A 144,179-nucleotide genomic window follows, 5' to 3' on the forward strand; every position below is an offset into this window, starting at 1 on the left:
TACTGACATTCATGAATCCAATCATGCACTAAAAGCTTTCATTGAATCAAATAGCAATGGAGACTACATAAATATAAGTGTCCTTCCTTGGTTATTAACGGAGCAACAAAGTTATGCGTTAAAAGAAGTCATAAAAAAAAAAAAAATTCAATAGGATTTGTTGCAAATATAAGCACTCTTCTATCAAAGAAAGGTGATTTTGGGCCAGGGTTGAAAACACATGATTGGCATACCTTCATCAAGGTAAGTCATTTTCTCTATTTATAGTATTTTTGTAAGATTGAATGTACTACCTATTGCATTATTTAATAATATATTGAAATGATCATTTTTAATTATTGTAGTTTGTCCTACCTCTATCCCTTCCAAAATAGTTTGACAATAGTATTAAACAAGTTATATATGATCTTGGAAAATACATGAGGTTAGAAGTGTTTTTTCTTAGATTTGTATCTTTTTATCTAAAATCTATTGTATAATTTTATTTAAAATTTCATTTATGTGTTTTTGCATGTTGAATCTCTTTTAGGTGGTTATCATCTAAAGAAATGGACAAAAAAGATATAAAATATCGGAAGAGAAAAATTCCATAGCTTATGTGTGAAACGCAAAAGTGTTTACCTCTGACCTTTTTCAATGCTCAAGAACACTACCTCATACATCAAGTTAAGGAGATTGAATTGTGTGGACCTATACAAGATAGATCAATGTGGATGGTTGAGAGGCACTTGAAATTTATGAAGGGTTTGGTTCGACAAAGAGCATGTCCTGAGGGTTCTATGATAGAGGGATATATGATATACTAGGCCATGGTGTACATTACTAAATATCTTCCAAAGTTTGTAGAAAATATGCATGTAGATCGCATTTGGGATCTCAACTCTAATGAAAAATTTGAAGGGGAGTACCTAACGGGGAAAGGTAGATTGAGGAGGGTGAGAGGTAATTATAAGTTTTTTCTTTTAGTTTAATAAATCTTATCCATCATTCAATATATATATATATATATATATATATATATATATATAAGTTCTTTCTAACTGGTTTAATTGTCTTCTTTATAGTTGGTCATGAGTGGGATGCACTACACTTGTATATTGCAAACAATCTTGATTGGATGATGGTATGGATTGAACAGCCTCAAGAAAATGGTCGCTCATTAACATGGGATGGTGTTGTATCGTTGGTTAAAGAAGCTCATTATAATGGAGATCCCAATGTTACACAAATGGTACTTGATCTAATATATGGCTTAAGAGATACAAAGGTATGAATAAGATTACTAATCATGAGACATAAGTTTAATATCACCTCACAGATCGATGCAAATAATCTTGACATGTATGAATAATTGAAGGTCAAACACCACAAAGCTATGTACTACCATGGCTATAAATTCCACACAAAGAAGTCAGATGAAATGAAGAAAATGTGTGATTCTGGGATAAATGTTGTCTTCACAGTCACCAATATTTTGTCTAGAACTGACATACATCCTCAAGGATCTTAAAATTGATACTATGGCATTTTGGATGATATAATTGAGTGTGACTTTAATTCATTCAAAATAGTTCTATTTTTCGTCAAATGGTTCAAGTTACAACTGAATCAAAATGATCCTGATAGGATTGTTATTGAACATGATAGTGGATTTACTATGATTAATACAATGTCATTTGAGCTAGTCAAAGATGGGCCCTATGTTCTTCCAAGCCAATGCGAGCAAGTGTTTTACTTTGGTGTTCCACACAAACCAAGTTGGTCATTTTTTGTTAGACATGACCCAAGAGGAAGGTCAATAAAGTATAATGTGATCGAAGAAGTAGAAATTGAAGAAGCAAAAGAGGAAGTAAATGATAATCAAGAACAACAGTTACCCAGTGATGAAGATGAAGAAGATGGTGATGATTTTGATCATGCTAATAATAATGGTGATAATCATGATGATGATGCTAATGACAATTATGATCATGGTGATGATCATAGCGATGATGGTCATGATGATGATGGTGATGAAGAGGATGATGATGTGATGAAGATGGTGGTGGTGACGACGATGATCAAAGTGACAAGTATGATGATGTGATGATGATGATGATGACATGGATTAAGATCATGATGATCAATGAAATGTCTAGGTAGGATCAATGTCAACTATGATGGGTCTTGTATGACCAAACTTTTCTTTCTAAACCATATGTGCACATATAAACATTGAGTAGAACATGTCAAATATTTTTTTAGATATACAGGTTAGTTACACTAAATTTTTAACTTAAAACAAATGGTTTACATATACAATCTACTTTATTATAAAATTTTCTTTTTGGTAAGTCTATTATTTTAATTTCGCTGCTGATTTCTAAGACTTACTAATTTTTTTCACAGGGTAATATGGATGCACCATCTTAGACACCTTTAGTAGAGGTAAACATTAATTATTGTAAATTTTAATGTTAATATAGAAACAAATGTCATATTATTATGTTCTTTTCTTTATGTTTTTGGAGTTATTTTGATGAAATTTTACTAATATTTGATGTCACAAATGATAGGAAAAAGCTAGAATGACTGCTAATCAAATGCAATCTAAAATATGGCCATCATATCTACATAACATCACCCTTAGTACTGACCCTATGTTCATCACCCAAAAAATTAAGCAAAGATACACTGGTGAACTTGTTAACATTAATCGAGGGTGACAGAAGTGAGGAGAAAGAGGCACTGCGAATAGAATTCGACCGTAGAATCCAATCTTTGCAAGTAAGCAGTAATTTGACTAAAGAAATAATAGAAGTTCTTTAGATTTGAATATGTTATACTATCTTATGGATCATGATCTCTAATTTTATGTGTACTTGTATAGACATATGTGTCAATTGTGACATCATATGGTGAGCATGGTGAGGATTGTTGCGCACAACCTTCATGTAAGCAGCACTTTGTTTGTTTTCATCAACATTATAACACTTACTTTTTTTTTTGTGGACATTTCTAGGTAGTATCCCATTTGATCTTTATCCATTTCAAATGTCTTTGCTAACAATATTGTATCTCCTCCTTCGGTTGGCGGTCCACTATTTCCTGGTGCATTGTCAACAACAAGGGCCATGCAAGCATCCTCATTTATGCCCACTAGAACTGGTAAAACCTTGTTTTGCTATATTTTGTAATGTGCTATATTTAGTAATGTATTTGTACAAGTTGATGAACAATTAAGTAGCATATCAGTGCTTGAATGATGTCTACAAAAGCCTACATACACACAAACACATGCATAGACACACCATTCATACATACATACATATATATACACCCACACATAGAGAGACATGGAGATAGGCAAGGATGTAGCCTTTCAGTTTTGTCCTATATACCTTTTCCTCATGACTTCTCATTTGCACTTCCAACATTTTTGGGCTCATGACCCTTGACTATTTCTCCCTATAATATGTTGGTACCGTCTATTCCTATCTATAATTGTTGGTTTTGCATGCAACATTTAATCCCTTCATGAGTTCTCATTTTATAATTTTGTTGCTAACTTTGTGTTGAAATTACCAATCAGAATAAAGCCTTGTGGTGTGTCATCCACACCACATTTAGTTTAGTTATATACATTTATGAAAATTTGTTTTTATTACCTTTTTCTAGTTGCTTGAAGAGTGTTGAATAAGTAAAATTAATAGCTTGAGGTCTATAAAAGTACCAAACTATTGGTTGCAAGTTGCATTTGGTCTCCACTTATTTAAACTTGAAGTTGCTGGACAATATTTGTTAACAATGATAATGGCATATATAATTGATAAAATAATGATAGTTGTTGATGGAACTCTGTATAAGTTAATGTAGGTCATATGCCTTGAATTCTTTGGCTTGTCAAATACTCTTGCTTCAAATATACTCCAAACTAATGGGTCATCTGGATGCTTTTGTGATGCATTTACTTTTTAGAATTGCCTTGAACAATACAATCACTCATCTACATTTTATTGAAAGCAAGAAGCTCAAGTACCTAAGGAATTATGCTTCATACAACATCCTTTTGCATAGGAGCTTTAAGCTTTGAAGTATGCTTGCCATTGTGCTATAGATGATTATGTGGTTAAAGCTTACAAGTAAAATACACTCTCAATTCTATAAGATTACAGTTGCCAATTTGAACTACTTTACTAATGTTATAGATTTTGTAGCCCATTGGTTATGCTTCTCTTTCATGCTAGGCTAGAAGTTATCTCCATTCATGATAACGAATATTCATCTTATATACTTTTAGTTCCTTTGTATTGCGAAGCTCTTAAAACTCTAGAGACATTTTTTTCTCATTTTAGTTGTTATTACTATGAATTCAATTTGAGTTATAGTGAGGTTACTAAAGCTCTTGAACTTTGAATGCCATCAATGGTGAGTAAGCTTCCTCATTAATCTCTTTCTATAGTTTCTACATGCTATATAATGTGGCAGTCTTGACATTGACTTTTTTGCCAGCTATTGTATCTTTTAGCGATTTTGGTTTGGCATGCCTGTTTGTAAGTGTTGATCAAAGAGATGTCATTTGGATTATATAAATTCCTCTTGTTTTGCAGATTCTTACTAATCAAGGTTTTGGGGGTGGCATTCTTCTTGTGTAATTCAAGGGAGAAGATTGTTTATAGTTTACAGCCTTTGTTGATCTATGTTTGTGTCATTCACAAAAATTATTGTGCTATCTTTCTCTCTTCAATTCCTACATGGAGTTCCCTAAAAGAAACTGCCATGCTAACCTAGGATATAAAACAAGTATTGTTGAGAAACTTTATAATCATAGGTAACAAAGATAAGTGGTAGATGATGGTTAGACATAGAAACCTATTAAGTAAATTCAAAATATAAGGTCTAGAAATATGGTTCAGGTGTTTCCTACATTCCCTTTCATCCAAAATGCAAGTGCTTGGGGCTCCTATCCTAGCCCCGATCTACTTTACCTTGGATTTGATACTAGTGTAAACTTTAATGTGTACTAGCCAGGAGTCAAACTAAGGACCACTAGTTTGATGTTGGGATGATCTACGACTGAGCTACAAGCTCTTTTGGTGACCAATCCATCTATGGTCACTAGAGACTAAAGCTTCTAAATCTTCCACATTTTATTCAAATTTCATTTTTAGGATGTACGTGTGAATGTAATGATCTCAATTGATAAATCTAGAATCTAGTATTTAAAGAAGAGAATCCCTTAGGAATAAAAAATTACTAGAATTTTGACTGCTTCATTGCACTTCCATCCCAAGGGATTATAAAAAAAAATTGCCTGAATAAATAACAATGACGAAACTTACAATTCAGTTAGTCAATGTAATATGATTAAAATGAAAAACCATTATAGATGAATTAAAACTATGTTAAATCAAAATATAAATGAAAACTACACTAGACTCCTCTTCAGATTTGGGGCAGTAGCTGATATTCACAAGAGGGCACTATGAAAGCAAGACATAAAAGTTATAGATTCCTAGTTTTAGAAGCATCATGTTACTACCAGAGAAGCAGAAAAACTATTCAAATAAGAATGTTATTTGTGTATGCTTATGAGAATTCAAAGTAAAAGTATGAACTTCTATGTTCATTTCTTACTTTGAAATAGCAACCGCTTCATAGAAACAGATCCTACACTATCTAGTCCAATATCAGACATCATGTTTTCGACAATGTACCTATTCAAGTTCTATTTTATCCCTTGAAATACTTTCTGAATCTATTTCTTCAAATAAATTTTCCTTTTTTGGTTCTTTCTAAGCTCTTGATTTTCCATTCATAAGATAGACTAACACTAAGCTGACTACAATTTCAGTCTGCAAAGGAGCATTAACCAAAAGTATACTTCAATTTCATGCTAACAAGGGATCATTAATTGACAACTTGTCACTTGAACAACCTACATGACTACTGTAATTGAAAAAGATTAAACTTTGATAAAATTACATAAGTAGTGATAAGCACTTGAGATATTGTCTAGTTTAAACCTCTAGGGAACCACGTGAAAGACATGCAGCATAATCATTGGCCACATGTTATTTTGAACTACTAGCTATTACATCATGGTGTTTTGCAACTGCCATTGCTTCTTCCAAAGAATAGGTGTTAGGCTGTCTCTTATTTCTACCTACTAGAAACTCTAAGTACTTTGCTGCCTGTATTCACAAAATGAAGGTACATTGTCTAGAATGAATGATGTTCCAAAAATGTGATCTTATTAATAAGATAAATGGAAAGCAAATCCTTAATTAAATCCTTAATGGAATGTAAGGAAAAAACATTTTTGCTAGTCAATTTCTTCAATTTGAATATATCCATAAGTATGCATATGTATTTGCATCTGAAATCTGTTCCAGGAAAATATACAAGAGTTTCTAAGCTTGATTATTCAAGAATGAGTTGTATATTTAATCCAATAGTTGTTTGGATATTATTGACTAAACCTTTAATAGTCTTTGGTATTTTCTTCTTCTCTGTTATTATAATTTACATTTTTTCTAGGTAACAAATTAAATTGGTCATATTAACAAAGTGTGACTGGTGGTGTCTCTCTGTCATTCAATTCATTTGGTGTCTGCTTTAATTATCCTGATGTTTCAATTGATAGACCAATAGAGAGCAGTACTATTGAAGCTGATCCATTTCTTGGAGCAATTTGTGTGATTAGTACTAGTTGATATGAAGGGACATTATTGTTGAATAAGAAAACTATGTTTTTGTTAAAAGAACCAAAGCTTCTAGGTGCTTTAAAATTGTTTTTATTTAAAGTGTAAATTTAATTTATTTACTCATTTTGGACTAATCAATCCTTTATGTTTCTATAGGTAATAATGTTTTCTTTGAACATCTTTTTCATATGACATTGAGACTATTTGGACCCACTATATGTAAAAGGTATGTAGTTTCATATCATTGCTACATAAATTTTCTTTTCTTCCATTTATTGTAATATATTAAAGTTATTGATCTAACAATCTATTTGTTTTTAAAAAGGTGGAATTTACAAGCTATGGAATTAAAAAATTAGTTGATTGCATCTTTTGACGAGAAATTTGGAAAAACCATTTTTGACAATGACATACTTCTCAAAAGAGCAACAAAGCATATAAAGACTATGAGGGATCAATATAGAAGGGCTCTTAAGGATAACTCAAAGTACGACTATCCTCCTATGATTCCACCAATGGAGTGGAATGAAATAATAGAAGATGCAAAGGAGAAAAGGCTATGTGAAGATAGAGATATTGAAGTAGCACAGGGAAAAAAGAGGTATGTCATGATAGTATTGAGTACATTGTAATCATGCACTAATTATTGATATTTGTAAATATATAATCTAAGATGTTTGAAATTGTTCATAGATTACAGGACACGTCCATGGCTACAAAAGCAATGCTAGAAAAGTTTGGCCAACACAAACTTGGCTCTGGTGGCTATATGAATCTCCAATCTCGACTTGTAAGTACGAGCAATGAAATTTCATATTTTTTTTAAATATAATGTTGCAAACAATTTTGTTTAGTGAAACCATACATACAAAACTAATGATATTAAGCAAAAAATATAGGGCATAGAATTTAATGTGGAGGTCACAGATGAAGGTAGAAAACTTGCCTTGAAGTAAGGTTATAAAGTCGTGGTTGCACACCTAAGCGAAGAATTTGTAAGCCTTACCCAAGAATCCAATGCACCAAATGATATCTCACAGGTAAATTGGTCAAATGAAAAGTAAATAAAATTGAATAGTTGAGAAGATTCTTTTTTGGTATTAGTTTTGAACGTAAATTGACTACATAACAATGTGCATAACATTTTATTGCAGCCTTCATATCCTACCACAGAACTTGCTCGTGATGAAGGCCATAATATGAATTCTAGTGGTGGAGGTATTAATTTTCTATTGGAAATTAATCATGCAATTGTGAATACAATGTAACATCTTCAATTGCAATTTGACATGTATCCTTTTTTTGAATATTTCAGAGCATATTGAACATCATATTGAAGGAGTGGAGCATGTTCCAAGTGTTCAACATGTTGATGTGGTGGTGGATCAAAATGTTAATGTACATGATGTGGCATTGTCAAGTAAGAAAAATGCATGTTATGTTGTACTAGTACTTAATTATAGACTTGTAACAGTTAAAAAAAGAAAAAGAGTATGCCAATTTATCCCATTCACTTGTACTTGCAACAAAGCTCCCTTTAGTGCAGTAGCCTCCTACTCCTCCAAAGAGAAGGAGCCATCATAATTTGACATTACACATGCCAGAAGAGGAGAAGAATGATGCAAATATGGATGCTCCTATGAGCACTTTTCTTAAGAGAGCTCAGAAAAAAAAAAAAAAGAAATGATATTTTAAAAATCTTCTTTGACAAACCTTGTCGGATAATGAAAGAACTTTGTTTTAAGTAATTATGTATGAATGATGCGTATTAATACTGATTTTTATTTTATGTTAATGAATATTGTTATGTCTTAATGAAGTATTGATTAGTATTATGTATTAATGAATTTTATATCATATTAATGAATGATATGTGATTGTATTGATTGAATGTTATAGTTCATAAATGGATGAATGAATGAATGAAGTATGTAATTAGATGATAATGGGTACTTTAGATTGATGTTAGGGGGAGGGGGGTGAGGCCAGATGAGCTTCCAACTTCACATGGTTGGCCTTGTTAAGTAGAGAATATTATAGTATTCTTGAAACCAAGTGAAGCTCAAACTAACATAAAATGGACACTTTGCATGTGGTAGGTTTGAAATGATCCACAACTACTGCTGCCCATAACATCAATTTGTGAAATACATTCTGATATCACCAATTTAAACACTCTATTCGAAGCATAGGAGTGGCCTATAGTCTTACCATGAATTTTGAGTAATGCCTCAGTCCCAATCCTTATTGAGAATCTTGTCTTCTAGCATATCTTTGACAGTGCAACTTTTGACTCACAAGAAAAGTTGACCTTTAGTCTCATGTTGGAGACATGACCACATGCTTTTACCTCCTTTCCCTTTCTTGAACTATACACTTTCTCACCATCCCTCAAAAATGGGTTTAGCATCAATGTTCTTTCCAATCCTCCTTAATTGATGTTTCAAACATGCCTCATGTGAAGTGTAAAATTTTTAGACATGCCCCATGGCAAAAATTTTAAGTTCTTAAAAAATAGAGTGAGTTAACCCATACCTATCAATATGATCATATCTAACAAATTCATGGTGCCTGAAAACATAGGTGTCTTTAAAGATCAATACAAGAGCTTTGAACTGACTGGTGCCCTTAAAGATCAATACAAGAACTTTTAATTGACTATAGATGGTGTGCCTTTAAAGATCCATGCAAGCAGCAAGACCTTTTAACTAACTATAGAGGGCCATTATAGGTTCTTGAACGATTCCTTCATTAGCAAGATAATGTGCTCCATGATCCCAGGTCACTTGCAATGAGGAGGCTAAAAGAAGAAAAAGAGGTAAATCTAAAATCACTTCTTGGGATAGAATGGTTTCAAAAATGAAAAGCAATTTCAAATGCATAAGAAGATGTAGGGCTTGAGACAAAGGACATAGATGTGAAGGCATACACAGATGAGTTCTACAAGCTTAGCATGAGATCGAGTTTGGAAGAAGAGGAAGTTGTTAAAGTTGCAAGGTACTTTGGAGGTTTGAAATTTATCATTCAAGATGAGTTTGTTTCTACTAATCCTAGAAGTGTGAAAGAGTGTTACCAAATGGCTTTGAGGATAGAGGAAAAGTTAAAGAGGAAAAGTGAAAGGCACAACAAAATAAGGGGAGGATCTTCCATGAGAGGAAGAGGAGGAAGGAAAACTCGGGTATGGGTGGTACATTTATAAATATCAATGGGTGGTATAGAATCATATGATACTCATAAGCATCATATAGCTATCATGGATAGGTGAGCATTAGGGAAAAGCACAGAGTATTCTCTTTTAAGTGCAATGCTAGAAACAAGTGATATTCCACCTATCTCATATAATGGTATGACTGCTCAACTTCTATCTCACATAAGTCTTCTGTCTCATCATTAAATTTGTCTTTTGCACAAGAGGCATTGAAATTTCTTCGATTGCCACTCTACATCACTTGTATACTCTAATGTTGCAATACTTACACTACCAAAGAAAACTCTCATCACCAAGCATTTGCTTAATCATTGTTTATAATGCCAAGTGGTGAAGCTACATCAATTTAAATAAAGCTATTATAACTTCTTTGGTAGTGAACTAGAACTTCTATATCCATCCATTATGTATGAATAATTAACTTAAAATGGAAAATATTACTGGAAAATTTTGAAAAATGTTTGGCATTATACCCATTATAATGCATAAGAAGTTTTGAATTTGTTTCAAAATTACTTAAAAAATTAAAGAAATAAAAACTTAAAAATATTATTGAAATCTTGAAAGAATGAAAATTTACTTACCTGTGATGGCTAAATTATCCTTCTACAATGATTCATAACTATAAGCCTTTGGTGTGTGTCTTACTCTTCTGTAGCTGGTTGAATTAATCAAGGTTGGGGAGGGCCTTTATAAGTTATATATTATTATTATTTTCCTTGTAATGTGGGGCCATTTTTTGGATGCCTACAACATTGGGTAAACTTGCATTTTCTAGGGTTCAGCATAACACCTCAATCACCTGAATATATTTGTGGCTTACATGCATTTCACTCTACTAGATATATTCTCTCTATGTCATAGCTTCAATTTATCTCACAATCTCTTTTTGAGAATGCTATGTCAATTGGGATTTAATTTATAGCTATTTTCATGTGCATTTGTGGTGATTCTGATAGGAGTAAGATATAGCAGATATTAATTTGAAATCATACCAGACACTTGCATTTTTTATCTTAATTTTCTAGATGATATTATCATTATTAAGTATAGGATATGAACTTGAGGGAAGTGGGTCTAATTTACAAGACATTGAAATAAAATATATATGTTTCTACAAAATACATTATGAACTTGTAATCTTATATTCCATACCATATAGGTTGCAAAAAACTAAAAGCTATTGTATTTCTTCATTGTAGTTTCAAGGATAAATGCAATATTCTTGTAGTTGTGATTAGAGAAAATTTTTTGTTGTTGTAGTTGTATGAATGAGTAAGAAATACTGTGGAATCTCCAAGTTTTTTGATCGAACTAAATACCTTAAATAAAAGTGGAGAAGTCACAGTTGATGACCCAGGATTAATTAAGGTTGAAGGTTAGTAATGGGCTTCTTCATGCAACTGCTCTTCATCCAAATATAAACAATGTTGTTTATGTGTTTGGAGCTTGTATAGATGCTCTGAAGCATTTACCTGATCTATAAAATATTAATGATGGTTAGTGAGAGACTGAATGGGATGTTTACAATGTTTATGCTCTCAGGGGATACAATGGTTAATGTAAGCCTAGAAGACCCAAGTTGGTGGCTCTAGGTTACAAATGATATGGTCCCAAGAAATGTGGTGGAGAAGTATGGTTTAGACAATGAAGGGTTCATTGATGTTATAGAGGAAGATATAATGGATGCAATTTCTATATTCATTGTAAATTGTATTCTCTCTAATTCACATGGAAAGGTTTGGATCCGTTACCAAAATAGCTTGAGCATATCATCATAGTACATTGTTATTTTAAAACTCGAAGGAAGCACACATGGTTTGGAATATCATATTTTAAGTATTTTTTTCTGCCCCTTTTAACTTCAATTTATGTGTGAGTTCATAGAAAATGACACCAGAGTAGCTACAAAAATGTAAGTTCCAAAGTTGTTTTGGTTTTCACCTTTTTGCGGTTGTATCCTCCAACTTGGTTATTTTTATGCAAAGAAACACTATTTGACATCTCCTTTTCAGTCTCAACTGATCTATTTTCTTTTTGCAGTCATTTTAACTACCCTTGAAAGCATGAATAGAAGAAATAAAATCAAGAAATTGTGGAATGTAGGCAAGTTTATGTACAATGCAACAACATGGGGAATCACAGGTATTGGGTCAATTCTCAAATTATCTCTCAGAAATTAGTCAAATATCAATATACATTGTTTTATCAATTTTTATAAAAGAAGTTTGAGGTTCTTGGCTAATAGACATATTGTGCACATAATAGTTGACATGGATCCATCTATTAAATAATTCAATCTCTAATTTCGGCAGGAGGATAAGAACTCTTTAGCTATCATATTTTAATTCTACATTGCTTCTAAATGATTTTAAAGGTTCATGGCTAATAGACATATTGTGCACATGATAGTTGACATGGATCTAGTTATTAAATGATTTGATCTCTAATTTGGGTAGGAGGATAAGTACGCTTTAACTATCATACTTGAATTCAATGCTACCTCTATGAATGATTTTAAATAAGTGATTTGGTCTTAAGGGTTTTCTTAGATTAATATTTAGGTGTGATGTCTTTCTCTTACAAATATTATGTTTTGTTTGTACTTGATTAGTTTAGGTTTCAAAAGGAGGGTTTTTTCTAGCTTAATAGGTAAATTTACAGGGAGGAGAAAGCATGCCAAATTGGTCATGGACTTGGTGTTCCTAGTATAGGATAATATGATTAATAATGGTAGGAAGATAAGAGTGCTCAACTGTGGACATGGATTTTGTGCTCCTAGTATAGGACTATATGAGTAATTGTGGCAGGAGGGATAAGAGCACTCAACTGTGGACATGGATTTGGTGTTTCCAGCTATAAAAAAATACTATAAGAAATTCTCTCAATTCCCTTATTTGACTTCAATGCTCTCTCTATGTTAGTTTCAAAGATTAGATTTGACACTAGTTTCTTATAGAATTTCCTTTGTATAATACAAAACAATGTAAATTTTTCCATACAAATAGAGGTAAAGGAAGGTTGAGTTTTGGGTTAATAGAGATATTGTGCACATCATAGTCGAGATGGATATGGTGCTCTAGTTATTAAATGATCCAATCTCTAAATTGGGTAGGAGGATAAGAGCTCTCAACTCCCTAAATTTATTTCAAGTTTCAATGCTACCTCTATGATTGATTTGGTGCTAGATTTGTGTTAGATTTTACTTCCCTTGCTAGAAGTAATATTTAGGTGCAATCTGTCTCTTACAACTCCCTATTTTGTTTCCATTGTACTCGATTGGTTTAGGTTCCTAAAGGAAGGGTTCAATTTGTGGCATAATAGGAGATGGCACACAACAATGGTGATGGATTTGGGGTGCTCCCAACTATAAGATGATACAACTAACTCTAATTTGGATAGGAGGATAAGAACTCTTCAACTCCTTGATTGATTTCAACGCTGCCTCTATGATTTATTTTGTATATCTTATTTGGTCCTAGATATTTTTTAGATTTTTATTAGAATTCTAGAATTAATGTTTATGTGCAATCATTGTCCCTTATAACTCTTATTTTGTTTCCTTTGTACTTGATTTTTTTATATTCCTAAAGGACGGTTTAGTTTGTGGCATAGTAGGAGATAGTATGCCATAGTGGTCATGGATCTATTATTTCCACCTATAAAGACAATACAACTAATTGTAGGAAGATAAGAAATTCTTAACTCAATTATATGATTTCAAAACTCTCTTTATGATTGATTTTAAATAATTGATTTGATCCTATAATTTTGGTGCCACAGTGGTCATGGATTTGGTGTTTCCACCTAAAAGACAATATAGCTAATTGTGGCAAGAGGATAAGAAATTCTCGACTCAAAAGGAGGGTTCATTTTTTGGCATAGTAGGAGATAGCATGCTGCAATAGTCATGGATCTGTTGTTTCCAGCTATAAAGACAATACAACCAATTGTGGCAAGAGGGTAAGACATTCTTAACTCAATTATATGATTTCAGCACTATCTCTGATTGATTTTAAAGAATTGATTAGATCCTATAATTTTTTTTGAATTGTGTTGTTCATACAGTTTTTATACTCTTTCTAAAAGTACTCATGTAGAGATCAGTCAAGCATTGATTGAGATGCTAGAGATTTATTTTGACAAGATAGTGGAATAGTTGTCTTGTTTATGGAAAAATATTAGTTATCTACTATGATTGATCAATAGAAATTTCTATTACATGTTGGTATGCCTAATGAAATAAAATGATTGTGTCCATCTACTTCTTTTGAATTTAGTCTCCGATCCTATCTTGTATATTATTTAATTACTTTATTTTGGAAGATTAGTTTTTGTTTATCCTACAAAACAAGTGGTAGTAAGGATATGCCATGTATTCAAAATAATATTATATCACATGTGAATGTCATCTATCAGTCTCAAGTCTTGACAAATGGAAAGGTATCTGCCTCCTCACTGAAGTATCCAATGCTCCTCCTCCTGGTGTTCCAATGCCTATATACACTAGTACCAACTTGCAATGTTTTAATGAGATAAATATCCATGTTAGTAAATGTGTTTGAGATATACATTGTTTATGCATCTACAATTAGATTTTAGATTTTGAATGAACTACTTTACTATTTTTTTCATATACAACATAATATCTAGATTTAGGATTATTTAGATGATGTTTCTACTCTAAAATTTTACATTGGAACTATGTTCAGATCACTAATCTAGCCCTTCTTAATTTCTTTCTATTGCCAGCCTGATGTTCTTCAAAAAGAGTATAACTGTATACCTTATGAGCATTATATACAAAAATTGCTAGCTATGAGTATTAATCCTCTTTTATGATCATTTTCCTATGCACTTGATTATCTTTCTTATCTTGGATTGAAAAAATGTCTTATTGCCACTAAGAGTAGTGCTATCACTATATTTTTATTGAAAGTAAATTCTACAATTGTAACCTGGAATGCTTGTGTTTTTTGGTTAAATTTTTTATATAGATATTCAAAAGTTTATTTTCAAAAACTCCCAACTATTCTTGATTTTTTACTTTCAACACAACTTTAACTCATTTGCTTCATTTATCATATCTAGATGAAAGGTCTTGAAGATGAACTCGAGCGTCGATCCCTGACTTACACTTTTTGGAATCAGTCTAAAAGAAAACTTGACATGCAAGGATGGCACCTTGTCACATTTAAACATTTAGATGTTGATGGAAAATTTATGGAGAAGATCAAGGTACAATAGAAGTTTAATTTTTTTTTTTGTATTATTAATTTACCCATTTGAAATATCCCTTTGGGTGTTTTTTTTGAATTGTTGTTGAAGAATGATAGCTACAAGATTCATATCTTATTATCAACTAAATTTATTTCTAATTGTGAATTTTTAGTAAAATAAGCAATGCTTTAGAAAATATTACATGATATGGAACATTATGGAATGCCAAATTTACTTATTTTTGTCTATCCCATACTTTTGAGAGAGAGACACAAGGTAAGAAAAGGATATATGAAGGTTAATCAAACTCAACGCAATATATAGCATACAAATTTTAGTAGAGACTTAGATAAATATGTTTGTAGTCTTCTGTTGAATGACCTATCCAACTAATAGCCTAGAAGAGTGGAGAAATGTGATCAAACTTTCTAATGGAGTTTTCTGGGAAGATAGTAGCAATATGTCCTTCAGGGTGTTGTAGTATTCAATGATCATCTACAATCCAAATGAAGTAGCTCATTTTATACTTTCACAACCCATTCATTCCTTATGGGGTGTCTGAGTTTATTCAAGGCCTCTTGATCAAGGGTTGAGCTTCTTTGCATTCAGTAGTTTCAGCCTTACCCTCGAAAGTGTAACTGTAGTAACTTCTATCACCCAGGCATCATATGACTCCCATGAGAATAGTTGCATCCCATTTTTATATGGAAAATAGCTGCATCCCATTGTAATATGACATGCCTATACATATACTATAGTAAGTTCTAATTAGAGTAAGATTACATGTATTCTTGTAAATTTCATGCTTGCCTATCTATTTTTGTAGTTGAGAGGATAGTACGGTCTCTGTAATCTTTTGAAGATGAGGTGATCTGGTTGATATTGCAATTATTTGGTATTTTTCTATAGCTGAGATACACTACATATATCACTGATGTAATATTTATGGTTTGTGTATTTTAGCACTTTAGATAGTATGATCTAATGCATACACTGACCAAGGAATGGAATTTTTGTGTGAAATTAATTACAAGTATTTTGGTTTGGGTCATGTTTTGGATCTTAGTTCTAGCTGACGTTACAATCAGATTTAATGATTAGATTAGGCTTTAGATATTCAGTCACATTGTGAGTGACTTGGTCCATGTCTCAACATGTGACCTGAATTGTATATCTAATTCAATTAGGTATATTCTTTAGTTTTGTATGGGTGTCTGCAACTTCTGTAATGACAGTTGTATTAAATATTGGTCCAAACAAGCTTCTAGTTGTATCTTTGTAATTCCTCTTTCAATTTTATTTTGAAGTGTCCATGATAGACTCATGGGCAGAATAAAATCATATTGAATCTCTTATGCCTAAGATGATCAAGTGATTGATATTGACTGATATTGAATCTCTTATGCCTTATGCATCAGAAAGCTACAACTTCTCTTAAACCCTTCAAAGGCATGAAATTCTCTGCTTCATTGTTATTTTTAGAAAGACTAACTATAAATGACCATTCTATGAAAGAAAATGCCCTAACCCTCATAGGATGGTCTCAAACTAACATGTATCATACTATCCTAACCATTAGAATGCAGAAAGACTAACCGTGCAAGGTGATGCCCTAACCCTCATAGGATGGTCTCAAACTAACATGTATCATACTATCCTAACCACTAGAATGCAGAAAGACAAACTATGCAAGGTGATCACCATACATGTTATGATTGAAGGAACACTAATTATGAGGTTTGGTTATAGCAGTGAGCAATCTACCTAAACAACATTATGTTTTTATGATTGGGATAAGTTTATTATGTTAATCTAATGCTGAAACATCTTTCATTTAGTTGAAACTTCATTGGAGAGTCATATAATGAGCAAGCCCTAATTAGATGAGGGTTTGCAAGAGCAAATTGGGGCTTTCATAGTTATAGGGTATATGAGACTGAATTGGTTGTAATTTCTTTTGATTGGGGTTAAACAACAACACTATTGAAAGCTTGAGGGATCGAAGCCACATATGTCATACACTTGTTCTATAAAAGTGGGGTCAAGTAGGCCAAAAACTAGTGATAGTCATCTACTGGGGACTATTGGTCAGAAACACTAAATCTAATTTTGAGATATGTTGAAATATAGCCAACTAGGTATTAGAATATGTGATTATGAGAGTCTTTTGGGACATCTAGGAGGTAAAAAAAATGCTCACTAGAGACTTAATTGCAAAATAGGCCTAGTAGGACAGCAAGTTGGGTTTACCAATGAAATGAACACCTAGAACTTTGAAAATAGATTGTTTGTGTTGGATTAAGTTAGGGGAAGATAGTAGAAGTCTTGTAGCAAACTTGAAGCACTTTTGCACACAGTTGGCCAAAAAGCCAAAAAGCCCTAGTTGCTCTCTAGCACATGATGGGGAGAGATTAGACTGCTGCACTCTTAAACCTAATTCTAAGAGGAGTTTCATGGCCTAATACAAATCTTCCTATTTTTTTGGCCTGATAAACCTTAGATGTGAGCATGAAGATGGTCATGTCTAGTGTTGCAAGCTGTAATGGACTATTCCTAAGGTTTTCCAAGCTCCTAAATAGCTATGCTTTAGTGATTTTTCATTCTCAGCACCTAAATCTACTTTGAAAATCTTGGGTGTAGCCTTCATTAAGGTGGATTCTGACCACTAAATGCTATTCACAAGTATTCAGTCCTACATAGGGATGGTATATAATGGAATAAACAAACTGTAGAATAGAGGTGAAAATGGTGATGAAGGTAAATAAGGATTTCATCTAGCCTCCTCACACAAATTAGGGTTTCCATACTAAAAGTGTAAACAGCTGATGGAATCACCAAATTGCATACAAATAGGTTTGCAAAATAGGATGCATGGGCTCGACTAACACCCATTTTTAGTTTTAACACTTTGGTGCCATTTTTTATTAAAATTAAAAATTGATTTACTATTTTTTATTTTTTTAATAATTAACCATTATATAAATTAATAGTGTTTAAAATAACTTTTGAAAAAATTTGTTCCTTGTCGGAGCTAGATGAAAAGGGAGATGACCAAAATTCAATCCAGAATGAAAATAAAGCTCTTCTATATATAGAAATTCCAGAGGATGTTGATCCAAGGAATTTCAAAAATTAATAATTTTTAACCAAGCTAATTTTTGAATAATAATTCAGTTTGAAGAAGGAGCATTTACTCGTAGACTAATTTAACTTCATTTTAAAGTACTGGCTCTGAATTTGTATTGATTAGACATCATTTTAGAGTAGTAAAGTTGTAATATAGATAATATGGTAACAAAAGGTGATCAATGCCAATTGTAGTCACCTATTGTTAAAGAAATTAGGAACATCTTAGAGGAGACTTGGATTGTATTGGCTATGTCATTTTTTATTCTTCTGATAAGGTGTTAAATTGTTCATAGAAGAGAAAAAAGTACTTCATCCTAGAAAAATAGGTGTTGAAGCTCTGCTTCTTGTCCTCCAAATGATTAGAGCTTTTAATATGGATAATATAGTAATCAAAGGTGATTGAATGGTATTTACCTTGTATATAAAAAACTAGCAATATTTGAATAGGAAAATTAAGAGCATCATGAAGGAGGCTTGGTCATATTGGATATCATTTTGAAATTTACCATATAACATTGTTTAAGAGACGGTAGTGTTGCAATTTTTATTTAACACTCACATTGATCAAAACCAACAACATATGATAAAGGTGATGCTTTTAATATGGATAATATAGTAATCAAAGGTGATTGAATGGTAGTTAACTTGTGTTTAAAAAATTGGCAATATTCAAATTGGAAAATTAGGACCATCATGGAGGAGGGTTGGTCATATTGGATATGATTTTGAAATTTACCATACAACATTGTTTAAGAGACATCAACAACATATGATAAAGGTGACTAATGATACATCAAGATGGCTAGATTTTTTCTAAGTGGTTTTATGTTTCTATGAGTTATACTCTATTATAAGATAGGGTTAGTTCCTAGGCTCATTTTCTCAAGGCTCTCTATAGTAGTGTTCACTGTGACATGAAGCCCTCTCAACTACATCACTCCATTGTGAGACAATTCACTTTCTGCAGAGAGATAACTATTTCAAGGCTAAAGAAGTTATTCTTTTTTCAAAAAGACAAAGTGATGAAGGTATATTTTAGATCTCCTAGGAAAAGGTTTTGTTGAAGGGGCCACCAAGCACCAAGTAAATTCCAAAGTTTCTTCATTGCTTGTCATTAATTTCAAACATGGTGATTGTAGTTTGCATTGCTATGATTTCTAGGCATATACTTACATTCATCATCACTTAACTCTATTATAATATAGGTTTGGCTTTTCTAGACTCATTTTTATGGAGCCCTCTCTACTGCGTTACTCTATTGTAATATAGATGAAGAGAGATGACTCTACTACTTCACTCTATTTTTTAGAGTGAATAAAAAATGAAGCACCATTAATGGACACTTCACTCTATTTGGGAGCTCACAAAGATTGAACATGCAAATTATTACCTAGAATGAAATTAATGAACAAAATTCAACTTGCATTAAGGTTATAAACTATGAAATAGAGATACTAAATGCACAATATTCAACTTGCATAGATATCAACCATGAAATGAAGATATTTGCTGCATTAAATTTATTGTTGAAGGCTTTTTGAATTATAATTTTATTTCAAATTTCATATTTTGAAGAACTTGTTTGATCTTGAATATTTAGTTGAATTTATCTTGCCTCTAAATATAGATATATAAACTATTAGTGTTGGAGCTCTATTTCTCGTGATAGATTTTGAGTTTTTGATCACTTCATGTATACATTTTTTAGGCTTTAAAGAAATTTTTGGATGGAGATGTCGTATTAACATTAGATCCAAAAATAAATAGAAACACTACTGCAAACTTGGTGATAGAGAAAGTGATATTAAGGAGTGGTTAAAAGGCTTGGCAGTGATTTGGTTTTGATCAATCAAGTACACTTCATGTGTCTAGAATCTTGATATTGATTTAAATATGAGCTGACTATAGGTTCTTTATGCACCAAATTTCTATAGAGATCTTCCCATTCTAGACCATATTGATACATAGTTGCAAATTTGATAGGATTCTGCTAGTTGGAGAGGGAGACTTCCACCATAAACCTCTATGCTTTGCTTGATTTCCATACCATGTTCCCAAGGTGCCATTTTACCACAACTTAGAAGTAGGCTAAACTAGTGAAATGTTTCCTTATAGCTACCATTAACAATTCTATTTTTTTACAAGTTTGAACAACGAATATTTAATATATCCATTTGCTACATATCCCACATTCATGGATTTCCATGAGATGACATCACTTTAAAGCAAGAATAATGTGCCTTGTCTATTCTTCTATATTTTGCAATGTATCTAACAACTACCATTAACAATTCTATTATTTTTCAAGTTTGAACAATGCATATTTAATATATCCATTTATTGCATATCCCACAATCATGAATTTCCATGGAATGACATCACTTTGAAGAATAATATGCCTTGTGACCTATTATTCTATATTTTGCATATGTATCTATCATTGCATTTCCAAAAATAAAAATTATTTGATGATAATAGTATTTTTATCATACTCTGATGGATGTCAATGGCCTACTCTAGAGCTCCCATTTTGGCATAGGGGGGAAAATGCCAACAAAGGTTGTGCTCGCCTTTATTTTTGCATGTGAGTTTTTGGTCTATTCATTTAGCATAAGGATTTGTTTTCTCTTCAATTCCTTTTAGAAAAAATAGATTTGTAGACTAAATTTCTTTAGGAATTCTCTTTCAATTGAGCTCACAAGGGAGATTAGCTAGCAAAGATGCTTTGTTAACTTTTAATATGCTTCATAGATTAGATTGCATTATATGGTTTGAACAAGATGTGGAATAAAATCAAGTGTGTGATATTTTAGAAGATTGAAGATGATCCCATTTCCAAGTGTAGTAATGAATCTCAAAGCTCCTTCAGCCCGAGCATATCATGTCCTTTGGAAAATATTTATGAACTTGCATCAACACTATATCCTTTAGGTGTTTGATTCTTCATCTTTCTTCTTGCCATTTCTCTGATTGTCAAATTTGCAAAGTGATTTTATAGATAAATTTGATATAATGTTCATTTTCCATATATTCTTCTTGTAAGATTCACAAAATGATTTTATAGATAAATTTGATATTTGAGCTGAACAATAATGCTCTTTTCATTAGCAATTCCTATTATAGTTAGTGCCTATGACTAAAATCATGATCTTTTGCAGCAGAATTCTAGGAATTGGAAGAAGAGCAGTACTAATTATTTTATGAAGTCTTATTTGTGGCCGATCATCCTATGAATTGGTGCAATGTTGATTTGTAGGTAATACCATTATAAATCTTGCATTGTTACTATGCTTATTGGGGCCTGCATTATATTATTAGTTGTTTTATCTAATGCTTAGTGTATTTTGAATTTGATTGCTTGGATTTGGAATAAATTAGTAGCAGATATTTTTTTTTTTAAGGGAAGTGTTAGGTATATTATAGTAATGGATTTTTTTCTAGGGCATTTGATCCTTTTGTGACTGCCTCTAAAACAAATCAAGCTCTCAAGAAGCACCTCTTATACTTTGTGAGATTTATCTTGATTGGCATGGCATTTGCATATTCTACATCCTGGTAAATCATAAATCACTATCAACTATCTTATCATTTGTATATTGTATGACTAGGTAAGATATTGAATCATATGATTGCATAATGCATGTAGATTATATTAAATAATCAAATATTCCATATAACTCCATGAAACATGATTCAACAAGTAAAAAAATTTACCACTGAGCACCAAAATAGCCTAGAAATGAGAAATGTATGTTATTTTCATTTGTTTTATTATTCTATAGAATAATTCTTATGGTTTAAGTTTTTTAGCATCAATTTGTAATTTCAGTCAAAAATCTCTATATATCTTTTCTTGCCAGACAGGGTTGCTTAGTTTTTATGTAAATGTCTTTACTTTTGCAGCTTGGACTTGAATTTACCACCAATGCTCTTTATACTATAGTGGGGGTGGTCGTATTGGCCTTGTTTATTCAGCTTCTAGGCTCTTCTATTCAGAAGGGGGATCCTAATGGTATCTATAGACCATTCAATTGAACTATGTATTTGTTGTGGCCTTCCTCCAAGAGGAGGATTCAATTGAACTATTCATCTAGGATTCCACATTTTTCATGCATATCTACTAGGGTAGTTGCAACTTAAACAAATATATTCTCTCAATATATCTATTTTGTGCATATCTAGCAACTATGGCTTTTGATGACCACATTACATTTAGGCATCCTGTCAAATAGTTCACATGACTTATCTATGCTTCCATTTTGCAAGCATGTCTCCCAAGGCAAATGCTACTACTTCATCTACACCATCTGAAAAAATATTTTATGCTTTGATGGATGCCTATAGCTTATCCCAAAGCTCTCATTCAACAATTATGAGATGATCAATCAAGAAGAAGAAGTTGAGAGCTTAGAGTGACACAATTTTTAGATGATCATATGAAATGAAATGGGCATGCGAGTAGAAAGAAACTAGAAAGACATTGTGTATAGATGAAAGCATGAAATGGATGGTTTTTGAGCACTCAGCATAGACACTCAGCATTCAGTACATATTATCATTCAAGATCAAATGGGTGTGTGGGATTATATGCATAGTGAATAATAAAGGAGGGAATTGAACCCTCCCTGAGGCTCACACTTGTTGAGGCCCACTTCAGTAATGGCCCTTCTTATGAAATTTCTATCTAAAACCTTTCTAATGAGATAATGTGTTATGAGCTCTTCATCAGTGGGATGGAACGTGAATCCATGAGGCAGTTGTGCATTACCCATATCATGATTATAACTAAAGTTAAGGGCCTCTATTATTGAATTCTCTTCCCTATCACCCATATTCATTTCCTTTGCTATTCATGCTTCACATGGGAGTCTTTTTATATGATGATTTATCATCAATCATGTCCATTTGCTACAAAATAATTCATATTCTTCAAATTTGAGATGCTGGAACTTTTGTAGATGTGCAAGCCATCAGAACATATTGTAGGGAGGATGATGAACTTATTCTCAACTATTAGACTCAGGCAAGTGATACAAATTATAGAATCTTAACATATGGTTGTTCAAATTATGTATCTCCTAAATGATTTCCTTTGAGTGTATAACTTGCTATGCATAGTTTCCAAGTTTTCTTATTGTATTGGGCATATTAATGAAGAAGCATATTAGTTACTATCAGTGTTTATGATAATTCGATTAGTTATTGTCAATGTTTTTCAAGCATTCTATAAAATAGTTCACATGCCTTGCGTATGATATGACATTTTGCATGCATCTGACACTCTCTCATCTAGTTGATGATGGATCACAGAGAGTGATCTGAAATGATGATGCTAAAAAACACACACAATCAAATCCAAAATGAACTTTCATTACAAATGGATTGTGAAAATTTGATATTGTTAATTTTGCATGCATGTCTACCAAGACAATCATAACTTAAACATATATATTTTTAAGTTGTGATTGTCCTGGTAGACATGCATGCAAAATTAACAATATCAGATTTCCACAATCCATTTGTAATGCAAGTTCATTTTGAATTTGATTGTGTGTGTATTTTTTAGCACCATCATTTCAGATCGCTCTCCATAATCCATCATCAGCTAGATGAGAGAGTGCAAGATGCATCCAAAATGTCATATCATAGAATGCATGAGCTATTTTATAGAATTCCTAAAAAAAAATTGCACCTAGGTGGTGGTAGAAATTTTTACCTTCATTGGTCGGAATTTCTACCTACATTGGTCAAAAATTTTGACCTTCATTGGTTGAATTTTCTACCTTCATTGGCCAAAATTTTCTACCTTCATTGGTCAAAATTTCTACCTTTATTGACCAAAATTTCCTACCTTCATTGGTCAAAATTTCTACCTTCATTGGTCAAAATTTTCTACCTTCATTGGTCAAAATTTTGACCTTCATTGGTAAAAAATTTCTACCTTCATTGGTTAAAATTTCAAACAATTCCTAGCAGAACTTGCACCATGGCTATGGAAGTTTTTTGACCAGAAAATTTTTGACCAGTGGGTTGGTCAAATTTTGTTCAAAGTTTGGTCAAAAATTGGGTCAAAATTTCAAACAATAATGGTCAAAAAATGGTATCAAATGTACTAGTGCTACCACCATCATAGTCTTCAAAATGTTCAAACTTATTTTTATCACTAGTCATATAATGTGAACAACCACTATCTATAATCCATGTATCATTTTTGCTCACATGAGAGATAAGTGCCATCTCATCTTCCTCATCATTATCAAATTCATCTTTCATAGAAATGTAAACAATTTCATCTTCACTATGGTCAAAATCCTTAGAATCTTTAGCCATGAAACATGTTTTCTTACCTTTGTCCTTGAATGATTTGAAGTCTTTCTCGCTATTGCACTTGTGACCTTTCTTCTCATCCTTGTTTTTCTTGTTTGGACACCTAGCAGCAATATGACCAATTTCCTCACATGAAAAATAGATCAAACAAACCTTACCTTTGTATTTTCCTTTGCCTCTAGAATATTTCCTTGCTAGTAGAGCTTTAACCACCTCAAGATCACTATCAAAACTCTATTCTTATTCTTCTTCACTTTCTAACTAAGAATCCTTTATCTTCTTGCCCTTCTCTTTCAGTGAAATCTTAGCTTCAAATGCTGATTCAATTTTCTTGGAAGCTAGAACATAGTTGTCATAGTTATCTAGCTCAAATGCAGTCAATCTTCCTAGTATGGCCTTGAAATTTATGTTATGATTTGCTTCACATCTTCTTTCTTGGAGTGTAGAAACTCTAATTACGTAAATGGGAAGCAATTTTCTAAGAACTTTACTTACAATTGTTTCCTCCTTGATATCTCCTCTAGAAGCCTTGATTACACTAATGCTTGCTTTGACTCTTTCAACATATTTGGCAATGTTTTCATCCTCTCTTGTCCTCATCTAATCAAATTGTCCTCTTAGAATTTTTGTTTTGGCTCTCCTCACATTATCATCACCTCCATGGATTTCCTTTAGCTTGTTCCACATTTCAAAAGCAATTTTTCATTCCTTGATATCATCAAATTCTTCATAACTTAAGGTATATGCAATATCTATCATCATGGTGTTATGAGTCTTTTTCTTAGCAATGTCATTGATAGATAGTGTACTAGAAGGAGTTACTTATGCTTAATTAAGATATTTCAATCCTATATCTACAATAGAAGCCAGATGGAGTCTCATGATACCTTGTCATGCTAAAAAGTTATCCTTGTTAAGCCTTGGAATTTCCCTCTTGTAAGACATCCTGATCTTTACCTTAGATCCTTGAAACCCTTCCTGCAAGAACCAAAAGCTCTAATACCAAGTTTTGGAAATATAGATGGAGTAACTAAGAGTGGGGTGGAGGGGGGGAGGGGGGTGTAATGCCCTGCCAAGGGATCCAAAAGAATTAACCTAAAATTTTACTAAGTTTTCCAAGCAATTTTTTTTTAAACATGAAAGATAAACCATTCATATCAAACACATAGTAGAAAAAGTAGTAACATACAATCAACTATAAGAATACATAACAAGTTACATTCCTTAAGGATCCCAAGACATTGAGTCACATTTGATCTAATTAATACTAAGTCTAACAACTACCACATCCACATGGAAGAATAAATTGAAAGTCCAATGTCCATATTACACATTTGTTCTGAATGCCTCTTGGCAATTAAATTTAGAATGCTCAATCATCCACTGTACATGACATAGGGTATGAAAGGCTTAAAAGAATATACATGTGTGAAAATGAAGTACATCATCCTATTCTAATCCATGATGCAAGTGCAATAAAGTAAATGAAACCAAATTCCATACATGATACATCATCATAAAAGATATAAACACCCATCGTAAAAGATAGCCATAAATCATAAACACAACACATAATTATCTAAACGCATGGTTCCTCCCAACCATCAATAGCATCATTAGACCATTGTGGGCCCTAGCCATCCCCCACATGTAACATGCCAAGTCACCGAAGACATCATCGGTATTATAGTAAATAGGGATGTCAGTCCTAAAACATACTACAAGATATGCAGAAGGAAATCTAATCATGCTACAACATATGCATAAAAAAATCTAACATACTAGAATAAAGCATAAGATGATCCTACAAAATAGATAACATCATCTATCACATGCTAATCATAAATATAAAGAAGCATGTCAGTAAATACATCCATCATAAGATATAACATCCAAGAATAGAATGAAAGTAAATGCCATCAAAGAAAGCATTGGAGGAGATAATCTAAAGTCTCAAATAGGATATCTAATCACATAACACAAATACTCTTTTAAATCTAGGAATCTTAAAAGTATACTAACTCAAAGTTCCAACACACAAATCGACATCTACACCTAGAGGCACAAAAATGACATGTAGGAAACCTACTATGTAAGTGGGAAAGTGTCATCGCATGAATCACACTAGAGTTACCATGGTAGTCTCTCAATAGACCTCGGCCCCCTAGTGATCCCTATGCGGCCACTAGTATCCTCTCATACTAACAAGGCATACTATGGAATGCAAGGTCACAACCAAGCATTCTCTCTACTCCCATCCTAGTCTGTACAAGTACTTGAGGCATGGGCGAGAACATACAATTATCTTATTAGGTTCATTTAATCCCCATTTAGTGTAAATATTTTCACTTATTAAATAACTTTCAATGAGTTAACCTAGCAGCCACTTCCCGACACTACACGTAGATAACCTACCCTAGGTTCATGGAATCATAAATCACAAAATCACCACAGTCCTATACAAGTGACTGGAAAAATACCAAAAGATAATCCACAAAAAGAGCATCAAATCTCCATCAGCAACTAAAAAGCATCCATTGATAATCATGACCACAACAGCTCTCTATTGGCAACTGAGGGTATCAATGATAATCACAATATCCACTAGTTCTCAACAAGCAACCAAAAAGTATCTCAAAATAAATAATATTGATCGAAGACTCCAAAATGGTCAAGTCAAAACATGTCACAACATGACATCATCAAGATCAAAACAAACACTTTAGTAACATCAAGGTAACTAGAAAGTAACCCAAGTCTAACTGATCGATGACTCAAAAATGGTTAAGTCAAGTATCTCAAATACTTACACCTCAGCTTCACATGACAAGATTGGAAAGCAATAACAATTAGTAAATACAAACATCTCATAGAACATACCATTACATTACCATGGTTGGGTTTTAAAAAGATCAAGATCAACATGCCATCACATTTGCATAACTCCCAAGCCTCTGGTAGACATCCTAACTGGTCAACACTCTAGGACCACCCAAACCCCAAACATAGATAGCATAAAGAACAAGATACAAACACATATTTTAGTTTTCTTTGACAATCACATGGTTAAGCCAAATATGAATTTTTTGTTTTTGTTCCAAGTATACTTCAAGTGTTAAAGATTCTTCATTTAATCTCCAAGTCAACCCATTTATTTTTTGAATAATGAATAGAATTATCCTTCCATTATTTTAAAACAATTTTCTAAAATAGTCAAAAGATAATTATTTACTTATTTAAATCATTAAACTAATTCCCATTGACTTTTAATAAAATCGTTGCATTATTTACTAAAATCAATGTTACTAATAATTAAATGAAACTCCCTTAATTCAAGAGCATCTCCCATTATTCAAAGAATAATACTTATCAACTTTCAAATAATTAGTTTACAATTTCCTAAAAACAAGGACAATAATCCTCATTGATTTTAAGTAAAATCAATCTCATTAATAATTCAATTATTTAATCCCACTAAACACTTATTAATATCTCTTTTCTTTTAATTTTCCCTCATTTCAAAATCCATTTACTTAAATTGACTAATAATTAATTACACTTCTTCTACTATTAACTAATCTTAATTAAATTAAATTAAATTAGATTAGTTAATAAATCATATAAAACTAATGCATAATAATAAGATTCTATTTTAATTCGAACCCAAACCCGAATCAATTTTCAAATCTTGATTCTATTAAGGGAAGATTGCAATAATATTTTTAATTCCCATAACTAGATGAAACAATATGCATGCTCGAATTCCAAATTACTAAATTGAAGATTCATTCATAGAGAATTATTCAGACACAATGAAGATAGGAAAAGAAAGAGCGTAAATATGTGAAATAATCACAAGTGCCTACCTAGACACTGATGTTAATTCGCTATGCCTCAGAAAATTGTAGAGAAGCTCCTCCTCTTAGATCTTTCTCCTTTCTGAAAATTCCTCCCTTCTTCAACATTCGCAATTCCTCCAAGAACCGAACCCCCTCAAGTTACTAGGAGTGCTTGTAGAAGCATATGAGGATGTCCATACACACTAGGAGAGCATCTATATAAAGGCCTCTAAGATGCATCTACAATGTGTCTAGGAAGAATTACAAGATAAGCATGACAACTAAGCACATAACTTCCACAATAAGAAGATAAACATGATGAGGTGTCTAGAATGTTGTAGACACCATGTGCTCAAATAATGTGCTAACTCTTAAGTGTAGACAACATGTGCATAATTAGAGTGCAAACTCATGTGTTGTCAACATCACAACTCACGAGAGTTCACATACTCCTATGTGAATAAATATTAAAATAATGCATGTTAATTCACTAATTAAATTTTTTTATTTAATATTCACTTGACTATTTTTAAATTAATTTATTAATTTTAAATAACATGCACTCACTTTATTAAATCCACTTCTTTTTATTTTAATATATTTTAATCACATGCATGCATTATGAGATCTATAATCTTTTAATAATTTTAATATCTTTTCCACTTTTAAATTTATTTTCAAAACTTTAATTGATAAAATATTTATTAACTTAAATAATAATAATATTTAGCACTTATTAAAAATGACATCTATAAATAATTATTGTCACATTCCAAATTTAAACTTATAACATTTATCATCAAATTTAATTCTTTTATTTAATAAATATCATATTAATTTTCCATTAAATTAAACCATTAATTAAATCTTCTAATTAGACTTAATTAATAGAAAATACACCAAAGACTCATAGAATAAAATACGAAAACCCATCATAGCAAAACACATACAAAATCAAACCAAAATGGTTAATATCATGAATTACGTCATCCAACATATTCAAAGGGTACTCAACTCAGATACTTGTCCTAATTTTAAATTAGAACAAATGGCTTAAAGGGTTGGGATTTGGACTTGAGAATTTATCTCCCCTCTCTTACCATTGAGATAATGCAATAGGGTACACTCATCCTAGAAATTTAGGGAAGTTGATACTCGGTACTTGCAACTTGCATAAAATCTACGCATGTACATACACAATATATACTAAGCTAAACAAAAAATGGTAGGAAGTGGTGCATCATGTAGATCTCGACTAGCAGGTGACTACGACTCCCTTCCTTAACCACATTAGAAATGCCATACAAAAAGAAAACAAACACGCACACCATATACATGCAAGTATGGGGTAAGTATCCATAAGAAAACACATATGATAATAAATCATCTTACTAATCATCATTAATAACTACAAACACTGTAATAATCATCATACATGAATGAAATATAAAGTACCAAGTAATCTCATCATATATCAACTAAATCTAAAACAATATCTGATAATCTCAAAATAATGTCACTAATAATCATCAACATAAAACTATCCTAAAAGAGTTTGGCCACAATAGCAAAATGTGAATTAGGGCAGGCACTACAGGGGGTGAATTAATTACCACCAAAAAAAATCCACAGATCCCTTAGATGTCTTATGAAACTAGTTATTGTTGTCACTCAGTAGCCACACAAAAAAAAATGTTGTAACTTGGTAGATGTATGTTAACTTATTACTAATCTTTAAGCATTCACAAAGATTTAATATGAATGCATGAAAGAAATAACATGAACACAAGAGACACTAGATTTAATGTGGAAACCCAATATGGGAAAAACCACCAAGTAACTAGCTACTAATTTTTACTCTTCTTAAGTGAGCTCTGTTAGGAACCAATCCTACTAAAGGCTACAAAACACATTCTTAGGTGTGACCTTGTTAGAGGATTTAATCACCTTGCTAGGAGTGCACAAAGATTTAATATGAATGCATGAAAGAAATAACATGAACACAAGAGACACTAGATTTAATGTGGAAACCCAATATGGGAAAAACCACCAAGTAACTAGCTACTAATTTTTACTCTTTTAAGTGAGCTCTGTTAGGAGCCAATCCTGCTAAAGGCTACAAAACACATTCTTAGGTGTGACCTTGTTAGAGGATTTAATCACCTTGCTAGGAGTGGCCTTGCTAGAGGACTTTAGAACAATTCAATAGAACTATCCACCTTGTTAGAGGATATACAAAATGGTTGTTAGACCAACTCTATTAAGAAATTTAGATAAGATGCAACTGAACTTTTCTGATATAGATCTCTATTCTACTTCACTACATCCTCTCTGATTGAATACACTTTTATTGCTCCTCAAGGATATATGATCCTTCTTCAAAATTTTCTCACACTTTCCTCTTCACACAATCAACTCACTTGCATGCTCGCTCATTTCAATTTAGAATTCACAACTTGACCTTTTATTTATACCTTACAAATTATCAACTCAACTCATTTACATGTTACAATTACCAATAATCATTACATCAGTCAGCTACAAACACTATATGAAACAATTAAACTTTATTTTTCAAAATAATGAAATCCTTCATTGCCCGACCCTACTTGGTAAACATTACAAAAAAATGATTTCTAGTGTTAACCAACTGAAACTCAGTAAACACTACAAATTCTACAAAATCCTTTGGAGACCGAGTAAACTCAGTATATACTAATTTGCCTTTGATGAACATGTGAGCTTAGTAGAAACTAATTTTTTCCACAGAAGCATTTGATGCTTGAGTGAGCTCGGTAGACACTATTTCCATAGCGTAACTTTTAGGAACGCTTGGTAGACTCTATAATTTTCTTTGTTTAATAACTAAGCTCGGTAGACTCTGTCATTTGGTTTGTTGACAACTAAGCTCAGTAGACTCTATCTGATAGATAATATGACATTTATGTAACATCAAAGACAACACACAATTGATCAATTGTATCCAACAATAGTAGCAGCCTTCTCAGAGCTAGATAACATAAAGGATTTTGTCAAAGAGAGAGGGAGTGAGGCTATTTCCTTTGTTTCTATCTTTTTAGGATCTAGGTCTTGAATATTCTGAATGTTAGGGAGATCTTGACTTTCTCCTTGATCCTCCTCATCTTTTGCATTATCTTCTTCTTCAATATTATCAATTTCATCATCATTTATCTCCTTGTCATCTTTTTCTTCACCCTCTTTTTCATCATCAATTCACACAAGCTCTAAATTAGGCTTATGTAATCTATAGATATTTTCCATGCAATTGTGGTTAACTTCATAGTAGATTCAATTTCATTTAATAGGATCAGGAATGCATTGAACTTGGGTTTTATCTTTTGTTCATTCTTCTTCAATGATTCCTTCACTTTCTTATTAGATAGACTCGACATAAGTTGTCTCAAGATTTTTCCATGATGTCCTTGGCAACATTGATTGCATTTTTTTTTTGAGAAAAATAACCTAAAGTAAAACATTAGGAAATTTCTTGGTTAGTTCCTCTAGAGAGTACTTCCACTTTTCCATCTTAGCCACTAGGGCTTCTTTAATATATCTTTGTTCCTCCTTGGTCCTTGTTTCATACCTAAAACATTTGAATTCATATATACCTATTTAATCTTGTAGTCTTGAAAGTATTTTCTCAAAGGTGAGGGAAGACCTCTTGAGTGTTACTTCTTCTTCTTCATCATCTTCATCTTCTTGCAGTTTAAGCTTCCTCCTTGAATTTGCAAGTCTCCTTTAAAATAGTACAGGAGAGACTGAATATTGTAACCTTCCCCTTCTTCATAGGAGGCTCCTCCTCTTCTAGTTCTTCCTCATCTACATGTTCCTCAGCTCCTCCCTCTTCCTCAATGTCATCTCCTTTTCCCTCAATCAATGGAAGAGAAGAGCTTGACTTCTTGATGTCCTTCAAGATTTGCTCAACTTTCTTTCTTCCTCTTTTCACTACTTGAAGTAACTGTATTTCCAATGTAATTCTAGCTTTTCTTCTTCATAGATACCAAATTATGGTGCCTTAGGATCCATTGGCTCATTTACAAGAGCCTTATTTATGTCTCTTATGCCATCAATGTTAACCTCATATCCTAGAGGTTTCACCCATGCCACTCTTGGCCTTACTGCTTGTATATGCACCTTGATACAATCCACAAGGAATCATATGTCTTGATCATAATAATCCACAAGTTATTTAGGGATCCTAAATCTTTTGTTCATTCTCTCCTTGAATGCCTCAAAGTATGCATCCATAATTTCCTCAAAATTTTATCCCATTTCTCTGATAAATGTATTAATCTGATATAAGATTGGTGTATCCTTCTTCCACACCATAGTACCCTTGGAAGGAAAGAAATTTTGAATGTAGAAGAATAAATAGGTTAAAAGTGATCCATAATTACATGGATTTTTCTTTGAAGCTCAGATGCTCTCTATGTTTTTTCTTGGTTGATTCAACTACGCCTCAACAAGGTTAATTGCAAGATTATTCTTCACTGCCTTATAAGATAGGTCAACAACTTCAAAAAAAATATTGTGTAATTTTTTTGAACTATATATCTTATGGGAAATCACATGTATCACAAATTTTATCTCCATGTCTATAACACCATTCAGTTTCATCCCTCTTCTATCCCATTTGGAAAGAGTTTTCATAGCCAATTCTACCCAACCTATGGTTTTAGTGGTCTTGGCCTTGTTGAGCATAGGTAACCCTATTATCATATGTATCATATTCTTCATGATTAGAATGGATTGATCAAGCCATAGATGCATGTCATGGACTCAACCAAGAATGAACCTAATCCATTTTCCTTGAAAATCTCTTGGCCTATCCAGGACATGGGTCAAAACCTTAGTTTCTAAATGTTTGTGCTTAGGTTTTAGACTTCCCTCTACACACTTCAATTCATATGTTTGGTTCATTTATAGGGTTCCTAATTCTGAAATGAGTAGTCATAAAATGACTAAATGTAATGAATTAGGAGTACCTTTAGTAGAATTTGAGATTGAGCACCAACTGGGTTTAGTTCTTCTATAACTATCAAACTTAGAGTAAATGTAAGGTCTTCATGATCAACACCTCATACCAACATCTCTAAACCTTTCTTTTCCTTTATTGCTAAAAGACTCCATTTCACTCAATAATGACATATAAAAACACCAACAACTTTGCTTTGAATCACTCAGGGGCTAAGGAATGCTCTTCTCCTCTTTCTCAAAAAATCATGGTGAAATAATAACCTTCAATTTCTCCTTTTAACCAAAATTATAATTCAATTTTCCATTAATTCATCATAGATTAGTTAGCTTGGTTATAGGCTATCCAACTCAAAAAATTCTTTTAAACTCATAAAGGTCTTCAACTTAGTAAGGGCTTCAATTTGATAACTCTGAACTCAATAGAGTCTTCAACTTAGTAGAGTCTCCAAGTTTATAGAGTTTTATATTGTCATCTACATCTAAGCTCGATAAGTTCTAGAAACCTAACCATTCTTAATGAGATCTTGCAACCCAACCTAGCTAGATAAGGTCTCACAACCCAATCTAGTCAATAAGGTCTAAGACAACACTTAAACTACTATCCAACTTAGTGAACCCGATGAATCTAAAATGCTAATTTGAATCTTCTTGCTTTTTGACTAGAACTAATATGAGATGTATCCCTAGAATCACAGTTCGAGTGGTCTCTAAGGATAATTACTTTGAAATTCTTAATTCACCCTATTCATTGACTTGGGTGTCAACATTTTCATGATTTTGATTTACATTCTCATGAGATTTCTTTACCCATTGTTGTCTCATTTGACTTTTGATTTTGTTAGCCTTTTCTTTCTTCTCATCTTCAATTTTACCTCTATTCATGTAGTTCTTGGAAATATGACCAATTTTTGTGCATACAAAACATATCTTTGTAGGGATTCCCTTCCTCATGTGAGTTTTTATGCAATTTTCTCCAATTTTCCCATATTCACCACAACAGTTATATCTACACCATGTATTGTAATCCCATCCAAATATGGATTTTCCAATTTATTCTACTGGGTTCTATTTCTTGGTCTTGTATTTTGAAGAATTGTATCCTTGTTTGTTGCAATTGAAGAATTTTCTTTTAAACTCAGTTTTCTCTATGTACTTACTTGTCCTATGACCATGCTTGTTACAACTAATACACTTTTCATTGAATTTAGATTTTCCATTTCTCCAACACTTGTTTGATGTATGCCCTAATTTTTGACAATGATTCCAAGTACAACTTTTTTTCTTTTGAGATCCTTGCTAAGATGATTCACCTTCATCTAGATAACCTAATCTAGTTTTACCTTTGTGTCTTGATTGAATTTTCTTATCCAATTCATTCATGCTTTCTTGAGGTTTCAACATCCTTTCATTGGTTTTTACTCTATGTTGAGATCATTCTACAACATTTCATTCTCTGTCCTCAAATAGATCAATCAATCCTCTTGTTCCATGTTTTCACAAATTCTAACTAATTGAATTCATTTCTCTATTTTTAGTCTTTTTATTTCTTCATGAAGAGTGAAATTCTTTTCAAGTAGGTCTTTAATTGTTGCATTGTCTTCATCTTAACTTATGTCTTGGTAGATGTCATCAAGTCTTTCTTCTTTGTAGAGATTTTCATTCATTTGTGATGCAAGTTCATTCATTCTTTTCAAGTATTGAGATACTTTCTCCTTTTCTTTCTTGAGTTGTTCCATGGCTAATTCTAAATCCAACTATTCATTGTCACTAGCTTTGTCTATCTTATATACCTCCATTGCCTCTGATATTTTCTCAATCTACTAAACTTCTATACTTATACTTAATTCACCAATTAATCATTCATCTATTAATCTAATCTAATTGCATGCATGAAAGACTGAAAGCAATAAAACATTCATAAAACTTGACACAACATTTGGTACCCTAGAAACCTTCCAAATAGAAAGAAAAACTAGGGTGGGGATGATACCCAAAAGATTTATTGCTATGATATAAATTCATCGTATTAAAGTGTACAATTGACCACTTCTAGTGATCTACATTGTTAGAAGCAATAAGGACTATTAGGTCCACCTTGTGAAAGGATTTACAACATACAATGAATTATACACTTGGTTAGGACATTGCAAGGGACTTTTACGTCCACCTTGTTAGAGGATTTTGATTGATACACCTATTAGGATGAACCAACAATTAATCTCTTCTCTACAACTTGATTTTCTATATGAAATTCCTTTGATGTAAATTGGTCACCTTGTTGTGATAGATAATACTTTTTTATTCCTTATCCTTCTTGTAGGCTTCTTCTAATTCACACTCATGCTTCTTCTTCTTCTTTAACACACATTCCATACTTTCGATATGGTAAAATATATTACATAAATATCAATATAATTGATTACCTTTTGGAGTCAACTACAACACTAAAATCAAACAATATTCACTAAGTTAGCTTTCTACTCATACTTGGGCTCTGAAGACCACTCAGGTGATATTCTAATACTTGAAAACACTATCAAATTGAAAAACTATGGCATTTAGCTGACATTGGTACATGGTCCACATTGGTCACTCCAGAGTAGCTTACAAACTTGGTTAGCACTTGGTGACTCGGTGAAAATTGAACAACTTGGTAGAAACTAAATTATTCAATTGACACTATAGCTCAATCAACACTATCTTCCTTTACTTTGTTAACACTACCATCTAGATAGACACTAATATGTTTGATTAACACTACAAGGATCGATTAACACTATTCGTTGTATTGATTACAAAAATGAACATGGTAGACATTGCAGAGCTTGACATCCACTAAATTTTGTCTCAGATGTTTGGTAGACACTATAAAGCTCGATAGACTCTTATTTTTGCATATGGAGCTTGGTAACAGTGTAAAAAATGACTACGTGTTTAGTCACTAATTGACAATAATGTCAATAGTTATTTCTGGTGATTTTTTATTAATGTTTACATTCTACAAGTCTGTTATATTTTGGATAGTAGACAACTATTTTGTGTTTACTAAAAGTTGACTATAGAAGTCAAGCTAATGAATGATGAGATCTAAAGTTCTTTAAGTTTTTGTTTGTTCAATAGGTAAATATAGACCTTAGGTAACTGATTCACCCTCCTTTTAGTTATCCTAAATATTTTTGTAAGTTTTGCACAAATGTTGTAACTATGATCATTTTTCTAATATGACTTTCTAAAATATTTGAACACCTATATAGAGCATTTATAAGGACATTTTAACATGAAAAAACCTATCCTATGCATTCTACCATGGTCCTAGGGTCTAATGAGACCCAAGGTTTATAAACCACTTTTGGGCTCTTAGCCATACACTTTGAACCCAATGACCTTATGGGTTGATCTAATTATAAAAAACCATTTACTACATCACAAAAAAATGCAAAACATGAATTTACATGAGGTTTCATGCACCATAGTCCTCTATCTAAAAGAAACTCAAGTCTCTTGAGTTTGGATATCTTCTACTTTTGCTCCAATCTTTTCTATTGCTTCTTATGCCATCCATGTTGCATCTTCAATAGGTGGAGTAGTTCCTTTACCAAGTCTTCTTGTTCATTATTTACTTGACCTACATCAAAAACGTCAATTATAGGGCCTTTATAGGCATATATATCAAAAACATTAAAGATTGGAAAAACCCCAACATCGAGAGGTAGGTTAATCGTGTATGCATTGTTTCAACACTTTTTTAGTATATTGAATGGCTTTATCTTCTTCATGATTAGTTTTGTATAATTCTCCTTAGGAAATGTTTTCATTTTGATATGAATCATCACCATATCTCCCTCCTGATACTACAAATCTCTTCTTTTATTATCAACATTTTGTTCAAACTTCTCTTAAATGTGTTCTAATTCATCCTATACCTATTGATGAATATCTCTCATCACTTTTGCAAAGTCTTCAAAAAGTGCACTAATTTTTATCTAGGGCTTTGGCATCTCTTAACTCCAAGACACCCCTAGGATGAGTGCCATAAATAATTTGAAAAGGAGTTAACCATGTACTTTTATTGACTAAATCATTGTAAGAAAAATCTTGCTATGGTAGGATAGCATCCCAAGTGGCTCCATCGTCTATATTTAAATATCCTCATAGGTTTCCCAATGACCTGTTGATGACCTTAGTGTGTCCATCTGATTGAGGATGATAGGTAGATAAAAAGGATAGTTGTGTTCCAAGATTTCTCGAAAGAGTCCTTTGAGAATACCAAATGAAATTTGAATATCTATCTGAGATTATAGATGATGGAAAATCATGCAACTTGGCTATTTCCTTGAAGAATACACTTGTAATGTGAGAGGTATCATGTGTGAGGAAAACATAATTGATGTGGACTGCTAAAATTAATATCAAAACCTTGGGGAAGTATTGGCTAATTTTCTCTCATTTATGACCAAGGTTATGGGAAATATTATGATTCCTTGCATTATGGACAAGGTTATCAAGAAATATCACTATTTTTTCTTCTAACACTAAGTGCATCATATATTTGATGTTTACATTTTTCCTTATAATTTTTCTACATGAAAGAAGCCTCCTATACTCATTTGCATTTGATCATGACAATCAATGTCATTTGAATGGATAATACATTTATAAAATGGAATCTTGCCTCTTTTGCACTTGTGTATTGCTCTTCTACCTTCTTGTGAAGATGCTACTATAGATCCAAAAAAGGTGGCAGTAGAAACTAAAATAACACAAATGACTCTTCTGTTCCTAGCAATGTGTCCTAGAATGTTTATATCTCACATTAGATCCATCAGTTCCCTAAAACCATTGCAAGACAGATTTCATTAGATCTATGGAATTAGTAAAATATAATAAATCATATCAAATAAGATATGCACACAAAATAAATCAAATTAATTGAATAAAACAAATCAAAGCAACATCTAGCAAATAGAAAATTGATGAGTAAAATGACACATGGTTGGGCACATACTAGCTACTAGAAATATTTAAGAATGACACATTAAGGAAATCTTTGATTAGAAGATTTTTATTATCTTGATATCACATTTGATATCATGAGTATTTCCCTTCAAAATATCAACATATGCTATTCACCAAATACTCTGAGTAATGGTCTTTAGAATATCAACACTTGATATTCACAATGTTCTCAATAAGGTAATGGTCTACAAAACATCAACATATGATACTTGTCATTTTGATATCACAAGTGAGCATTAGTGATGCATGGAGGGATGAATAGCAAGAGCCAAAGGCACACCTAACTATCCAAACACCTTGTTGAGTAAACATAGTAAGAAAAAACACACAAACAACAACACCAAGAAGAGAGAGAGAGAACAAAATAACTTTTATTGAATCATTAAGTTAACCACATACATGCCTAGCTATAAGGCCTTCTAGGATATGGAAAGATACAAAATACAACTTCAAGATCCATGATCCAACTTCAAATTTGCAATTCCATAAATATCTACTCTAAATTCTCTAAGTCCTACTTCTAAACCAAAATAAATACCTCTACTTATACTTGACAAAATGGATTACATAAGTTTCCAAATCATTTACATAATAGATGGCCAACCCCAAATGTTTTGCACACATCCCAAGACAAAATCCTATCATTAAATTTTTGAACAAAATTAAATACATAAGTCATCTCAAACTAGAAACATTCATAGAAAACTGAGAGACATAACCAACCATCAAAAGATCCACTAGGAAACTCAACATATGAAAGAGCTTGGTTAACAAAAACATAACAACTCAGTCAAAACACATAACTTGGTTAATATACAGAAGCTTAGTTAAAACAAGAACTCAGGAATACTGGTACTCAGTAATAACTACAAGTCTGTCAAGATTGTGAGCTCAGAAACAACAAAGAAACAAACATGCAAGATAGAAATATAACGTAGGATGCTCCTACATCAGATAACCATGGTTGAAACAAATGATTCTCCTAAATCATAAAAAAATCACAACCTAAGTTGAATCCAACTCATATTGAGAAATCTATGTAGCATCTTCAACTAGTTTGTTCTTCCACTTCACCAAATACTCATAGTTATATTTTCCTCTTATGTTCTTACCAACTCTTTGATCCAGTATCTGTTCAACCTCTTCAGTATTCTTCTTAGGATAATCGTCAGGTACATAAACTTCCTCATATGATGCATGATACTTATAAAAATCAGCAACATTGAATATAGGAGATATATCCATGTCATCAGGTAACTCAACTTCATATACAAAAAACCACTATCAAACTTTCTCAAGATCTTACAAGGTCCAAAATTTCTCATCTTCATCTTACTATATGTTCCAATAGGAAATATTCCTCCTTTCAAATGAACCATCATCTTATCACTAACATCAAAAACACAATATCTTCTAGACTTATCAGCATTCTCCTTATACTTTTGATTACTTTGTTCCAACTTCAGTTTCACTTTCTTATGCAAAGAATCCATAAAATCAGAAAACTCTTTCCCTTCAACACTTCTTTTATCTTCACTAGTAATATCCCTCAATTTTGATACTCCTCTAAGACTCCTTCTAGTAACAATCTGAAAATGTTTTTTTTCCACTACTCTTATTCACATAATTATTATATGCAAACTTAACTTGTGGCAATACCATGTCCCAATTACTTAGTTTTTCTTCAAGAAAACATCTCAACAAATTACCCAAGCTTCTATTGATAACTTCTATGTATCCATCTATCTATGGATTGAATGTAGAACTAAACTTCAATTTAGTATCCATCTTCTTCCACAAAGTCCTCCAAAACTAACCAAAAAACTTACTTTCTCTATTAGAAATAATCCTTTTCAGCAACCCTTGCAATCTAACAATCTCTTTGAAGAAAATATCTACAACTTATACAAAATCTAATATCTTTTTACAAGGTATAAAATGAGTCATTTTATAAAATCTATCCATGACAAAAAATATTGAATCATAATCTCTCACTATCTTAGGTAACCCAAGACCAAAATCCATACTGATGTCACTCTAAGGCTTCTCAGGAATAGAAATAGGTGTATACAATCTAGTATTCTGACTTACTCCTTTTGCAACTTGAGAAACTCCACAACTCTTACAAATTTATGAACATCCTTATATATGTGGCAAATAGTACTTATCCTTAGGCAAACTCAATATCTTATCAATTCCAAAATGTCTAGCTAAACCACCACAATATTTTTCCTTGATCAAATTGAATCTTATAGAACTTCTTGGTATACACAATTGAACTCATTTAAACAACATACCTTCTTGAGTGAAATACCAATCAAACTTACATGGTTTTCCTATTATTTTAGGTTCTCTACACTCTATCCACATCTCAAAAAAATAGGATTAGTATCATACAACTCCTTTATCTCATTAAAACAAAGAACATTGATATTCAACTTGGTCAACAAAGAATGTCTTCTGCTGAATGCATTTGCAAAGTGGTTAGTAACTCCACTTTTATGCTTAATCACAATTGTAAAACTCTATAAATACTCAACACACTTCATATGTTTTTGATTGAATTTATGTGGACTATCCAAATACTATAAAGCTTTATGATTATGATTAAACAAAAATTCCTTAGGACTCTATTAACATCTCCACTTCTTCAAAGCTTGCAAAATATCATAGAAGTCTTGATCATACAAAAAATATTTTCTCTTAGCATCACTTAACTTCTCACTAAACAAAGAAAGAGGTTTTTCTTCTTGACTCAATATAGCTCCTATTACACTTCCACTTGCATTACACTCAATTTGAAATACCTTATTGAAATCAGGTAAAGACAATACAAGTAACTCAACAACCTTTTTTTCAAGGCTTCATAGCTCTTGTCAACTTCATGTGTCCACTTTAAATCCCTTTTATCTCCTCTCATAGTCTAAGTCATAACATTACCAAATCAGTAATTTTTTTGATAAACTTCCTACAAAAACTAGCCAAACCCTGAAATGATCTTACCCCACCCACATTCTCAAGGGTAGACCATTCCAAAATTGCTTTAACATTCTTAGGATCCATCTTCAAACCATCAATTGAAATCACAAATCCCAAATACACAATCTCTTCTTGCATGAATAAACACTTCTACAAATTTATCAACAATTTTTCCTCCTTCAATCTCTATAATACTTATCTAACATGCTCTAAATGTTCTTCCTTACTCTTATTGAATATTAGAATGTCATCCAAATAAACAATCACAAACTTACCCAATAATCTCTTGAGAAATTCATTCATCAACTTCGTGAAAGCAGTGGGTGCATTACTCAAACCAAAAGGTGTAACCTACCATTCATGCAAACCATCTTTTGTTTTGAAAGAAGTCTTCCATTCATCACCTTCTTTGATTCTAATATGATGATACCCACTATTCAATTCAATCTTGGTAAAATACTTTGTTCCATTTAAATAATCCATTATGTCATCCATCCTCGGCTTAGGAAACCTATATTTCACTATTATATTATTGATAGCTTTGGAATCAATACACACTCTATTATCCATTCTTCTTCGGTGTCAATATAGTAGATCTAACACATGTACTCAAACTTTCTCTGATTAGACCTTTTTATAATAGTTCTTACACTTGTCTAATAATTTCCTCATTTTTAGTTAGTATCAACCTATATATTCCTTTTTTTGAAAAACTAGCTCCTAGAATCATATCCATACAATGATTTATACTTCTTACTAGAGGTAAAACATTAGGTATATCCTCTATAACAATTTCCCTGAACTCAACAAGAAATCTTCCAATTTCCACTAGCTCTTAGTTAATATTGTATGCTTTTATTGTAACTTGGGCTCTAATACCTTCCATCACTCGATTACATTTGTTTGATGTCAGTTAATTACTAGCATTTTCTGGCACTTGGTTACTAGTACAACTTAGTCTTATGATAACTATGGAAAAACATGCTTGGTTCTTCTTCATTTCCTCTTAAATTTCTTTCAACTAACCATGCAAATTCTCATAGTAATATAATTCATTTCATTAGGAGATTCAATCAAAGGCAACAATGTAACTCTCATACCATTTGTCCAAGTAGTATATCAATTCAATCTTCCATCATACACATCATGTCTATATTATTGCCAAGGTCTACCCAATAGAATATGACAACAATCCATAGGCATAATATCACACAAAACTTCATCAGTATAACAACCAATCTTCAATTTCACAACACATTGTTCACTTACCAGCAACTAATGCTTGTCCTTGATCTATTGAAACATGATAAGGATTAGGTTGCTTCATCATCTACAATTGCAACTTCAAAACTATCTCCTCAGATGCTGAATTTTGTGAACTTCCACTATCAATAATCATCTTGCAAAATTTTCCTACAACCTTATATTTGGTTTTGAAAATACTCCTCCTTAAAATAGGTTCCTTATCTACTTCCTTACTATACAATTTCCTACTCACCATCAAGTTTTCACCAGCCTTTGGAGCACACTAAGGTTGTTCGCATCCACATTTTATCACAACATTCTTATGACTCCCTTCAAATCTACCAAAGTTCTTATATTCAAAGGATCTATGACCTTCTTCTCCACACCTAAAACATTTACCATGAAAGCCACCTCTAGGATAAGAATTACCTCTTCTTTGGTATTAACTAGTACCTCCTTGGTAGGAATTACCACCTTTCTACTCAGTCTTTTCTTTATCCTCATTCTTCCCTCCAAGTTTTCCCTTGTCTTGTAGAAAATTGTCAAATTTTCCACCTTCTCCATAGGATCTACCTCTGCCTCTCTGGAATCTACCACCTCAACCTCTTTGTCTTTGCTCATGCTTCTTTGTCAAGATCTATTCATCTTTTATGGCATATTAGTATGCCTCCTCCACACTATCCAATTTCACAAAACTTATCTCATCTTGAACTATAGATCCCAATCCATTCAAGTAGCATGAAACTTTCTCAACCTCATCATCCACATGTCTAGATCTGATGTCTAATCTATAGAATTCCTCAATATATTCTTTCACAATCATGTCCTTTTGTCTCAAATTTTGCACGTTTCTCAATAAATTCACTTGGTAATTAGTAGGAAGAATTTTTTTTACTTTTTTAACCATGTTCAACTAGGTTCTTATCTTTTCTTTATCTCTTTTTTGTTTATCAATTTGTAAATGCTCCCACTATAATGAGGCATGACCTTTTAGCTTAGTAACTGCAATCTTCACCTTCCTATTATCATGAGTTCTTTCAAACTCAAAGAACTTCTCCATATCAAAGATCCAATCCAACATAACATTAGTGGCCAATTTTCTGTTATAAGGAACAACTTCCATGATAGGCTTTGAATGTTCCCTAGTCAATACTCTCAACAATATCTCTTTATCTTGATCTTGAATAGGTTTTGGATTAGGGTTTGGTGTTATAGCTTCATCATCATCAACATCATCCAAATGGACTCCTTTGCTCTAGGTTGTCTCCACAACAACTATTATGGATGCAATCTATCTCAATGTAACCAATATGACATTGTCAACATTCCCTCTACCTTGAACTATCTTGATGAATAGTTTCCTTCAAGATTGTAACCCTCTGCAAGTCACAACTCAAATCCATAGACTTTCCACCCAACAACCAAATCCAATTCAGGGTTCTACACAATCCATTCCCCACAAAGATCAACCTTTTCTTTGATACCATCTGATGTAAGGAGGGATAAATAGCTATAGCCAAATACACACCTAACTATCCAAACATCTTGTTGAGTAAAGACTATTAAGAAAAAAGGATAATTTCATTTCATTTATTAAATTACTTTTTCTCCCTTCTTAAGATTTCAATTTATGCATTTTTTATCTTTCTTTATTTAATAATTAATTACTAATTATTAAATAGCTTTGACCTTTAGGTCACCCTTTATAACTTTTTAGGTTACCATTTTTGGGTTTTGATCTCTTTTTATAAGGATTGATCTCTTTTTATTTTAATAATATCTTCATCATCTAAATATACAATTTCCATGTTTTTAGAGCAAACCCGTGCCTCTTCTTGTCTTTTTCTTCTTTGTGATATTTTTTTTACATGTAGGTATTTGAGGGCTTTGTGGATTTGATTTGCATATTTTCTTAAATCCTTCATGCTACCAAAGCCAAATCTATTGTAGCTTGTTATTTATTTAGAGAAAAAAAAGAACAAGGGTTTGAAAAATCAAATCTAGAGTTTTTTGAGTTTTTCCCTAAGAAAATAGTAGGGTTACTAATTTTTAGAGCTTCTTGAGGCCAAGCAAACCTCGTGGATGGATCCAAAAGCCATCAAAACCCTTTTTTCCATATAAATTTTGTGCATTTTGGACAACGTTGATCTGGAAGGCAAAAAAATTGCTTAGTAGGGTTGTATGGCCTCTACACGCACTCCAAGGAAAAAAATTAAAAACCATAGAAAAAATTTAAGAAACATGATTTTTGTACTGCTATAGTGAGGAAAACTATCAATCATCATGGAGACCACTAGTAGTCAGTGGTAACCACCAACAATGACCCCCAATAGTCCCGCAATCCATTGTAGCTCAATGGTCGTTGCGGCTCCACCACCGCTTGTCGCAAGAAAACCCACCAATAGTGCCTCCCACCTACCTCTGTAGTCCCACTCTGTATACCTTCATTGAATTTTGGATTCTACTCCATCAGTGATCCAAGGGTGGTTTATTTTATTTTTTATTATTTTTTATTTTTAAAAAAATTGTGCATTTTCAAGGGCCCTATCAGTTTTTTCTCAATAACTTGAGCATACAAACATTTTTTTTTTGATCTGAAAGATGTATCAAAAAGCCTATTCCAAGATGAAAACATTGGTTAGGTGTTTTTTGGTTTTGATGTAGTTTGGTTGCCTATTTTGGTAGTCAAAGTTGGATGTTCTATTTTTCATTCTAGAGGGCATATCTTGAGCATCCCATCTCTATTTTTTGAAAACATTATATTTTTGGAAAGCTAGCTTTGTCTACTTTTCAAAAAAATTGTAATTTCTTCTAGATTCTACACCATGCTCTTTCTATTGTATTTTTTTTCTTTATTTCTCTATGGTGGATATCAAGGTTGGTCTAGGTCTAGGGATGATTTTCTTGGTATGGGATCTCTTCTTTTGGGTTGTACCATCTATTGTATTAGCTCTTTTCTCTTTTTGATCATTAATGATATCATTTGCAAGAATTTTTATGCAAATGCACTAAGATAAAGTGCCATACCACATCTGTATTTTAATTTCAATTGTTTTCCTTATTTTTTCCTTTTGATTCAAGTAGTGTCATCTGAGGACACTCATACAAATTATTGTATTCTTGGGATTCATTATATCTCGTATGTTATTGTACATGCACTAATCTAATAAAGTGCCATGGGGGGGGGGGGGGGGTTGATGTTTTCCTTTGTTTGTCATCTTCCTTTTTCCAATGACTATCCCTTTTATGACATTAGCCTCATGACGTGCTTGAGATTGGTCACCTCAGTAAACACTTATATACTTGACCATCTCGATTTTGGTTCCTTGACATGTAGTTCTTTTTTGAACCATTTTTTTAATTCCTTGTCACCTCACCCTTGTCTACATTAGGGGGGTTCTATTGTTCCTCATGCTTTCTTGGTTCAATTGATTAGCTCTTTAGGCTTTGGTGTTTCATACCATCTATATTTTTGAGTTTAGTTGTTTGCCTTTGTTTTCATTCTGATTCAATGTAGAATATAGTCTTCTTTGCCTAGTTAGGTTCTATTTCAGATGAAGTTCTACATATCAATAGTTTCTTTTGACAAAGTTACAATTTCTTCATGCTTTAGTGGTTTTCTTCATGATCACTCTTTGTTCCTATTTTTTGGAACATTCCTCTAGTTGGAGGCTTCTGTAATCCTTCACTAGGTTTTTAGCTATCTCTTTTTAGAGTAGAGTTTTTCCCACTGGGTTTGCTCTATTTCTCCATTCATAGAGATTTTGTTGTGATTGGTTACCTCATTAGGCCTTATTGCGAGGACCCAAGTTTTCTTTCAGTATTGTATTTTCCTTACTCTTTCTACATTGTTTGTAGCTACATTGTTTTTCATCTTAAGGGGGTGTTAGAGAAAAATGATGATTTAATTTCATTTATTAAATTACCTTTTCTCCCTTAAGATTTTTCTTTATGCATTTTTTAGCTTTCTCTATTTAATACTTAATTACTAATTATTAAATAACTTTCACCTTTAGGTTAACCTTTGTAACTTATTAGGTTACCCTTTTTGGGTTTTCATTTCCTTTTATAAGGATTTATCTCTTTGTATTTTATTATCTCTTCTTCATCTATATATACAATTTGTGTGTTTTTAGAGCAAACCCTTGCCTCTTCTTGTCTTTTTCTTCTCTATGATAGGTTTTCTACATGCAAGTATTTGAGGGCTTCATGGATTTGATTTGTATATTTTCTCAAATCCTTCAAACACAATGGAAGTAGACATACAAAGAACAAGACCAAGGAAGGAGAAAGAAAAAGCACTTTTATTGATTCATCAAGTTAACACCATACATGCCTATCTATAAGGCCTTCTAGGTTATAGCTAGATGTTAGAAATATAAGAGAGTAACTTAGAGGGGAGGGGTGAATTAGTTACTCCTAACATTAATCCTAGATCCCTTAGATTTCAACATAAAGGAACTCTTATAACTAAAATGTTGATGCTCAGCATACACATAGTTAATGTTGCAACTCAGTAAATACTGTATGTGCCTTGTAACTAATTAACTTTACAAATCTTAAGATAATGTTAGTGATTATCAATACTTAATCTTAATTGCAAGCATGAAAGAAATAGCATGAACACATATGACAACAAGATTTAATGTGGAAACCCAGATTTGTAATTAGTTATTATTTTTCACTCTTGTGAAGTGAGCCCTATTAGGAGCCAACCCTATTAAAGGATACAAAATAGACTATTAGGTGTGACCCTATTGAAGGATATAATCACCCTATTAGGAGTTGCCTTGTTAGAGGTCTTTAGATATTTCAATAGAACTTCCACCTAGTTAGAGAATTTACAAATGGTTCTTAAACCAACTCTGTTAAGAGATTTAGATCACTGCTACAATGGTTAGAGAGTAACAATGAGATGACCTAATTTAAATGCAACTGAAGTGTTGATTATAGATCTCTATTTTGGCTTTTACTTGATCATTTTTTATCAAATATAGCTTTTCTACTCCAACTGATATATTTCTTATATTCCTTCAAATTCACTTCCTCTCTTCATCCCTTATAATTCATTCATAACATCTTGCACACTTTGACACTCCAACTTGACCTCTTACTTATACCTTTCATGTTGTCAAGTTGTCTCAAATATAACTTAGAATAATTAATATTCATCACCATAGTGAGCTAGAACCAATAGATAAATCAATTGAGCTAAATATGCCAAAATAAGAAATTCCTTCATTAGCCAACCCAGCTTGATAGACACTATCTCAGAAGTGATTCCCTATGTTAACCAATAGAAGCTCGGTTAATACTACAAAATTTTGAAAATCCTTTGGTAACTAAGTGAGCTTAGTTAGAACTAGTTCCATCCAACTTTCCTTCATTAACCAAGTGATCTTGATTAACATTCATCTTCTACAAGCTTTCATTTGATGTCAGAGTGAATTTGGTAGACCCTACTTTCTAATCTAGGCAACCATAGGAGTGCTTGGTAGACACACAAAACTATCTTCATTGCCTGAGTGAGCTCGGCATGCACTTACTAATAATTGATATGACATTTGTCTAACATGAAAGGCAACACACAATTATTCAATTGTATCCAACAATCTCCCTCTTTGGCATTGATGGCAACACAACATGTCATAGCACAATGAAATTTTGAGAACAAGACTCCCTTTGTCTGCAACAATCTTCTGCCAAGTTCATTCTTCTTCTTTGATATTTCTTTATAGAACTTCTTCCTCTTTGTAAAATTCTCCCTCTTTGACTTTTCTTCATAGAGCTTCTCCCTCTATGAAATAAAATTTTAGAGAGATATGACAATAAACTTCTCCCTATTTGATAGCACATGCCAAAGGTAACAATTTTGATAATATCAATGTACCTTAAGTACTAATTCATTTGCAATAAACCCTTGTCAATACTACATCAACTGAATGATCTTCAACTTGCTCTAGTTGATGCATCACTAAAACTCCATTTTGTGAGCTTCATATAGGGGAATGACCCCTAGCTTACCTCTTAGATACAAAAATGCATCTTTAGGTAATGGATTGGTGAATATGTCTGCAATTTGATCTTTTGTATTCACATATTCCAATTTGACTTCTTTATCCTACACCGAATCTCTTAAGAAGTGATATTTTATAAGAATGTGTTTTTTTTTGGAATGCATCATTGGATTCTTTGATATATTGATTGTACTAGTGTTATCACAATATATGACAACTGGATCTTTGATCTCTACCTTCATTCCTTGTAATAGTTATTTGAACCAAACAATGTTAGAACAATTGACTACTACTGCCACACATTTTTCCTTTGCTATGGATTAAGATGTGTAGTTTTTTTTCTTACCTATCCAAGATACCAATCTTTTACGAAGGAAGAATGTTCCTCCACCAGTGTTTTTTTTTTCATCAAGACTTTCTACCCAATCAGCATCAATAAACACCTTTAAGTCTAGATTTTCTCTAAGTTTGTACCATAAGCCATAGTCTTAAGTAACTTTCACATAGCTAAAAATACTCTTGATTGCCATCATGTGATTTTCTTTATGATTTTATGAAAATCTTGCCACTATCCCAACTGCTAAGGCAATGTCAGGTCTTGTATGTACTACATATTGCAATTTTGCAATCATTGATCTATATGTGGTCTTATCTACTTCTTTGGAATCATTATTTTTGGAAAGCTTATGTCTAGTAGACATAGGAGTTCCAACCGGTCTTGAATCTTCCATTCCAAACTTCTTTAGTATCTCCTTGATATACTTAGATTGAGTGATGTAGATACCATTTTTGTTCTAATGTATCTGCAAGCCAAAAAAGAATTTTATTTCACCAAACATGGACATCTCAAATTCTTTACTAATTTACTCTAAATATGCTTTGCATAAGTCATCATTCCCTATAAATAGAGTATTATCAACAAATATTTTTTCAAACACAATCTTCTTGTCTAGTCCTTCCTTGATATACAGACTATTGTTATCATTTATTCTTTGAAAGCTAGTTTGTATCAAATAGTTATGTAGTCTGTCATACCAGGCTCTAAGAGCTTGTTTGAGACCATATAGAGCTTTGTGTAATTTGCAGACCATGTCCCTTTTTTTAGGATCTATAAAACCTTCTGGTTGTTCAATGTAGACTTCCTCATCAAGAATTCCATTTAAGAATGTAGATTTGACATCCATTTATACACTTTAAATCCTCTATGAGTTGCATATGCAAGTAGAGTTCTAAAACTTTCTAATCTTGCAATAGGGGCAAAAGTTTTACCATAATCAATATCTTCTTCTTGAGAATAACCTTTACATACCAGTCTTGCTTTGTTTCTAAACACTTTTCTATCTTCATTTAGATTATTTTTGAGTACCCATTTTGTACCAATTACATTTTTATCTTTGGGTCTAGGAACAAGTGTCAAAGTTTTATTCTTTTCTATCTATTCTATTTCTTCATTCACTGCTTCAATCCAACTTTCATTCTCTAGAGAATCTTTAATATTTATAGGTTTAACTTCAACAAGTAAACATGTAGCTTTTAATTTTCTTCTTGTCATTGTTCTATCTAATTTATCTCTAATGATCTGATTAGGTACATGATGCCTTCTAACATATCTTGCTAACATAGGCTCTTTAGGCTTTGAATGAATCCCACTATCTTCATTATGAATTTCAAATTCAAGCTTGGGTCCTTCTATCAGTTTGAACTAGCTTGGTAGCCTCTAATTATGACTTGAGTCCTTTAGAATGTGACTCAACTCGATAACCATTGTAGACTTAGAGGACGTGGGAGATGAAGTCTCATTTCTTTCAAATAGATTTGGCAATGTATTAGGTTCATATTAAACAAATCTTCTATAATCCTCTGGCTCCTTTTTGCTTTCTTTTGCACTCTTTTCTACAAATTCATCAATTCTCACATGTGCACTTTCTATGATCTTATGAGTAGACAAATTTAAACATTTGTATGTTTTACTTCTGCAAGAGTATCCTAGAAATATGCCTTCATCACCTTTTACATCAAATTTTCCTCTTCTAGACTCTTTCAAGATATAACATTTACTACCAAATACTTTTATGTAACTTACATTAGGTTTGTAGCCATACAATAGTTCATAGGGAGTTTGGTTTGAGTCCTTCAATTGAACTTGGTTCAAATTATGTACTGTAGTGCAGATAGATTCCTTCCAGTATTTGATAGAAACATTCTTTTTAATCATCATTGTCTTTGCACAGTCCATGATGGATCTATTTCTTCTTTTAGCTATACCATTCTATTGAGGTGTACCAGGAGCTAATATGTGTCTTTTTATTCCTCTTTCAATATAAAAATTATTGAATTCATTGGAGATGAATTCATCACCTCTGTCTGATCTTAAGCATTTCAATCTCTTTCCAGTTTCTTTATCTACACTTGCTAGATACCATTTGAATTTCTCAAAAGCTTTTGATTTTTTTTTTAGATACATTACAGTCATCATTCTAGAATAATCATCAAAAAAAAGAATAAAAAACTTTTCTCCACTGTAACTCTCTATTCCAATATCTGCACATAAGTTAGTATGTACAATTTCCAAGACTTCTTTTGACTAATAGATTTTTCTTTTAAAAATAGTCTTCCCATCTTTCCAATTTGGAAATTTTTGCATAGACTAACATTAGGGTTCTTCAAATTAGGAATACCTCTTACTCTTCTAAGTTTTCTTATCTTGACCATACTATCAAAGTTTACATGACATAGTCTCTTGTGCCATAACCAATTTTCTTCTACTTGAGCAATAAAACATGAGAATTCACTAAGTTCAAGATAAAATAGATTACCTTTTTTTTTGGTTGCCTAATCCAACCATTTTTCCTTTGTCATCCAACTATTTTTCCTTTTCATTCATGAATTCAACCTTGAATCCAATGTTGTTTAACTGTGCCACACTCAGTAGATTATGTTATAGTCCTTCAACCCAATAGGCATTATCACAAATGAGTTCATTGGTTAAACAGATGTGTCCTTTTCTTTTTATGCAACAAGGTTCATTGTTACCAAATATTATACTTCCTCCATCATAATATTCAAAATGTTCAAATTTTAATTTGTCTCCAATCATATGGTGTGAACATCCACTTTCTATAATCCATGTGTCATTTTTTCCAACATGAGAGATAAGTGACATCTTATCTCCTTCATCATCAGATTCATCTTTTACAACAATATACACTATCTTATCTTCACTATTCTCAGAATCCTTAGCCATAAAAAAAAAGAAAGAAAAATTCTAGCTTTTTCCTTGAAGGTTTTGTGACTTTTTATTCTTTCTTGCCTTTGTACTTGTGGCTTTTTTGCTCATCCTTGATTTCTCTATTTGGACTCTTAGTAGCAATATGACCAATTTCTTCACAAAAAAAATAGATTAGAGGGATTTTTCCTTTGTATTTTCCTCTGCCTTTAGAATAATTATTTGCAAGTAGGGCCTCAACAATTTCAAGATCACTATTAGAACTTTCTTTAGTTTCTTCCTCACTTTCTAATTGACTTTTCTTTGATTTCTTTCTCATTTATGAGAGTTTCGCTTCAAATGCAAACTCAATATTCTTGGAAACAAGAACATAATTATCATAGTTATCTAGTTCAAAAGCTATCAATCTTCCAACTAGAGCATCCATGGTTAATTTTTTATTGGATCACATCTCATTTCTTGAATAGTAGACACTCTAATTATATAGATAGGAAGAAGAGTTCTGAGTACCTTTCTTACAATAGTTTCCTCCTTAATGTCACCTCTAGATGTTTTGATTGCACTTACATTGGCTTTGATTTTTTCCACATATTTTTCAATGTTATCATCTTCTCTCATTTTTATTTGACCAAATTTTCCTCTGAGACTTTCTACTTTTTCTCTTCTTACAATATCATCTCCTTCATAGATATCTTTTAGTTTGGTCCACATTGCATGAGTAGTTTTACAATCTTTTACCTCGTCAAATTTGGCATAACTGAGAGTTGATGCAATATCAATCATCATGATGTTATGGTTCTTCTTCTTAGCAATGTCTTCAATAGATAATGTTCCAGTGGGAGTTTTGTATTCAACATAAAAATATTTGCAACTAGAATCACTCATAGTAGCTAGATGTAACCTCATAAGTCCTTGCCATGCTACAAAAGTGTCTCTATCCAAATTTAGAATCTCTCTCTTGTAAGACATACTAATCTTTAGCTTAGGTCCTTGAAACATTCTCTACAAGCACCAAATGCTCTAATACTAGTTGTTGGAAACATAAGAGAGTAACTAAGAGGGGAGGGGTGAATTAGTTACTCCTAAAATTAATCCCAGATCCCTTTAAAGATGTAAGCACAAAGAAACTCTTATAACTAAAATATTGATGCTTGACATACATAGTTAATATTGTAACTCAATAAATACTGTATGTTCCTTGCAACTAATTAACTTTGGAGATCTTAATATATTGTCAGTGATTATTATTACTTAATCTTAATTGCATGCATGAAAGAAATAACATGAACACATATGACAACAAGATTTAACATGGAAATCCAATTTCAGAAAAACCACCAATAGCAACTAGTTACTATTTTTTACTCTTCTGAAGTGAGCCTTATTAGGAGCCAACCCTATTAAAAGTTACAAAATACACTATTAGGTGTGACCCTGTTAAAGGATCTAATCACCATGTTAGGATTAGCCTTGTTAGAGGTCTTTGGACAATTCAACAGAGCTATCACCTAGTTAGAGGATTTACAAATGGCTATTAAACCAACTTTGTTAAGAGATTTAGATCTCTACTATAATGGTTAGAGAGTAACAATGAGATGACCTAATTTAGATGCAACTAAATTGTTGATTATAGATCTTTGTTGTGGCTTGTACTTTATCCTTTCTGATCGAATATTGCTTTTCTTCTCCACAAGGATATTCTGATTATCCTTCAAATTTTATTTCCCTCTTCATCCCTTATAATTCATTCATAACATCTTGCACACTTTGAAACTACAACTTGACCCTTTACTTTTGCCTTTCATGTTGTCAAGTCAAGTCAAATATAACTTAGAATAATTAATATTCATCACCATAGTTAGCTAGAACCAATAGATAAAGTAATTGAGATTAATATGCCAAAATAAGAAAATCCTTCATTAGTCGACCTAGCTCATATACAGTAACTTAGAAGCGATTCCCTGTGTTAACCAATAGAAGCTCACTTGATGCCAAAAACTTGTGAATATCCTTTGGTAACTGAGTGAGCTCGGTTAACATTGATTCCATCCAACTTTTCTTCGTTAATTGAGTGAGCTTGGTTAACACTCATCTTCTACATGCTTACCTTGATGCCTAAGTGAACTTGGTAGATAGTACTTTCTGATCTAGGCAACCATAGGAGTGCTTGGTAGACACAAAAAACTATCTTCACTACCCAAGTGAGCTTGGCATGCACTGACTAATAACTAATATGAAATTTGTCTAACATCAAAGACAACACACAATTATTCAATTGTATCCAACACTAGATACAAAATACAAATTCAAGATTCACAATCCAACTTCAAATTCATAATTCTAGAAACATCTACTCTAAATTCTCTAAGTCCTAATTCTAAGATAAACCAAATACCTCTACTTATAATTGCTAAATGATGCAGGAGCATCCCATACTCATCCAGGGCACATTGGAGATTCAAGGACATATAGAGGTCTTGGAGCATCTCATGATATCAATTGGTCTATTTTACAACCCATCATGGTTTTTGAAAGAATAAAAGGTTATAGTTTTGTATGATGTATGGGCTGATTCCAATGTTGAAGAGTTGTAATTGATCCTTGGAATGGGATCTAGTGGTTGTTTAAGGTAGAGAAGTCATTAGTTAGGTTCTATTAGTATGTCATAACAACCCCAAGTCGTTGCATACATTAAAATAGTCAATAAGTCCCTTTAGACATAGTTTCATGCTTTAAAAAATTCAAATTTTGCATAAAAGCCATTTTGGAGGGAAACGTTCTAATTTGAATTTTATAAAGGGATAGGTAGTGAAAAGAATTGGAGTTAGTTAAGGAGGTTGAGAACTATCTCCTGAACATATATATATGTGTTGGTACGGCCTGTACCTTAAGATAGTACGGACTGTTATAGAATTTGCAACAAAAGTGCTTCATTTCAAGAGCAATTTGAAGAATCCTTTGTTTTGTAAGCATTTTTTGATATTGGAATGAATGGTAATATCATTTTAGATATGTATTGAGGTGTTTCACAGGGTTTTGCACTCAGATTTGAAGATTTGGTCATCAAAATTCCGTACTGTTGGCTGTAACAGTCATATTTTAGGCATTTTTGACAGTTTTCTTTGATTAATCATGGTATTTCCATGACATGTTTACTGTTTCTTCATGGAATACCATCCATTTAACATTTATTATGATTACTAACCTTGTATTGAGCATTTAACCAGTGATTGGTGGCCACCAAAGCAATTAAGGTGTGAAAAAAAGAGGAAAATCCAAAGGGACAAGTATAGCAGTAGAGAATCTATCTTAATGAGGTAGGGTTTTTATGTTTGCTGGAGTTAGGGCATGCCATAAATATGGTGTTCCATCTTTGAACAGATTCTACAAGTGATTGGAAGTGGGAGAACCGTAAAGCCCTTGTTTTATGCCATTTAATGAGAGGGTTTGTTGGAAATCATGCCTAGAAAGGTCAACTTGGAAGAAATATTGAGGAATCCTTAGTTTGACATCAAAATACCATACTGTAGAAAGTTTGAGAGTCAGGGGACAAGTTTGAAGGGTACTTGCTTTGTAAAAGTGGCTTAAAAGGCCTAATTTTGAGACAAAACTGTCCTATTCCGTACAATCTTTCCAAAATAGTGATATCTGATTTTTTAATATGTTATACAAATCTGAAAAGGGTATCTAAAAATCATATTTTTTTACTTGGTGTTTTGTAAAGTTTGGAAGAAAAGTCAAGAAAACAGGGTCTGCTGATCCGAAGAAGAGAGTAGCCTAGTCAAGAGGGGTAACTTGGGTTTGTGCATGAACTTGGTTTTGGGATTGTAAAACCTATTTATACATGTCATTTTGAGTCTGTTGAAACACTTTGTGGGGTTCAAAGAGATATTTGAGGTTCTATTTCATATTTGTGGTATTTGCCCTTTAAGGTGTCTTAGAACCTAATAGGAACCTTGGGAGTTTGAATCAGTTTTGTGGGAATCCATCACCTTTTGCATGCCACTCTGCATCAAGTGGTATTAGAGCATCAACAAGATCTCATTGGGAATTGGAAGTTGAAGTTTTCATCATCTTTGAAGTCTTTTGGTGTCTTTTGTATGCTGGTTCCATTGTTGAAACCTTGGAGTGTTTAATTCCTCCTTGTGTGTTCCAAAGTTGAAAGGTCTACTTGAGGTGTCAAAAGAATTCTTGGTGAGGAAAAGGTTTGGAATAGAGAAGAGTAAAGAAGTATATTGTGTTTTATTTGATTTGTTTGACATAATGGCTCCCAAGAATGCAGGTTTGGTAAAGGAAGTTCAAGAGTTGAAGGAGAAGAATGCTAAGTTGCAAGACTCCTATAATGCACTATTGGAAAGGCTAGAGGCAATAGAATCCAATCAGAGAAGGGAAAAAAATGATGATGAAGATACTGAAGAAGAAGAAGAAGAGAACAATGAGGAAGAGCAAGAAGAACAGGTTGATCCTGAAGAGCAGAGGACACTTAGGATCTTGAAGGCTATGAAAGGGGATAACCATAAGGTAAGGAAGGATATTCCAATGTATGATGGAAGTCTGAAGGAGGAGGAACTCCTAGACTGGATTGCATCTATGGATGCTTACTTTGAAAGTGAAGATGTACCTGAGGGACAAAGGGTCAAGTTGGAAAAGAGCAAATTAAAAGGACATGCACTCCTATGGTGGGATCATGAGGAGGCTGAAAGGAGAAAAAGAGGTAAGTCTAAAATTGCTTCCTGGTATAGAATGGTTTCAAAAATGAAGAATAATTTCCTTCCTAAATATTTTGAGGTTCAAATGCATAAGAAGATGCAGGGCTTGAAACAAAAGGACTTAGATGTGAAGGCATACACGGATGAGTTCTACAAGCTTAGCATGAGATCAAGTTTGGAAGAAGAGGAAGTTGTTAAAGTTGCAAGGTACTTAGGAGGTTTGAAATTTGCCATTCAAGATGAGTTTGTTGCTGCTAATCCTAGAAGTGTGAAAGAGTGTTACCAGATGGCTTTGAGGATAGAGGAAAAGTCAAAGAGGAAAAATGAAAGACACAACAGCACAAGGGGAGGATCTTCTATGAGAGGAAGAGGAGGAAGGCCAACTTAGGTTTGGGAGGAGAAGGACAAAGGCCCAAGTTCTGATTCAATAGGAGGAAAAAATTAGAGAGGTGGTAGGAGTGGACAAGGAAGAGGAAGTGGTATGTTCATAGGTACATGCTTCACATGTGGAGGAGTGGGGCATCAATCCTACCAATGCCCCGAAAAGGGAAAGGAGAGGAAAATACACCTAATTCAGGAGGAAAATAAAGAAGAAGAGGAAGTAAGGAAAACTGGTAAGGCAAACCCTGAGACAGGAGAATCCTTAATGATTAGGAGAGGCAAGGAATGGACACCACAAGTAAGTATTTTCAGGACTAATTGTTTGATACAAGGTAAAGTTTATAAATTGGTCATAGATTCAGGTACTTGCAGCAATTTAATTTCATGGGATGTTGTCAATGCATTGAAGTTACCTATTCAACACCATCCTAAGCCATACTATGCTACATGGGTGGAAGAAAATCAAAATTTCATAGTGCATCATCAGGCCATGATAAGCTTTTCAATTGGTGAGTACATTGATCAAGTACTATGTGATGTTGTAAATATGAACTGTGCACATGTCATCCTAGGTAGAACTTGGCAAGTATCTAGGAGAGTTACACATGACTGCTACACCAATATTTATACCCTATGGAGTAATGGGAAGAGGATTGATTTGACACCATTACCTTGCAAAGGACATGAGTCTCTTCTTATAGGAAGCATCAGAGAACTTGATACTGGTCAGGCAGAGAGTAGAATGAAGATGAGATAGCAGCAACTGATGACAGATGAAGGATAGAACATACTGAATTCTATGATAAAGATGAAGGCAAAATTTCAAGGTGGTGAAGGACTGTGGATTGGTGAAGTCTACTGTCCTATCATAGGACATGAAAGGTACCATGAAAAGAGGGTACAGCATCATGTGGGAAGACAGCAGGAGTACTGTCTCAAGGGGACTGGAATAAAGACTGTCCAAGCAAACAGAGACACAGTTGAAACAGTAATGGTGACTGCTGCAAGGGCAGGAATTAAGATTTCTAATAAATGTTTGAATGTTTTGCATGTAGGTAATAAGTAGAGAGGGCATTTTACACTAGGAGATTTCATTCCTAAGCAGCATATGCAGCAATATGGAGTGAAGGAAACCATCCATGTGAAACAATGTTCTTGGGACAAGAACAACTTTCAAGGTGGTGAATTTGATGCAGGAGCATCCCATACTCATCTGGGGCACATTGGAGATTCAAGGACATATAGAGGTCTTGGAGCATCTCATGATATCAATTGGTCTATTTTACAACCCATCAAGGTTTTTGAAAGAATACAAGGTTATAGTTTTGTATGATGTATGGGATGATTCCAATGTTGAAGAGTTGTAATTGATCCTTGGAATGGGATCTAGTGGTTGTTTAAGGTAGAGAAGTCATTAGCTAGGTTCTAGTAGTATGTCATAACAACCCCAAGTCATTGCATACGTTAAAATAGTCAATAAGTCCTTTTAGACATAGTTTCATGCTTTAAAAAATTCAAATTTTGCATAAAAGCCATTTTGGAGGGAAACCTTCTAATTTGAATTTTATAAAGGGATAGGTAGTGAAACGAATTGGAGTTAGTTAAGGAGGTTGAGAACTATCTCCTGAACATATATATATGTGATGGTACGGCCTGTACCTTAAGATAGTATGGACTGTTATAGAATTTGCAACAAAAGTGCTTCATTTCAAGAGCAATTTGAAGAATCCTTTGTTTTGTAAGCATTTTTTGATATTGGAATGAATGGTAATATCATTTTAGATATGTATTGAGGTGTTTCATAGGGTTTTGCACTCAGATTTGAAGATTTGGTCATCAAAATTCCGTACTGTTGGCTATAACAGTCATATTTTAGGCATTCTTGACAGTTTTCTTTGATTAATCATGGTATTTCCATGAAATGTTTACTGTTTCTTCATGGAATACCATCCATTTAACATTTATTATGATTACTAACCTTGTATTGAGCATTTAACCAGTGATTGGTGGCCACCAAAGCAATTAAGGTGTGAAAAAAAGAGGAAAATCCAAAGGGACAAGTATAGCAGCAGAGAATCTATCTTAATGAGGTAGGGTTTTTTACATTTTCTGGAGTTAGGGCATGCCATAAATATGGTGTTCCATCTTTGAACAGATTCTAGAACTGATTGGAAGTGGGAGAACCATAAAGCCCTTGTTTTATGCCATTTAATGAGAGGGTTTGTTGGAAATCATGCCTAGAAAGGTCAACTTGGAAGAAATATTGAGGAATCCTTAGTTTGACATCAAAATACCATACTGTAGAAATTTTGAGAGTCAGGGGACAAGTTTGAAGGGTACTTGCTTTGTAAAAGTGGCTTAAAAGGCCTAATTTTGAGACAAAACTGTCCTATTCCGTACAATCTTTCCAAAATAGTGATATTTGATTTTTTAATATGTTATAAAACTCTGAAAAGGGTATCTAAAAATCATATTTTTTTGCTTGGTTTTTTCTAAAGTTTGGAAGAAAAGTCAAGAAAATAGGGTCTGCTGATCCGAAGAAGAGAGTAGCCTTGTCAAGAGGGGTAACTTGTGTTTGTGCATGAACTTGGTTTTGGGATTGTAAAACCTATTTATACATGTCATTTTGAGTCTTTTGAAACACTTTGTGGGGTTCAAAGAGATAGTTTAGGGTCTATTCCATATTTGTGGTATTTTCCCTTTAAGGTGTCTTAGAACCTAATAGGAACCTTGGGAGTTTGAATCAGTTTTGTGGGAATCCATCACCTTTTGCATGCCACTCTGCATCACTAAAATAGCTTTAAAAAGTTTCTAAGTCATTTACATAACACAAGGCTGACCTCAAATGGTCTGCAAACATCCCAAGACAAAATCCTATCATTAAATTGATGATCTAAATTAAATACATAAGTTGGCTCAAACTAAGAACTAATCATAAACAACTTATTCAAAGAAGGAACCGAGACATAATTGAGCATCAGAAGATCCACCAAGCAACTTGGTATATGGAGGAAATTGGTTAATAAAGGAAGTTGGTTAATGGAGGAACTCAGTTAACAAAGAAACTTAGTTAGCATAGAAGCTTTGTCAGCACATAGAACTTAGTCAATACACAAAAGCTTGGTTGAAATAGGAACTCAACAATATTGGAATTTGGAAATGGCTACAACTTAATCAAGACTGTAAGCTCAAAAAAAACAAAGAAAAAATGTGCAAGAGAGCAATACAACCTAGGATGCTCCTGTATCAATTAGTCTTCATAATATCAACCTATGATATTCACTAAATACTCTTTGAGTAATGGCCTCTAGAGTGAGATGCAAGATATTCACCAAGTATTGTGAATAATGGCCTCCAAAGCATCAAGTTATATGATATTCACCATGTACTCTATGTAATGGCCTCTAGAACATCCATTTACATAACATTCACCATATACTTAAAAAATATTTATAAGGTATCTGCACACACATTCTCATAATGCTTACCATATAAAAATCCACCATGCAAGTTATAATCTATCATGATATGCATAGACATCATAGGTTATCCATCATAATAGAAAATTAAGTTATTGCAAGATTTTCACATTTCAAGAGCTTATACAATTGCAACTGACATCATCTAGAAGTCATCACTTCCACATGATGTACACAGGGGGTAGGCCCATTAAAATCACATAGTCATAAGGTATGTTTTTGAATCATGTTCCAGTTGCCTAATTGATCATTTAAGAATCCATCTCCACATGTTTTACTCCCTCTAAATCAATATGATAATGATCACTAAAGGTTGATTGAATCATATACTCTAACTTCTCTCTCTCTTTAATGGTTTCCTCTAATGAAACACCAATCTCCCTCTTTTTCCTAAAATAACATTTTGGGAGAAGATCAATGGAAATAACTCGTATATAGAAACATAAATAATGAGTAGAAAATTTTAATACTCAATAATAATAATAATTTATTATCACATGTAGACAAATAATGATGCCAAAATGATGAATCCCCATAGGATTTGAGATCGGTTTTAGTGTAAGAGAGCTCCTCCTCATCAGGACTCTACTTCAAATACTCTCACTTTCTCACTTCCTTTTGATTCACTTGTGTTTTTTATATATTTATTCTTACTTTTCATTTTATGGTGATGAGTTTTCAAAAATCATGCCTTATTACCTTTGACTACTTATCACCAATTTTGAATTACTCATATTTACTAATCACAATAAGTTTATCACTTAATAATTTTATTAATTAACAAATATAAAATTAATTAATTATCAATCTTCCTTAACATATTTTAACTAAATAGAGTAGTCGTAATATTAAGGGGTTGTACCTCATGTGCTTGTGTGGACCAAACACACCCTTAGCAATCTGGGTAATCAATTATGTTTTTAGACCATCTATTTTATGCTCCTTATATGTCCTCATTAATTAGTCACTCTTTCTATAGTTTCAAATTTTTTATTTATATTTCTCAATCATTTATAATATCTATAGTTTTTAGGTCCTTCCATGTCATATCTTTCTTTCTAATCTCCTTCTCTCTTCATCCATTTGGTCCTCTATCTTATTTGTCATGAAGTGTACCTTCTTTGATTACCTCTTCAATACACAACCCTTATTCTATATTGTGCTCCACATCATATTACCTTTTAAACATTTGAAGCTAGACATTATTTCCATGTAATATGATATCTCTCTAGAATGGACTAATATATCTTTAGGGTTTTCTCAAAATATATATGATGATCCATTCCTTTCACCACTTTGGGTCCATCAAAAACTCAATTTATTTTTGCTACTTCATCAATATAGTTCCCATATATTCATTGCTTTTATTAAAATAATACATTATAAGAAGTAGTCCATAGCCATTATAATCTTCATCCTAAAAGAAACAAAGGGGCTCAAGAGAAAAAAGATCATGCACCATTTATAGTATAAGAGGCTTGTGGGTTCCCATTTTGATCTCTTGTACATTAAAATTGGACTCTAGAAGTACTTTAAGTGGGGAGATATTCCCATATGACTAACTAACAACCATCATGATCTTATAAATTTGGAAAGTTCTCTCTGAAGGCCACAACACTCACATGTAGCCAATTGTAATTTCTTCGCTAAGATCTTTATTATGTCATCATATACAAGCCATTGATGTATTGTGACTAATTTTTTCTCACCCAAACTTTTCTTTTCCTTCACCCTTAGAGTGATTTGACTTCTTAAACTCATCCTTATTCAATATGACTCTAGATCTCATATTTCTTTATTCATTTGTAAATCACTTATCTTCAACAATAGGGGGTCACTCCTCCATGTATGATTTTTCTTTTGGAGATAGATTTGTTCTTCCAACTGAATAATCCAAGTCAAAATTTTCCCTTTTGTAGCCTACTTTGATACCATGTTGGATTTTTGAGGATATTTTGTAAATGTACTAAGCACTTCCATGTATGTAGTATGTGTGTTCCAAATGGTAGTGATGACTTATTTATAATGATAAAAGGATAAGAAGACACATGTTGCTTTATGGGACATGTTTTTTATTTAATTTGATAATTAATATAATTAGAAAAATATCATATATATATATATATATATTACACAATAAATGCATATCTCATATGTAATTATATCTCATATATAATGATATATAGCCATAGTTATATCTAACTCAAGATACCAAACATCAACAATAGAAATCTACAAATGTGTGAGTATTCTAATTGTTAGAAAGGTTAATCTTTCCTTGGACATATTTTAATTGGGATATTCCAAGGGTCCCTACATGTAGTTTGTCCACTTGTACACATGTGGAGGACATGTCATTGTTTGTCCTTTATTCCACATGTAAGGACAACTCTTGTTTATTTCTTTATTTAGTTTATCCTCCTTAAGAGGATTGTGACACTTTGCACACCCCTATTATGAATGTCACATTCATAGAAATGGGAGTTACAAAAGCAACTCCTCTCTCATCTCTATATAAGAGATGCTCCTCCTTCTTTCTTCACAACTACAACACCACTCTAAGCACTTGATGTTATTGTATTGAGCTACTTTTGCTCCAACACACTCTCTCTCTCTTCTCTAGGCCTTTGCCTTCATTCATAATAACTCACAAGGGGTTTTCTTTGCTTTCCCCTTATAAATCCTTGTCTCCATTGTTGAACCATCTTGGTGTATGCTCTTGGAGTTGCTTATCTTATGGTAACATTGTTTCACACTTAACTTACTTGGATTGTTTCTCGTTCCTTGCTCAACATTATCATTTCTTACATGGTATCAGAGCTTGGTTATCTAATCCTTGTTTTAAGGTTTGTGGTGAAGGTTGCCATTCATTGGAGCACACCTTATTTGGAGACATTATTGAGAGAAGAAGTTTGTGTTGTGATTTTAGCTCTTTTTAACTAATCTTGTGCATGCATGCTTCATTTTTTTACTAACCCTCTTTGGAAGGCTTGCCGCCAAAGGGTTTTCTTGTAATGCTTCATTTTTTTACTAACCCTCTTTGGAAGGCTTTCCGCCAAAGGGTTTTCTTGTAAAGCTTCATTTTTTTTACTAACCCTCTTTGGAAGGCTTGCCGCCAAAGAGTTTTCTTAGTAAATTTTAATTTTTTTTTGGTTTGTTTTGGATGGCATGCCGCCAAAACAAAACATATTACATTGGTAAAGCTTTTTATAAAAACACAATAGTAAAGCTTTCTAACTCTCTACTTTTTCTTACTTCATTTATAAAAAAAAAAAAAATATATATATATATTTTACTATATTGTGTTTTTTATAAACATAGTGCAAAGCTTCTTTTTATATATAAAAAAAAAAAATATATATATATATTGAATTTGGTTGGGCGGTCGCGCCACCCGCGCACCACCCCGCGGCACCACGCGCAACCGCCGCCGACGGCACAGACCCCATATCTCCGCGCGCTAACACCGCTGGTCCAGACTTGCGCCACCGCGCGTAAACACCGTCGCGGTCCAGACTCGTGCCACCGCGCGTTAACACTGCCGGTCCAGACTCGTACCACTGCGCGTAAACGCCGCCGCCGTTGCAGACCTCGTGCCACCATGCGCAAATTTTCTCCCACCGCCGTGCGCAACCATCGACCTCGGCCCTTCCTTTCGCCACGCGACAACCACCAACCGTGGCCCCTCTTTTCGCCATGCGGCAACCACTGACCTCGACCCCTCCTTTCGCCACGTGGCAATCACCGACCTCGGCCCCTCCTTTGGCCACACGGTAGCCACCGACAAGCTCCGCTCCCCTTTCAAATTTTTTTAAAATTTTCCCCCTCTTTGCTAATTTTAAACCTTTTATGTTTTTAAAATTTTGTTTTAACTCACACTAATAAAACTTGTATTATATTAATGTTTTTATTTGTTTAATAAATCAATTTTTAATTCTCTCTGACACAAATAGTTAAAATTAAAAGAAAATATTCTTAATCTTATATAAAAAAAAAAAAAAAAAAAAACAATTTTTTTTCAATTAATAAAATTTAAATTTTTTTTCTCTCATTTAACAACATTTTTTTTCAATTCATCTGATTTTCAAATTAAGGGCATTTTTTTTTTTCGAAAAAAAAAGCGAAGAATTTTTTTCCTAATCATGTCAACATTAATTCCAGAAATCAAACTTAATTATTCTAATTATCATTCTTGGAAAACTCATATCTCATTTATTTTTCGTTTTAAACATCTCTTCGAAATAGCCACTAACCCTTCTCTTGAGCCCGGTTCAGCGGCTACTCAAGACGAGAAAGATACTTGGAAAGCTAAAAATGAAGAAGCTTTAGGGTTAATTGGTATTTCTATTATTCCAAATTTATATGTCTTAATTGCTCACTGTTCTAAAGCTCATGATGCATGGTCCATCTTGAAAACCAAGTATGACAGTGGCGATGAATACCGCAAAATACAATTGCAAGATCAACTCGAAGATCTCAGGTATGCAGATTTTAAAGGTATGGATGAATTCCTCTTAAAATTTGATTCTCTTAAAAGTCAAATTATGGCTTTAGGTGTTCAATTAGAGGACATTCGTTTAATCCATCTTATTCTTAAAAAATGTCTTCCTAGACAGTTTCAACAGTTTATAACCAATATTCATGCACAGCTTGCTATTCCTACTTTAACTTCTCAGTTCACTTATGTTATTTTTCAAACTTTATTAAGACAGGAAGAAGCTAAGCTAATTCAGTTTGGTACTCTCAAATCAACTGAACATGCATTTGTCTCTAGAAATTCAACTAATAATTTTCGTTCCAATAATAATAATAATTACAAACAATCTAATTCTAATTCAACTAACACCAACAATAAATTTCATCCCAAATATAATAATACCCATCATCCTAATAATACTCGTAATACTAATAATCAAAGGAACCATTCCAATTCCAAACCTCATTGTTCTTATTGTGGCAAAGATGGTCACCTTGTCAATAACTGTTTTAAAAAACAAAATGATAAAAAACCTATGAATCATAGTAGCAATCATCAAACCTCAAACCATAAAAAAGGTAATTCGACTAGTTCTAATCCTCCTCATGCTTTTACTTGTAGCTTTAATCTTTGTAAACCTTTAGAATGGATTGTTGATAGCGGTGCATCACAACATGTCACTTCTCATAAAGAAATCTTTGATTCTTTACAACCTGATATTGCTAACATTCCTATTCAGTTAGCTAATAATCAGACTTGTAAAGTTGAAAGACTAGGTGATGTTACTATTCCTAATGGTAAATTGCATGATGTTTTATATGTACCTGACTTGAAAACTAATCTACTTTATGTTTCACAGCTATGTCAGAACTATAAAGTTGAATTCTACAAAGATACATGTTATATTATAGATCCTCAAACTCTCAAAGTGATTGCTCATGCTAAAATGGATAATGACAATTTGTTTAAATTCCATGAATTTACTAGTTCACGCTATTCTTTACATACTTCTATTGATTTCAATATATGGCATGAAAGACTTGGTCATTTAAATTCTGATTATATTACTTTCATACAAAAACATAATATGGTTGATGGCTTGCCTAACATTATTCCTTCTAAGATTTCCTGTACAGGTTGTATGAGTGGTAAGATGCATAGGGAGCCCTTTCCAAGTGGAAAATCATGGCGAGCAACTCATAAGTTGCATCTTGTCCATAGTGATCTTTTGGGTCCCATGGAGAATACCACCATCCAAGGTTCTCGGTATGCACTTACCTTTGTTGATGATTTTTCTAGATGAAATTGGATCTATTTTTTGCATAGCAAGGATCAAGTTCTTGATATATTTATTGAATTTCAGTTATATGTTGAAAGGCAATCTGGGTATAAACTTAAAATTCTTAGAACTGATAATGGGAAGGAATATGTGAATACTGCTTTTCATTCTTATTTGAAATCGTGTGGAATTAAGCACGAGCTTACTATTCCTTATACACCACAACAAAATGGTGTAGCGGAAAGAAAGCATCGGACCATTTTTGAAATGGCTAGAAGCATGTTGCATGCTAAGAATTTGCATTATAAATTTTGGGCTGAAGCCATGTTTTGTGCAACTTATATTCTTAATCAGACTCCTACCAAAGCTCTCAAGGCTATCACTCCAGAAGAAGCTTGGTCTGGTAGGAAACCAAATTTACATCATTTACGGATATTTGGTTCTATTGCTTATGTTCATATGCCTAAACAGAAAAGGCATAAATTAGATGCTAAGTCATCTCCTTATATGTTTGTTGGCTATGATGAAAACACTAAGGGTTATCGTGTTTATGATTCCACTACTAACAAAGTTCAAGTTGCTAGAGATGTTTTCATTGCAGAAAATAGAGTACATGATTGTTCTACTACAACGGATGAAGAATTCAGTGGCACTAAAATTGTGCTAGTGGAGGACCAACCTCCTTCTCTTAACCCTACTCTTTCTCTTAATCAAGTACCACTGGTTATTTCTGCTCCTACATCTCATGATACTCAAATAGATACTAATGATACTTTTCTTACTCATGATTCTTCCTCTAGTGATAATTCCATTACAACCTAACATAAACCTAAATGGGCTCAAAACCTCATCAATGAAGCTGATGATTATATTTCCAAATCTGGTGGAATTAAACATAGAAGGATTGATTATTGTAATTATGCTTTGATGACTACTATTATGAATTCTAACGATCCTAAGTCTTTTGATCAAGCTAACTCTCACCCTCATTGGTAGAAAGCCATGCAAGAGGAATATGATTCGTTACTTGCTAATCACACTTGGGACTTAGTCACATTACCTCCTGGCAAAAATCTAGTTTCATGTAAATGGTTATATAAAACAAAATTGAATACTAATAATAAAATTAGTAAATTTAAAGCTAGACTAGTTGCTAGAGGTTTTTCCCAAATTGAAGGCTTAGACTATAATGAAACCTTTGCACCTGTTGCTAAAATTCCTACTATCAAATTAGTTCTTTCTTTAGCATCTAAAATGAATTGGCCCATTCATCAAATGGATGTTAAAAGTGCTTTCTTAAATGGTGAGTTACATGAAGAAATCTATATGGCTCAACCTCCTGGATTTGTTAAGAAAGGTAGTGAAAATCTAGTTTGCAAATTGAACAAATCTATTTATGTTCTTAAACAATCACCTAGAGAATAGTATTCTAAAATTAATTCCTTCTTCATTTCTCAAGGTTTTACTAGAAGCAAAAATGATCCTAATTTGTATATTAAACATACTAACGATGATATTATCATTGTTATTGTTTATGTAGATGATTTAATTCTCACTTCTAGTTCAGACATTTTGATTTCTGATATTAAATTCCAACTTAAACAAAAATTTCAAATGACAGACTTAGTTATTTTACATTACTTCTTAGGTATGCAAATTTTTCAAACTCCTAAAGGTATCTTTGTTTCTCAAAGCAAGTATGCTTATGATCTGTTAGAAAAATTTAAGATGAATGACTCTAACCATGTTTCAATTCCATGTGAATTAGGAACTAAATTAATGAATGATATGAATACTCCTTTTGTTGATGAAACTTTGTATAGACAGTTAGTAGGAAGTTTAAATTACTTAACTCTTACTAGACCTGATATTGCTTATAGTGTTGGTTTAGTGTCTCGCTTTATGTCTAAACCTCAACAAACTAATTTTAAAGTTGCTAAACGCATCTTAAGTTATATTAAAGGAACTATTCATATAGGCTTATTTTATGATCCAAATTCTGAATTTATTTTACATGGCTATACTGATTCTGATCTAGGTGGAGATCCCAATGATGGGAAATCCACTTGCGGTTATTTTTTCTTTGTTGGTTTAGGTCCAATTTCTTGGAAAAGAAAAAAGGAACACTCTATTTCCCTATGCTCAACTGAAGCTGAATACAAAGGTTGTACCAATGCAGCTAAGGAAGCTTTGTGGATTCGAAGACTTCTTGATGATTTCGGTCTACCTCAACAAATACCTACACCTATACATTGTGAAAATCAAAGTGCTATTGCCTTGGCAAAGAATCTAGTGTATCATGCCTGCACCAAACATATTTCACTTCAACATCACTCCATTCGAGAACAAGTTGAAGACAATCAAATTATTCTTCTTTATTGTAAAGGAGAAGATCAAGTGGCTGATATTTTAACCAAACCACTTTCTAAAGAGAGATTTCAGTTCCATTGTAAAAATTTGGGTTTACAACCCGTTGAAGTAAACTCCGCAAGTAAAGATTAAGGGGGGGTGTTAGAAAGGTTAATCTTTCCTTGGACATATTTTAATTGGGATATTCCAAGGGTCCCTACATGTAGTTTGTCCACTTGTACACATGTGGAGGACATGTCATTGTTTGTCCTTTATTCCACATGTAAGGGCAACTCTTGTTTATTTCTTTATTTAGTTTATCCTCCTTAAGAGGATTGTGACACTTTGCACACACCTATTATGAATGTGGCATTCATAGAAATGGGAGTTACAAATGCAACTCCTCTCTCATCTCTATATAAGAGATGCTCCTCCTTCTTTCTTCACAACTACAACACCACTCTAAGCACTTTATGTTATTGTATTGAGCTACTTTTTCTCCAACACTCTCTCTCTCTCTTCTCTAGGCATTTGACTTCATTCATAATAACTCACAAGGGGTTTTCTTTGCTTTCCCCTTATAAATCCTTGTCTCCATTGTTGAACCATCTTGGTGTATGCTCTTGGAGTTGCTTATCTTATGGTAACATTGTTTCACACTTAACTTACTTGGATTGTTTCTCGTTCCTTGCTCAACATTATCATTTCTTACACTAATCATGGTGGTTGCATCTCTTCAATAATTTACATATTTTCTTTACACATCCCCTTCATTCTTAAAACCCCCACTTTTACTTGCTAAAGAACTAACAATTCATCAATTTATTCCCCTTTTATATTATGGTACATGTTACATCAACCATTTTTAAAATGACCTATAGATCAATCAGCATGAGTTTTCATAAAAGTTCCCTTTCTAAGTATACATGGAAAGCCTCTACACTCATCCCTCCACATGACAATAATATCCATATGGAAATGTCCATATAATAATGAGCCTCACAATATTGTTCTTGGTTGTAGTTTAAGTGTATCTATTTTAAATTTTACACACAATTAGAAGGACAATTAATCAAAATCTTACACCTATATGAAAATAAAAATTGTGAGCTATGAAGAGTAAGAAGTAGGGGGGTGCAACCAATTAGTGATGTGATAAATGCTAAAGGTGTTGGAATTTTACTAGGAAAGTAAGATATTGAGAGGAGAGGGGTGAATCAGGATCTATAAAACTTTAACCTTCTAAAAAACTATCAAACTAATATCATTCACCACTAACCCTTATCTCATTAATATCACAAATTACATAAGCATATATTACAATGATGTATCAGATATAATCTACTAATCACAACTATAAACATTAAATTAAATGATCAACACATAACACAAAGATTTGGTTACCTAGAAACCCTCCAAGGTGGAGATAAAATAGGGGTGGAGATGAAACCCACAAATCTTTAGTACTGTAGTAAAAATGCTTTCTTATTAGGGCTACAATTTTGATCACTTCTAGTTATCTACCATATGAGAGGCCTTCCCTACTAAGATCTAACAAGAGTTATCCAATCTACCTTGATTAAAGGATTTAAAATTGAAAACATTATAAGCTAGCATATCAACTTCTAAGAGTCATAAATTTTGACTTAGATATAGGTTTTGGCTGAAATTTTACATGCAGTCGAGTGAGAAGGAGTTATTTGGAGTGTCTATGGAGCTCAACTTGATTGGTGGCCATTTTGGCATTTTTTTGGGAGCCTAAAATTTCATCTTGACCACTGAAATTGACTTCTCTTGTTTTTTCCAATTTTTAAGAAAGTTGTTTTTTTAATAAATCCAAAATCATGCTCTTGATTTCATATATTAGTTGACAATTCATCTTGCCTTAGTTCGAGGCTTTTTTAGAAAAAATTAGGATTCATAGGATGGATTTCGCAAATTACCAAAAAATAGAAAATTCTATTTTTTCCAAAAATATGCCAAATATGGTAATTTTCAGAATTGTAATAAGTAGGCATTTTCTTTTATTGTAAGGTAGAATAGAGTTGGAGAAGTCGAATGAAAAATCTGGTGCTTTGAAAATCTGTGGTGTTATTATTTTCTAAGTATTATTTTGAAAGGGGTTTGGGTTGCATCATAAGAATTCTATTAGGATATTTACATAGGCCTATTAGGACCACTCTATTAAGAGATTTACCCTAATTCACTCTATAAAAATGTATTAGTACCTGATCCTTCAGTTAGTATTGTAATGCCTAATAACAGATCTCCACTTTCCACTATCTGATCCTTCTATGATCTAGGGTGAACCCACAATAGTGGGTTACACTTTTTTTCCTAAACTAACAATGAACTATGAATTTTCAAGAAAACTTTCACTTTCAGATGCAAATTGCCATTTAATGGTTAGGAATTTGAAGATGACCTAAACTAGAGTCTTTTAGGATTTTCTATGTAGAATCTAAATATATATTTTAAAAAAAAAATTGACTTGATTTGATTGAATTATTTTTTCTCCCATGAAATCTGGTATGTTATCAAAAACCTGGTTTTTAAAAAGTGACATTGTTTTTGACACACATAACTTTTTTTCTACAATAGATATCAATGTGATTCTTTCAAATTTAGTTTTTTAACATCCATACCAAAACCATAGAGGTGATCTGATGTTTTTATCCTTAGTATTTCATATTTTATTAGCGTTTAAAGTTGACCTAACATGAATTTGGACATACATGGATTTTGACACATGTAACTTATTATATATTTACCTGATTTCAAATTTTTTTTTTTTGATTGATAGAGGACTTGAATACAAAGACCGTAGTTATTTTTCAAATTTTTTTCTCTTAGTTAATATTTTTCCATGAGCATTCAATATAGAGATTTATTTTTTAAAACAAACCTCTATTCAATTCGCATGCAAAAACATATACCTAACAAATTCAAAATGTATAAAATTCATAGTCATTAGAAAGCTTGTTCAGAGTACTTCTATCATGAAAAATGACATGATTTCAGTGCTCCATCTGGACCTAGTAATTGAGCCTGGAAGCCATGAAAATAATTGAAACTATTATAGAATTTGCAAAAGACATCTAGTTTTCTAGTTTCGATAGAAACTAACTTTCTATCGAAAGTTTTTACATAGTTTCGATAGAAACTATTAATATTTAGTTTCGATAGAAACTAAATAGTTTCTATCGAAACTATTTAGGTTGATTTTTTGTCCTAAATAGTTTCGATCGAAATTATTTAGTTTCTATCAAAACTATTAAGAACCCTTTTCTTCCATTTACTTAGTTTCGATCGAAACTAGGGTGCAAATTAGTTTTGATAGAAACTATATGGGTACTTTCTATCGAAATTTTTTAGGCAAAAAAATTGTCCTTTGCAATTTTGGAGGAATTTCTTCCTCCGAAAAAGTGTAACCCACTATTGTGGGTTCACCCTCTAATATAACTTTGTTATGCACTTTACTGCTCTACTTGGTCACTCTACCTTTCTTCACCTTCAAAATTTTCTTAGGTATGCAAACCAAGCTTCTCATGCATTCACTCTAACCATTACTCTTCACAATAAAATTAGGTTTTGGATCCTCCTTATATAACCAACTAGAGAAGGTTCTAGATCAAGATCAACAATCCAAATTTCTCCCTTTTGCCACTTAAACCTTCCATTTTTTTGATTGGTCAATTACTTTTCATAGGGATTAATGATCAATCTCAAAAGGTGTAATCAAATCCTTAAATTACTTCATGATCATTATAACATGCAATAAGTCAACCAAAAATCATTTACCTTAGTGTTTGTACAATTCCAAACAAGTATGCTTAAATTGGTGCACTCTACACATGAACACTCTGATGCTTGGTCATGACTAGTCTTCATGATGCCCCTTGGCTTTTGAATGCTCAGAATTCATTTTATAACTCAACATGAACTGACTCTATGTTGCTAAGCACAAATTGACTTCTATCTTACTCAACATGTATAGGATCACTATGTAACCATAGAATTTCTTAGCAATAACAATTGTTGAGCCTTAAATGAAATATGAAAAATTCTAAATATATTTCTCAACCTTAGTAGGATTGATCGGTTATAGTTTTGACCAACCAATGCTACTAAATAAATGAATAAGTTTTTCACACTAATAGACAAAAAACTATAGGGCTCAACAATCTCTCCCTTTGACATTAGTGGAAAAAACACTTTCTCATGATTCAACATCACATCTTAAAATTGAAATATAGTGCTTCCCATTTTACTATTACTTAGTCTCCATAAAAGATTCAATATGCACATACATGAATTTTACATAAATTGTCTCCAAAAATGTTCAAATAATAATGCATATACCTTTCTGACATATTTCCCTCATACATATATGTTTCCCCCTTATTTTTGTCAATTACGATTGTTGGGGTTGCAAGGGTCAACCTATACTTATCCAAAAATGGTCTGTGAAGCTATATTATCATGGCTAAGACATGATCCCAACTATTTATGACCAATTCTAGAAATTAAATCTTTATCTCTAGCATGGAAACTAGACCAATTAAGCTTTTAACTATTAAGAGATTTGAATCTCTTTGTGCTACTTCTTGGCTATTATTAGTTTTCTCTACATAACCTCTAAATGAGATAAAAATATTGTCTAAATAGAGACAAGGTTAGAACTTATTCCTCTATCATTAGCTATTAGCTTGGCTAATCTCCCTTGTGAAGCCATTAATTTATTCAAATGATCTAAAGTAGAACTTGGGTCCATGTTCAATGAATGTGCTGATGCTTTCAAATCTGCCTATTGCCTATCAATAAAATCTTGATTCTCCTTGTAAAGAATTAAACATCACACAACATTTTGTACAAATAAATAATGTTCTTTACAATATCTTCTATAGTATTTATTAGATTTGACAAATGTACTTCTCCGATTAAAATTTTACTGGAGACTTTTTCAATGAATTTCTTCTTAAATTTTCTAGAACCCTATTCCATTAGTTTTGCATTTGCATCTGCATCATCTTTATTAAATTTTCCACAATATGAACTAATTGAGCTATAATAGGAGCATTCTCTTAAATATTTTCCACATCAAATGGTTTGAGGAAAATATCCTTGTTCTCTTGTAGCACTTTCCTTTGTTGTAGCTCTCTCCTCATTTCTTCATATTTTGTTTTTCTCACCAAAAGGTCTAGCAAAATTTGAATCTATTCAAATGTTAGATTTTTGGGCTCAAATTTTGGTATGATAGTGACTTCATCTAAGGATATTGGCTTTCCAGGTGACCTTGCTTTCTTGTTCAAAAATTTCTTCTTTGGAGTGTTGTTGCTTGGTAGTGCTAGTTGAAGTGAGTGTGATGAAACATCAACACTTGATCTCTTTGGATCTTTTGCTCCACTAGAATCCATACTTATTGAGACTAGCTCCTTGTGAGTCACAATCACCTATTGTTCAAGTGTACCACTTTCCTTAGACTTAGATTGTGTAGAGATTTCTACACTTGGTTTTGTCTTTGGTTCATCATACTTCTAAGCCTATAACTTGTTCATTATAACACTTGGTTTCTATGTCTTCTTATTTCCCTCTATAAGATGTCTTGAGACTAAAGCTTGAATCTCATGAATAGTAGAATTATCTACTTGTTCATCAAATATAGGGGTAAGAGTTGAGTTATGGTGTACATTTAATTACAAACTTAGAATAAAATATTGATATCATGGAGGGCTTCCAATTCATGAGGACCAACTAGATCAAATTTACTTTAATAAGTTTTGAGAATCTATAATTTTTAATATAGATTTTATAGTATATGATGACACTTCCATGGGACATAAACCCCCCTCTTAACACTTGTATAGATTGTGCTATTTTATTTAGGTTTAAACACTTGCCAAAATAACCAAGAAATGTCAACCAATATTTAGATGACATACTAGGTTGTCATCCTTTCAAGCTTCTTGTTTATTTGTCATAACACATGTGACAAAATATACTTGTTATATTCTACTTATTGAGTGTATGTTGTCTCAAATCTAGTCATTCATATTTAGATTTATCATTGTTCAATTTAGTAAGTTAATTTATATTTTGAGAGTTCAACATGCACACAAAGACACATCTAGTTTTGAAAGCTTAGTGTAGCAAGTTAGTGACAACCAAATTTAGTGAGTTACTGATAAATTTATTATTTATATTTCTTAGACAAATTTAAATTTTTAAGTTATTGAGAAGGTACTTTATAATGACTTTCTATCCAAAAATTTTATAGCAAAACGCCATTTGGATGTTTTTAGATGTTTTGGAGACTGAACTTTATAGTTAGAATTATATATTTGCTAAATAATTAATTAGTATTGAACAAAGCTCATGTTCTTACATTTTGTAGAGTTACAACAATAAATTGTTTCATATAGAACTTTAAATTTTTAATCAAATATTTCTAGTTAAACAATAATTAACAAATTTTTTATTATTAAATATGACTTCCATAATTTGTTCCCAATCATTATAATAGCTTTAAAAACAATTTTGATATAAACCAAATTTCTTGAATGAAGCGTTGAAACAAAGATATGTTTCTACATGTTAATTCATAAATTTTGAATATATAAATAACACATCTCTGTCCTTAAAAATTGTACACATTTCTACATAAAAAGTAATCAGTTTTAAAATTGTTGATTACATGAGACTACTTTAATAGAAGATACAATTAAAGAAAATGAATGATTTTTTTTTTTTTTAAGTGGAAATTCATAAAACACCATTGGTTTTTTCTATTTTAAAATATTGTTGAAGAAATTTGTTGAACTCATAACAATAACACATCAAAAGTAGTAATTAGAATTTTTTTAATAATAAAACTTGTGAATAACTATCATTACAAAGAAGAAAACAACTAGAAAAAATGACATTGTAAAAAAAATCTAAACTATAAAAACTAGATATCAAACAAAACCATTCTCATATAACAAAGGGGGTGAAAGAATTTATATATGAAAGGATTCCATGAGCACAAATGATCACTCCAAAATATCACAATGCTTCAAAAAAATATTTTAAATGATTTATTTGGCAACACTAAGGTTTGAGGAGATTGTTGAAGCTATATTCAGGATGGCTATGTAAAATCTCAAATTTCAGCTGGTCTATAGAAATATTTTGTCTCTATAATGGTTCCCAAAGTAATGATGGTGGGCTTCACCTCAACTTGGATAATAATTTTATAATCTAACATGTAAAAGAGCATAGTCTAATATAATCCAACATAATGGAGCATAGAGCAGGAGTGGGTGTTGAAGCAGGAATAGGAAAATTTGGAAATTTAAATTCAATGTTGTGGGATCTATCCAGAATGGATTAGAGAAGGTTTTTGGGGATGACCGAGAGAAGGAAGGCTAGGGGAATATTGTTCCCTTAGGAAATGAGGGCCCACAAGTATCTCAAGAGGTCCCAAGAAAGGCAGTGTTGGAATTAGATAGGACTTCACTAGGCCCACAAAATGCAAAGAGCATCCCTGACTCAAGCCTGATTGAGAAGTGGTCCTCTCTCTTTGGGATTAAACCAACAAGTAAGTCCTCTTTCTTGGAGATCAAATATATCTCAGAGATAGAAAAGAGAAGGTTTTCTATTGAAATCCTTGATGAACTAATAGACCATAACATAGCAACTATGGCATCCTCACTAGTTGGAAAGTTCTTTGGCCCAAGGCCAAATATTGATGTTGTGAGGACCTATGTAAGAATGGGATTTGAAAGGGCATCTGGAGATTGAAGCTATGGCAAAGGGTTTCCTCTCTTTTGAGTTCTCCTATATGTAGGATCTCATGAAGACACTATCTACTAGATCTTGCTCCTTTGGATGTTTAAATTTTACCTTTGTAGAAATGGACTTCAAAGCTAGATCTTAATGATTTTTTCATTATTCAAGCTACTGTCTAGGTTCAGCTACTAGAACATCTAATGCAATTTTGATATGAAGATTTTTTTGTTGGCATAGCTAAGTCATTTGGGGAGCTCTTATCCATTGACCCTATTATTGTGGCAAGGAGTAGGTTAACTTATGCAAGAATATGTATTGGAGTAAGTGAGGCTAGAGATATGTTGGAAGTGGTGTACCTACATTCAAAGATAGGAACCTATATCCAAAAGATAGATTTTGAAAGTGTTCCTTTTGGCTATTTTCACTGTAAAAAGGAAAGAAATGTGGCTAAGAATTCTCCAAGGGTCCTAGAGGAGAAATCCAAGAAATAGAACCAAAGTAAGATCAGGGTAAGTGATTCACAAAGGACAATATTGAAAGTTCAACAGAGGGAGAGAAAATGTGGAAACAAAAGGGATCCTCTAACAAAGTTACAAGTCTGGAGCAGAAAAAGGAGGTTTTGGAGGATGCTCCTATTGTGGTGGAAGAGGTAGGTCTAGTGTCTTAACTAGAATGTACCAAAAATAGTGGTAAGGAATCACAAAGGCTGGTATCTAAGTAGTAGAGGATGGCAGATGGGCAAGAGGACCAATGTAATATAAAGGTGTCATCCCCTAAGGGAGAACTAGTGCAAAAGGTTCAACCTAGAAAGGTGAGTCCAAATCTAGCAGGAGGAAAGGAAATTCATAATCCCAAGGATAGGGTGGAAAAGGTGGAGGAATCTATCAAGTGAGTCTTTACTCAATGAAGTTGACAATCCTAGTAAGGGAATTGCCTCTCCTGGGAAGATTTCTAGAGTGGTGGAGATGGTTAGATCCTCATCCCGAGGGCAACTCACATGAATGGAGGCCCTATTTGCGATATGTATCAATGAAATTTAAGGGAAATGGACAAAGCTATTTAGGAAAAATAAAAGTAGGGATCCTTCTCCAATGTCCCTAGCTACAACAAGAAGTAGAGTGAAATTTGATGTAGGAACAAGACCTAAGACTCCTAGAAGGAATACTAATAGTCAGAAAAGTAAAGAGGAGACTAGAAGGAACCTAGAAAATGGGAGCCAAAAGACCATCCCAGAGATCCACTTTGCAAAAAAGAAATGAAGGTCCTATCCTGGAACATAAGGGGGCTCAATGGAGTTCACAAAAAAGAGATAATAAGAAATATGACTAGGGATCATAAGCTTGACTTTTTCTTGATTCAAGAAACTAAAATGAGAAAGGAGAGAGTGGAAAGAATCTCTTTTGCTAGTAGCATGTAAGGCTCTATAATGAATTTGGAGGGAGCTTTGGGAGGTCAGTTAACCCTTTGTAGCTCTTACCTCTTTAAGCCTCAAGTTGCATACGGTGAAGGTAATATTCTTCTCATTTGTTTTGAAATTTTTAAAAACAAAGAATCATGGTATTTGTTGAATGTTTATGCAACTAATTCTAAGAATGGTAGGAAGAATGTTGGGGGTAAAAATATTAAAAATGGGAAGATATATTATTATGGGGGACTTCAACACCCCTTTAAGGGAGATTGAAAAGAAGGGTGGGTTTCACCCAGACCTAGACAATTGGATGGACCTATCAAATTTTATCAATGACTTGGCATATATTGATGTTGATCTCCAAGGAGGTCTCTCTACTTGGTGCAATAGAAGAGTGGGAAGAGATTGTATACAAGTTCAATTAGATAGGGATCTTATTACCTTAGATTGGCTAATGTCTTATAATTTCAATCTCTCATTAATGGCTAGGGCAAGATAGGATCACTCTCCCATCTCTTTCACTTTAGATGATATTTATTTTAAGTGTAACTTCCCTTTTAGATTTGAGAAAATATGAATTTCTCACCTGAATATCTTGATGTGTATATTGGAGTGGTGGAATATCCATGTGGAGGGATCTGCTATGTTCAAGGTGGCTAAGAAATTGAAGAATGTGAAGTTGAACATTAGAAAGTGGAACAAGTATAATTTTGGAAATATCTTCCACTCCAAAGATCAAATATTAGAGGACCTAGGAATCATCCAAGAAGCTATTCAGAAGGATGGATATAATGATGAAAGGATGGAGGTGGAGAAATCTATCATGTGTGAGCTTCATAATGTTATTAGTTAGGAAGAGGTCTATTGGAATAAAAGTTGAAGAGTTGTCTATGTAATGTCCCCTTTCTAATTTTATGTGATATTTAAAGCCCCTAATCATATTTTTAAATCAAACACCCAATATTACAAAAGATCAACCAATTTCTCAATAAAACCCAAATCGGGTATGTCTGAAATAGTGACAAAAACTTCATAGCTTAACATATTATTAATAAATATAAATGTAGAAATTTTTATAGAAATTTTTTCAAAATAATGGTCCACAAAATGATATTTCTATATCTATAGATATTTTACACAATAGCTCCCAAACAAAGGGCAAAAATAATGCTCATCGGGCTCTCGAAAACAACACAAAATAGCTCGAAAACACCACAAAACACTAATAATCTATCACAAAAGTATAAACATGACCCAATACATGTATTTATATATATTTTAACATATAAATTTCTTAAATATAGAATAAAACCAAACTGATATGAAATACTCAATCGGAAACACCAAACTCTTACAAGAAACACACCCGAAAACTCACAAATTCACATTATTCAGCACAAGGGAAAACTCTACATGAGCTTGCACATGGAATAGCCTCAAAATACCATCCTTAGCCTCATTTGAAACCTGAAAAATCCTGGCCTTGGGTCTCCTTCTCCACAAGTTTGGCAGCCTTTGAAGAACAACAAAGCAATGAGCAAAAATCAAGTTCGAGAATGAGCTTGAAATGCCTCCAAATCCCTTTAAAAGAGGGAATAACCCTAACTCATGACCAAGAGGGTTCAATAATACATATTTTAATAATAATTTTCATTTATATATCCAATTATTTCTAAATATTAGCCCCTTTTTCAAAAACTTCACTTTTTGAGCCTGTCTATCTTAGCAAAAGTTATTATTTTTAATTATTTGAAAAGGGGACATGACATGTCCTCCCCTCCCAAATATTTATTTTCTTCAAGAAATGAAGTTTAGGATGCTCAATAATATGTGCTCCTTCCCAAGTTGCATCTTCCAATGGTAATCCTTTCCATTTGACCAAATGCTCTATGATGCTCCTATTTTTTTATCTTTTCTCTCTTGTATCCAAAACCTCTTCTGGTATCAAAACTAATTTCCCTTCATCATCAAGATGTGGTAATTCTATAGATACTATGGTTTTCTAGCCTAGAACATTCTTTAGGCAAGAGACATTGAAAACATTATGTATTTTTCTATTTGGTGGGAGCTCCAATTCATAAGCTACCTCTCCTACCTTCCTGATGATCTTATAAGGCCCATATAACCTTGGCTTGAGCTTCTCTACCCCACTCCTCTTCAAGGTGATTTTATTATATGGATGCAACCTAAAAAATACAAAATATTCCACCTCAAAAGATCTTTTAGTCCTTTTCCTATCAGCATACAACTTTTTTTGGTTCTATGCTATGTGCATGTTGTAGATTATCCTTGAGGGACTTTATTATGTCTTGGCTTTGCTTGATGAAATTACTTGCTATAGGTACTCTACTATCTAAAAGTACTAGATCAACAAAGTAAAGGGCATCATAAACATATCATGAATAGGAGGCATACCAATAGATATGTGATGAGATGTATTGTAACAATACTCCCCTAGGTGCAACCATTTCGCCCAAGCATGTTGTTGATTTGAAACATAGTTCCTCAAATATCCCTCTATCCATTTATTAACTATCTCTATTTGTCCATTTTTTTGAGGGTGATAGCTAGTACTAGGAGTGAATTCAATTCCTACCAAAGTAAAGAGCTCCTTAAAAAAAGAGATGAGGAATCTACTATCCTGGTCACTAACAATGTTTCTAGGCAAGCCATGTAATCTAAAAATTTCCTTGAAGAACAATTTTGCCACCTGTGATGCCTTGAAATCAGATGTGATGGGAAAGAAATGTGCATACTTATTCTATCTACCACCACATATCTATAATCCTTACCTTGAACCTTAGGCAACCTAGTGATGAAGTTCATGGAAATACTTTCCCGTTTTTGTTCAAGAATAGGAAGTGGCTGCAACAACCCTGTAGGAAAAATTTTCTCACTCTTGTTTTGTTGGCATACCATGCATTCCTTAATGTGTTTAAGGACATTCTCCTTCATACCCTTCCATGCAAACCACTCTTGAAGTTTCCTATATGTCTTGAAGTATCCTTGATGACCAGCCAAAGGTTTGTCATGAAAGGCCCTCAATATCCTCTCCTTAATTTTTGATCCTGGCACTAAGAAGATCTTATTATTGTAATAAATCATTTCATCAAAAAACTTGTATCTATTATCATCCACCGACTTATCCAAAATCTTGGTGGCAAAGGAATCTTTAGCATACTCTGAAATTATGGAGACTTTTCAATAAGTAGAGATAGATGTTAAGGAACACAAAGAGGGCATTCTTGAGAGAGCATCAGCAACCACATTATTCATTCCTTTCATCTATTCAATATCAAAATCATAAGCTTGAAATTTTCTTAACCATTTTTTTTGATGATCATTCAAATCCTTTTGGTTCAAGAAGAACCTGAGGCTATTATGGCCTGTCTTTACAATAAATCTCCCACATACCAATTATTGTCTAAACTTATGAAGTGCATGTATGATTGCCAACATTTCCTTATCATATATGGAGTAACCTTTCTCTAATTGATTTAATTTTCTACTCTCAAATGCTATTGGATTTCCCCTTTGAGTTAGGACAGCCCCTATACCTTCTCCAAAAGCATCACATTCAACAACAAAATGCAAAGAATAAATCTGGAATTGCAAGCACAAGGCATGAACTCATTACCTCCTTAAGCTTATAAAATATTTTTTGTGCCTCTTTTGTCCAAAAAAAAGCTGCTTTCTTTGTCAAATCAGTTAAGGGGGCATCAAGCTGAGAAAATCCCTTGAAAAATCTCCTATAGTAGCTACACAACCCAAAGAAACCTCTCAATTGTGCAAGATTGGTAGTTGGAGGCCAATCCAAAATTGCTTGGATTTTTTGTTGATCAACCTATACTCCTTTAGAATTTATCATGTGTCCCAAATATAAGATCTCTATCAAACCAAACTCACATTTAGATAGCTTAGCATAGAAGGATTGGTGCTCCAAGATTTCCAAAATAGTGTCTATGTGCTTTAGATTCTCTTCTCATGTTTTATTCTAAATCAAGATATCATCAAAAAATAACAAATCTTTTTTTTGAAGATTCTTGTTGAATACCTTATTCATACAAGATTGGAATATTTCTGGTTCATTAGTGATGCCAAATGGCATAACAAGAAATTCAAAGTGTCCATAGTGAAATCTAAAAGTAGTCTTTTCAGCATCTTCCCTCCTCTTTCAAATTTGATGGTACCCTGATCTTAAGTCAATTTTTGAGAAGTATACAACAACATGTAACTCATCAATGAGTTCATCTATGTGTGGTATGGGATACCTATTTTTTATGGTCTTCTTGTTTAGAGCTCTATAGTCTATACACATTCTCATTGTACCATCCTTTTTCTTGACAAGTACCATAGATGATGCAAATGACCTAGAGCTAGGCCTTATGAATCCCATGTCTAGGAGTTCCTTAATATTTGTTTCTATCTCTTTCTTTTAACCTCTTGGATGGTGGTATGGAGTTGTTATGACTAGTTTGGCACCCTATTCTAACTCTATAACATGCTCAAAACCTCTATCTAGTGGTAATCCTAGAGGCAAATCATATAAAATTGTACTATGCTTATCAGGAATAGTTTGAATTTAAAAATGGAGATTACATTGATTCTTTGGAGAGCTTGTTGGATGGATTATGATTCCTACTACCCATGCTACTTGTCCTCTTCAAAAATTCCTCTCCATCCTCTTTGCAGTGACCACCTTAGGTGCTCCATTCGATAAGCCTCTCAATAAGACTTCTTTCCCATTGGAATAAAATTTAAACTCCATAGTTTGATGGTTCATGTAATAGCCTCCAATAGAGTACAACCATTGAACACACAATATAAGATTCGTCTCCACAATGCCAACAACATAGAAGTCATAACATAACTCATAATCTCCTAAGGTCATCTTTAGTTGTTTCACCACCCATGTGCAAGGCATAGTGAATCCATTAGCTACAGTAACATTGAATCCCTTAAAATCTTCTGCTTTAAGCCCTATTTTCATGACAAATCACCCATCAATAAAATTATGAGTTGCCCCACTATCAAGAAGAACTGTCAACCTTTACCTTGCTAGTACCCCTCGAATTAGAAAGGGATGGTATCTTGGGACTCCTGATAATGCTACTAAAGTGCCATCCTTGTTGATTTTTTTTCCTTCTCTTCTTCTTCCTCCTCCTTAGTGTCATGAAATTCCTCATGCTCATCTGAATCAAATTTTGAAGCAAATTTAATATAGTGCACTTGACCTTTCCCCAAACATCTGTGTCTTGGAACACATGGTTCTCTACAAGTGAAAAAAAGCTTTTTCCTTCATAGTTCACTCCTAGTCTCTTCATCTACCTTCTTTTTTGCTACATTTATCAAATTATTTGGTGGTAGTACTAGAAAATTCTTTTTCTCAAAATTCCCCTTATGTTGCCAAAGATTTGGGAGTTTTTGATTAGTGATTGGTTTCATAGCCACACAAGTTTCAAGTTGCAAGCATCTTTTGATAGCTTCCTATAAGGTTGAGGGTGAGAAATTTTTAACCAAACCCTTAGCAAAATCTTCCAAACCATCAAGAAAAATATTAAAAATCCTCTTTTCAATCATATTAGGTACCATAACAGCCACTTTTTGAAACTCTTCTATATACTCATTAACTAATTTGGTTTGCTTAAACTTTGAAAATTCTTTAAAATACTCTTCATCATCCTTGAGGTCAAATCTATCTATCACTCTTTGACTAAAATCATCAAATGTAGTTACCTGATCATGACCTTGAGTAGTTATTCCATGATACCACCAATCATAGGCTACATCTTCCAAATGTAGACTTGCAAATTGAATGACATCACTCTCCTTCATGAGGTTAAGTATGAAGAAGGTCTACAATTTTTGTAGCCATGCTCTAGCTGAAATTTTATTTGTTCCATCAAAATTAGGTGCTATAAAATTGCTTATTTTAGTTTTGAGCTCTCTTTCACCTATGTCATGCTCCCTCCTGTATGCTTTCTTGGGCATCAAAGTTTTCATCGTATCCACATATTCTCTAAAAGGAACCAAACTATGAAAGTCATCATCTAAGCCATTGTAAGTAGCTCTCAATGCAATCAAGTTACCTATAACCTCTTCCATAGGACTAATGATTGGATTTGGTATTGGTGGCTCATCTGTAAGTAGAAAAATAGTTATTTCTGATTTAGAGGGTGTGGGTTTCAAATTTCTTGGCTCCTCTAAAGTGCTTCGTTTCTCATTAGTAGATACAACTCCTTGCAGTTTTTCTATCAATATCCACAAAGCTTCTCTAGTTTCTACCAAACTATCCACTACTTTCTTTTAAGTATTCTGGATGTCCTGGAAGAATTTTTTTGGATTTTGTACTTTTATTTTTATCTGGAGGTTTAATCAAAATTTCTTAATTCTTTTCTTGTTGCAAATATATCTTTTCTCTTTCACTTAGTTGCATACAACCTTCTACAAACCCTCAAGCTGGCAAGATCATAGCTCCAATACCACTAGAATGTCCCCTTTTTGATTTTATATGATATTTAAAAGCCTCTAATCAGATTTTAAAAATCAAACAACCAATTTTTCAAAAGATCAACCAATTTCTCAATAAAACCCAAATCGGGTATGCCCAAAATAGTGCAAAAAACTTCATAGCTTCACATATTATTAATAAATTTGAAAGTAAATATTTAAAAAAAAATTTCAATAGCATAATGGCCTACAAAATGAAATTTCTATATCTATATAGATTTTACACAACAACTCTCAAAAGGAGGACAAAAATAATGCTCATCAAGCTCCTAGAAATAGCACAAAATAACCTAGAAACACCACAAAACACTAATAATATATCACAAAAGTATAACCAAGACCCAATACATATATTTAGATCTATTTAAACATCTTAGTGTATAAAATTTAGAATAAAACCTAACTGATATTAAATACCCAACTGGAAACACCAAACTCTTACAAGAAACACACCCGAAAACTCACAAGTTTGTGATGTTCAAAACAAGGGCAAACTCTGCATGAGCTTGCACATGGAATGGAATTAAAATCCCATCCTTAGCCTTCCTAGAAACCTAAAAAATCATATCCTTGGATCTCCTTCTCCACAGGTTTGTCAACCTCTAAAAAATAACAAAGTAATGAGCAAAAATCAAGTTCTAGAATGAGCCTGAAATGCCTCCAAACCCATTTAAAGGATGGTATAACACTAACTCATGACCAAGAGGGGTAAATAATACATATTTTAATAATAATTTTTATTTATTAAGCCATTGATTTCCAAATATTAGCCCCTTTTCTCAAAACTTTACTTTTTGAGCCTATCAGCCTTAGCAAAAGTTATTACTTTTTAATTATTTGAAAAGGGAACATGACACAAATTCAACATCCCAAGGGAAAACTAAGTTGACTGAAAAACAAGAAGAGAACTCAAATAGAGGAAGTTTTAGTGAGGGAAGAAGCTTTAAAAGTAGTGGAAGAGGAAGAAATAATAGTCAAGGTAGAGGATCCTACTTTGTAACTATGAAATGTTATCATTGCAACCAGTTGGGTCACCCTACATATAGATTCCTTAAGAAAGATTCTACTTCCAACGGGAGTGTAACAAGGGTCAATTATGTACAAGAAGAATCTACTAACAATAGAAAACCATCTAAAGTTTCCTTAGAATTAGAAGAAGGAGATAATTTGATGATAAGAAGGACATTGATTAAAGAACCCATAAAAGAAAAACCAAGCCAAATAAGAGCACTATTTAGGGTGAAGTGCAAGATGATGGAAAAAATGGGTAAAGTCATCATAGACTTAGGTTCCATAGATCATATTATATTTGAGGAGGCAAATAACAAATTGAATACAAAAAAAATCCCACATAATAACCCCTATAAAGTTACATGGCTCAGCAAGGGACAATATGTTCATGTAAGTGAACAAGCATAGGTGGAATTTTCAATAGGAAGGTATAAGGAAAAATTACTATGTTACATTCTACGTATGGATTCATGTCATCTTCTACTAGGAAGGCCATGGTAGTTTGATAGATAAGCAATGCATGATGGAAACAAAAATGTGTACTTCTTTAAGAAAGATGGTGTGACATTCAAGATTCAATCCTTATAGAAGAGGGAGAAGTGAAATCTTCAAGTCCTAATATCCTTATGGTTGGTGAAAGGTAGTTCTTAAGGACCTTGGAGGAAGGAGGAGTAGGGTTTTCCTTAGTGTTGAAACCTAAACAAGAAGTGGCTAACAAGGCAGAAAAGAAGACTAAGCTACCTAAAGAAGCGTAATAAATTCTTGATGAATACAAGGACCTTGTTAGTGATGGACAATTGGCTACCCTACCTCCCAAGAGACCTATTATCCATAAAATTGAATTTATTCTAGGAGCCACCCTTCCCAATAAATCTTCCTATAATTGACCCCTCAACAAACTGAGGAAATTGCCAAGAAAATCCAGGAACTCTTCGACCAAAGCCTAACTAGGAAAAGTATAAGCCATTGTGTTGTACCCACTATTTTAGCACCCAAAAAAGGGGAAAGTTGGAGACTTTGTACTAATTCCAAATCCATTAATAGGATCACTATTATGTATAGTAGGTTCCCAATACATAGGATTCAAGACCTAATCAACTGTTTAGGGGAAGCAAGGTACTTTACCAAGATAGATCTAAGAAGTGGTTATCACAAAATTGGGATAAGGGAAGGGGTTGAATGGAAAAAAACCTTCAAGATCATAGAAGGTTTGTATGAATGGTTTGTAATTCCATTTTTTTTTTCAAATGATCCCTCAACTTTTATGAGGCTTATGAATGAGGTATTAAAGGACTACATTGGTAAATTTATTGTTGTCTATTTAGATGACATGTTGATTTTCAATAAAACTAGAGAGGATCATATTAAACATTTGAAAATTATTTCCAAGAAATTACATGAAGAAAACCTAATGATAAATTTGGAGAAGTGTGACTTCATGAAGTAGGAGCTAGTGTACCTTGGGTTTGATTTTTCCTTAAGGGAACCTCAAGATGAACCAAAGTAAAGTGGATGCTATCCTAAATTGGCCTATTCCCAAAGTTTTAACAAAGGTGAGAATTTTTCATGGCTTGTTCCAATATTATAGGAAGTTCATCAAAAATTTTAGTGCTATTTGTGCTCCTATGTTAGACGCCATCAAAGGTGGAATGAAGACAAAGTTTCATTGCAATCCTAAAGAAAATGAAGGGTTTGAAACATTCAAGAAGAGGATATCTACTTAGCCCATTCTTGTTTTTCCTAGTTTTGACAAACTCTTCATAGTAGAGTGTGATGCTAGAAATGTGGCTATTCAAGTAGTCCTAAGCCAAGAAGGAAGGTTAGTGGCTTTCCATAGTGAGAAGCTCAATGATACAAAGAGGAAGTACTCTTCCTATGACTTAGAGTTATATTCAAATAATCAAGCCCTCAATTTCCTTAACTCTAAAGACAAGCTTAGTACCAAACATATGAAGTGGTTGGAATACCTACAAGCTTAAACTTTCAACATCAAGCATGAGAAAGGAGTGTAAAACAAGGTAGTTGATGCATTGAGTAGAAGACTCCTAATAGTACAAGAGGTTCAGTTGCAAAGCATTGGTATTGACAACTTCAAGGATACTTTGTAAAATAATTTATTATTTAAGAGGATTCAACTATGTGTTCCTAAGGGATCAATGAGGGAAAATTTGATTCAAGAAAAATAGAATGGAGCACTTAGTGGTCGTTTTGGGTTCAATAAGACTCAAAAGTTAGTCATTGGTTTTTACCTTTTACCTAAAATGAATAGGGATTTCAAACAATATGTTGAATTTGTGTGGTATGTCAAAAGACAAAAGGCACATCTTCCAATGTAGGCCTTTATCAGCCCCAGGCTATGGGAGTTCTCAAGTATGGACTTTTTGGTAGGGTTACCAAGGACCATACAAGGGTTTGGCAATATTTACGTTGTAGTGGACAGATTTAGTAAAATCACACATTTTATCCCTTGCAAAATAATCCACAATGCTTGCCAAATTGTAAATTTGTTCTTTAAAGAGGTGGTAAAAATCCATTTCTTACCCTTAAGTATTGTTTCAAATAGGGACACAAAGTTCATGAGCCATTTTTGAAAGACCTTGTTGCAAAAACTAGACACAAATTTGTCCTTTGGATCTTCCTATCATCCTTAGATAGATAGGCAAAATAAGGTAGTAAATAGAAGTCTAACTTGCTAACATACCTTACAAAGGAATATGGACAAGTTTTGGATCAACTTGTTGGCCAAGGTAAATATGCATACAATGATGTAATCAATAGGTCAACTGGTAAAAGTCCATTTAAAATTGTTTATAAATTGCATCCTAGAGGGGTGTTTGAACTAAGGGAGATGAAAGATGCTACAAAAGGTAGTGGAAATGTTGCGTAATTTTCCCACTTTGTAAGGGAATTCCATGAAATAGCGAGGAAAACCTTAACTTAAAATGTTGAGAAACTCAAGCATAAGGTGGATGATAGCAAAAGAGATGTACAATTCCAAGTTAGGGATCTTATGATGGCTCATCTACAAAAAATATGGTTGTAGAAGGGAATTCCTCATAAGCTTTAGATGAGAAGGTTGGGACCTTGCAAAATACTAGGCAAGTATGGTAACAATGCCTACAAGGTGGAGCTTCCTATAGTTATAGAGTTATCTCCCATTTTCAATGTCACAGTTTGGGTTAAATATAGAGGACCTACTCCAGATGTTGATCATAGACTTGGGGAAGTCATTCAAGAGGTATCAGACATGAGCCTATATCCTACACCACCTAAAACAATTGAAAAGATACTTGACTCAAGAGTCTGCAAGCATACTAGGACAAATAATTATTGGGAACATCTTGTCAAGTCGCATGAATAAGATAATGCAAAGGCTAGTTGGATCAAGGAAGTAGACTTCAAGAAGTTAGGCATAGACCCCAACTTGCTCAATCCAATGATGGATTGAACTCTTTATGTTAAAGGGAGTATGGTATAGGAGAACCATGGCTAACTCCTTGTTCTAGTTTCTCATTTTGGTTTTTGGCTTGTTAGTTGGGAGTTTTTGTACTTTATAAGGTCATGTGATTTTTCTCCTATATGGATTTGACAAGGCTCAATTCATTCTAGATGTTTTTGCTTGCTTTATGTTTAGGTTTTTAAGAAGCAAGATTTGGGTTATGGCTCTTATGCTTTAGAAGTCTAGGAAAATTTTGGTTTTGAGTTTTATATATCTTATAAAGAATTTTTACATATTTTTGTATAGGTTGGAGGCCATTTCTTGTCATTTGATGCAAAGTTGGGAATGATATCAATTGTTGAAAAAGTTGCTAATTGAGCCAAATTCCTCCGAATTAGGTAAGTTGATGTCCTAAAGGAAACATTAGGGTTAGACATCATAAATAGACCATAATAGGCCTATTTTGAAGTTTTTAGTTGGTAGATGAAAAAGTTACTAGGAGTTGCAAAAAATTGTCAACAATTATAAAAAGTGGCATGACAAGATTTGACAAGAAAGTTGCATAGCACAAGGATGGAGTTGTTAGTCATGGTAACTATCTAAAAAATTTGAGAGAACCTATTAAACCACAAAGGAGACCCATTCCAATGGTTGGATGTTGTAGTAAGTAATTTTGAAACAAAAGCAATGAAAATATAGTTACAGAATTGACAGTTTTGTGTTTTTGGATTGCACAAATGCTTTGATGGATTAAAAGCTTCATGTCTGTGTTGGATCCTTGTCTTGTTGGAATTATTTAGAATAACTAAGGGGGGGATTAATCAATTACCCAAGGTCTAGATATACAATTATAATTGTTCACAACTTAGTGAACTTATATCCATTAGATCATACAATCACTTAAACTTGTAGGTTATTGTCAAATAAACTTTGCAAAAATGTAAGCATGAAACATAATAGATTAAATAAAAAATTTGACACAATGATTTTATGTGGAAACCCAATTTGAGAAAAACTACCAGTAGCATGCTACTAATTGTCACTCTTCTGAAGTGATGCCATGTGAAAGGCCAACCTTGTTAAAGGTTACAATGCACATTGTTAAGTGTGACCTGGTTAGCAAATTTTAATCACCCTGTTAGGATGAACCTTCTTAAAGGACTTTAGATTATTCACTTGGAATATCACTCAGTTAAACAACTTACAAATGATTGTTAGGTCAACCTTAATCCAAAGGATTTACCCTAGACTGATATAATAATTAGAGAGTAACAATAAGGCTTGATCTGACAACAACTTACAACTCACTTTGTAGATTATAGATCTCTATTTCAGTCCTCCATTCTACTTGGCTTCCACACACTTTAACTCTGATAGCCTATTCACCCTTCAAGCATTCATACCCTTAAGTCTTCTTACTTTACATGCTAATTGCAGACTCTATAATTTGGCTACCCTATGAAACAACACCCTAGACTCTTTGTCTTTCTTGGGTACATGCACATTCCAACTATTGTTTCATGCCTTGTATCCCCCTATAAAGAAAAAATAGATCTTCTTTCATTCATCATCCATCATCCATTTTAGGTTTAGGAAGGATTAGGTAGGATTTAATGAATTTACCCATCTTTTCATTTTATTCCCTTCTAGAAAATTCTCTTTCAATCCTCTTTTAATTTTCCTCAAAATGGTTTATCTTGAATTCTATGCCACCAACTCATCAAACTTATCTTCCCCATAGTTCACATAATCCAAGAAATCAAACTTGTTGGCTCAAACCCATCAAATTCGTGATCTTTCTCATAATATTGACACTTGACATTAACTTGCTTCTAATGCTCAGCACATACTACATTGTTCGACATCCACTATCAAATCACTCAGCATGAACTAAACTAGTGCTCAGCATCAACTAAACTTTACTCAGCTTACACTGTGTCACTTGATATACACTAAAATTTGACTTTTTCGGCTCCAACTAATTTTTTTCTTTGCTTACACTAACTTTTCTTGGCACCTAGTGTGGATATCTATCAAACTTGGCAGACTTAACTCATTTTACTTGTTCTTCTGAACTTAATCAGTGTATCCATCCTTTGCAACTTTAAATAGATAATCAATGCACTATAATATCACTATCTCAATTGATCTTTGTATTTCTTTTCTATATTATTACTCGACCTTTCCTCTAGGTTCTATTGTTACCTCATTTGATCAAATCCTCTTCATCAATCAAACAAATGATAGTACTTAAATCATCTAAGAAATTGTCTTGCCAACAAGTAGCAGGTTTGACATGAGTGACAAAAAATGATTGAGACAAATTCTCGTACTTGTATCAATTTTTTTTCAACAATATCCCTCTTTGGCATTGATGGAAAACCAAACTTAATCAGTACAAGAAATAATAATACCAAAAAGAAAATAATTATTTGTAATGAAATCTCTCCCTCTATCAACAATTTTCATCTTCTAAATAGGTTACAAAATTATGTTCTAATCAATAAAAAATCAACTCATCCTTATGAATCCCTCTTGATCACTTTTTATATCTCCCCCTGAGTAGATATACCATGTTTCTCCTAACTCCTTTGAATTTCTTTCTACTTGTATCTTCTATAATCTCCTCTTTCTAGATTGCTAGATTTCTCACTTTCTGTCTTTTTCTTTCTCCCTTTGCTGGATTTCTTCCTTTCTTTATCTTTCCCCCTCTTTGAGAAAAAGGCCAAATAATTTTCATCTTAATATTCAAATATGAACATTATTAGTTTCTCCCTCTGTCACCTAGCTTATGATTGATTTGTAGCTTTAGTTCTTTAACTACTTTAGGCAACTCGTAAAGTAATTAAGATCCACTACATTAATGTGTAACATATGTCAATCATCTTATTTGATGCAGAGCACTTCTCATGCTTCTTAGATAACCTTTGATAGGGGTATCACCTCTAGTTTACCTCTTAGATACTCATGAACATCCTTAGGCAGTGCTTTTATGAAGATATCAGCTATTTTCTCTTTTGTGTTAACATATTCCATCTTCACTTCTTTACCTTGAACTAACTCTCTCAAGTAATGATACTTGATTGCAATGTGATTAGCCTTTATATAAATCATAGAATTATTTGATATATTTATAGCACTTATATTATCAAATAATGTATCATAGTTTCAATGATTTCCTCTGTCACACCTTTTAGTAGTTGTTTGATCCATACAATGTTTGTACAATTTACTGTAGCAACAACATATTTAGCTTCAATATTAGACTGAGATATACAATTATTTTTCTTTCTAGTCCAAGTAACCAACCTTTTTCCTAAGAAAATTGCTCCTCCACTTGTGCTCTTTTTGTCATCAATATTTCAAACCCAATCAGCATCAGTGTAGACTCTCAATTTAAATTTCTCATTTTCCTTATAGTATAGACCATAGTCTTTTTCTCATTTCAAATATCTCATTATTCTCTTAACTACCATCAAATGATTCTCCCTAGGATTAGTAGAGAATCTTGTAACTATCCCAACAGGTAATGCAATATCAGGTCTACTATGTACTACATATTGCAATTTTCCAATCATAAACCTATACAATGTTTGATTCACCTCAACTAAATCATCATTCTTAGAAAAATTATGTGTCATCACCATAGGTGTGCTTACTGGCTTGGAATCCTCCAATCCAAAAGTTTTTAGAATCTCCTTTACATATTTTGACTACGTAATGTATATACCATATTTCATCTGATGTACTTGCAAACCCACAAAGAACTTGATCTCTCCAAACATAGAAATTTCAAATTCTTCCTTCACTTCATTTGCAAAATCCTTACATAAAGTATCTTGACCTCCAAATATGATATCATCAACAAAAATTTCAAATGGTAAAATACCTTTTCCTCTCTTTGTCCTCAAGTATAATTATTGTTATCATTAGTTCTCTCAAATCCAATCTTCACAAGATAATTATGAAACCTTTCATACCATGCTCTTGATGCTTTCTTCAAACCATATAAAGCTTTGTGTAGTATAACTACCATGTTTTTGTTGTTAGCATCATCAAATCCTTCTACCTGATCTATATAAACTTCTTCTTCCAATATACCATTCAGAAATACAGACTTAACATCCATTTGATAAAATTTGAAACCTTTGTATGTAGAGCAAGCAAGAAAAGTTCTTACTCCTTCCAATCTTGCAATAGGAGTGAATGTTTCTACATAGTCTATCCCTTATTCTTGTGCATATCCTTTACAAAATAATCTTGCCTAGTTCCTTGTGACTTCTCCATTTTTATCTAACTTATTTCTACACACCCACTTGGTGCCAATCACATTTTTATCTTCTGGTCTAGGAACTAGAGTCCATGTCTTATTTTTTTCGATTTGTTCAATCTCTTATTTCATGGATTTACTCCAATCCATATATTTTAAGGCATCTTTTACTATTTTAGGTTCATGCATGCTAAGAAAACATGTATCATTTCTCAACCTTTTCCTTATCATTGGTTTAGCATTTTTATCTCCAATGATTTGTGCAGTAGGGTGATGTCTCTCGACATACTTTGACAATCTTGATTATACTCTATTTTCCTCATTTGGTCTCTCAACTTCTAAATCACTATATACATCTCTATCAAGTAATTCAACATGTTTTTCATGTACACTAATCTCAAAATCAAAATGTGCCTCAACTTCATTCTGTAACTTGGCACCTGAGTGTATATTAGTTTTTCAATGCAATTCAGCATTCATAATATGTGACTCAGTAGTCACTGAAACTTATTGTTGATTTGCAACCTAATTTACAATATTTTGATCAGAAAACATGCCTTCATAAAAATATACAAATTATTTTCATTCCTCCAATTCCTTCATACGTTTAGCCTCATGTACTTCTATATATTCATCAAATTTCACATTTGCACTTTCCACAACTTTGTTAGTGTTAGTATTTAAATACTTATAAGCTTTACTTCTTGTGGAATATCCAAGGAATATACCTTCTTCACTTTTTGCATCTAGTTTACCATTCCTAAAATCTTTGAGAATATAACACTTGCTTCCAAATGCCTTAAAAAAATTTCACATTTGGTGAGTATCGATACCATAGTTCAAAAGGTGTTGAATGAGTACCTTTCTTAACTTGTACATGGTTCAAGGTAGAGACAACTATACTTGTATAGCCTCTCTTTAGTATTTCAAAGAAATTATTTTCTCCATCATGAGTGTCCTAGCATAGTCTATTATAGATTTGTTCGTCCTTTCAAAAAATTTATTTTTTGGAGGGATCCTAGGGGGAGATGTTTGTCCTTTGATTCCTTTGTCATTACAAAACATCTCAAACTCATTTGATGTGAATTCTCCTCCTCTATCAGATCTCAAACATTTCAAACTTTTACTTATTTCCTTCTCAACTTATGCTAAGTACCTATTAAAAATTTGGAAAGAATTAGATTTTTGTTTCAAAAACATAACTATCATCATTCTAGAATAATCGTCAACAAATAGCATAATGTACTTATCTCCTTTGTATCTTTGCACATCAATTGGTCAACACAAGTCAGTATCAATGATCTCTAATATTCCTTTAGAGGTATGAGTCTTATTCTAAAAACTTGACTTTGTCATTTTTCCTAATTGACATTGTTTGTAAATCATATTGTTAAGTTTCTTCAACTTAGGAAAACCTCTAACTCTTCTCATGTTACTAATGCTAACCAAGTTATCAAAATTAATATGACATAACCTCTTATGTCATAGCCACACATCATCAAATTCTACAACAAAACTAGTAGCATTATCCATATCAAAGTAGAATAGTCTAATCACATTTTCCAATTACTTTTCCATCAGTATCATATATCTTAGCAATCTTTTTCTCAAACTCAACCTTACAACCTAAACTATTCACTTGTGACACACTCAAAAAATTATAATTAAGTGCTTCAACATAATAAGCATTGCCACATAAAATATTTTATGTCAGTTTGATAGAATCATTTCCTTTTATCAGACAAGGTGCATCATTACCAAACCATACACTATTTCCATTATAATAATTCAAGATAATGAACTTACTTTTGTCTATAGTCATGTGATGTGAACACCCACTGTCAATGATCCATTTGTCATTCTTATTAACACAAGAAACCAATTTAGTTGCCTCATCTTCATTAGAATTATCCTTCATTGCAAAAAACACCACTTCATCAAATCTATCTTTGGTTTCTTCTTCAGCAATGTAGCAAGACTTCTTGCATTTGTCTTTGTAATGTTTATTGTCTTCTTCTCTTCTACTTTTGTATTTGTCTCAACCTCTATAATTCTTATTCTTCGGACATCTAGAAGCAATATGACCAACCTCATTGCAATTGAAACATACAATAGGTAACTTACCTTTGAAACTTTCTTTTCCTCTATCAAATATCCTTGCCAATAGTGCTTCAAGTTGTTCTACATCTTCCTCATCTATATCACTATCATTGGACACATATTTTACTTTTTTCTTCTTCTTCTCATTGGGTTCCTTCAATGAAAGCTTGGCTTTGAAAGTAAATTCAACATTTTTAGATTTGATATTATCAAAATTAGATATCTCAAAAGTAGTGAGCCTACCTACTAGACCTTCAAGAGTTAGAATAGAACTTGGTACACATCTCAGTTCTTGTATAGAAGAAACTCTAATAGCATAAATGGGCAGCAATGTTCTCAAAAAATTTCTTAGTATAGTCTTATCATCCATCTTACCAGTGGATCCCCTTATTGCATTAACAACATCTTTTATCCTAGAGCAATATTGAACAACATTCTCACCTTCTTGCATTCTCATATCATTGAACTTACCTCTAAGACTTTCAAATTTGTCTCTTATAAAATTTATGTCTCCACCATAAATAGTGTCAAGAACATCCCACATTTTCTTTTCACTATCACAACCCTCAATATCATCAAATGCAGCATAAATTATGGCAAAGGCAATCTCCAACATTGCATGGTTATGTTCTTTCTTCTTTTTTAGATCTTCAGTAGTTAGGGCTCCTATAGGATCAACATGCTCTGTGGTGATGGTAGATTGTGTATGATCTCCAAGACCTCCAAGGTGTAGCTTCATCAAACTTTTCCATGAAAGAGACTTATCTCCATTACGCTTGGGTACCTCTCTTTTTGACATCTTGATCTTTTTCTTCTAATACCTTCAAACTAATCCTCTTAAGAAGATAGCTCTGATACCAATTGTTGGAATTATTTAGAATAACTAAGAGAGGGGGTGAATCATTTGTCCAAGGTCCAAGTACTCAAATATAACATTTCACATCTTAGTGAACCCATATCCATATAACATATTCATCATGCATGCATCCATTAGATCATACAATCACTTAAACTTGTAGGTTATTGTCAAATCAACTTTGTAGAAATCTAAGCATGAAACATAAAAAATTCAATGACACATTTGACACAATGATTCTATGTAGAAATCCAATTTGGGAAAATCACCAGTAACATGCTACTAATTCTCACTCTTTCGAAGTGATCCCCTGTGAAAGGCCAACCCTATTAAAGGTTAGAATGCACACTGTTAAATGTGACCTAGTTAGAGGATTTCAATCACCCTGTTAGGAGTGAGCCTTGTTAGAGGACTTTAGATCTTTCACTTGGAGTGTCACCTAGTTAAAGGATTTACAAATGACTATTAGGTCAACCTTAATCCAAAGGATTTACCCTAGACTGATACAATGATTAGAGAGTAATAGTAAGTCTTGATCTGATAGCAACTTACAACTCACTTTGTAGATTACAAAACTCTATCTCAGTCCTCCATTCTACTTGGCTTCCACACACTTTAGCTCTAACAGCTTGTTCACCCTTCAAGCATTCATACCCTTAAGTCTTCTTACTTTACATGTCAATTTTAGACTATATAGTTCGGCCATCATATGAAACAACATCCTAGACTCCTTGTCTTACTTGGGTTCTTGCACATGCCAACTATTGTTTCATGCCTTGTATCCCCTTATAAAGAAAAATTAGATCTTTTGTCATTCATCCTCCATCATCGATTTTAGGGTTATGAAGGATTAGGTAGGATTCAATGAATCTACCCATCTTTGCATTTTATTCCCTTCTTGAAACTTCTCTTTCAATCCTCTTTAAATTCACGTCAAAATGGTTTATCTTGAATTTTGTGCCACCAAATCATCAAGCTTATCTTCCACATGGTTCACATAATCCAAGAAATCAAAATTGTTAGCTCAGATCGATCAAATTCATGATCTTTCTCATAATGTAGACACTCGACATTAACTTGCTTCTAATTCTTGACACATACTACATTGTTCAACATCCACTATCAAATCACTTGACATGAGCTAAAGTTTACTGGCGCTTAGCATTAACTAAAGTTTACTCAGCTTCCATTATGTCACTTGACATACACTAAAATTTGACATTTCTTGGCTCCAACTAATTTTATGCTTAGCTTACACTAATATTGCTCAACACCTACTGTCTAGATTTGTTAAGCTTGGTAGATTCAACTCATTTTACTTGTTCTTCTAAACTTAATTAGTGTATCCATCCTTTACAACCTTAAGTAGATAATCAATGCATTATGATCTCACTGTCTCAACTGATCTTTGTACTTCTTCTCCATATCATAACTCAACCTTTCTCTCTAGGTGATATTCATGTTCTTATAGCACATCTTGATTCATATTACAAGTTCATAGAATTTTTTTGTTTTTAGTTTGAAAATCATTTGTAAATAGACTGCTTGTTGTTCCTATTTTGGAAATTTTGTGAAAAATGACTCCCTCATGAACCCTCATCATAGAATCACCATGGCCTTGAGGGATATGAAAGTGGAGTCCTTGTACAATGTACATAGAAAGGGAGAAATTTGGACAAAATAGTTTATATTTTTCAAGTGATGCCCTAGGAAAGTTATCAATGCATGGTTAGGGGATCACAATGCTTGTGAGTTGGTTTTGATAGATTGAATATGCTAGATAGTTCAATTTGAGAGTTGGAGAAGGAGGGATGTATGAGAAATCCATGAATGGAAGGAGAATTTCCAAGACAATATTTATTATGAATTTCATCAGACCCTATGAGATGTTGACATGAAACCCATGAAACCCTTAATTATAGGCATAAATATAGATTTGGGGTTGTACGGACAATTTGAGAATTAGATCCTTTGAAATCCTAAAGTACTCCCAAAAGAATATTCACAATGGTGATTAGTTTTCCAACTTGTTAAGGGAAACTTAGAGTTATAGCCTAAAAACCAAGTTTGGAGGCCTAATTCAACTAAGCCTAATTAGGACAATTTTGCCAAATTTGAAGGATCTAATAGGGAAACCTATGGATTTGGAGACCAAGAGTATAGTGGAAGTACAAAATCCCTCAAGTTGAATCCCTCACTCCTTGTTGAAGGTAGAATGACCCTTCTTGGTGAAATTATGAGTCTGGAGAATAAGTTAGAGTGTCTCCATGGTGGATTAACACAAGGAGGGCAAGAATAACTAGGGGAAAAGGCACACCCAATAATACTAACCAACCTTGAAGAGTTAAAACTATGGAAGAAAACACACAAAGATAAAAACACCACACAAAGAGAGAGAAAAGTATTCTTTTATTGAATCATCAAATCATTAGCATACATGCCCAGCTATAAGGCCTTCTGGGTTACAGCTAGATACAAAATACATTCTAAATACAAGATCTAGCTTCAAATTTTCACCTTCTAGACACATATGCTACAAAATTTCCAAACATTCCCATTCTACCCTAATTCTAAGCCTAAACACCCTATTAATACTTGCCAAAATAGCTTATAGAACATTCTAGAACATTACAAAATAGAAAGGCCGACCCAAAAATGGTCCACATACATCCCAAGACAAAACATAATGATAAATGTTGTGATTGAAATTAATCCCACAAGATTTCTCCCATAAAAAATGCTGACACTCGGCACATGAAGAATAGCTCGACACACACTATAGAACTTAACACACACTGTAGAGTGAGATGGGATAGCACACTAACCCAAGTGTTAACATGATGTGGGATAACTTCAACTCAACTTATATTGAAAAATTACTGGCACTTAACAATTGCTGCAACTCAGCAATGACTCTACTCAATAACAACTAATAGAATGAACAAAAATGAGTAGGATAACATGTCAATCCAGGATGCTCCTACATCAAACAACCAAGGTAAAAATAAATGATTCTTCTGAATCATGCAAGTGTCACAACCTGACCTAAATCCAACTTAGATTGAGAAATCCATGTAGAATCTTCAACTAGTCTATTCTTTCACTTTACCAAATATTTATAGTACTCTTTTCCCCTTGTGCTTTTACCAACTCTCTAATCCAATATTTTTTCAACCTCTTCAATCTACTTCTTAGGATAATCATCAAGTACAATAACTTCATCATTTGACTCATGATGCTTATAAAGATCAGTAATATTGAATATAGGAGATATACCCATGTAATCAGGGAACTCAACTTCATAAGCATTTTCATTGTCAAATTTCTTCAAGATCTTATAAGGTCCAAACTTTTTCATCTTCAATTTACTATATGTTCCAACTAGAAATATATCTTTCCTCAAATGAACCATTACCTCATCTCCAACTTCAAAAACATGATGTCTTCTAAATTTATCAACATTCTCCTTATACTTTTGATTACTTTGCTCCAACTTCAAGTTCATTTCCTTATGTAAAGACTCCATAAAATCAACAAATTCTTCTCCTACAACACTTATCTTCTCTTCATTAGCAATATCCCTTAAATTTGATACTCCTCTAGGCTTCATTCCACTAATAATCTCAAAAGGTTTCTTCCCTATACTTCTATTCACAAAATTATTATGTGCAAACTTAGCTTGTGCCAATACCATGTCCCAATTATGTGTTTCATCTCCAACTAAGCATTTCAACAAATTACCCGAGCTTCTATTCACAACCTCTATCTATCCATAAATCTATGGATATAATGTAGAACTAAACTTTAGCTTAGTACCCATCTTCATCCATAAAGTTCTCCAAAAATAACCAAAAAAATTACTATCTCTGTCAGAAATAATACTTCTCAATAATCCATACAATCTAACAATCTCTTTGAAGAAAATTTCAGCAACATGCTTAGCATCTAATGTCTTCTTACATGGTATAAAATGAGCCATTTTAGAAAACCTATCAACAAAAAAATATATAGAATCATACCCCTTTGTTGTTTTAGGCAATCTAATAACAAAATCCATACTAATGTCACTCCAAGGTTTCTTAGGAATAAAAATAGGTGTATACAATCTATTATTCTGACTTACTCATTTTGTAACTTGACAAACTCACTCTTCATAATTTTTTTAACATCCTTATACATCTATGACTAACAATACTTCTCCTTTAGCAAACTCAATGTCTTGCCAATTCCAAAATGTCCAGCCAATCCACCATTATGCTTTTCCTTAATCAGATTAACTCTCATAGAACTTTTAAGGATACACAACTGAATACCCTTGAACAACATACCTTCTTGAATAAAATATTCATCATACTTACTAATGTGATATGTTAGATTTGGTTCTCTGCACTCTCTCCACACCTTCGAAAAATTAGGATCAGTATCATATAACTCTTTCATCTCATCAAAACCAAGAACTTCAATCTTCATCTTAGTCAAAAAAGAATGTCTTCAAGTAAATGCATCAACAACTCTATTACTAACTCCACTCTTATGCTTAATCACAAACTTTTCAAATACTCAACCCACTTCATATGTCTCTGGTTTAATTTATGTTGACTTTCCAAGTACTGTAAAGCTTTATGATTAGTATACAACACAAACTCCTTAGGAATCAAATAATGTCTCCACTTCTTCAAAGCTTGAACAATAGCATAAAACTCTTGACCATACACACAATACTTCCTTTTAGCATCATTCAAGTTCTCACTAAAGAAAGCAATAGGTTTACTTTCTAAACTCAATACATCTCCTATTGCACTACCACTTGCATCACATTCAACTTGAAATACCTTATTAAAATTAGGCAAAGCCAATATAGGTAAGTTAACAACCTTTTGTTTCAAAGTCTCACAACTCTTATCATCTCCACATGTCCACTTGAATTCCTTTTTATCTCCTCTCATTGTCTTAATCATAGCATTACAAAAAACACTAAAATTCTTTATAAATGTCCTGTAAAAACTAGCCAAACCATGAAATGATCTTACCTCACCTACATTCTCAAGTGTAAGCCATTCAAAAATTGCATTAACCTTCTTAAGATCCATTCTCAAACCATTAGCTGAAATCAAAAATCCAAAATACACAATTTCTTCTTGCTTAAAAGAACACTTTTTCATATTAATCATCAACTTCTCCTCTTTCGGTCTCTACAAAACTTGTCTAATATGATCAAGATGTTCTTCCTTAGTCTTATTGAATATCATAATATCATCCAAATAAACAATTAGAAACTTACCCACAAATCTTTTCAGAACTTCATTCATCAACCTCATGATAGTACTAGGTGCATTAGTCCAACCAAAAGGCATAACCAAACATTCATACAAACCATCTTTTTTCAAGAAAGTAGTCTACCATTCATCACCTTCTATGGTTTTTGTCTGATGATAGCCACTCTTCAAATCAATCTTGGTAAAATAGTTTGCTCCACTCAAACAATCCATTATGTCATCCATCCTCAGCATAGGAAACCTATATTTCACAGTGATCTTGTTAATAGCTCTAGAATCATACACATTCTCCATTCTCCATTCTTTCTAGGTGCTAATATAGTAGGTACAACACATGGACTCAAACTTTCTCTGATTAATCCCTTTTATAGAAATTCATGCACTTGTCTATTAAATTCTTCATTCTCTATAGGTGTTAATTAATATGATGCTTTGTTCAGAAAACTATCTCTAGGAATTAGATTCATACAATGAATTATACTTCTTATTGGCAGTAAACCATTAGGAATATCCTCTAGAACAATCTCTTTATACTCATTCAACAATTCTATAATTTCTTTTGGTACTCGGCTACCACTATTTGTTGTAGCTCGGTCATTATCACCTTCTATTGCTTAGTCATTACTACCAACACTTGGTCCTCTAGGAACTATAGAAAAACAAACTTGATTCCTCTTCGCTTCTTTTTCAAATTGTTTCCCATTAACCATGCAAACTCTCACAATAGTACACTTAACCTCATTTGGACTTTCAATAAAAGGAAACAATATTTACTTCTTCTCATTCACCCAAAGGGTATATTGATTCAATCTTCAATCATGTACAACATATCTATCATATTACCAAAGTCTACCCAACAAAATATGACAATAATCTATAGGCATAATATCACACAACACTTCATCAAAGTAATGTCCAATCTTGAACTTCACAATGCATTGCTCACTTGCCAATATTTTATGCTCATCTTTCATCCATGAAACATGATAGGGCTTAGGATTCTTCAACCTCTACAACTGCAACTTTGTAACTAGCTCTTTTGATGCCAAATTTCAAGAACTTCCACTATTAATGATCACCTTGCAGCATTTTCCAGCCATCTTACATCTAGTCTTGAAAAGACTTCTTCTAAGGGTAGGTTTCTCATCACTTCCCTTATTACATAAGGTTCTTCTCACCATTATATTTTCTCTAGCCTCAAGTCCACTTGGTGAACTCTCAATGTCTTCTTGAATCACAACATTTCTATTACTTTGCCCACTTTTAGAGGATACACATTCAAAAGATCTATGTCCTTTACCACATCTAAAGCAATTACCATGGAAACCACCACTAGAATAAGAATTACCTCCTCCTCGGTAAGAACCAGTACCTCCTTGGTATGAACTATCACCTTTCCACTCAATCTTGTCTTTTTCATCATTCTTCCATTCAAATTTTCCTTCATTTTGCATAGAGTTGTCAGATATGCGACCTTCACCATAAGATCTACCTCTACCTCTACAATCTACCACCTCTACCTCTTTCTCTTTGTTCATGCTTCTTTTTCAAGATCTCCTCAGCTTTCAAGGCATATTGATATGCTTCTTCCACACTTTCCAATTTCAAAAAACTTAGCTCATCTTGAATTCTAGATCTCAATCTATTTAGATAACTCACAATTTTCTCAACATCATCATTCACATGTCTAGATCTGATGTCAAATCTATAGAAGTCCTCAGTATACTCTTTCACAATCATGTCTCTTTGTCTCAAATTTTGCATCTTTCTCAATAAGGTAACTTGGTAATCAGTAGGAAGGAATTTGTCTTGTTCATCATCTTCACCCAAGTCCTAATATTTTCCTATCCTCTCCTTTGTCTATCAGTTTGCAAATGCTCCCACCATAGTGAAGCATGACCTTTCAACCTAGTAACTACAAGTTACACCATCCTATTACTAGGAGTTTTTTCATACTCAAAGAACTTCTCCATATCTGAGATCCAATCCAACACAACATTGGTGTCCAATTTTCCATCATAAGGAACAACTTCTACATTTGGATTTGAATGTGCCCTAGACAATGTTGGGTGATGTGATGCACTCCCCTGCCCATAGGTGGTTAATTATGTGGTGTTCCATGTTCACTAATAGTCATAGCTTTTGGTGCAATGGCAAATGGGCCCCACATTTGGTATCAGAGCCTAGTTTTGGCTTGGTCATGGGTTTAAATCTCCCCGGTGCCTTCCCGACCCGTGTAAGCACCTGGTATGCGTGTCGAGGGGGAGATTCTTGGGTGATGCGACATGCTCCCCTGCCCACAGGTGGTTAATTATGTGGTGTTCCATGTTCACTAATAGTCATGGCTTTTGGTGCAATGGCAAATGGGCCCTACAATTGGTATCAAAGCCTAGTTTTGGCCTGGACATGGGTTCAAATCTCCCCGATGCCTTCCCGACCTGCGTAAGCACCTGGTATGTGCGTCGAGGGGGAGATTTTTGGGTGATGCAACATGCTCCCTTGCCCACAGGTGGTTAATTATGTGGTGTTCCATGTTCACTAATAGTCTTTTTACCATTTTCAGTACAAATAGAAGTCATTTTAACAACAGGAGAAACTATCTCATCAAAATCAATTCCCTTTTTCTCTGCAAATCCTTTTACAACTAACCTAGCCTTAAATATTTTCTTACCTCCTTCCTCTTCTTTCAACCTATAAAACCATTTATTCTGTAAAGCCTTTTTACCTGCAGGCAACTTGCACAAATCCCATGTCTTATTTTTCAGCAAAGAGTCCATTTCATCTTTCATTGCAGACTCCCACTAAATCTTAGTATCCACCTGCACAACTTCATCATAACTTTCAATTAACCACCTGTGGACAGGGGAGCGTGTTGCATCACCCAACAATCTCCTCCTCAATGCACATACTAGGTGCTTACGCAGGTCGGGAAGGCACCGGGGAGATTTGAACCCATGACCAGGCCAAAACTAGGCTCTGATACCAATTGTAGGGCCCATTTTCCGTTGCACCAAAAGCCATGACTATTAGTGAACATGGAACACCACATAATTAACCACCTGTGGGTAGGGGAGCATGTCGCATCACCCAAGAGACAATACTCTCAACAATCTTTCCTCATCTTGATCTTCTTTAGGTTCTCGATTAGGGTTTGGTGCTACTACTTCATCATCACTCAAATCCTCAAGATGTCCTCCTCTCCTCTAGATTGTCTCCACATCATCTACTCTAGCTACAATTTGTCTTAATGTATCTAGTATGGCATTATTAGCATTTTCACTACCATGAACCATCTTTACAAATCAATTTCATGCAAGATCATAACCCTCTACAAGTTATAGGTAAAACCCACATATCTATAACCCTACAACCAAATCCAAATTAGGGTTCTACATGATCCAGTCTCCATAAGGATGAACCTCAAGCTCTAATACTACCTGACACAAGAAGGAAAAGAATAACTAGAGCCAAAGGCACACCCAACAATCCTAACCAACCTTGTAGAGTTAACACAACAAAAGAAAATGCACAAAGAGAACAACACCATAAAGAGAGAGAGAGAGAGAGAGAGAGAGAATGAGAGAGAGAGAGAGAGAGAGAGAGAGAGAGAGAGAGAGAGAGAGCAATATTCTTTTATTGAATCATCAAATGATCAGCATATATGCCTAGTTGTAAGGCCTTCTAGGTTATAGCTAGATACAAAATGCATTCTAGATCTAAGATTCAGCTTCAAATTCACACCTTCCAGACACATATGGCACAAACTTTCCAAAATTTTCCATTCTACCCTAACTCTAAGCCTAAACACCCTATTTATACTTGCCAAAACGGTTTACAAAACATTCTAGAATATTTAAAAATAGGAAGGCCAACCCAAAAATGGTCTACACACATCCCAAGACAAGATCTAATCATAAATGTTGCAATCAAAATTAATCCTACAAGTCAGCTCTTTTCAAAATGTAGAAAACTCATCCAAAATGTTAACACTCAACATTAAGAGGAATACTCGGCACATAAAGGATCACTCGGCACATGAAGGATAGCTTGGCATACATTGTGGAACTCAACACACACTGTAGAGTGATATGGGATAACACGCTAACCTAAGTGTTAACATGATGTGGGATAACTTCAACTCAGCTGATACTAAAAAATTATTGGCACTTGGCAATGATTATAACTTGGCAACAATTAGCAAAATGAATACAAATGAGAAGGATAACATGTTAACCCAAGATTCTCTTGCATCATAGATGCAAATTGTAAAAATATTGGTGTATCTAGATAGGGAAAATTAGAGGATAAAATAGAAATCCTCTTGAGGTTAGGGTGACAAAGGGGAACACTAATAGGCTAGAAGGGAAGCTAAGGTGAACCCTTAGAGAAAAAAATGGAATAAGAAGCAATACAGTTTACATCACTCTTCTAGGCTTTGACACAACTATCTTCTCCACTTAGTGTTATGATTAAACAACAAATTATCTTACCAAAGTCCAACTAATCAAGTTCCCTTTGTAATTCCACATAACTCAACCTTTCCACTAGGTCCTCTTGTTATCTATTCTTCTCAAATCCTCTTCATCAATCATCTTGATATGGCAGTCTACTCAAGTAGCAACTATATCACTAATAAGGTTTGACATCAATGACAACATAACAATTGTTTCAATTGTAGTTCCAATGGAATTATCCTTTCTCCAACTTAGCACAATAGAGGAATTATGCTACTAAATATGACAAACACTAGAACTAAATAATCATAATAGCATTAAAACACAATAAGACTATTGGCTCCATTTCTAATCATGAACACAAAATTCATAAAGGAAACACACATTCTACTAAGAAACACTACACATAGGATGAGAGCACCACTATCATTTTCTATTGCATCAAAACATCAACCTTGAATACATATTACATTCTTGAATCTATAGGAAACCCTTTCCTTCATAAAATTTTTGGAGCTAAGAATTTTTCCTTGCAAAAGACATGCTAAAATTACTAACTTTATATTAAATATGTACAAGTAGACTCCTAACTAGGTGCTAAGTAGGCATGCACTCTTATTTTTAGTCATTAAATGTTGCACTTTGGGACTTACAAGATCCCAAGTTGAGAAAATCACTAGAAAATCAAAGTTCCTAGATTTGAAAACAATTTTTGGATTTTTCTCAGATAGGGTCTTGGAGCACTTCTATGTATTTATTTCTTATTTTTCTATTTATTTAGGCCCATTTGTGCACCTTGAGAAAAAGGGGGACCTTTCAAAGTCCCCAAGATGAGTAAATCAACAAATAATCAAAGTTCCTAGATTTGAAAATGGTTTTTGGATTTTTCTCAGATGGGGTCCTTGAGAACTTTTATTTATTTATTTCTCATTTTTATGGTGATTTAGGCCCATTTGTGCATCTTGTGCACCTTGGGAAAATGGGGGCCTTAGAAGGTTCCCAAGGTGAGCAAATCATCAAAATAATAAAGTTCTAGATTTGAAAATGGTTTTTGGGTTTTGCCTAGATGGGGTCTTATAAGAGCACTTATAGGCATTTATTTCTTATTTCTTATGTTTTTGATGATTTCTGCCCTCCTTATTGTCCAACATTGGCATGGACTTGAGTTCTATGTGCCTCTTCAATCTAAACTACTAAGGTGTCTTCGTTGAATCCTCAAGTCATATCAATTTTTCCAAGCTTCTTCCGCCTAAGGATCTTTTTTGTATCAAGTATTTGTCTTGCATTATCTTGTCAGCTTCTTATTTGTGTTTTTTGTACTAGTTAAGTCTTGTGTAATAAGTGATTGAAATTTCCCTTTACTGATTTTACATGGTATTTCCAGCCTCAAATCAGATCTTTAAAATCAAACAACCAATATTACAAAGATCAACCAATTTCCCAATAAAACCCAAATCGGGTATGTCCAAATTAGTGCCAAAAAACTTCACAACTTCACAAATTGCTAATAAATCTGAGAATGGAAATTTTTACAGAAATTTCAGCAGCGTAACAGCCTACAAAATGAAATTTCCAGATTTGTATAGCTTTTACACAACAGCTCACAAATGCAGGACAAAACTATGCTCAATCGGGCTCCCGAAATTAACAAACAATGCTCGGAAACACCACAAAAACACTCATAAACTATCTCAGAAGTTTAATCATGACCCAATACATATATTCAGCTCTATTTTAACATCTTAAAGTCTGAAATACAGCAGCAACCCAAACTGATATGAAACACTCAACTAAAAACGCCAAACTCAAACCAAAAACAACCCCGAAAACCCACAAATCGGCACTATTCAGCACAAAGGCAAACTCTGTATGAGCATGAACATGGAATGGCTTCAAACTCCCATCCTTAACCTTCCTGAAAACCTACAAACTCCCATTCTTGGGTCTCCTTCTCCACAGGTTTGGCAGCCTCTGAAGAACAACAAGAAAATTAGCAAAAATCAAGTTCTGGAATGAGTCCAAAATGCCTCCAAGCCCCTTTTAAAGAGGGCATAACCCTAAATCACATTCAAGAGGGGTTAATAAAATATAATTTAATAATAATTTTTATTTATTAGTCCATTGGTTTCAAAATATTAGCCCCTTTTTTCCGACTTCACCTTTTTGGAGCCTGCCTGCCTTAGCAAAGTTTTTTTTTTTTAATTATTTGAATAGGGGACATGACAAGTCCTCCCCTCCCAAATATTACTTGTCCTCAAGCAATGAAGGTTGGAATTCTCAAGAATATGTGCTCCTTCCCAAGTTGCATCCTCTAGTGGTAATCCTTTCCATTTGACCAAATGCTCGATGACGCTCCTATTTCTCAACCTTTTCTCTCTTGTATCCAAAATCTCTTCTGGTATCAAAACTAATTTCCCTTCATCATCAAGAGGTGGTAATTCAGTAGATACTATGGTTTGCTGGCCTAGAACCTTCTTTAAGCAAGATACATGAAAAATATTATGTATTTTTCTGTTTGGTGGGAGCTCCAATTCATAAGCTACCTCTCCTACCTTCTTGACGATTTTATAAGGCCCATAGAACCTTGGCTTGAGTTTTTCTGCCCCACTCCTCTTTAAGGTGCTTTGCTTATATGGCTGCAACGTAACAAATACCAAATCTCCCACCTCAAAAGATCTTTCAATCTTTTTCCTATCAGCATATATCTTTTGTTGGTTCTGTGCATGTTGTAGATTATCCTTGAGGGACCTTATTATGTCTTGGCTTTGCTTGATGAAATCACTTGCTGAGGGTACTCTACTATCGAAAAGTATTAGATTAACAAAGGAAAGGGAATCATAACCATAAAGAGAAAAAAAAGGAGGCATACCAATAGACATGTGATGAGATGTATTGTAACAATACTCCCCTAGGTGTAACCATTTCACCCAAGCATGTTGTTGATTGGAAACATAGTTCTTCAAATATCCATCTATCCATTTATTAACTATCTCTGTTTGTCCATCTATTTGAGGGTGATAGCTAGTACCGGGAGTGAGTTCAGTTCCTGCCAAATGAAAGAGCTCCTTCCAAAAAGAGCTGAGGAATCTACTGTCCCGGTCACTAACAATGTTTCTAGGCAAACCATGTAATCTAAAAATTTCCTTGAAGAACAATTCAGCCACTTGTGATGCCTTGAAATAAAATGTGATGGGAAAGAAATGTGCATACTTAGTTAGTCTATCTACCACCACATATATGCAATCCTTATCTTGAACCTTGGGCAACCCAGTGATGAAATCCATGGAAATACTTTCCCATTTTTGTTCGGGAATAGGAAGTGGTTGCAACAACCCTGCAGGAAAATTTTGCTCACTCTTGCTTTGTTGGCATACCATACATTCCTTAATGTGTTTAAGGGCATCCTCCTTCATACCCTTCCATGAAAACCGCTCTTGAATTTTCCTGTATGTCTTGAAGTATCCCTGATGACCAGCCAAAGGTGTGTCATGAAAGGCCCTCAATATCCTCTCCTTAGTTTTTGACCCTGGCACTAAGAAGATCTTGTTCTTGTAATAAATCAATTCATCAACAACCTTGTACCTCTTATCATCCACTAACTTATCCAAAATCCTGGTGGCAAATGAATCTTTAGCATACTCTAAAATTATGGAGACTTTCCAATCAATAGAGATAGATGATAAGGAACACAAAGTGGGCTTTCTTGAGAGAGCATCAACAACCACATTATTCTTTCCTTTCATGTATTCAATATAAAAATCATAAGCTTGCAATTTGCTTACCCATTTTTGTTGACGATCATTCAAATCCCTTTGGTTCAAGAAGAACCTGGGGCTATTATGGTCTGTCTTTACAATGAATCTCTTACATACCAAATATTGTCTAAACTTATGAAGTGCATGCATGATTGCCAACATTTCCTTATCATAGATGGAGTAACCTTTCTCTGATTGATTTAATTTTCTACTCTCAAATGCTATTGGATGTCCCCTTTGAGTTAGGACAGCCCCTATACCTTCTCCAAAAGCATCACATTCAACAACAAAAGGTAAAGAGAAATCTGGAATTGCAAGCACAGGGCATTAACTCATTACCTCCTTAAGCTTATCAAATGTTTTTTGTGCCTCCTCTATCCAAACAAAAGCTCCTTTCTTTGTCAAATCAGTCAAGGGGGCAGCAAGCTGAGAAAATCCCTTGGCAAATCTCCTATAGTAGCTACACAACCAGAAGAAACCTCTCAACTGTGTAAGATTAGTGGGTGGAGGCCAATCCAAAATTGCCTGGATTTTTTGTTGATCAACCTGTACTCCTTTAGGGCTTATAATATGGATCAAATATAGGATCTCTGTCAAACCAAACTCACCTTTAGATAGCTTAGCATAGAAGGATTGCTGCTCCAAGATTTCCAAAACTGTGTCTATGTGCTTTAGATGCTCTTCCCATGTTTTACTGTATATCAAGATATCATCGAAAAATACCAAAACAAATTTTCAAAGATGCTGACTGAATACCTTATTCATACAAGATTGGAATGTTTCAGGTGCATTAGTGAGTCCGAATGGCATAACAAGAAATTCAAAGTGCCTATAGTGACATCTGAAAGCGATCTTTTCCACATCTTCACTCCTCATTCAGATTTGATGGTAGCCTGATCTTAAGTCAATTTTTGAGAAGTATACAGCACCATGTAACTCATCAATGAGTTCATCTATGCATGGTATGGGATACCTATTTTTTATGGTCTCCTTGTTTAGAGCCCTGTAGTCTATACACATTCTCATTGTACCATCCTTTTTCTTGACAAGTACCACAGATGATGCAAATGGACTAGAGCTAGGCCTTATGAATCCCATGTCCAGGAGTTCTTTAATAGTTTTTTCAATTTCTTCCTTATAACCTCTTGGATGGAGGTATGGGGTTGTTATAACTGGTTTGGCACCCTGTTCTAACTCTATAACATGCTCAAAACCTCTATCTGGTGGTAATCCTAGAGGCAAATCATTGAAAACTATACTATGCTTATCAAGAATATTTTGAATTTTAAAATGGAAATTACCTTGATTCTTTGGAGAGCTTGTTGGTTGGATTATGACTCCTACTGCCCATGTTACTTGTCCTCTTCAAAAAGTCCTCTCCATCCTCTTTGCAGAGACCGCCTTAGGTGCTCCATTCGATAACCCTCTCAATATGACTTCTTTCCCATTGGAATGAAATTTAAACTCCATAGTTTGATGGTTCATGTAATAGCCTCCGATAGAGTGCAACCATTGAACACCCAATACAAGATCTGTCTCCCCAATACCAACCACATAGAAGTCATCACATAACTCATAATCTCCTAAGGTCATCTTGAGTTGTTTCACCACCCATGTGCAAGGCATAGTGAATCCATCAGCTACAGTAACATTAAATCCCTCAAAATCTTCTGCTTTAAGCCCTCTTTTCATGACAAATCACTCATCAATAAAATTGTGAGTTGCCCCACTATCAAGAAGAACGGTCAACCTTTTCCCTGCTAGTACCCCTCGAATTCAGAAGGGATGGTATCTTGGGACTCCTGATAATGCTGCTAAAATGCCATCCTTGCTGATTTCTTTTCCTTTCTCTTCTTCTACCTCCTCCTTAGTATCATGAAATTTCTCATGCTCATCTGAATCAGATTCTGAAGCAACTTCAATATAGTGCACTTGACCTTTCCCCAAACATCTGTGTCCTGGAACCCATGGTTCTCTGCAAGTAAAACAAAGCTTTTTCCATCGTAATTCACTCCTAGTCTCTTCATCTACCTTCTTTTTTGCCACATTTGTCACATCTTTTGGTGGTAGTGTTGGGAAAGTATTTTTCTAAAAATTTCCCTTATGTTGCCAAAGATTTGGGGGTTTTTGATTAGTGATTGATTTCATAGGCATGCAAATTTCAAGTTGCAAGCTTCTTTTGATAGCTTCCTGTAAGGTTGAGGGTGAGAAAGCCTTAACCAAACCCTTAACAGAATCTTCTAAACCGTCAAGGAAAAGATATACAATCCTCTTTTCACTCATATTAGGTACCATAACAGCCACTTTTTGAAATTCTTCTATATACTCATTAACTGATTTGGCTTGCTTCAACTTTGACAATTCTTTAAAGTACTCTTCATCGTCCTTGAGGTCAAATCTATGTATCACTCTTTTACTGAAATCTTCAAATGTTGTTACCTAATCATGACCTTGAGTAGTCATTCCATGATACCAACAATCATAGGCTACATCTTCCAAGTGTAGACTTGCAAATTGAACAGCATCAATCTCTCTCATGGGGTTAAGTGTGAAGAAAGTTTGTAATTTTTGTAGCCATGCTCTAGCTGAAATTTTATTTGTTCCATCAAAAGTAGGTGATGTAAACTTGCTTATTTTATTTTTGAGCTCTCTTCCACTTGTGTCATGCTCCCTCCTGTTCTCTTTCTTGGGCATCAAAGTGTTCATTATATCCACATATTCTCTAAAAGGAACTGAACTACGAAAGTCATCATCTAAGCCATTATAAGTAGCTCTTAATGTAATCAAGTTACCTGTAACCTCTTCCACTTGATTAATGGTTGGATTTGGTACTGGTGGCTCATCTTTAGGCAAGAAAATAGTTTTGGTTGATTTAGATGGTGTGGATCTCCCATTTCTTGGCTCCTCTGAAGTGCTCCCTTTCTCATTAATAGATGCAACTCCTTGTAATTTTTCTGTCAATATTCGCAAAGCCTCTCTAGTTTCCACAAAACCATCCACTATTTGCTTCTGAGTATTTTGGATGTCTTGGAAGAATTTCTTTGCCATCTCATCTGGATCAGCCATACTTTTTTCTTCTTTGGATTTTGTACTTTTTCTTTCAACTGGGGGTTTGATCAAAATTTCTTTATTCTTTTCTCGCTGCAAATATCTTTTTTCTCTTTCAATTAGTTGCATGCGATCATAAATTTTGACATGCAACTAATTAGAAGCAACATGCAACCATAAAATATGACATGCAAGATCTGGGTAGTTGTCAAAACTGACATGCAAGATCTGGGTAGTTATTAAAACTGACATGCAACTTCTACAAACCCTCAGGCTGGCAAGATCACAGCTCTAATACCACTGAAATGTCCCTTTAATGATTTTACATGGTATTTCTAGCCTCAAATCAGATCTTTAAAATCAAACAACCAATATTACAAAGATCAACCAATTTCCCAATAAAACCCAAATCGGGTATGTCCAAATTAGTGCCAAAAAACTTCACAACTTCACAAATTGCTAATAAATCTGAGAATGGACATTTTTACAGAAATTTCAGCAGCATAACAGCCTAAAAAATGAAATTTCTAGATTTTTATAGCCTTTACACAACAGCTCACAAATGTAGGACAAAACTATGCTCAATCGGGCTCCCAAAATTAACAAACAATGCCCGGAAACACCACAAAAACACTCATAAACTATCTCTGAAGTTTAATCATGACCCAATAAATATATTCAGCTCTATTTTAACATCTTAAATTATGAAATACATCAGCAACCCAAACTGATATAAAACACTCAACTAAAATCACCAAACTCAAACCAAAAACAACCCCAAAAACCCACAAATCGGCACTATTCAGCACAAAGGCAAACTCTGTATGAGCATGCACATGAAATGGCTTCAAAATCCTATCCTTAGCCTTCTTGGAAACCTAAAAACTCCCATTCTTGGGTCTCCTTCTCCACAGGTTTGGCAGCCTCTGAAGAACAACAAGAAAATTAGCAAAAATCAAGTTCTGGAATGAGTCCAAAATGCCTCCAAACCCCTTTTAAAGAGGGCATAACCCTAACTCACGTCCAAGAGGGGTTAATAAAATATAATTTAATAATAATTTTTATTTATTAGTCCATTGGTTTCCAAAGATTAGTCCCTTTTTTCCGACTTCACCTTTTTGGAGCCTGCCTGCCTTAGCAAAGTTTGTTTTTTTTAATTATTTGAATAGGGGACATTACAGTGATGTTGTAGTATTGATCAACATTGGGAAGGTAGAGAACCCTTTCAATTTTATCTAGTTATATGTCCAAAAATAATCTCTCCCATGATGTTCTTCACCACCCTCACATCTGGGACATAATTCTAAGCCAAAGCTACAACGAGCTCATAAAATTGCAATGATGTCAAGTGGAATGTTGCATTCACTAAATTGTTTTGAATCATGTCACACATGAACTTAGGTCTCTTATGAGGCCTGATGCATAAGATAAGGAATTCATTGAGGCTTACATGTCTAAGATCTATATCTTTTATCTATGAATGTAAGTACATGAACCCAAACTTCCTAAGACTCCTTTGCAAGTGAAGGTCACTGACTTAGGTGAAATCTTTATTACATTTGTTGATGATGAGGATGCCATGGTAATCTACATGAAACCAATAGGTAAGTGCACCAAGATGAGTCTCAATTCCATGGAAGTTTATAGATTGAGATCATGCTCTTCTAAAAATGAGCAAACATATTAGGCTCAAGTGCCCGATCCAAATTTCAAAAAATGGGCTCCCATTCTTTTAAAAATTGGGTGCTTTGCTACTTATTTTCAAAAAAGGGGTGCCTAGTTTTTACAAAATAAAAAATTTGAATTGTTTAAAAATGGGCACCCATTTTTTTAAAATAAAAAATAGGTACATATTTTTTTATTTTATTTTAAGGATTTAAAATGTGTTTTAAATGTTGAAAATACTTTTTCAAAATGAGTGCTCATTTTTTGAATTTTAAACGATGGGTGCCCATTTCTTACAACATGGTGCGGGATTTTTTTCTCGCCCCTCAAACTTCGGTTCGGGATAGCCTTGGTGAGACCAAGCCTATGCGTTGACCTCTCAAGATTTGGCTAAGGCATTGAACTCACAAATTCAGGCCTTGCCATAATTTTTAGAGGCTCTTCCTGATCAATTTTTTTTACAAAACAAAAACCCATTAGAGTTCTCATTGTCCTTATTTCATAAATATAAGTTTTCCAGTGTTATGATTTTATTTACTATTTTTACATTATTTTTTAATAAAGGTGGTACCTAAATGTAAAATAGCGAGGTTCATTGAAACTTAAATAACTTTTTTAATTTATGATTTTTTTAAAATTAATTTATATGTCATCAATCTACATATAATTTCTTTGAACTAAGAAAAATGTTTTGAAAAAGGTGAAATTTTGATCAAGTTATGGTGGCCATACATGAGAGGTTTTAAAATTTACATTTATAGCCAATTGAAAATTAAAAATTAAAAATAAGGAAAAATACTTGTATCAATATTTGGTGTATTAGGTAACTTCCCTTAAAAGGATTTTTAAAAACCATTTATTTGTGTCAAATTATGGTGTTCATACATGAGTGTTGTATGGTCCTGAAACAGGCATTTTAAAAAAAGTGGTTTTTAAAGATCCATACCAAAAATAAAATCTATCATGTGTACATAAATAAATTACATATTCAAAAATTAGATTCTAAGAACTATAATCATTATTTTAAAAGTTTTTAATATTCAATCTCTAAATGCCTCAAATTTTGACATTAATTAAGAAGAAATTTTAAAATTAGGAAAAACACAAGTCCACTTTTTGCCCAAAAGTGAGACCCAACTTCTTACACTTACCCCGATAGATGTTAGTAAGCCATGTGTTTAGAAGCTTAAAAGACTCCTAATGACTCAAAAGGAAGGAAACAAATCCTAAGACTCTAGACAAACTGGCAAAAAATACAAGATGCTTATTTTTGCACACTTGCGCATCTGTGCACGTATGCAATTGTGCAGGATACACAAGTGCACTTGGAAAAAATAGTCAGAGGAGGAGGTGCATACATTATGCACCTACGTAGATGCACATGGTGCACAAAATGTGCATGTGAAAAGACTACAAAGATGGTAGCATTGTTCTATTGACCTTGCACATGTGCACGGATATGTAAGTGTGCAAGCTAGGCATTACCCAGATTATGTCAAAGACTAACTTTTCTTGCCACCAGATTTGGATGATGTCACTTTTTCCCAACTACAAAACCTAGACCATTGTACTCCTTCTCTTTGAGGCATCTTGGGAGACACTTTATTCTGAAGAGAAGATTCCCATTGACCTAAAAGAAAAATCGGGTGGCCCCCAATTTTTAAGTAAAAAATGGGGCTTGTGTTGTGGAATCACAAAAATTATACTTCTTAAGTTCTACATACTTAATCTTCTTTTCTCAAGTTCAGATGTCACCTTAGTAAGTTGTGATCTCAGATCTCAACTCTGATTGCTTATTTTTCTCATCTTCTAGCATACTCATCTTAAATTATGTGTTTCCAAGTTCAGGCTTCAAAATTTCATTATCCTTATTAAGCTTTGTAGCTGACTTATAATCCTTTTTTTTTTTGTGACTCTTTTTTCTTTGATATTATACTCTCAATCTGATCTTTCATCTTTTGAATAAAGTCTTGTGCATCCTTATGCTTGATTTTTAAAATGTTTCTTTCATCATTAACCAAATCTAATTCCTCAAGTGTTTCTTCACGATTCTTCAACAAATGTATTAAATCTAAAGTGATCTCCCTCAAGTTACTAAACTTCTTCTAAGTAACTATGCTCTTATACCAATTGTTACAAAGTAAAGTATACTAATATAACTGAAAGGTGGGGGTGGGGTGTGAATTAGTTATGTATTTTTAACAATTTTCTGCCCAACTATGGATATGATTTACAAATTATAAGCTTGTATGTACATCAATAAACTAAAAAGTGAAACCATGTGCAACATAAAAAAACTCATAACACCATATTTTGTTATCTAGGGAAACCCTATAGCCAAGTAAAAATCCTCGGTGGGGATAGTACCCACAAAATGATCAACTAATCAAAAGTATCTTCTGAAAGATATTGACCCTATTATGAGTCTATTAGATTTATATAGTGTACATGTCCTTATGATAGGACTAGGCCTTGTCAGATGCCTCAACACTATTAGGATTTGTAATTACAATACAAAATGCAAGTCAATCCCACTTCCAAAATTTGTATATACAACTTTACAAGTTATATGAATAGATACAAAACCTTAACTATGTTTATATCTTGAATGTATAATATGTCCTTGTAGTCCCACATATACAAAACTTCATAGAAAAATCTTCCCTTCTTTGCTCATCAAATTTGTATCTATATAGTACATACAAAGTGTACTTATAGAAATCATATCATTACAATACAACTTGTGAGTTGACTAAACAAAAAGATATTCTTTTATACTAGAAAATTTAAACTGTCATCCTTATCCTTCCTCACATGCTACCAAAATCTCATATTAAGTTCTTCTATGTGAGAGTTAACTTTTAGCATGTCAGCCCAACATTGCCAAGCAATTATTTTGACAAGTCAAAATAATTCCTTAACCAAAAACTTAGTATTCTAGTACTCTATTTTGTGATGTTATACCTATTATTGGAAAACTTCCCAAAACTTTGTTGGAAATAACAATGGGAAAGTAAGCTTTGAGGGGGGGCATGAGTCGGTACTTCAAAACTTTAATCATAAAATATTTGCCACACATCCATCTTATAATTTAGCATGTAAAATGAAATAGCTAACTACACAATAAATTTGTTACCTAGAAACCCTCCAATGAGAAGGTAAAACTAGGGTGGGGATGACACCCACAAATCTTCACTGTTGCAACTCTAAAGTATAGCCAATTAAGGTTAATAGAAGTTTAACCATAAATTATGATCTACCCTGTGAAAGGTCTTCTACACAGATAGTTAGATCTCACCCTATTAAAGGATTTAAACACCTTGCTAAAAGTGTGCCTTGTTAGATGACTTAAACTTGCAATAAAACAAGCACTCAGTTAAGAGATTACACAAGCCTGTTAAGACCACTCTATTAAGATATTTTCTCTACATCACTTGTTAGAATGATTCAGCACCATGATACTTTGGTTAGCACTCTATTGCTAGATGTCCAATCTTCTCTTTACTGGTGTGTACTTAATCCTTCTGATTAGATACATCTCCTCTATCCTCTCTTTGCTTTTCTCTTATCTCTCTAATTGATTCTACAATTCATAATAGTCACAACCTCCATAGCCATCATGAGTTCTCTTTGTACTTAGCATTCATCTCTCTTGTGTCTCCTTCTCTTCCTTCATGCAATACAAAATGTTTAGGGTTTGTTTCCTTAAGTAAACACAAGTTGGCTATGGTTAGGTTAGAATCAATAGCTTAGGTTGATCCATTTTTTCACTTAGAACATCCCTCAATTTGACCAATTGCATGCACTACATAGGCATTCATAATATACATCTGTATACATCTTCTAGAATCACAAAACAATCATTAAGTTGGCCCAAAAATGACTTACATAGAAGTTTGTGCTAGTACAAACAACTATGCTCAAAATTGTTCACTCAACAATTAAAGTTTCTGATGCTGGACATTCATTGTATCTTCAATGTTATAACTCATCTTCTGAATGACTCGACATACTCTGTTTACTCAACTTATGAGTGACTCGGTATTAACTATCTACTTGGCACATACTGTTGGTTGGCACTAACTATGTATATTACTTAACATGTATTGTATAGAAATTGATGTTCAATATGCCTTGATCACTCGGCTCACACTAATTTCTTGACTTGCTCTGATCACTCATCTTGCACTATAATTCTGTTGAATAATGACTAAGTGTTTTTTCACTGCCTTATCAAAACCAATCTAAGATTAACAATTCCCCACTTTGATAGAGTGGCAAAAGCATGTTTTCATGCATATAAAATCCTTATTATGAGCACAAATCAGACAATATATATCTATGACTTAGTTGTTATACAAAATTTCAAAACTTCAAAATTTTGCAAAATGGATGTCAAACTATCATACCTCATTCCTCAATTACTCCATTGCTCACCCTGAGTAAATGTTTCTTTTTTGTATTTGAATCTGATACTCCTATTGAGTATATTAGTTGTATCCTATTTTTGCATTGCTCACCTTCACTTCACTATATCCCTTTTTGTATTGTATCCCCCTTATATTCATTTTCTCCTTTTTGACACTTATTTTCATGGATGGTACACTGATAGTATGTTTATCCAAAAATGATTTATGGATCTCCATTATTATTTTCAATGTTGCATCCCAATTTTTGCACGCTACCTCTATATATTGATATTGGATATCTAGCTCAGTAACAAGGTTAACTAGGCCATCATGAGTGGAAAGATGAGAATCTTTCTTCATCAATGTTTTAGCATAGTTTAGTTCCTTGTACAAGACTTCCATGTGTGGGGTCAACATAGATTGAATGCTGCTCAAAGTAGTTGGAATGTTAGTATCTTGTGCTTTCAACTCAGCAAGACTACCTTGAGTGGATAGTAGTCTCTGAAAATGTGACTGAATTTGACCAAGAGATAGTTTTAATGTATCACTTGTAGTCTTTAGATCTCCTTCCAGCTAGTCAACATGCCTTTGAATCTCATGTGTGAAAAGATTCACATAGAAGTTTGTGTCATTACAAAAAATTATGTCCAAAACTGTTCACTAGGCAATTGAAGTCACTAATGCTGAGCATTCACTGTATCTTCAATGTTGTAATTCATCTTCTAAATGACTTAGCATACTCTATTTACTCATCTTATGAGTGACTCGACACTATCTTCTTAGCACTGACTATGTATATTACTCAGCATGTATTGTTTGGAAACTAATACTTGGTATGCCTTGATCACTTAGTTCACACTGATTTCTTGGCTTGCTCTAATCACTTGGCTTGTCGTGTAATTCTATTGAATAATGACTAAGTGTTTTGTTAGCACCTTGTCAAAACCAACATGAGATTAACAAACTTATTCAAAACTTATCTTAAAATTTAGCAGCCTTACACACATCATCTATGATGTCCATACTACCTTCTTCTAAGATTGTCTAATTTCGTATGCCTTATGTGAAGCTCACTAAAAAAATTGTATGACTGTTTCTTTTTTACCACTATTATACTTAGACAACTTTCTAAGTATCCTATAGCTAAACTTGTCTTTTGACTTAGTTACCTCAAAATTTTTGTTATGTTTCCATTAAGGACAACCCTATCAACTATCCTTAGCCAAATTGCCAACATAGCCTTAGGTCTAGGTGTTCTTGTAGGCCTCACAATTTGTTCACCAATTAAATATACCTTCGAGACCTCACCCTTCACAACCTTTTCAGGTGGTGTTCTCTTTGATAATCTTCTTGTTACTCTCTACAATGTAGGAGAAATATTTGTAGATGAGGCCACTAGAGTAAGTGAGTCTAGTATGTCTAAACGTTCAGGCTCAATAATAGCTTCACCTTGTACCATCATAGGGGTAGAAACCTTTGCTTTAGATTGCATAGATTCACTTTGTTTCTATTTTCTTCCATCTTCTCTTTAGAAATTCCTTCTTTCTCTACAATGCTATAAACTATTTTATGCACCTTCATCTTTCTTGAACTTCTTCTCAACTCCTCCCATACCTTCTGAGATTTCTCTTGATAAGTTCCCCATCTTTTTGAATTGGGATCCTTCTCAGAAGCAAGTATGGCATACACATGTTATGTTACAACAAATGGATCTACTTCATAACCCATAAGAGTTATCCATTGAAATCTAGGTTCAACTGCCTTCGTACATGTATAATGTGTCTCTACCATAAAACAAGTTGTATCTACTTTTCTCTTTGGGCATTAAAAGAGGAACTTCACATAATCCAAAAAGAGAGCATTAATGATATTATTTTCTCTTTGTTTCATTATTTTGTAGCTCCCTTAAAAAGACTCGAGGGTTGTAATTTTTGAAACTTATTAATTCTTTCCTTTTAAAATCACATATCTTAGCTTTTAAATTTTTATCAATCATTCATGTTTCCTTATGTTTGTTTTTTTGTTTTCTTATATTATTTGAAATGTCTTTAATTAGCCTTGCATTCTTCATCTTACTAAGGATTAGATGAGAAAGCAACACATTTCATTGGTATGTTTTAAGTGTTGTACCTAGTACTTCTTCTAGGCCATAAATACACATGTACTTAAGCTTACTTAGGTCTACATATGAATATTCCCCTTTTAGTGGTATTATTACATTTTCACTTTTCCACCTTAAGTTTCACTTTCACCTTTGGTGGACTTATCATATTAGCACTTTTCTACATTAGGTGGGTAATAAGTTATCACTTTATGTATAAAGGCATAATACTAAGATGTTTACATAATCTTATACTTTCCTATATCTCACCTTGGCCTATTTGACCAAGGTGTCTCATGTGAACTTAATTCTATTGGTTCCATCGAAATGCATTCTTGATGAGAATACAATTTATTCTTCTCATATTGGTTATCTCTTGTTATAACACTTTTGATCATACTTCTATATCTTGGGTAGCTACCTCCATAGCCAAATTGTACATGGTATGAAAGATTGATAAGTGTCTTTAGATAATGTTTTGAGACATTTTGAATTTATTTTTGGTAGATTATGTTTGGTTCCTCTATGTGGATTTATATTTCATGTCAGAATTAGTCCATGGCGATGCATTTATCAGGTGACTATCATGATCAAGGGGTTTGAATTAATTAAGATAATCATTGGTTTTTATCCAAATAAAAAAATGAAGGAAAATATATATACAAGCATTTGAAGTTTGCATGTGGTTGCCAATTTTAGGAGCTACCTAGGATTTTACTACACAAATTTAAACAACTCAATTCAACTCGCAAAAATAGAATTGTTAATGCACATTAAAATTAATACTCCAAAAATGATGCAAACCTCCAGGACACTTACAAATGTTCAACATAACATCACTAACATTGACAAAGCAATAAATAGAGTCATATAACCAAATTCATTGAATGTGTAGGAATGCAAAACATTTATATAAATTGATACACTATCTTTGCATATAGGTTGATACTCAAAACAACACAAATTTTTTTGCAGACCAAATGGGAACACCAAACCTAAGATCTAAAATACTTTTGCATTCCTTAACATCATACTACAACCATAAAATGATATAAATCACATTCTTTTACATCTACCAACATTGCATCACAAGTAGGAATTCTAGAGGCTACCTATAAAAGCAAAAACTAAGGTCAGCGCCCTTCACAAAGAAAGAACACATTATTTTTCCTATGAAAGGACATGAGCATGATATATTTAATGTTCTAAATTTTGAAGGATACAATGAAGTATCAATGAGGAATAAATGTATTGAAACAAGTAAGGGGAATAGAGGTTCACAATCCCAATGAGAGAATCATGGGTTTGAATAATAAAAGTAGATAAAGAAGACCTACATAAGTATTGGCTCGAAATAATATAAAGGGGGCAACAATTAGGATGGATTCTTGTTACCTTTCCATTAAAAGCTTCAAGATCTACAAGAAAAGAAATCTACATAGCAAAGCTCCTTATGCTACTTTAGAGAAAGTAATTTATTTTTAAACAAATAGACTATGAGCCTAGTAATATATTAATTATAAATAATCAATAAAAAAATAAGAAAAAAAGGCTCTTAAAAGCCACATATTTATTTTTCAAGGAACATACATACTAAACCTAGAAACCTATTCTAATTCTATGCTGTCACAAAATTGGCATATTATCACATTTAAACCCACATATGAAGCATATAACTCCATTGTCACTGCAAAACTACAATGGGCGAAAGTATGGTTTACTATGTGATTTATTGTTGAAGTTATATTTAGAAGTTGTTGGAGTTCAATATTGGGGGTTGGCTTACCAAAAATGAAACCTGAACATTACATCTCTTTGTTAAGTTTGGAATCCATGCAAATGAACTTTAATGAGGGGAAACCAAACACATTAATAGAAAAAATCAGAGAAAAGTTATATTCCTTGTGAAGCAAGAAAACTGAAAGCTTTTTGTGGCTGCACTTGAGCAACACCCTCAAGGAAAACGATTATAGAAGTGAGTATATTGCAGCAATATACTGATCAATTTAATGCACAAGACTTTGACAACGTGTAGGAGATCTCATCCTATGAAGACAAGTTCAAATACTTTCCTAACCTACCCTTGGTCTAATGAGGAATGCAAGGCTGCTAAAGACAACTTACTCAGGACAATGAAGGACCACTTGCTAAATTCTTGCTCCACACATCAAGAGAATTTTTAATGGTGCCACATAAAGAAATAACCCAAATGAGTGGGCTACTAGTGTTGTTATTGTTATCCTACTTTCATGGAGAGGTGATATCAAAGAATCGCAATAGAAAACTTGCATAAGGAAAAAACTTGAAAATGTGTTAAATGTTATGTTCCATAGCCCCTTAGGCCGTGGTCTCCTCAAGGTGATTAAGACTCTTTCATTTTCTCTTCAATAAAATTTTAATTATTTCAATGCATATGACAATTGTACTGGATATTTGTGTAAATATTCTTACTCTTCTCTTTTGTTGAAATATTGTATACTAACAAAGCCGCCCTAAATCCATGGAAAATAAAAATAAATGAGCCATACAAATAAGGAGGAGAAAATGTTTCTGAAATCCAATATCAAAGCAAGGAAAAAACTATATTTACCATGGATGTGAAGTAATCAGATTTGCGTTGCTGTAGTGGAGCCTAACTGTGAAACCTCTTCTAGAACTTATAGAGATTGTTATGAAAAGTTTGTTTATTTTATTTTATTTTTCCAACCATGAGGTTAAAAGCATAACATACTGAGAGTGCAAACATGCCAGATTGGTTTTTTTTAAACGCTGGCTCATTGTCATCGAATAAGTGTAGTGTTGAAAGAAGCTACAAAAACATATTTAAATTTGACTTTCATATTAAATTGTAGTTCTTAAAATATTGGAAATTTAAAAGTTTGAAAATTTAATTAGATGAGCTATAACTCTTCAAAGTGAGTCAGTTTTTCTTCAAAAAGTTGTCGGTATCTGTCGTACATTAATTATTGTTCTTAAAAAGAGAGGTTCTTTCAGCTTGAGATCATAAATGGAAGGACATTGAAGTTGTATACTGATTCTGTCGTGTGGATAAAAAAATGCTCTTCCCTTTAAATGTATAGATGGGTAGGTTGTAGCCCAAACTGCAGAAGAATGAGTTATAGTTCTATTTTGATGTATCAAAAACTGGTTCAATACTTGATCCATATTTGGATCAATATGACCTGCAATAATGTCAAACGGAACACAAAAAACACAAGACATAGATGTCTCTGAAATTATGTTGAAGGGAACATGTCTTTTATCAAAATAATCTCCCTCACTGAGGAGCTGTTGCTTCTTAATAGTTTCGACCATGCTTCAAGGATGCTCAATCCTACAGCTGTAATATTAGAGGCTAGAGAAAGAGAGAACACATCCACTCCTTAAAAATGTAATATATGATGCTGTAATATCTGCATCATACCATACCCCTATGCAATTCCTTCTGCATATCCGCAAAAATTGGACTTATTCAGAAAGTTCCCACCTTCTGTGGAGAGAGTATTAGATCCACTCCCATTCCTGTTGCTTGGAAATGTGGCCTATAGAGAGCTCAACTTGTTTTCAAAGACAAAAATGCTGAAGATTGAGTGACAATTCTTGCAAATTTCATTCTCCTTAGCTCACTTTTAGCATACAACTCAAAAACTATCACTTATATTTGTCAAATGGTTAAAAATATACAAAATTAAAAGAGACCATAATTTGATTAGATAATTAAGATGTTGAGGAAACTACAAGACAACTACAAGTCGTCAAGTCCTGTTTTCCTTACTAACAATTTATGCTATTTCTACACTGGCAAGTTGCAAGATTTGCTCACTGCTCTACAGATGAGAGAAACATTTTTCTTCAATGCATTGTAAAGAAATCATGAATAGATTTCAAAAACAACACTATTGCTCAAAGATTTCTGAAAAACCAATTCAAATATAGTAGTCTGAGGGAAAGCTATAGTAACTAGTAGACACAAAACTCACTAATGCTAATGTTCTCCAAAATAAATGTGAAAATGTGGGTATGATCACAAGTCATAGAGGTGAACAGGGAGGAGGATATTGTTGCGCTCTTTCTCAAAAGTCATATTTCCCAGTATTCTAAAGATGTAAATAATTACCTGATTTAGTTTTGAATATGCAACTCTACCACAAACAATATTGAAAATCCTACTGCAAGATTACATTATGTAAGAGCACAAGAAGAATACTTGATACAGATGTGCAGTAAAAATTAGATTTCAAAATACTATTGCAATCTTGCTAAAACGGATGTCAACATCCCACAATGAGTATGTTTCTGTCTGCACTTCATACCTTAGATATTATATGTTCTGGCAAAAGAAGGCAATTCCACAAAACACATACTACGTGTAGAAAGCAATATAACTTTGTTGCCTGCAATCCAAAAAATCATCATTGTAAATTTCAGTGCAGATTCCACAGTAGTCATAGAAACAGTATGCAAATTGAAAATGAAAAGATTTCCCACAAAAAAAATATTCACCTCTACTTAAGTGTGGAGAGTACCAAAGAAAGATGAAAATATACGGAACCTTGAAAAAACCAATTTCTTTTGCTAACCACCTCTACTCAATGATAATGCATACCTATTTGCAAAAGGCTCAACAAACTTAAACATGCATGTCTTAACGCAAAAGCTAAAATTCAATTTTAAGTTCCTCAAATATTTCCTTCATTTTCAGTTGCAAAACAATTTTTCAATTTGACTCTTACCTATGTTCTGACAATTTCTTGTCTATTTGAGGCGAAGGCCTTTTCTCACACTATTAATGCTCTTAATCTTCCTGATAAACCCATTATATTCTGGGTGTAAATGATGAGACCTGCTTTTAATATGGCTACATGAACAAACAAAACACTTAAATAATAAAACAATCTATGGAAATGTTTATCTCATAAATAAGATAAGCTGAGGTAAATTTAATGGCCTTAAAAGGATATAGTTAGCCAAAATTGATAGAACAAATTCATCAAAATATTATAATGGAAAGGTTAGGAATGTAAATGAAGACTTTGCATATGAACAAATGAACATACTCCCTGTAACTAGAATAAAAATCGCGGAATCCTTGATAGCAACAGCATCTTCAAAATAATCTACAAGAGGGAAACTACAGGCAAGAAAAAGAGAGAGCATATCAACTCCTTTAAAGGCTGCAAAAATATCTGCATGATAGCACCCCTTGTCCCAGCAAACTTTGTAAGCTATCACGACAATCTGTGTCCATTCAAGAATCATAACATACAGAGGCCTCACCTTGTTTTTTAAGCCAAAAATGCTGAAGATATTGAGTGACAATTGCTGCGAAGTTTACTCTCACTAGCTCACTACCATAGCATACAAATTTTTAAAAATATTATATTCAAAGAAACCATAATACTAGTAAATAAAATGTATTTCTACCTGTACTTCATACCTCAGAAATTCTATTTTCTGGCAAAGAACATGCAAAACCAGAAACATGTACCTCGTGCACAAAGCAATGGAGCTTTGTTCCCTGCAAAACACAATCCAAAAGAAACAAAACAAAAGAAACACTTCCAATAAAAATTGTTATTCTTTATTTACCTCAACTCATTAGAAATGAATGAGGATCTCATCTTACAGTAGACCCAACAAACTTAACAGGCATTTTTTCAGGCAAAATTTGATATTCAATTTGAAGTTCCTCAAGCATATCCTTCATTTTCAGTAGCAATGCAGATCTTCTATTTGATCTCTCACTTATGTTTTGATAATTCATTGTATGTCTGAAGCAAAGGCCCATTCTCATCCTATTAGTGTTCTCAATCTCCCTAGTAAACAAATTATAGTCTGGGTGCCAATGATGATGCTTTCTTTCAATATAGCTGCATAAACAAACACAGTGCCTAAATATTCATACAAATCAAGGAAATACCTGTTTCATAAATAAGATAAGCTAACCTAACCTTACTGGCCTTTAGGCCAAAGTGGACCAATGGATCTAGATGAGTTTGTTTATGATTCTCTTGTTGCTGAGATTTAAGAATAAATTTCTAGAAACTTTATGTGATTAACCCAATCAAGTATTTCGTATGAAAGGGTGTTTGCAGATTTATGTGTAACTGTGCCTCATATTATACCATTGCTAAAAAAAATCACAAATAAAAGGACCTGCTTATTCTCTCCTTAAGCGTAGCAATTTTTTCCACAGTAGTAGTAGCATCCACGAAGAAGTCAAAACTCTCTCCCATATCTGGACTCCTATGATAGTTAATGATTGGTTTCGTGGATAATATTGAGTTGGGGTAGTATACTTTCTCGTTATCACTCAACAGAAACACTGTAGTGAAGATGTTCATTTCTTCCACAACCATCTGTACCATTCAAATATCAATTAGTTGTACGGTTGTATTCAAAAACCAATTTGTAACATTTTTTACTTTTTCTTTTTTTGTTCATAGGTGAATCTTCACTCATTTCAGTCATTTGTGAAAGGTAAGAAGGATGACTTTTACCTGAACTCCATCAACAATACACCGATCACCCACATCAAATGGATGCGTGATAAATACAAACACAACGGCTTCAAAGATTGTTTTGCAGGTATTTCCGAACATGAAAGCCACAGGCAGAAGGGAAGTTAATATTATAACAATAGCACGGGTGCTGGCAATGCCCAAAAGTACCAAAGAGAACATTACTATGATTATAACCACAACTGCATTGATGAGTTTGTGTAGCTGTTTAACTGCAGTTTTGGAGTCATTAAGAGACTGGGAAAGTAATTTCCTTTCTTCAAAAACATTCATCTGCCACAAAAAAGATATATTAGTCAGTATGTCCCAAGAAAGAGCTAATAGAACTAGATAATCAGTATTGCCTAGTTTAACTTATTTTGTGCTGCTTTCGTCGGAATAAAACAGCAAAATTAGGTCAAAAGAACATGAAATAAGCACAACGTTCTGAACAAAACCACATCTTGCTATATGTTGGGAGTGATACTTAAAAGCAGTATGGAACTGATTTGAAATAGCATACCACCCAGTTTGCAAGAGACGATTCAGTGATCCTTCCTGTATCTGAGGCTCCTGTAAATTGGGGAAAGACTCTGCTCACCTCTGTTTTCCTCATTAACTTCAGCAGGTCATCTTCCTCAATATAACTGCAAAAGATGGGACTCTAATTTAAGTAAGAAAAACTAATTCTGAAACATATTCATTTTCCCAGAAGTAAATGAACCATGAGCCGTGGATTTTCCTGATATTCTCTGGTCCTATTTATGCTAGTGGGTTCATGCTTTTTCCTTGGTGCTTTTGTAAAAGTCAGGTGTTTGAGAACAATGGCATTAGCACCAAAGTGATCATACAATACAAACTGCTGCACATGATGCTTAGCAGAGCCGTTTTGGTATTAGTTCATGGTTTAATTACCAAACACATGAATGGGTACATGGTCAGACTGCAGTATGGTTAGGAACTGGGATACCAATTTCCAGTCCATAGTAGTGATCAAGAGTGCTTGTGGATCTTATTGTGTGAGGATGCCAGTTTAAATGGCAATGGCGTTCTGTTAAGACATAAATAAACTGCCAATAGCATTGCCTGCTACAAATTTTTATTGGAACAATCCACCAGAAACTAGAATTGGCATTATCTATGGACTATTAAATGTTAGCTTTCTAATTCTTGAATAACAAAAACAAAGCTTAGTACGGCACCTCATTGTAGGACAAAGCCTATGTGAGGTAAAGGTATTACTTCAAAGAACAAGTCAGTGGATGCATACTCTGTTCCACGCTTAGCAACATTTTCAAATATCCTCTTTGCCTTAATTGTTGCTTGACGTTCACTATCGATCTTCGGATCATGTTTATGGTAATTCAAAGACCTGTCAATTGTGTTAGCGATTCCCGAATGCCTGATATTTCGGATCCATCTCTTCATTTTCCAAGCAGAGACATTCCTCTGATTCAGCTTCTTCAGTTGTTTAATAGTTATCCCATTGGTGCTCCCTTCCTCTTTGAGCCCTGCCCTATCATTATTCTTGTTATCAGGAGGATCTATTTGAATTTCCACGTGTCCTGCATTGTTCGTATTATTTGTATCTGCTAGAGCAGAGGATTGATGGATTTCCATCATTGGGGGCGGAGATATAGTTTCAAGCACATATTGATGGAATATGGACTCCTGAATTCTGTCAAAATATGTTTTCACATGAAAATTCAAAGCCAAAATCTTCACCAATAGTGTCTTGAATAGCCATAGAAATGAGGCGCACAGAAGACAAAGTAGAAATGTCCCTATGTAATCCAACAGGTTTTTGTTCTCGGTAGCTCGCTCCAACTGATAGCAAAAATTCACCAAAATATTAGAATGTAAAAGAGATCACAAATATAAAGAGGAATTTGCAGATGACTAAGAAGAAAAACCCTATCCCCAACAAACAATAACAATTATGAAAATGCATTTTCATTGAGAAGAACAATTATGAAAAACGAGAGTGTGGAACGGTTACTACCTTTTTATCAAATATGAGATGCCAAGCGAGCAAAACTAAGCCGAACCAGAGGCAATTCTTCGCACTACTCCTCACTCCATAGACAAAGTAGAGGACCCTCTTTCTCAAAATGAAATTTCTCTCGATTACGAAAACCCCCACACGAATTATCCAGCCAGAAACGAGTCTCCCGGAGAAAACAAGCAGAGCCATCAAAAACCACTTCCATGACTCTAACCCCCAAATGAAACGTTTCTTCAGAGACCCGACTATGAGGCTCGAAAGCAATCCTGCTATAAGAGCCAATAAAGCTGCACATTCCAAAAAAAGACATTTGTCAAATCCGGAGTGCTTGTAATTTGGAGGAACCTCCTCTTCTTTGATGGGACCAAATTTTTCTTCGATATCATCTGCAGCTGAGGGACATTTGTTCAGATTCCTTTCAGCCATTCTTGTAGATTTTTCCATTGCATGAAATAAAGAAATCGTATCCATGACACAGTAAATAAACTATGAAACATTGTATCCATGACACGCTATATAAGCTATGAAACACCTTTTCACTTTCCATTCCAGTCCACAATCCGTTCGACTCAAAAACCATTCGCCTTCCCTCCCTTACCAAAACCCAAATTACAGTCCAATGCAAGCGCGAATGCAATCGAAAGAAATAATGAGAACAAAATGACATTTGGTCGTTAATGTGGCATGATAAGAATTTTTATTTGATATTATATTAATAATTATTATTATTGGTTTGTTAATAGATAAACTATGATACATTAATTTACAATTTGATTTAAAGATGGATGTATAGATAATAAATATAAAAATTGTCTTCACTAGTACAATTGAGAATGGGTAAGGTTAGATTCAAAAGATCAAAGTATATTATATGTGATTAATTGAATTCCTTTAAATATATAATACTAGGTCTATATATAATATAATATCAAATTTATTAAATTAAAAAAATTAATACTTTGAAAAAAGTCATATATACATATTTGTTTTGGAACATTTCATGTTCACATTAAGCTACACTCTTGCAAGGATTTCGAGAAGGATGTCATTATTTTTCTATTTTATGGCGAGGGAAGCATTGCCTTGTATCTAGAGTTACTTAACGGACACAATGAAAACTTGTCCATCTAGTTGTACTAAAGATGTCTCTAGGTGAGTGTCATTAGCTTCAAAGTTAACAAGGTCATTAAAAGAGTCACCGAGATGAGCTAAAGTGGGAAGAATATCTACTAACAAAGAAAGACCTCAAACATTGAAAGCTTGTTAAATTTATTCAAAGGGAACAATTGGTTGAGTGTCAAATTGGGTTTGTTTGACATCTACTTTAAACCATGTGACAATTTTCTTTGATCCTTATCAAATATTTCACCTTAGATAGGAATTTTAACTATTACTATCATTATCATTTTGTGTTTCTTAATTTTCTTTAATACAAAATCCTTACGAGTTTATCCTTCTTTCTCATCTCATTGTTGGAAAAAATTATTAGGAAAGTTGAGGCTTTTAAGGTGGGGAGGCGGGTGAGGGGGGGAGGGGGGTATGGCGGGGGCCTGGAGGGGGGGATCCCCTTACTTTTATAAGGTTGTCTTAATATTAGTGATAATAACTTTTGGAATACTTATACATTACTTTTGAATTGATTTAACTATAGAATTATTATCTTGGATTCTAATGTATCAAATACAATACACATAAGTAACAATTCTTCACTGCATTATGTTCACAAATATATCTCACACATCTATTATTTATCAATTTTTTTTATAAATATATCACACAAATCTATCATATCAATAATTATACATCTCTTATGATGCTTATGAAACATTTTTTTGTGTATCTAATGAATACTAAAATCATATTACGATGGTAACCTAGGAACCATATAATATAGTTCTCATTGAAAGAGCTTAAAAGGAAAACATGTTATTCCATCAATATTTTACAAAAGATTTATTATTATTATGTTAAATTATTGGAAAGCTAGAATTTTCCATATATAATTTTCTTTATAGTTGTCATTTGTGACAAAAATTAACTTCTTTTGTTCCACTAAAATTTCAAGTCCTTTTGTGGTCTCATCTTTGATAAAATTTAACTTGTTCTCAATGTCATTTTTTGGCATATATTTAAAAAATTATCAAACAAAGGTCTTGCAATTTTCTCATAAGCCTATATAAGCTTATTGTTTGCTTCTTCAAGATTGTCCATTAATTCCTAATTCAAAGAAATGTGAATTTTATTTTGGCAAATGAGATAAGCGGTAGGCATAGGACCTTCATAAAAAAAGGTTTAATTAACCAGTTTGTATGAATCTTAAAGTAACATATCCAAAAGGACCAACTACATAAAGAGAAACTAATTCAACATGTTTTAAATATTCGATGTTATTAAGGAGCAATAAGTTTTTACAATCCAAGTTATTAAGGAATTTGTAGGAATATTTATGGAGAGAATTGTATGGAAATGTTTACATCAACATCTCTTTATCACCTACCTTGATTTATTTTGAAGATTAGTGTTTTATAATGTTCACAACCTAAGTTGCCTAAACCAACTTGATGATGAACCATTAAGTGATTTTAAATGTAGATGTAGATATTGTTATTCAAATTTCTCTGAAACATTCTCTTCAAATTCATTCAATGCATTTACATATATGTATATGTATACATATATACATATAAGGACATTTGTTTTGTTAAATTGAACCTTCTCATATTTATAAAATGATATATGAAAATTATTGATTCAAATAGGAAAAAATGAACAAGTGGAATTTTTTTGTTGCTAGTGGGCATTCTTTAAACTAGAACTAAAAAGAAAACAAATTACAAAAAGAGAATATATATTAAAAAGAAAAATGAAACAAAAAAATGATAAGTAACAATTGAAGATAACACCTTTCACAACATTTATTTTGGAGGAAAATTAATTATCATTTTTATAGAAAAATGTAGTGATCAATGCTCCAATATTCTCAAACATGTTGTATATATATGCAATCACAAGCTATAAAAGGGTAGAATCTTGAAAGAAAATTTGATATACTAGATGAATATACAACCTATCATAAAGATATTGAAAAGTATATTATAAAAAAGTTGCAACTATATAAATTTAATCAATTGTAAGCTTTATAAGTAGAGTATTTTATATTGTATAAAGTATGTTTAAAATGAAATAATTAAATTGATAAATTTACAAAAATATAATATATAGATAATTTAATATTTTAGAATTTCGTTGATAGGCACTAGTACATTATAGGTCAAATTTCCACCTAAATTTTTGACCAAGCTCTTAATTGGCTTGTTCAATACCTTTTTTTGTTTTTATACCCGAGTTGGTCAAAATTTTGACCAAATTAGAGTTTCACAATTTGGTCAAAAGTTTGACCAACTCAGGTTCAAATAAAAAAATAGAGAAAAGTTTGTTTTTTTGTTATTTAATCTCTGCAGCACAATTAGGGTTATTAGAGCTAAGGATTTTAGGATTGCAAAAGCTATTGGAGTTAAGGATTTTGGGCATATCTAATGAGAGGTATGTGGTTGATTGGATAGGATTTAGTTTTAAAATTTTGCTCCATGCTTCCAGCAGATACTATATATGTGATGTCTTGATTTACTATTTTTTTACTTTCCTATGCAGTGCTATTGACATCAAAACTATATATTTCTTCCAAACACGGATTTTATAGCAATTGTGAATTCGATGGTAGTATGCTAGGGAAAGGGCTAGGTTGTACGTACAAGAATACCCCCATGAAAGTACCAAACAAAGGGTTCGAAAATAAAGCTATTCTTATTGGGATCTCCATTCAAGAGCATAAACCCCTAATGAAGAAAAGATTTCTCCCCATTAGCAATAGGTAATCCCCTTACGGCAAGCCAGAAGAAGCGATCTCCTACTGAACAATAGGCCCAACAGGGGAGTTCTTCTAGTTGGCATTCATTATTCTAGGAGCACCTGGTTGATTGCCCAACAAGAGAGTTATTTAGCGAAAGAAAAACTCTATAAGAATTGGTATCATTGATTAAACTTATAAATGTGTGTCTACTGTTATCAATTTGATATTTTTCTTCTATGTTAAATGTCATGTCTATCCATCCACAAATAAATCACAATCCATTGGTTTTTTTTCTATGTTTGATTAGTTTTTGGTGTCATCATTCTCATCTTTCAAATTATTCGAACAATTATAATCTCCCGTTACCCCAATTAAATCATTGTAAACAAATCTTCATATCATTATATTGGTCATACATGTCTATGTTGGACTTCATCTGAATGCTATAAAATTCTAGGCCATTATATATAAAAGTCTAGGTTTGGTCCCAAACCAGTAAACGTAATCCTGACCTATATTACAATTAAATGAATGCCTAATGAATTGGTGATTCACATCCTCCTCTTCTTATATACTACTCCAATCACAATGATAGTAATTTTTAAAAATGAAATACAAGCTGTTCAAAAAGCTAATTGAAATGTGTTCAAGTAGTACAATAGTCATAATTAGAACAAGTTCAAGCAAAATATTACCAAAAAATAATTTTCAAAACTTCCTTCAAATATTATTTTAAATTTAGGATTCTTTTGTGTTTTTTCCCCTTCTACTATGATTGCAACTAGAGACACTGTCTGTTGATAAAATTCATAGAAACTAAAATCAATGGTGATTATGAAGCTTTAGAACTCAAAAATTCAAAAAAAATTAAGTATACAATATATCAACCATGAGTTTTCCGCTACTGATGATACACAAGAATAATTGAAGGAGTTATATTGTGCTCTAACATTGATAGCTTAGAACTCTCCTCTGTAGTCGTTCTAACAATATCAAGGGTATTTCCATGGAGTAGCTTATAGGAAGGACCTCCAAATCCCTTGGGCTTCAAAGTACTTTTTTAACTGCAGTGGCATCCACCATATATCTCTTGTAACCTTTAAGAGAAGTAATCCTAAACCAGCTGAAGCTAGCACTACAACCCAAAAAACCCATTCCATGATCTTAACCAAGAAGATTTTTCTTAATGAAACACAACACTTTGAGTTTGTTTTTTACTTTAATTTAATTTTCTATCCCCCAATTCCCAATCCTAAAGCAATCAATGAATATGCATGATAGACAAAGTTGATAGAACATAAACCACAAAAAAAAAGCTATCGTCATGATGATATTGTATCATATAAACAAATCAAGTAGGCTTGGCTAGTTGCTGACAAGAGTTATGATATTGACAATAGTAGATAGACAAGATTACGTTGTAAAATCATATATATATATATATATATATATATATATATATATATATATATATATATATATATATATATATATATATATATATATATATATATATATATATATATATATATATATATATATATATATATATATATATATATATATATATATATATATTGATCAATGCATTACATATATAGTTGATCTTTATTTGTGGTCTTAAACTCATTGCCCTTGCTAGCTATCTTGAGGATATCTGTAAATTTTTATTACCAAGATGTGAGTTGAAACCTGGGGTGGGTCTATGCATTTTCTTTCTTACTACTTTTAAATTACATATGAAAATAGGCTCATGAGTGTTTCATCAACATTATTTTTTAATTTGGATCTTAAGAATTATGTGAACAATCTTCTTCTTTCAAACATCTTTGTAGAAGTGGGAAGATCATGCAATCCAATGCTAAAGAGTTTGAAAATTGATAAATTAAAAAGCTTCCGAGATGTAGTTGGATTGAAAAGGTGAAAGATGACTTTTAGTTACAGTAAAACTATGTTAAGGTAACAAGTCCATTTTTTAATGGAAGGCATTCATTTGGTAGGCTAAGTATTATTGTGACATTTTTTAGATTATTCATATTAACTTGATTTTTTATTAAGGAAAACAGGTGTTAATGGGACCTTGAAACCCTACAATAGTAAAATAAAGCATAGATAAAGTGCTTAACATATTATCAGCATAAAAGCCACTGACAGAAGTAACAGCTTCCCATAGCAAAACAAGTAAAAACATAAATAAATAGGGAAGCAAAGCAAAAAAACTAGGACAAGCCCAAAAAGCCAAGAGAAAGGCTCAAGTAATTTCTCTTAGGATTTTCGTAGCTTGAATCTCTAGCTTAGTCATTCTTTGAGCCACCTCTTTCAAGTCTAAAAGATCTTTCTCAAGTTCTTGGATGTGCTTCTTCTTTGTGTTGGATATGGTTCTCTTTCTCAAACCGTCCTCCAGAGTCTTATCCTTTCCATTGTTGGGATATTGGCCATCCTCCTTACTAGCCCTATGTTCTTCAAGTTTGTTTGTGAACACCTTTATGTTGGCATTTGATTCTCTTAGAATGTTATAGCTTTGCTTAGCAATTCTCTATAGAGTTCTCTCCATAGTCTAAACTCTACTCTTCGGTTCCTCCACTCTATTATCCATTTCCTTTTCCTCCTCTATTTTCCTTTTCTACATGCTTCAATTATCCCTTTCTAGTCTACCCACTCTATATTTGAGCTCTTGGATTTCATGGAAAGTCCATGTATTCGTTCAATAACTCTCAACAGAATTATTTTTAGCATTATTAAGCACATCCATCTGAGGGTTTTCCTTTGTGATTTCACTCAAAATAACAAGGGCAGGGTCAGTTAGCTCCTCCATTTGAATTTTTCCCTCCTTATTCTCCTTAACTAGAGTTTTGATCATCTCTCTCTTAAGCTCCATCCTCATAGAAATATTATCAAAATTTCTCCAAACTACTCTCCCATCTTTGCCTGAAATCATACATGTGTACTAGCTGGACCCATATTCCTCAACTTCTTGCTCATTCTTTTACCCACTCCCCTACTTCTCATCTTCCTCAATGTTATCCTTCCCTTCCTCCTACTTTTCCTTCTTAGAGTCGATATCTCTCCCTCTTTTCAAACTCCTATTAGACTTGCCCTCAAAATCCTCATCTCTATCTGCAGGCATCTTAATAGTGATGTTTCTATTTCCACCCATCCTCTCCTTACATTCCTCCTCTCTAAGATTATCTTCCTCCCAATTAGCATTATCTCCCTTCGTGTCCATGCCCCCCTCCCTCTCATTGTAGTCTCTACCAATTAAAATTCATTTTTTCTAATGAATTTCTATAAATGTTATGTTTCTTTATAAGTACATGATAAATTTTTAACTTTATAATTTATATATATTAATTTTCTAGATTCTGATTTGATGGTAGTCAATTTATTTTTGTTTACAATCAATGAAATTAGTTGTGAAATGCAGTTCTTTTCTACATGTATTTATATCTCTTCTTGCACATCTATTGCCTATTCCTATGCATAGAAAAATAGGTAAAAGGTTACATTGCTATGTAATAGAGGTTGTATTTGAGAAATAATGCCTTATACCTTGATGATTTGATGCTCTTTTCATTTGGTCACAAGTATTGATGTAAAAATATAGTTGAGAGATCTAAGATTAGAATTCATTACCTTGAAGTGAATTGGACACTTACCAAAATAATGGAGGCACCCTTGTTTATATACGTCTCCCAACCATTTTGGGATGCAAATCTCAAATAAGAGTGAAATAGGCCTATAATCCCTACTGAAACCAAATAAATATTGCCCATTTAGATTTGATGCCAAACATTAAGGATAGGGGTAGATTTTAAGGAAAGAGCAACCCTAAGTTTCCCTTGTCCTCCCTAATCATCCTTCTCTTCCCAAGATGGATCTGAATTTGGAACAAAGATCCTACTTGGAGATAAACTATTATGAATATGTGTGGAATAAAGATGGGATAAGAAAAAATAGATGTGGAAGGCCACATGGTTTTAGTGGGACCTAGATAAAAAAGAAATTATATGGGGATACAATTTACAATGTTTCGTTTACACTTGTTCGAACAAGTGGATTGTTGGAGCAACCATGGTTTAATTTAGTGAGAATAGAATATATGGGTTGGATGAAAAGGCATCTCAACCACCTCCTCTCCCAATACAAATCATTAGTGCAAATTGGACATTTACCCATATCATTAACATGATGGATTGAAATAGTTATGAAGGTGAGATCTTTTAAAATGCTTATCAATATGTCAAATTGATTCTTAAAACCCTTATTTAATGTAATCATCGTCTCAAGTTTTGCATCAAAATCTGGACTTTGAAATAATTTGTCTAGAGACTAATTATAATTTAGGTATTACATGCTTGCAAATAAAGCCTAAATATCTCCTCTTTTGACAAAAAACTCCAACATTCAACAAACCTTGGTTTCTCTTTCATGTGATGTAGTGTTTTCAATTGAGAACCTCTGAAATCATAAAGTTCAAAAGACATATGGAGTTCATTTTACATATTGTTAAGCTCTACAATCATTATACATACTTCATAAGATGATTATGTATAACCCACTTTATTTGACTGCCCAATTAAATGATATGCTCACTCTTTGTAAGAAAGTGAACAAAGATCAAGACTTCTTAAGAGTTTTCCTATAGCTAGGTATGCCCACTACTTTCACTTAGCACACAAGAAAATTCAAGGTCATATAATTTCTTCTATTTGAGTGAATTTGAGCAAGGTGAAAACTTGGCACAAAGAGAGTTGTAAGAAGACAAATTTTCATTGATTATAATATAGGTGAATTTGAGCAAGGTGACCAAATTTTTTTACCAAAACCATATGTGCAGATATAAATATAAAGTACAATATGTCCAATATTTTTCTAGATATACACATTAATTAGACCAAATTTTTCTTTCAAAACCATATGTGTAGATATAAACATTAAGTACAAAATGTTCAATATTTTTGCAGATATACACATTAATTACACTCAAAAAAAAAAAAATTCAAAACCATATGTGAAGATATAAATATTTACTACACCATGTCTAATAATTTTGCAAATATATTCTCCAATGAAGAAAGACCACGTCTAGCAATATGAACCCAAAAAAAACTAATGAGACAATTGTTAGATTGTGGTATCAGTTCTAAAGAAAAGATGATAAATATAATTGTCCTTGCAAAAACTGTAAGGGCTTAAAGAATTGAAGAATTATAATCACAACATCCCAAAGCCATTGTAGGCAACATGATCACATTGAAGGGGGCCACGATTTTATTCAATTGGTGAATGTGGATTTCCAACTGGAGGAACATGAAGGTGTGAATGTCTAATTGAGGATAATGCTCCCATGGAAGAAGATGATAAAGTACTAGATGACATAATTAAAGAAGATGGTATCGGCACAACTAATGAAGATGATCATGATGATGGTACTAGCGCATTTGATAATGATGATGAAGATGGTCTTGATATACCTATACTTGAGAAGTCATAGGAGCCCCTATACCAAGGCTCCCAAACAAATCTTCTCTCTACTATAGTGTTGTTGAACTTGAAGGTTATGAATAGTTTATCTAATGTAGCAATGTCACATATGCTAAGGTAATGTCATTTTTGTCATCTTCAATTTTACCATACCATTACTATTTATTATATTAACAATCCATATTTTTTTTTGTAGGTTGATAGGTGAGTTTTTGTTAACACCATCAACATTTTGCCTCATTCGTATTGAAAATTATCTACCATTATGAATCAAATTGGAATGAAGTATCGAACAATAATATGTGCATGTCCCAATCATCACATTCTATATCATAAACAACATGAATTTGCAATAGAATGTCATAATTGTCATATTAGTAGATATCGGTCAGATCAAAAAATAAAAAAAGGTGTCTCACAAGGTTCTTTGATACATTCTCATTATTTCACATCTTGAACGATTATTCAGGTCTACTAGCTTGGCACAATTTATGGATTACCATACACACAATAGAAGTTGAGATGACATTATGCCAATGCTTGTAGATGGTTTTGCATTTAAAGACAGAAAAAATATGGCCACACTTTAAAGAATAACCTCATAATCTCAAGCTTTTATTAGTAGTGGACAATGTCAATCCATTTGGAGATATGTGATATGTTTATTCAGTGTGGCTTGTTTTTGTTATTAACAATAACATTCCTCCTTAGATGTCCATAAAGAGGGATCACATAATGTTGTGAATGATTATACTAGGTTTTTTTAATTTAATAGTTATCTAAATTAATTTATATTAATACATCAAAATGCTCATAATAATTATGTAATGTTTATATTCATTCAATTACTAAGTAAGTACCAAGTTAAAAATATGAACATGTATATTAAGCCCCTTATTAACAAGTTGTTGAAGTTATGGAATGGGGTCACTATGTATGACATCTCTAGACCAATAGGACAAAGACAATTTCAATTCCATGCAATGCTTGTATGGACAACACATGATGCCCCTAGGCTAACTTATTTTTGTGATATACTATTTTGTTAAGGTCACATATTCTTGGTCTGTTATAGTGCTTACACATTATTGTTATATTTTAATTTGTGCATGATAATTGCACAAAACCCAACTATACATGATCTTTTAGGTCTTCAAAAAAAGGGAAAATTTGCATGTCCAGTTTGTAATCCAAAGATGAAATCTTGTCATTCAAGAAGTTTTGGAAAGCAAGTGTTCAATGAGTTTAGGTACTTTATCCATAATAATCATACATATTGAATTACTGAAAAACATCTTTTTAATAGAAAAGAAGAAACAACATCAAAGCCACAAAGAATGACACCTCATCTATCAAGGTTGGAATATGATCAACTAAATCGCCAAGGTAATGTCTAGTTTGTGGTCCAAAGTTTGAAATTTATATTTTGATATTATCTTTTATTTATTAATGATGTAATTGGTGCTTATGAAGGTCATCAAGGAATTAATGACCAACTTCCTAGAGCAATAAAAATTTGTCCTACTCAATTTAGTAGGTTACTAGACTACAAGGATCTGCCAATCATGTATTTATTTGATGCTATGCATATTGGAAAGAATGTAACAGAGACACTATGGAAAATATTGGATGGAAGGTATGACAGAGAAAAAATTGTCAAAATTTGTAATGACATTCATGAATTTAATCATGCATTAAAAATTTTCATTCAATCAAATAGCAATGGAGACCACATAAATATGAGTGCCCTTTCCTGGTTATTAATGAAGCAGCAAAGTGATGCATTAAAAGAAGTCATTAAAAAAACAAGATTTCCCATTGGGTTTGCTACAAATATAAGTGGTCTTCTATCAAAGAAAGGTGATTTTGGACCAAGATTGAAAACAAATGATTGGCATACTTTCATCAAGGTAAGTCGTGTTATCTATTTATAATATATTTGTAAAATTTCATGTACTACCTATTGTCTTACTTCATAATTTATTAAAAAGATCATTTTTTAATGATTGCAGTACGTTTTACCTCTATCTCTCCTATACTAGTTTGACAATAGTATTAAACAAGTTATATATGATCTTGGAAAATACATGAGGTTAGAAGTGTTATTTCTTAGATTTTTTGTACATATATTATATTTATGGCTCACTTTACTTTTTATGTAATTTATTGTATATTTTTATCTAAAATCTCATATATGTTTTTGTATATTGAATCTCTTTTAGGTGGTTATCATCTAAAGAAATTGATAAAAAATGAAATAAAATATTGGAAGAGAAAAATTCGATAGCTTATGTTTGAAATGAAAAATGGTCCATCTTCAACTTTTTTCAATGCTCAAGAACACTACCTCATACATCAAGTTGAGGAGACTGGATTGTGTGGACCTATACAAACTAGGTCAATGTGAATGGTTGAGAGGTACTTAAAATTTATGAAGGGCTTGGTTTGGCAAAGAGAACATCCTGAGGGTTCTATGGTAGAGGGATCATATATGGTATACTATAACATAGTGTACATTAGTGAATATCTTCTCAAGTTTGCATCAAAGATTCATGTAGATCACATTTGGGATCCCAACTCCATTAATAGATTTGAAGGGGAGTACTTGATGGGGAAAGGTAGATTGAAGAAAGTGAGAGGTAATGATAAGATGGTATTGTAGTTGATTAATTCTTATCCATCATTAATATAAGTTGTTTCTAACTAGTTTAATTATTTTCTTTATAGTTGGTCATGTGTGGGATGCACTACATTTGTATATTGCAATCAATCTTGATTGGATGGTGATATGGATTCAACAATCTCAAGGAAATGGTCACTCATTAACATGGGACAGTGCTGCATCATTAGTTAAAAAAGCTCATTGTAATGGAGATCCCAATGTTATGCCAATGGTATTTGATCTAGCAGATGGCTTAACAAATAGAAAGGTATGTATAATATTACTAATCATAATTCATAAGTTTAATATCAACTCATAGATCGATGCAAATAATCTTGACAGGTTTGAATAATTGCAAATCAAACACCACAAAGCTATGTACTATGATGGTCATAAATTTCATGTAAAAAAGTTAAACAAAATGAAGAAAACTTGTGATTATGGGATAAGTGTAGTATTTGAGGTCACCAATATTTTGTCTAGAAATGATATACATCCTCAATAATATGAAAATTGATACTATGGTATTTTGAATGATATACTTGAGTGTGACTTTAATTCATTCAAGTTAATTCTATTTGTTATCAAATGGTACAAGCTAGGGTTGAATCAAAATGATCTTGATAGGACTATTATTGAATATGATAGTGGATTTATAATGATTAATACAAGGTCATTTGAGCTAGTTTGAGATGAACCCTATGTTCACCCAAGCTAATGTGAGCAAGTATTTTACTTTGGCATTCCACATAAATTAGGTTGATCATTTGTTGTTAGACATGATCCAAGAGGAAGGTTGATAAAGTATAATGTGATGGAAGAAGAAGATATTGAAGAATCAAAAGATGAAGTAAATGATGATCATGAACAACTATTATACAATGAAGAAGAAGAAGATGATGATGATTTTGGTGATGCCAAAAATGATGGTGATGATTATGATGATCATGATCATGTTGATGAAGATAGTGATGATCAAGGCAATGATGGTCATGATAATGGTGATGAAGATGATGATGATGGTGGTGATGAAGATGGTGGTGGTAATGATAATTATCAAAGTGACAAGTACGATGATGGTGATGATGATCATGACATAGATGAAGATGATGATCAATGACATGACCAATGAAATATATGTTGACATATGATCAATGTCAAGTATGATGCAATCATGATTTACTAATGTATTTTTTGGGTAAGTCAATTACTTTCATTACATTATTGATTGCTAAGAATTACTAATCTTTTTCATAGGGTGACATGGATACATCACAAGGTATAGGTGGGGATGTACCAGCTCACACACCTTCTTCAATATAACTAAACCTAATTAGTATAATTGTACAAATTATGTAGAAACAAATTTCATATTATTATGTTCTTTTCTTTATGAATTTAGAGTTATTTTGATGGAATCTTATTGATATTGATGTCACAACTTGATACTTATTGATAGGGAAAAGTGAACATGACAGTAGATCAAATGTGAACTAAAACTTAGGCGTCATTTGTAGATGACATCGCATGTAGCGATGACCCCATCTTCATCGCCCATAAACTTGTAAAAAAATATAGTGATGAAATTCTTGACCTTGTCCTCGACCAAAACATAACGAGGAGATAGAGGCACTAAAAGAAGAATTGATACTTAGAGTCAATTCTTTGAAGCTAAGCAGTAATTAATCTTCAAAAATAATAAAAGTTCAATAGATGTTTATATGTTATAGTATCTTATGGATCATGATCTAAAATAGTATGTATTCTTCTTACAAGATTTTGTGACACCTATGAGACCATGTGGTCAATATAGTGAGAGTTTTAGTGCACAACCTTCATTTAAATAACACTTAACTTTGATCTTTATCCATTGCAAATGAGAATAAACAATGCTGCAAATGTCTTTGCTAACAATGTGGCTTGATCCTTTAGACATCCTTGAAAATCACAGTTTGATTATGCTCCAAAGTCTATAAAACAACTCCTATGAGAAGAAAGAATGCAGTAGTTGTACACCATTTTCCTACATCAAATTTCTGCACTACTGTAGTTATACAAAGATAACCCTAGTATGCATATGGAAATTAACTCTGGTGCACCAAAAAATGTAATGTGAGAATTACATGAGAGCTCTAACATGTAGATGATTATCTTAAAGTATAGTAGCAAATATAAGAATAGATCTGCATACCAACCTTTGAGGCAACCTATTGCACAAGCTCATCATAATTGGGGTTTGATTTTCCATTTCCAAAAGGTTCAAATTTGTACAAAAGAGCATAATATAACAAGGCCACTACAACAAAAAACACATCAATAATGAAGCCCTTCATCATGTTGGTGTTACCTTCCATTGTATTCTCAAGCTCTTGAAATCCAACCTTTTTGGGCACAACAATCAAAAGATGATTGCCATTATTAAGAAATACCCACCCATATGGTCTTAGTTTTTCTTGACCTAGCCATACTATATCAATCATTTTCTAACCCACAATTTGTTGGATGTGTGACTTGGCAACTATGATTTTTGGACAAATAACCAACAAGCTAGATTGATTTTCTCAATAACTTAACTCATGAAACTGTGTTCCAACTATATTGATAATCTGAAAAATGTAGAACCAAGAAATTTTTTAGTTTTATCAAATTCTACAGGACCAGTTAAGCTAGTGAAATTTGTTTGTAGCAATATATTATGTAACTATGATCCTCCTACAAACACCTTTAACTCTCCTACTTCTATTTCATTTCCAATTAAATTTGAGAGCTAAGGATAACTTGTAAAATGAAAATTTCAGCCTTTCCTCAAGAAATTGTCAATTGAATGGGAAATTGTCTAGATTGCATCATAAGCATATAGTCCAAATGCATTCAAGTGGAAATCAATTATCTTAGTTTTGTAAATATTGTTCCACCTTAAACTCTAAAAGCATGATCTTGATGTGAAATTGGAATATGTCTACATATAGCAAGGACTCCTTGGAGTGAATTCATGGTTTCATAGTCAAGTCCATCAAAGTCCAAAAGGGAAGAGAGCCAATA

The sequence above is a fragment of the Cupressus sempervirens genome, chromosome 11 (assembly GCF_028749045.1).
Source record: "Cupressus sempervirens isolate cs-2001-9-10 chromosome 11, ASM2874904v1, whole genome shotgun sequence".
Lineage (NCBI taxonomy): Eukaryota > Viridiplantae > Streptophyta > Pinopsida > Cupressales > Cupressaceae > Cupressus > Cupressus sempervirens.